The 123,001-nt window shown below is 45.3% G+C and overlaps 2 protein-coding genes and 1 non-coding gene across 8 annotated transcripts; 1 reads left to right on the top strand and 2 right to left on the bottom strand.

The window, feature by feature from the left end:
- Window positions 1-2,452: 2,452 nt before the first annotated feature.
- HYLS1 (HYLS1 centriolar and ciliogenesis associated) lies at window positions 2,453-15,468 on the bottom strand. Of its 5 annotated transcripts, XM_078602514.1 has the most exons (12): window positions 15,379-15,421; window positions 13,848-13,937; window positions 12,078-12,200; window positions 10,363-10,473; window positions 8,986-9,271; window positions 7,408-7,466; window positions 6,801-6,937; window positions 5,447-5,504; window positions 4,788-4,851; window positions 4,434-4,515; window positions 4,288-4,320; window positions 2,453-3,805 (listed from the first exon to the last, which is right to left on the bottom strand). In XM_078602514.1, the coding sequence occupies exons 3-12, from the start codon at window positions 12,175-12,177 to the stop codon at window positions 3,674-3,676; spliced, it is 1,062 nt and encodes a 353-aa protein (XP_078458640.1). In that variant the 5' UTR covers window positions 12,178-12,200; window positions 13,848-13,937; window positions 15,379-15,421; the 3' UTR covers window positions 2,453-3,673. The 5 variants fall into 5 exon arrangements, with proteins under 5 accessions (XP_078458640.1, XP_078458639.1, XP_078458641.1 ...); XM_078602513.1 differs by lacking the exon at window positions 13,848-13,937 and having other exon boundaries at window positions 15,379-15,468; XM_078602515.1 differs by lacking the exon at window positions 13,848-13,937 and having other exon boundaries at window positions 12,078-12,197; window positions 15,379-15,451.
- A 2,469-nt stretch (window positions 15,469-17,937) lies between these two features.
- Window positions 17,938-64,059, bottom strand: LOC144723629 (neuroblast differentiation-associated protein AHNAK-like). 2 transcript variants are annotated; one of them, XM_078602509.1, is made up of 6 exons: window positions 63,903-64,059; window positions 46,264-46,346; window positions 34,755-35,115; window positions 33,645-33,856; window positions 33,163-33,267; window positions 17,938-30,321 (listed from the first exon to the last, which is right to left on the bottom strand). In XM_078602509.1, the coding sequence occupies exons 3-6, from the start codon at window positions 34,894-34,896 to the stop codon at window positions 20,344-20,346; spliced, it is 10,437 nt and encodes a 3,478-aa protein (XP_078458635.1). In that variant the 5' UTR covers window positions 34,897-35,115; window positions 46,264-46,346; window positions 63,903-64,059; the 3' UTR covers window positions 17,938-20,343. The 2 variants fall into 2 exon arrangements, with proteins under 2 accessions (XP_078458635.1, XP_078458636.1); XM_078602510.1 differs by having other exon boundaries at window positions 63,907-64,051.
- On the top strand, window positions 57,269-57,341 carry TRNAG-CCC (transfer RNA glycine (anticodon CCC)). The gene has a single exon. It is a non-coding gene; the product is annotated as a tRNA-Gly (tRNA).
- Window positions 64,060-123,001: the final 58,942 nt, after the last annotated feature.

The following is a 123,001-nucleotide window of genomic DNA, read 5'->3' as shown; positions in this document are numbered from 1 at the left end:
AAATTAACATTGCCCTCTGCATGGTTCTACATATTTTACATTGGTGTTTTTGTAATATAATTCAAAACGAAAAAGCGCACATTACCGTGGTATTTTTAAGTGAAAGGCTGCTGTAGATTTGTGCGTGCAATTTCGTTGCGAACTGGTCAATTGCAATTCGTGTTGGTCATTTACAAAGGTGTGTTCATTGCTTAGATGACTGCTTTTTGGCTATCTAATCGCACGGTACTAAGGAACAAAATAAGCATGCTGTTCTTGGTCTAAACTGCTGGTTTAGCTTGATCCTCATTGATTAGGATATTCATAACCATTAGCAGTTGCGGAGAGACTTGTTTGAATCGAGCAAAGCCGTCATTGAATGACAAGAGAATAGCGCAGCCTTGACTCGTAACGCAGCAGTCACGAAGTACGGGTGTTTATGAAGCATGAGATCGTCGACTAATCTATTAAGCTCACGACACAAGCATCCAATTGTGTGCGTGCAAAAAAACATTTTCTTTTGTGCGTGGTAGTTCATGTGACCTGCGCAACCACTCGAGGCCACTAAATTGCACCGCGCTTTGAACCAGGTAAGGCCCACTGAGTTATACAGCTTTTTTTATAAGCGACCTGGCCATGAATGAGAGCTCGACAACAAAGTGGCTTGCGTGGAAATGTATCGCAGCTAAATATTCTAACCGCATGTTTCTAAATGTGGGGAGAAAAAACCCGAGGGCCTGGAGATAAATCCACACGACCATGGGGGAGAACATGCAAATTCCAAATCTACAACAGGCGTCAGGGTTGAGAAAAGGAAATGATTAATACAATTTTGACTTGATCGAATCACAAGCAGGACAAATCGCTAACAGGCGAGCCAGATCAAGATTTCCAATCATCAGCTTTCAAATGCATAGTGCTGAATAGTTGCCACATTTCTTTTTAACTGTACAAGACAGTACCAATGCTTGCAGGAGGAATTTTGTTTTTACTCGCATTTTTGAATAGTTTTATGTCAGACTTCAAGTCATACGTTCATGCATGTTGTAAATAATGTTTCGATATGAAATAAACCGTTCAAGTTGCTGTTGTCGAGGCTTGTGTATTGATGTATTGGAAATGCTGTGCCCGTCTCCGAGGCAAAACTTTTACACATTTACCGTTCAATTTGTTCATACGTGTTACATTGCCACAAATTTCCAGTGAAGTATGAGCTTATCGTTTACAGCACGGAGGTGCTTGACAAAGGATGCATGGACGTCGGCTAGTGGCAAAAAGGTAATTTTCTCTGTTGAAAACGTTAATGTCACCCCTAAATGTGATGCTAACAGAATAAACCACCAAACAGTAATTGCTGTGTAGTGCAAGGATGACAGAAAAGTGGGAACACTTTAGTAATAAAACCAGTTTCTTTTCCGACAACTTTGATCTCGATTGAGAATTTAATTTTGATCTCTCACAGGGCAGCACAAACCTTCGTGTTGGAGAATGGTCCATGGAAACGGATAGAATAAGAGCTACCTGAAATCTCTTCAAGTCACTTGTGGCCTACAGAGTAGGGGGCAGAAATGTTCCACTCTGCTACTATAATAAGCTTAGTCATTGCTTGCTACCAGGCAGTGACTTATGATAATTGGCAGGCCAAAAATCTATTTAAGAATTAATCTTGGTCCACAGAGGATGACTTGGCCAAATCTCACCTTGATGGATGCCTGTGATCAGCATGTACAAATGCGCTGGGAGAGGCCCAAGCAGCCATTCTACAACTATCAATCACCCTGTACAGATGTCACCAGAGTACAGGAGGTGGAAACCACTGGTGGTGGAATGAGTCTTGAAAGAATGGACATAGTTTCCATGTCTGGCTTGGCTTAGGCCATCTTGCCCCTGCATTCTCCTCCCCCCCCCCCCATACAAAATGAAAACGACAAAGTGGCTCTACTTTGACTTCTCCAGGTAATAGGGGTGCCACAATGGTGGGATGTTAACTCCCTCGCGTAATATGCAGGAGGTCATGAGTTCGATCCCAACCTTTAGACACCTGTATATTAGGAGTGTGCATGGTCTCCCCGTGGTCGTGTGGATTTTCTCCAGGTTCTCCGGTTTTTTTCCTCCACATTTAGCAACATGCGTTTAGAGTAATTTCCACGTGATAAGCCACTTCGTTGTGCTATCATTTGTGGCCTGGTCGCTTCTGAAAGAGACCGATGTAGCTGAGTGGGGGCCTTATCTGGTAAAGTAATAAATGTACTTTTTAGTTTTAATAACCAGGTCTCTAACACATCTTCTCAAGAGAAGGATTTAGACGTTTGCACAGGATGATCTTCTCATTCACTCTCTTAACCAAAAACTCTTGCCTGAATATTCAATAGTAAATTGCAAACAATGTATACATGTTAAAAATAATTGTGAAGGACAAAAATTGCATGTAAAATAACACCATGATAAACCAGAACGCGTAGGCAAAGACAGCTTGAACATTTCAAAAGATTTTTTTTTATTTAAAAGCCATGGGATATTGTTGCATAGTTACAGGAGCAGGAAAAATGTCTTAAGTCTGAAGTGTAATTTAATTTTGAAGTCCGTCACTATTGGCACATCACACAAAATGCTTGGCACAAACACATCCAGAGCGTTCAGTTACAAATGATTATTATTTCACTTCATATCAAAATGTCTCAGGCTGCAAGGATCCAGGCCTCCAAGAAAAACGAGGCAATTTTTTCTTTTGATTCGTAAAAAAGCACAACGTATAAAATTTTTTTAAACAGAATTCATGATGTACATGATTCCCCCATTATATTATTCTCTATAAAATAGACTGCATGGATACACGTGTGCAAACACAAACCTCGCCACAAAAATCAAATTTCACAAGGCAGAGCACAATTAGATGCTCATGTACAATATTTAGAAACAATATTGTATTCTGAATTAAAGATAACCCACGTGTGCCAACATTTAAAACTATTACAGCATATCCTTGGCCATACAGTTTCAGACAAATGCCACCTTAAATTTTGATTTAAAGCTTTCGTGACTGCAGGGATTCATATTCTTGGTTCTTTCAGTAAAGTCATGTAGAAGGGAAATAATAAAATAATAAAACAATTAAATTCTCACGTTTCGATTGCAACACAATCATCATCAGGTGTGGTTTTCACACCTGATGGTGATTGCTTGTGTTGTTTTATTTATATTATTTCCCTTCTACGCGACTTTACCGAAAGAACCAACAATATAAATGCCACCTTGTTCGCTCAAGAAATGAAAGGTTTTGTAGGTGAAACATTGATAATTACGCCTGCTCCCTTGCAGATATCACTTCTCCTTCTTGCTGCACTACAAGCCATTGTCAATGCCAAACCGATTAAAAACTGACAACATATGGACAAGTTGTACATTTGAAATGATGGGACTTAAAACGAGTACACAAATAACATGCCACAATGTCAGAAGACAGTCGAAAATCCACCCAGGAGTAATGTAAGCCATCGTTTCCAATGCAAAACAAATAATAATAAAATAAATAGCGCAACTGAATTTTTCAAGTGAATAGTTGCTTTGAAACCATTTTATTTACAGGCTTACCCTTGACAAAATCTCTTGCAAACCACACGGGTGATTCTTGGTTAAGACACGTCAACACCTCGCCAACGCAGAGAGACACGCGCGCGTCGTTGACAGTCGCACATCAGAGGGGGCAGTAGAATGACTGCGGCGCGTTTCCTCGCGCCATGTCGTGCCGTACCTCCCAGCGCAGCGCCGAACGCTTCTTCTCCGTCGGTACCACGTACGTGTTTGGCGCGAAGACACGCTGGGGTCTCTGCGTGTTGACGGGCAGGGTGAAAGAAATCGGTGTTGAGAAAAGTGCGGGGATCATCATAGATGACGGCACCAAACTGTAACTTGCGTGACATTTATTCCTGTATTCAAGTTCATCGGTTGAATTGCCAATTTAAGCATCGTACTGTGATCCATCATTAGTCCCAGTGTTGCTGCATGAATACGTTGCCATCAGTTAAATGCATCACTTCCCACGGCATAGCTCGGACACATTAAGCTCCCGGCTGCTATTATTGTCACGAGTTTTGCGATTCAGTTTATATAGCAGTGTAATGATATGCATCACTTCTTGGTTTGAACAAGTCGGCGTGTGATATTGCCAAACACAAATTTACCTTCAGAATTGTTTTTAACAATGGCCTGAATATGCCTCGACTACAAAAACAGCACTTCCTATCCAAATGCAGTAATTTAAAATACAAAATTCACAACAGATTTCACTTTAAAAACGTAAATACTTACAGGAAGCGGTTCTTCTTTGTAAAGCATATGTTCCTGAAACGTGACAAGATATTACAATCATGATTTTAAGACCTTTTTAACGAACACCGCCGATAATGAAGCGTAAAACAACATATCCGTCAAAGGAATTGCGTCGCGCCACCTACCCGGATGTTCCAACGGAGATTCTTTCGGTTACATTCACCAGGCGGTTTAAAATTCTCCCATTCTTGCTTGTACTGTAAATATCTGCAAAAAGATTTTACATTCAATGCGCTTCTATTTTTGCAACAGCGGTGATGTGTATTTTTTGTTATACAAGTTAACAATATTAAAAGAAAAGAGAAACATTGCCAATCATCTATCTTCACACCTTTCCAGATAGCCCTCCAGATGCATTCATGTGACAGACTACAATGTCACTAATGTCTATCCATGCTATTGAAGGGCAAAAAATTGTGATTGACAGACACATTACAAAATAGCACATACGTTACTTTAACGTCAGAATTATTGCTTACTTTGCAACGGGGTCGGTCTTTTTCAAGTTTCTTGTGTGGGGATGATTCATCTGGGGTCTGATGACTAGAAAGAAAACAACTTGTCACACACACAGCATTCATTGCAAATACACAGGCGTGTAACGTGTAAAAACCACTTTGTATTAAATACAACAAATCCAACGAAGGTGGTGCACAATGGTTACAGCACATGGCTAGCAGCAAAGTTAAAATCCCAGTTTGGGCTCAACTGGGCCCTTCGTCTCTTCGGGGTTAACAACATTCTTACACTACACCGTGAATAAACGCATGGCTCAGGATATAAGCCCCGCTCGACGTTACATAAAATGGGTAAAAAAAATTTTGTTAACATAAATAGCTAAATGAACCCACAACAATGTACACACACACACAAACCTACAGTATACATGCATGTATATGTGCTGTAAATTTTACTTGAAAGCTCAAATCAACACTAAGGAGTCACAGGCACTATTTTAACACGTGTCAATAAACTATTATTCACAATTTTTATTTTACAAGGTAAGGCCCACTGAACTATATAGCTTTTTTTTCTGAAGCGACCTGGCCACACATGATAACTCAACTAAGTGGCTTATGTGGAAATTTACAGCAGTCAAATACTCTTAAACGCTGGCATAAGAATTCCAGCCACTTACAGGAGGGTGGATGATCTTGGACTGAAGCTCTATCCTCACTCGCCGATCTCCAAGTCCACTGGGAAGGACAACACAGGAATCAAAGATGTCAAAACGCAAAACAACGTATTTTCTGCACACAGGAAGATGCAAAATAAAACCAAAACCCACCTGGCAGTTACTCTAACCTAGGCTGCATCTCCCAGGCGGTCCTTACGAGTTAAGCTCCGTTAATAGGTAAACTGACATAAATCATGATCGGTCACATCACAAGAGCACCCTGGTGATGACATTACATCGATCTATTAAAATGTGTAGGTGACATCGGTTGGATGCCAAAGAAAAACATTTAACGTGTTTCTCATGAACAGAACTTTACACTCATGTTGGACAGCCAGTGGTACGTGTATAAAAGTATTGTATCTTAGCTTGATTTCGCTTCGAGAGTCAACACTCGTGATGCTAATGAAGTAGCCTTATGGTGAAAGCTAGAATATTCGGTCACTTAGTTTAAACCGGTAACAATCATGATTGTGTTCTCCATATTTTTGGCGAGCCATCGAACAGAGATGGTCACTGGATCACGCGCTTTCAGATGCACTTCTGCGGCCATCAGGAATGCTCTTCCAATATTAGGTAGCCAATGGAGCTATGCACTTTGAAATCTAGATTGAAAACTCGTTTCTTTAAAACAGTTTTTGTCCTTAGTTTGTTGTCCTTCCCCTCACCTCCGATTAGCACGATTGGCTACGTACAGTGTGAAAGAAGTTAAAAATGCATGCACATTAATATTGCTATTTACATGCACTCCATTGTTTGCCAGTTGTGGGCCTCTAATCAGTTTCCTTCTGTTCAGTGAAAATGAACAAGTCGAGCGTAATGGCATGCTATCAGCATGAATGCCGTGATATAAAAACACATTCCTGCGGAGGGAGCTGGTAGGAACGTTGGGTTGCTCGGTCAATGGCCAGGGTCAACGGCGGCGTGGTGTATTCCGCAAATATGCCCGACTGTTAGGGCAGGCACAAGCCGGTGTGAGTAGGTTAAACGTTGAGTTTTATAAGGGCACCACAGGGTGACCAGCCCCTCCCCACCCAGCCCCTCCCCACCCTATCCTCCCCACCCAGCCCCTCCCCCCCCTATCCTCCCCTCCCCACCCAGCCCCACCCTCCACTCTCCACCCAGCCCCACCCATCCCATTTTTGGATGCATGACGGACAGACAGAATAATCCCGTGTGGGCTGGTGTAACCAGGATGTTACTACCAGTATGAAAGTATTATTATAACGTATATATATTAACGATACCCGTGTAGTCGTGCAATAACAAAGAGCAGGCAAGTGGAAAGACAGCTGCAAACAAAAAGCGCACTCACCCGTGAGGGTGGCGGTCGAGTCTGGAATTCCCTTCGCCCCCGGGCACCGCCTGCTCTCTCACTCTCTTCACTCTGCGATGCGGAGTCACTCTCCAGGGATATTGGCGGTTGCCTGAACTCAAACTCGCTTGTCGTCTCTGCAAGTGAACCAGCAACGGATGGCAATTTAGCGTGACACATTTACTTAACAGATTTCACCCTCACGCAAAGATTTCACCCAAACCATGAAGATTTTTTTTTTGCTAATGTTCGGCGAGGGATGTTGACAATTCAGCACAAGTCAAGCAACTGCCATTGACTCGTTCATATTATGGGAGGTAAAATTCTAATTAAAAGTGTCGATGACCCAAGATTTTTTTTACATTTGTATTAACTCATTTAACTTTATATTATTTATTTCCGTCCCATTCCCATCGTTGTTTATGCATTGGCCTAGTATGGGTTTATCTTTTCCATGCAATTTGCATAAACAGGACACGGATTCTCACAATGCACAATTCACGTGTAAGACATTTAAAAAAAAAATGTGAATTTATATATCATTACAGAGTTAGTGACAGCACCTCGTGGTTAAACGTTTCGCACACTCCGTGTACACAAACACTACCTGCATCGCTTTCTGTTGCCGTGGACTCGTCAAAAACTTGCACCTCTCCATTATGCCTCCTATGACAAGAGCAAAAACGATAACCATTCAGTCAATACAGCCTTAATGAAATATATATATAACGTTCGAGTATACGGTCTGTTCTATCACGCGGAAATTGCATTCCTGAAGAACACCGCGCTATGGAAAAATCGCGTTATAATAAACAATATATCATATAGGGTAAAGCAAGTCCGTGATAACACGTGAGATGCGTACGCAGGCTGAACAAAGATGGAGGCACGTGGGAAACATCTAGAAGCATCCAGCAGCATCCCAACGCCTTGTGTGATAATGCAACGCCGAGGCAGCCGTACAACCGCTTACTCCGACTCGCGTGACGTAGTTCTGTTCACTCAATTGCTTTCAATCCATATCGCATCCGCGTTACAAAAAATGTGTTCCCTCATACATTCATCGCGTAAATATCCAATTCGCGTTATGAAAACAAGACGCGTTATAGGGGAACAAACTGCATACTTGGACGGTTCACAAAATGATGCAACAAGTGCCACAACATTTCAACTTATAATAAATACGTTTATTTTGAAATGTGACGTATTTATCCTCCTAAAACATGGGCACACACATATATACAGCTACAGGTCTCAGCAGAAGGAATAGGGTATATCAACTTTAAATATTAAATGAATGATCCAAGGCCAAAGCGAGTGAAACTTCACATTTTGGGAGCTCGTTTGCAGTGCACATACTGCTCAATCATTTTAAAGTCTGCTACACATTGCTGTTGGTTTTCACTATTAACCCTTTCCCATTTCAAGACGTCTACAAGTTGCAGGGTGGGTCCAGTTCACCGCTGAATCTGGGAACGTGCAAGTGGTTCACCGTTAATTGTATTGAGAGGCATAGCGCTGTTGTTTTTAAATACATTTTACTCCCCAAAGATAACTGTAGTGACACGACCACACTATGATAGCTGGCGCCAAATTGTGCCACACTCCCTCTCGCATGGCCTTGTGGGAGCCTTGGTACCGATAAAGTTATTTTAATTTAGTTTTTCTTCCATCGGAATGGAAAAGGGTTAAGTCCAGTTTTCCAAAAGTACTCCAACCTGCTCTCATTACCTCTATTTTACGATTTTCATCCACCTTCAATAACTGCGCTAGGCATATCAATCTGTGCCTGAAGAAGAGCATTTTAAATTGGGGTATATTAGATGATATGAAAGAAAAACTAACAAGAGCTTAAAATGTTTCAGATAAATAGTCAGGTCCATGCTTGGCAAAAGACTGACAGACAGGAAGAGGTACACACATGGATTAGAGAACATCCACAACTTAGCGACACCGTCGCTAGGTGGAAGTGACGGTGGTTGAGACGAACAACAGTGGCTGCTAAAGAGGACACATGCCTGAGAGGACATCCACCGCGGAGGAGCAAAGCAGCTACATGGCGCACTAGATGGATTGTTGCGTCGCAAGACCTTGTGAGATGACAGCGTTTAAAGGCCGATTATTACGAGCGCTCATTGTCCAGACATAGCACCAGCACATGTATTGTATGCGATGTTGAACACACCTGAGCACTTTGCGCTTGATCGCAGGCTTCCTGAATTCAGTGGCGGAGACGGGGCGCCTGCTGTCAACGAAGGAAGGCTCCTCGGGTGAGCTATGATTGGTGGCCGGGATCTGCGGGTCCCCCTCATACGCGGGCAGCTGCGGCTTCCTCGGAGCGTGGAGCTGCGAGAGCCCCGCGGTGGGGGAGCTGCCTCGTGGGACGTGCGTTGTGTGACGTATGTACGGGTCCCTCACTTCACTCCGGCTCACTCGCGGCCGCCTCGAATCAGGCTCGAGCCAAGCCCTCTCTGCAGAACAAGGAATTCCCAGAGATTGAAGGTAAATGAACAAATGTTTGTTTTATGCAGCAAAACAAATATTAAGGAAATATTTAAGTGCATCTGTCAATTAGCCATACGAATCAACATCTTCCAGAAACATCTGTGTTTCATAGGCTGGGTGTGGGTCTGATAAAAAAAAAATACTTTGCCGACAAGGTATACAAATTAAACGTCAAAATCACCTGCGATTAGCATGGTTGACTTTGTATGGTGCGAAAGAAGTACAACATACATACATACTATTTCATTTTAAACAAATATCTTGGCAATCGGCCAGAGGAAGAGATGTTAACTTTTTATACATTTCCCATTTCGGTGGCGAGATGTTAACTACCTCGCCTGATATACAGGAGGTCGTGGGTTAAATTCTGACCCTGATGCTTGTGTATTTGGAGTTTGCATGTTTTCCCTGTAGTCGAGTGGATTTTTCTCCAGGTCCTCTGGTTTTTCCCTCCACATTTAGCAACATGCATTTCGAGTATTTGGCTGCTATAAATTTCCACACGATAAGCCACCTCGTTGAGCTATCATTTGTGGCCAGGTCGCTTCTGAAAAAAGAGCTGTTTAGTTCTGTGGGCCTTACTTGGTAAAATAAAAAATTGTTTTTTTATAGCCTCCAAATGGCACTAGAGGATTATAAATGCTTAAAGGGAAGCAGCAGGAATAAACTACGCTGCGCCTATGAGATTCAAGGTAATTTGATCACCGCATTTCAACCATTGTTGAAAACGTGGGTATTCAAGTATACTTTTCCGAGGATTAAGATCTCACAACACCTGTTCGAGATGCAGACTACTGTGTTGATCTCTCTTTTCTATAATCCTCTGCCAAATGGCAGGTCTTTGGATCAAGCTCCAACTTGTCTGAACTGTCTGCTTCACACCACTGTGGACCACTGTTCTTCAATTTTTAATCATCGTCATCATCTTGTGTGCAGGTGAACAAAAGGATAACCGCCACCTGTCAAAGCTAATAGCCACAGAGGTTTAAGGATCAACAACAGAAAAGAATGTGACGCCCTAGTGGACGTAACACGGCGGCCGAGCGAACGTGCGTACCATGTGCAGGCAGGATGGCACCACGGGATGGCAATGAGGGGTTGTGCCCGTTCACAGAGGCACTGGACGATCCCGACCGTGACCGCTCATGCTGGATCAACTGCTGCAAGTCTGCACAGAGGGCAAGAGATATTTTGCACCTCCGATTAGCACGGTTGGCTACATATGGTGCGAAAGAAGTTCAACAAGAGAGGCAGAGGGTGTTCATGAAGAAGCGTTGCATTGCGATTTCACGCTGATAGATCTCATCAGCATCAAGTCCTTGGAAAGAAAATGTACGAGTAAAGCTCTTTTGGTCAATATGATGCTGGATGAGGGCACAACAATTTAAACATACGTCACGCTGGTCATTACAGCACGAAGGCAGAGACAACAGCATGGGAGCACAGAGGTAGCATATGCATTATAAAACTGTCCTCTGCAATCCATCTTGCAGCCAAGCAACTTTTAACATCAACCTCTGTGTGCATGGTGGTCACGCATCCAAGTATTATCCAGGCTCAAAACCAGCGTAGCTTCCGAGATCCGATTCAAACGGCCACATTCCAGGTGATTTGGCCATAGGCTGGGATGAATATATTAATGTGGTATTCGATTATTTTATATTACTCGTAATAATGTGTCTGGGTCTTACTGCTGCAGTCACTGCATGGGATTCGGGCAGCGGACGCTGCAGAGGACGCGAGGTCAATGATGATATTGCTTCAGGAGCTTAACTTTAAGATGCCTCACAGACCACTGCAAGGGTATTATTCTGAGAACGCATTCAAAGGAAGCTTGCTCTCACGTTCCCAAGCTGATTTTACATTTGTCTGTGTTAAGATTCCAGCTGTACACAAATAGTAATTGCTAATTTTTTCAAGCAGCCCAGAGATGCAAACAACCAAGCTAATGCCAAAAAAGAGGGGTGGTAAAATTTCAGTGGTCATACTTCCAGTTTCTCTATAGTTTAAATGCCACTCATTCACCGTATAGCACAAAAAATAAAATTCCTCAATAACACTCCCTTGCAGTGGAATTGAAGGATGTGTTTAGTTAATTATTTGTGATTATGCACCTCTGGCAACACAGAACACACAACTATCCCTGTGAATTAGGAAGAAACGGACTGATGTATCCAAGCCATGAAGCACTGTAATGATTATGAACTTTGGCTTGCAAAGTTTATGCCGATATAAATCACATTTGCACGATTTACTATTTGTCACCGACTTTTGAGCATGACAGTCCGAGATAGATAGGTCTTTGAAGTTAGCCTTATCTAAACAACAGTGACGAGATGTTAACTGCCTCGCCTGGTATACAGGAGGTTGTGTGTTCGATCCCAATCCTGATGCCTATATATTTGGAGTTTGCATGTTCTCCCTGTGGTCCACATTTAGAAACATGTGTTTAAGAGTGTTTGTCTGCTATAAATTTCCACATGATAAACCACTTCGTTGAGCCATCATTTGTGGCCAGGTCACGTCTGACAAATAGCTATATAGCTCAGTGGGCCTTACCTGGTCAAATAATAATAGTTAATTAATTTATGTGAATTCAGCTTGTACTGCCTGTTGTTCAGCATGATGTCCAATGTTTCAACCCACGTGCTGGGAGCTCTCACAGGATCGAGCAAATCACCAAACACAACATGCCAAACGACTAGGACTACAACCGGAAACCACTTCAAAAATGTAGGGCATGGTGGTCGATAATTTAAGAAGCGGTCTCACCTTGCTGGAACTCGCGCAGTCTCCCCTGGGACACGTTATGGTAGCCGAGGGCAGCGAGTTGGCTCCGAATATCCTCCTCCGAGAAACTCAGCTCCTCCATTGCCCCTCTCACCGTGTCACCTACTGATGTCATGCAAAAATACCCAATGAATTTTGCTGAAGCGTGAATATATAAGCGATGAATCCAGCCACGTGATTTAAATTACCAACCAAGACTAACATCAGTCGTAAGTGACAAATTAATCGGGCTTGGGTGCCTTGCTTCATCAACCATCAAAAGAGCAGTGTGGTCACGTATTGTCAAACAACCTCCTTGACCGACACGGCTGGGGAGAAGCCTTCATCCAGCAGTGGATTGACAAAGGACTCTAAACTATTATCAATGTTATACACACACACATTTGGACGTTGCTGCTGCGGATTGTTGAGATAACGCTCAGTCCCCACGCAGCCAATACAGCACTGTACTCTTAAGAAACCGTTGCACTCAAACAAAGTACAGGTTGCTAGGAACGCCATGAAAAGCTTGGGATGCTACAGGGGAGGGTATAAGGTAAACAATGTAACAAGCTGCAATTGAGATTGACGTATTCAATACCTGCACTACTGAAAATTGTATTGCATTATTACTCATAACATTTACAATTGCATTATTTGTGGTGTTAATGCCGCACAACGCATAACATTTAATACTGTGAGTATTTAGAATTACATTGCGTCTCAAATGTACAATCGCATTAGAGAAATAAGAACTTTGCATTACACCTCATCACGTTCACAGTATCAATGTAATACTGACATTGCATTTAGTATTACATGAAAACTAAAACGTATAACAGCGTTTACAGAGCAACTGCACGTCATCACGGTTTACATGATTGCAATAATTACACAATAATTTTACTGAAATTGCATTGTGCTATATATTGTACATTCCGGTCATTATAATCTCTCATTAAACTGTAATTGGATCCAAATGTATAATTATATCGCAGGCCAATTGTACCTAAATCATTGTATTGTAACAGACTTGCTGTATTATAACTCGACACAACACACCATTACCGCATGATAGAAAATGTAATGACCCCTAAATTTTCACAATCGTTACACAAGAGGTATTCGCGTTTTCTTGGCATTTCAATGAAGACTCGTGGCTCTTTACTTATATTCACATTTTCGTCGGGAAATTACCACTTGTAAGACCAATTAAACGACCGATCACCGCGATACGTTGCAAAAGTCATGATCATCGCCGAACTTAAATGCATTATCAGCCGATGCTGCTGTGTTGGAAAGTGGTGGCACGGGTGCTCTGAAGGGGCCATTGCCCGAAACGTCGCGATGTTATACCGTAGACACCACCAATCTTTTAACAGACTGTCGGGGCAAGTGATGTTAACAAGTTGCACCTATGAAAGCCGGCACGGCACACCACACGAGGGGGTGGGTGGCCAGGAACATGCCCGGCCGCCTTTGTCTCCCCAGTGAGTGGCGATGTTTACACACCGCACCAAGTAACTAATTTGAGGCTGTGTCGACCTAGGGGGAGGGGGGCACCCAGGACCGGGTTCAGATAATTAATCGTCACCGGTGTTGGTGGCCATGAGTGGGAATCGAACTCGGGTGGCCGGGTTTCGTAGCGCAGTGGCGCTAACCACTACACCACCGCTCCCCAGGCACACAACAACCGCCTGGCGGCGACGTCACCACGGCGCCTGTGCCAGGCTAGGTGCACGTTAAGGACACGCGTGAAGTGTCGGAACGTACGTTGGCAGGAGGTCGCAGGACTGACCCAGGTCAGGTGACACGTGACCGATCGACTGAGATTGACGAGGCAAGATGCACCACCACCCACACCTACAGTGCCAACTCGCTGTGGTTTAGCCACACACACAACACACCACACACACAGCAACACACCACACACAGCAAAACACCACACACAACACACCACCCCACACACAACACCATAACACAACACACCACATACACAACACACACAACACATACACAACAACAACACACCACACACACAACACCATAACACCACACACAACAACACACAACAACAACAACCGCCATTCGCCACTAAGTGGCGGTGACGTCACCACGACGCTTGTGCCAGGCCATGTGCACCTTGAGGCCACGTGAAGTGTCGAACGCCCGCTGGCAGGAGGTCACGGGGCAGACCCACCAGGTGCCACGGGTCGACTGACCGAGATGACCGAGATGACTGGCTGATGCACCACCTGTGCCCCCTACTGTACCAACTTGCTGTGCTTTAGCCACCCGGCGCTCCGCTCGTTGTTGTGAGCGTCGCTCCTCCGCCCTCTGTTGTTGTTGGAGGGCGACTGCCTCCAACTGCCCAGTAGCGTCCTTCACGAGCCTCCTCCACTGAGGCCGATCTTGACACCGCTGGTACCAGTCATCGGCAAGTCCACTCAGCTCCACGTCCTCCTGTACCACATCACTCCATCTCTTTTCTAGCCCGTGCCGCGCCCGTTTAGCCCCCTCGATCCGGCCGAACAAAAGCTGTTTAGGCATGCGGTGGCTGGGCATGCGGGCTACATGACCCAGCCAACGCAGCCTTGCCTGCCGGAGGAGCTCACTGATGGGACTTTGCCCAGATCTTTCAAGGACTGTGAGCTCCTCACACAACCCAGCCGGGTTAAACCCAGGATGGATCGTAGGCAGGCCAGCCTAAATGTTTCCAACCGGCGAAGATGCTCCACTAGGGGGGTCCACAACACCGCATACACAACAACACACCACTCACAACACACTACATACACAACAACAACCACACACAACACACACAACACCATAACACCACACACAACAACACAACACACCACACAACAACACACCACTCACAACACACTACATACACAACAACAACCACACACAACACACACAACACCATAACACCACACACAACAACACAACACACCACTCACAACACACTACATACACAACAACCACACACAACACACACAACACCATAACACCACACACAACAACACAACACACAACAACACACCACTCACAACACACTACATACACAACAACCACACACAACACCATAACACCACACACAACACACACAACAACACAACACACCACACAACACACCACTCACAACATCGCTTCGTGCTCCCATTCCTCGCGGACCTAGCCGCTGCGAAAACATCCTTCACGAAACGTTTAAGGTGCCGTCGAAGCTACGCTCGAGAGGAATTAGACTCGAGTTTAAGAAGAATTAACCATTACACTTTAAACATTAAACTTTCTACTTTACCGTCAGCAAAGCTGAAAGCGACCTCCCGCTTCGCTGGAACGGCCCCGACCGTTTTAAAAAATGGCGGCGGTTGGCGTCGTCCCGGCAGCCTCTGCGCGGCGACTTCTGTCTGCGCCCACGCGCGGAGCAACAAATGTTGTAGTTTTCACCGCTTCGTTTTTGTTATTTAAAAAAAATATCGATTTTTGGGGTAAGACGGTTGGTTGTAATCACCAGCGAAACGTCATACTCGATTTGTAACCGTTGTGGATTTTAACACGTAGGCTTTCGCGACCAATATCATCCATAAGAGGCTTTTTTGGGGGGTTAGATCGCGTAAATATACGTTGTGGATTTACTCTCCAACACACCGATGTGCTGAAATCGTCGCCAATTGGCATTGTTTTGTTGACTGCGTTGGGTGGTGGCGAGATTAACGACGACACACTTGAAACATTTCTACGTTTTCCACGCGGCAGCTCTCACTGAACGAGCCTTCCCTTAAATTTCGATTTAAAGCTTTCGTGACTGCAGGGATTCATCTTCTTGGTTCTTTCGGTAAAGTCACGTAGAAGGGAAATGATAAAATAATAAAAATAAAACATAATAAAATAATTCTCACGACGTTTCGGCCACAACGCAAGCAGCCGTCCTCAGATGAAGAACAGGTTTGTCGGAAAGACAGCGTCCCTTCTAGCTTGAACGCCATGGGTGGAATTGGGCGAATGTCATGCCAGACATGCAGTTTCATTTATTATTTCAGTTTCATTTTTTAGGTATGACCCCGTGAGCCCTGCGGCTCTTGACTCGGGTGCCATCGCAACAAAACAAAAACACGAACAAAAAACATCTTAAAGTGACTACACGCAACAGAAAAATCCTGGAAAAAAACAGTAAAGTCGTCCAGAAAAAAACACCGTATTTCAAAGCTGTGTGCAAAAATCCCAGTGGGATGCAAGTCAAACAATAACAACCATAAGACAAAGTAGATTACAGTTATCAGGCTAACTCTGTACAACATAGACATCTGCAATGGTATTTTAGTGGCTACACTGGCTCTCTCTGGCTACAAATCAGCGATGCTTAGCTAAGCCATAGCCGAAGCGTAGCTTGGTTAGATTACCAACAGAATAAAAATTAACCCGTAAAAACAAAGTTTTTCACTATAAATCCTTTATATGCGTGGCGGCTAGAGTCCTCTCGTCCTCTGGCTTGAGATGGCTGCCACCTATGGGTCAGATGAATGGCTGCCACCATTAAGCAATTGGTAATTAAATATAATTTATTTTTTCCTAAAAGTGTGAAATTTTGGAAAAAAAATTTCACGAAAATACATTGTCACGCACAACGAGTCTGTGTGCAAAATGTCAGCTCGATTGGATCACGGGAAGTGGGTTAAAACGACCGAAAGATTTGCACGGTCGTAAGCAAGCAAGCAAGCAAGTGAACTTAATATAAAGAATTTTAAAAAAAATATTAATTTCACTAAACAAAAATGATCCCTGCCAGTGTCCCTGTTAGAACGGCATTTAAACGAATGGATGTTTTGCTCACGTGGGAAGCACCCATGATTGAATCAAGATTGGATCACGCACTGTGGAATTGTATATAATTGTATATTATGTCAAATATATATGATTCATCCAGGCATAGCACCGGCACCGTACGTAGCCAACCGTGCGGGGGAAGGACAACAAACTAAACACACAAAAATGACCACGATCAACCACCATCATGACCATCATCATTTCAATCACTCTCACCATCATCATCCATTGCAGACATATGCAATGATGCATAAAGCCCCACACCACTCACCCAGCAAACACTCTAACGTTGGCCTAACGTTGGCGTGTGGTTGGAGCTGTCATGATCGGCAGCCAGTGTCAAGTATGGGTCTGAAAGAAGGCCCCGCTGTATAACAAATTCGCATCAGGGTGTAATAAATGACATCCCTAGACCAGAAACAATTATTACGCATCATGATGTTTTAACAATTACTGTATACAGTGACAGTAAAAAGTATACATTTTGACTTTAAACTTTCGTGACTGCAGGAATTCATATTCTTTTGTTCTTTCGGCAAAGTCACGTAGATAGCAAAAATAAAAATAAAGTGAATAAAAATGATCAAACAAAAATAAATAAAAAACACTCATGTATATTCTTTGGGTTTTTCGGTAAAGCCACGTAGATAGAAAACTAAAAAAAAATGGGTGGCTTTCCTGTAGAGAGAGAGTGTCCAAATTAGCCATCAGGTCTCCTTCAATAGTTGTGTGGAAACCCTCCCCGTAGAGGTGGTTAACTATTAAAAGAGACCTGATGGCTCAATGGGACACTGTCTCCAACAGTGGGAATTATCCGTTAAAATGTCCGGCGATGAAAACACTACGGTTAGAGAAGCATCAACTTGGTGACATTTTCCCTTACCCAATATTGTTTCGATATTAAATGCTACATTCTATCCCAAATTCTTGCACATGTACTGATCTCATCATGCCATTCTCTGTCGTGGTCATCCTTGGTGCATTTTCTCATTCACCCCATACGCAAACAAAACATTACATTATAACACACACATTAGGAATTAAGTATTTATTGTTTAAATCCATATAAAGACAGGTATTGTCATTTATCTGTATTTACACATTTTACAAGGCACCCATTTTATTTTTCTCACGCAAAAAACTATTCCTGCCATTCCTCTGCCTCATCCCAACTATGTTTGTGATATTAACTTCCCTCTGCTGCAATAAAAATATATGCTATTAACTGTGCTAGACACCAAAATATAGTACATAATGGCATACTAGTATGGTACGCAAACAACCAGGTGAACATTCTGTTAAAACACAATTACAATTAAATGACTGAAACTAATACTTTAAAAGCAGGCACAAACATTTTTCCAATAAGCCTAAATGCATATTAAAAGTGCGTAATTAAACATGTTATAAAATATACAATGTGTCAGCAAAACTCTAACATAATCGTGTGCTCTATGCAAAGCAACTAAAATATGGTTAATTGTACGTCCACTTCAGTGATACTCTGCAATAAAGTAGTACCCAATAAACATGGAACTTTGAACAACGTTGGAGAGACGTTGGGGCGACGTTGAAGCAACATTGGAACGACGGTTTCAACCACAATCCAACGTTGGCCCAGTGTTTCGTGTTTATTGGGACAGTACTCTCGTTGTACCAATACAGAAATGCTTATTTTGAGAGAACGTAGTACAAACATTAAACACCACCACGCAGTGCAATCAAAAAGAAGGCACCTTATTGACGACAGATCCAGAAGGGAGGTCCACGATTGAAGTGATATTGCGTTAATTCCATGGCTATTATCCTATATTGGTATGGCATTTGTGTATGTTCATGAAAATGGAACATTTCAATAAATTGAATTGTAACTCGTGTATTCCAGGTTAATAAATGCAGGTAAAGTGGTAGATTTTGCAAGCCTAAAAATGCACTTTTCTGATGTATAAATATGCACAAATGTTGTGCACCATTGCTGATACAGTACATTTGCTTTAACATTTATACTCCCAATATCCACACAATATGATCATGTCAATTTCTGCACATGAATATCGAACCATTAAAGTACACCAGATTTGTAAAAATGCATTTTTGATACAGCTAGATCAGTATGGAAGTGGAGAAATTCTGCTTGGGTTTTAAAAAATATATTTCTGACAAGTGTTTCAACAGGTGTAAAATCTCAAGTTTCAGTGACCACACACAGTGCCTAATGATCAAAATAAACCTGAAAACTGCTGCCTTAGCTTTATATACAAACATATGAAACGGTAAAACTCATCAACAGTACCAAAAATAAAGAATATATTCTAACATGCATTACATTTTCACTTGTAACCAGCCTTTGAGTGCTAAGCAGCTAATTTGTTTTTAAATAAAAATGCAGTTTAGATAGTCGAAAGATGGTTGTGTTTTTCCAAAGCACATGGGCTGCAAAGGGGGGAGGGTTGGATGTTTGTTCAAATAAACAAGTACATTACGTCCCATGTCCGACTGTCACATTTCCGACCCTACATATTAACTGCAACCACTCAGTCGCAGTCTTTTGTGCATGGTGGTGTAGATGTAATTTTCTATAGATGTTTACATATCTGACTTTTTGACATTATCCACCTGTACCTTAGGCCCGAGCGAGTCAGATATGCGATGGTTACTGTACAGTATTGCGTCAAACGTAACTTTGTCATATACACATTATAACTGTGATGTGTATAATCATGGATTAGTACACCAAAATAAAATAGCAATTTATATATACAACTCTGCCACAGTGGTGGTCACACAAGTATACGTCATTATATGTATTTTACTTCGTTACAAAATATGGTTACGGATAGTACATTGGATGTTTCTGTAGATGTACGATAGGTCCATAGGACACTTACACCAAGAGACGGTTTTGATCATTATTTTGGGGTCTACATATATTACAAATTTCTTTGCTTTGTTACTTTTTTTTCTTTTAATTGCAGTTATTGGATGTGCTTTTGAAATAAAATCCACCAATTATTGTTATCTGACAGATTGGCAATGTTGAGGGGGTCTAACATCACGTGCTAAATTACACATTTGATTCTCACAAAAGTTTGAATACAGAAGATGCGGAAGCTCATTAATGTTAAAATAAAATACAAAAATGGTTAACAATTAGTTACGAGCATTATGAAACAGGAAATCTTAAATATTTTCACCTTCAAATATGTTAACTTACTTTATTTCTTGAACACATGTCAGATAAATTAATCGACTATTCATTTGGTGTGGGCCTTGACTTGTGACAAAACAAGTTAATAGATCAGGTGCGTCAGGCATGATAATTTCAAATGCCATGTGAAAACTACTGTATAAAAAAAAGTGTATGAAAAAGATATCAAAGAAGGATGACCAATCCAAGTATTTGGTTTTATTTACAGTATTCAGTATTGTGCCTTCAAAGTTATGAAAAGCCAATTTTTGGTAGTCCGATCTTAATTCCAGTTCCCGTGTCCAGATCCTCTTGTGAGCCAGAGGACATTCGCAAGTCAGGGGAGCTGAGTTTGAGATTGCCAGATGCGTCAGCATCCCCAGAAATGTTTGCGAACCCTTTCTTCTTTGAGGGACCCAGAGAAAACCCTGGGAGTTTGAACTTAGACTTACTCTTCTTGCCAGCAAGGTCTGCTTCATCATCTTGCACATGAAAGTCAAGAGTGCCAGAACGTCCATGTAATTTTGGATCACCAGAAATTTCAGCACCATGTCCCCCAAGGGTATAAGAGCCTTTTGATGAAAATCCTGATTGGACGTTTGGTGATTTCAAAGACAAGTCACTAATATTCACACCTGGGGAAGAGTAATTTCCCTTTACTCGTGGAGAAGAAACATCTAGATCAATATTTGCTTCAGGAGTTCTGATTTTAGGTCCAGAAAAACCAAAGTTAGGTGTTTTCATGTCGGGGCCCTTAAAGTGACCCTTTGGTCCTTTAACATCGAGGTCAGTATCAAGGTCAATACTTCCTTTTGGTGCTCTGAAATTAATATCTGGTGCATGCAAATCACCTTCCATATTTGGTCCGGAATAATTCAAACGTCCTCCCATATTTGGTACATTCACATCTGCATCAAAAGAAGGCGTCTTTAAGTTTGGCATGTTAGTTTTAACTTTTGGACCTTTGAGATTAACGTTTGGGGATTCAGCATCAAAATCAGCATCGAAATCTGGTCCAGATGCTTTCGGTAAAGACACGTTAAATTTGGGCATCTTTAAATGAGGTACTTTCATCTTCCCTCCTGGTCCATCAAAGTCAATATTAGGTCCACTAATATTACCACCAATATTTGGACCTTTAAGATGAACGTCAGGGGTATCCAAATTGGCATTGACTTTTGGAGCTTTCATGCCTCCTCCCAGTTTTGGCCCCGATATATTTAAATCTGCATCGGGAAGATCCACATCAAAATCACCATCTGGGCCTGATATCTTTGGCTTTGACATACCAAAAGAAGGCATGTGAAACTTGCCTTTTGGTCCTTTGAGATCAACATCAGGGGCATCGAAATTGGCATTGACCTTTGGTGCTTTCATGCCTCCTCCCAGTTTTGGGCCAGAAATGTTTAAATCTGCATCGGGAAGATCCACATCAAAATCACCATCTGGGCCTGATATCTTTGGCTTTGAAATACCGAAAGAAGGCATGTGAAACTTGCCTTTTGGACCTTTGAGATCAACATCAGGAGCATCCAAATTGGCATTGACCTTTGGTGCTTTCATGCCTCCTCCCAGTTTTGGGCCAGAAATGTTTAAATCTGCATCGGGAAGATCCACATCAAAATCACCATCTGGGCCTGATATCTTTGGCTTTGAAATACCGAAAGAAGGCATGTGAAACTTGCCTTTTGGTCCTTTGAGATCAACATCAGGGGCATCGAAATTGGCATTGACCTTTGGTGCTTTCATGCCTCCTCCCAGTTTTGGGCCAGAAATGTTTAAATCTGCATCGGGAAGATCCACATCAAAATCACCATCTGGGCCTGATATCTTTGGCTTTGAAATACCGAAAGAAGGCATGTGAAACTTGCCTTTTGGACCTTTGAGATCAACATCAGGAGCATCCAAATTGGCATTGACCTTTGGTGCTTTCATGCCTCCTCCCAGTTTTGGGCCAGAAATGTTTAAATCTGCATCGGGAAGATCCACATCAAAATCACCATCTGGGCCTGATAACTTTGGCTTTGAAATACCGAAAGAAGGCATGTGAAACTTGCCTTTTGGACCTTTGAGATCAACATCAGGGGCATCGAAATTGGCATTGACCTTTGGTGCTTTGAGGTCTCCTTCAAAGTGCGGTCCAGATATATCGAGGCCACCTTTCACCTTTGGCATTTTCAGATTTGCATCAAGATCTGGTCCAGATAATTTTGGCCCAGACATATTGAATGTTGGCATTTTTATGTTAGGTCCTTTAATACCTCCTTCTGGTCCATCAAAGTCAAGGTTAGGTCCACTAAGTTTTCCACCAATTTTTGGAGTTGAAACATCGAAATTTCCTTTTGGTGCTTTCAGGTCCACATCAACATCTGGGCCATGAAGCTTTGGTCCAGAGATTCCAAACTTTGGCATGGACATTTTAGGTTTTTTTAATTTTAGATCCGGACCTTGAATGTCAAAGTCTGGTGCATTGGCATCCAATCCAATGTCTGGGGCCTTAAAATCAACATTCGGAGACTTCAGGTCAATATTTCCTTTCATATTAGGCATTTTCATATCCAAATTAGGATTAGGTATGTCCAAGTCTGCTGTGGGAAGTTTTGCTCTTGATCCTGAGAAACCAACTTTGGGAAACTTAAATTTGGATTTTTTCAATGTTCCGCCATGACCAGTAATATCGATGTTTGGAGACTCCATATTAATATCAAGTGCAGGAGTTTTAGGTGTCTTCAAACCCCCTTCAATGTTCACATCAGGAATACTTGCTGCTCCTTTAATATTAGGTGTGTTCAGATCAACATTAAGATCTGGAACAGATATTTTCTTACCAGCAGTACCAAACTTTGGCAATTTGAATTTTGGTGACTTAGTTTTAATATCAGGCCCTTCTAATGACAGATTAGGACTATCAATGTTGACTCTTGGTTGTTTAATTCCAACATTTGGTCCTTTAAGGTCCACTTTTGGCATGTCAATTCCTCCTCCTATCTTTGGACCAGATAGGTTAAAATCAGCGTCTGGTAGATTACCATCAAAATCACCATCTGGCCCTGATATCTTTGGCTTTGATATACCAAAAGAAGGCATGTGAAACTTGCCCTTTGGACCTTTGACATCAATATCTGGAGCTTCCAAATCAGCATTCAGTTTTGGTGCTTTGAGGTTTGCATCAATATGTGGTGCAGAAAGATCTAGCCCTCCTTTCATCTTTGGCATTTTAAGATCTATATCTGGCCCAGATAATTTTGGCCCAGACATATTGAATTTAGGCATTTTTAAGTGAGGTCCTTTGATGTTTCCTCCTGGTGCATCAAGGTCAATGTTAGGTCCACTAAGTTTTCCACCTATGTTTGGAGTAGAAATGTCAATATCTCCTTTGGGCGCTTTGAGGTCAACGTCAAGATTTGGGGCATGCAGTTTGGGACCAGAGATCTTGGGCATTGAAAACTTTGGTTTCTTTAAATTTATATCTGGACCTTCAAGATCAATATTGGGAGCCTTGAGATCAATCTTTGGTGTTTTGATACCTCCCCCCAGTTTGGGTCCAGATATATTCAAATCTGCATCTGGAAGATTTACATCAATATCACCATCTGGACCTGAAATCTTTGGCTTTGACATACCAAAAGAAGGCATCTTCACATCTGGTATGTTAAACTTGCCTTTTGGACCTTTGAGATCAATGTCAGGAGCATCCAAATTGGCATTGAATTTTGGAGCTTTAATGCCTCCACCCAATTTTGGTCCTGAAATGTTTAAATCTGCATCTGGAAGATTTACATCAAAATCACCATCTGGACCTGAAATTTTTGGCTTTGATATACCAAAAGAAGGCATATGAAACTTGCCTTTAGGACCTTTTATATCAATATCTGGAGCATCCAGATCAGCATTTAATTTTGGTGCTTTGAGATCTCCTTCAATATATGGTGCAGAAAGATCTAGCCCTCCTTTCATCTTTGGCATTTTAAGATCTATATCTGGCCCAGATAATTTTGGCCCAGACATATTGAATTTAGGCATTTTTAAGTGAGGTCCTTTGATGTTTCCTCCTGGTGCATCAAGGTCAATGTTAGGTCCACTAAGTTTTCCACCTATGTTTGGAGCAGAAATGCCAATATCTCCTTTGGGCGCTTTGAGGTCAACGTCAAGATTTGGGGCATGCAGTTTGGGACCAGAGATCTTGGGCATTGAAAACTTTGGTTTCTTTAAATTTATATCTGGACCTTCAAGATCAATATTGGGAGCCTTGAGATCAATCTTTGGTGTTTTGATACCTCCCCCCAGTTTGGGTCCAGATATATTCAAATCTGCATCTGGAAGATTTACATCAAAATCACCATCTGGACCTGAAATCTTTGGCTTTGACATACCAAAAGAAGGCATCTTCACATCTGGCATGTTAAACTTGCCTTTTGGACCTTTGAGATCAATGTCAGGAGCATCCAAATTGGCATTGAATTTTGGAGCTTTAATGCCTCCACCCAATTTTGGTCCTGAAATGTTTAAATCTGCATCTGGAAGATTTACATCAAAATCACCATCTGGACCTGAAATTTTTGGCTTTGATATACCAAAAGAAGGCATATGAAACTTGCCTTTAGGACCTTTTATATCAATATCTGGAGCATCCAGATCAGCATTTAATTTTGGTGCTTTGAGATCTCCTTCAATATGTGGTGCAGAAATATCTAGGCCCCCTTTCATCTTTGGCATTTTAAGATCCACATCAAGATTTGGGCCAGATAATTTTGGTCCTGACATATTGAATTTAGGCATTTTTAAGTGAGGTCCTTTGATGTTCCCTCCTGGTGCATCAAGGTCAATGTTAGGTCCACTAATTTTTCCACCTATGTTTGGAGCAGAAATGTCAATATCTCCTTTAGGCGCTTTGAGGTCAACGTCAAGATTTGGGGCATGCAGTTTGGGACCAGAGATCTTGGGCATTGAAAACTTGGGTTTCTTTAAATTTATATCTGGACCTTCAAGATCAATTTTCGGAGCCTTGAGATCAACCTTTGGTGTTTTGATACCTCCCCCCAGTTTGGGCCCAGATATATTCAAATCTGCATCTGGAAGATTCAAATCAAAATCACCATCTGGACCTGAAATCTTTGGCTTTGACATACCAAAAGAAGGCATCTTCAAATCTGGCATGTTAAACTTGCCTTTTGGACCTTTGAGATCAATGTCAGGAGCATCCAAATCGGCATTGAATTTTGGAGCTTTAATGCCTCCACCCAATTTTGGTCCTGAAATGTTTAAATCTGCATCTGGAAGATTTACATCAAAATCACCATCTGGACCTGACATTTTTGGCTTTGACATACCAAAAGAAGGCATCTTTAAATCTGGCATGTTAAACTTGCCTTTTGGACCTTTGAGATCAATGTCAGGAGCATCCAAATCGGCATTGAATTTTGGAGCCTTGAGATCTCCTTCAAAATGTGGTGCAGATATATCTAGGCCTCCTTTCATTTTTGGCATTTTAAGGTTTGCATCAAGGTCTGGGCCAGATAACTTTGGCCCAGACAGATTGAATTTAGGCATTTTTAAGTGAGGTCCTTTGATGTTCCCTCCTGGTGCATCAAGGTCAATGTTAGGTCCACTAATTTTTCCACCTAGATTTGGAGCAGAAAAATCAATATCTCCTTTAGGTGCTTTGAGGTCAAAGTCAAGATTTGGAGCATGCAGTTTGGGACCAGAGATCTTGGGCATTGAAAACTTGGGTTTCTTTAAATTTATATCTGGACCTTCAAGATCAATATTTGGAGCCTTGAGATCAATCTTTGGTGTTTTGATACCTCCCCCCAGTTTGGGCCCAGATATATTTAAATCTGCGTCTGGAAGATTCACATCAAAGTCACCATCTGGACCTGATATCTTTGGCTTTGACATACCAAAAGAAGGCATCTTCAAATCTGGCATGTTAAACTTGCCTTTTGGACCTTTGAGATCAATGTCAGGGGCATCTAAATCGGCATTGAATTTTGGAGCTTTAATGCCTCCACCCAATTTTGGTCCTGAAATGTTTAAATCTGCATCTGGAAGATTCACATCAAAATCACCATCTGGACCTGAAATTTTTGGCTTTGACATACCAAAAGAAGGCATCTTCAAATCTGGCATGTTAAACTTGCCTTTTGGACCTTTGAGATCAATGTCAGGGGCATCTAAATCAGCATTGAATTTTGGAGCTTTAATGCCTCCACCCAATTTTGGTCCTGAAATGTTTAAATCTGCATCTGGAAGATTCACATCAAAGTCACCATCTGGACCTGATATCTTTGGCTTTGACATACCAAACGAAGGCATCTTTAAATCTGGCATGTTAAACTTGCCTTTTGGACCTTTGAGATCAATGTCAGCGGCATCTAAATCAGCATTGAATTTTGGAGCTTTAATGCCTCCACCCAATTTTGGTCCTGAAATGTTTAAATCTGCATCTGGAAGATTCACATCAAAGTCACCATCTGGACCTGATATATTTGGCTTTGACATACCAAACGAAGGCATCTTTAAATCTGGCATGTTAAACTTTCCTTTGGGACCTTTGAGATCAATGTCAGGGGCATCTAAATCCGCATTTAGTTTTGGAGCCTTGAGATCTCCTTCAAAGTGTGGTGCAGATATATCTAGGCCTCCTTTCATCTTTGGCATTTTAAGGTTTGCATCAAGGTCTGGGCCAGATAACTTTGGCCCAGAGACATTGAATTTAGGCATTTTTAAGTGAGGACCTTTGATGCTCCCTCCTGGTCCATCAAGGTCAATGTTAGGTGCACTAAATTTTCCACCTATATTTGGAGCAGAAATATCGAAATCTCCCTTTGGTGCTTTAAGGTCCACATCCAGATCTGGGGCATTAAGTTTTGGACCAGACATCTTGGGCATTGAAAACGTTGGCTTTTTCAACTTTAAATCAGGACCATGAAAGTCTATATCCGGTGCATCAACATCTAATCCAATATTCGGAGCTTTGAGATCAACCTTTGGTTTTTTGATACCTCCCCCCAGTTTGGGCCCAGATATATTCAAATCTGCATCTGGAAGATTCACATCAAAATCACCATCTGGACCTGATATCTTTGGCTTTGACATACCAAAAGAAGGCATCTTCATATCTGGCATGTTAAACTTTCCTTTTGGACCTTTAAGATCAATGTCAGGAGCATCCAAATTGGCATTGAATTTTGGAGCTTTAATGCCTCCACCCAATTTTGGTCCTGAAATATTTAAATCTGCATCTGGAAGATTTACATCAAAATCACCATCTGGACCTGAAATTTTTGGCTTTGACATACCAAAAGAAGGCATCTTTAAATCTGGCATGTTAAACTTGCCTTTTGGACCTTTGAGATCAATGTCAGGAGCATCCAAATCGGCATTGAATTTTGGCGCCTTGAGATCTCCTTCAAAATGTGGTGCAGATATATCTAGGCCTCCCTTCATTTTTGGCATTTTAAGGTTTGCATCAAGGTCTGGACCAGATAACTTTGGCCCAGACAGATTGAATTTAGGCATTTTTAAGTGAGGTCCTTTGATGCTTCCTCCTGGTCCATCAAGGTCAATGTTGGGTCCACTAACATTTCCACCAATATTTGGAGCAGAAATATCGAAATCTCCCTGTGGTGCTTTAAGGTCCACATCCAGATCTGGGGCATTAAGTTTTGGACCAGACATCTTGGGCATTGAAAACGTTGGCTTCTTCAACTTTAAATCAGGACCATGAAGGTCGATATCTGGTGCATTCATGTCAAATCCAATATTCGGAGCCTTCAGATCAACCTTTGGTTTTTTGATACCTCCCCCAAGTTTGGGCCCTGATATATTAAAATCTGCATCTGGAAGATTTACATCAAAGTCACCATCTGGACCTGATATCTTTGGCTTTGACATACCAAACGAAGGCATCTTTAAATCTGGCATGTTAAACTTGCCTTTGGGACCTTTGAGATCAATGTCAGGGGCATCTAAATCCGCATTTAGTTTTGGACCTTTGAAATCCCCTTCAATGTGTGGTGCAGATATATCTAGGCCTCCCTTCATCTTTGGCATTTTAAGGTTTGCATCAAGATCTGGCCCAGACACTTTTGGACCAGACAGATTGAATTTAGGCATTTTGAAGTGAGGACCTTTGATGCTCCCTCCTGGTCCATCAAGGTCAATGTTAGGTCCACTTAAATTTCCACCAATATTTGGAGCAGAAATATCGAAATCTCCCTTTGGTGCTTTAAGGTCCACATCCAGATCTGGGGCATTAAGTTTTGGACCAGACATCTTGGGCATTGAAAACGTTGGCTTTTTCAACTTTAAATCAGGACCATGAAAGTCGATATCCGGTGCATCAACATCTAATCCAATATTCGGAGCTTTGAGATCAACCTTTGGTTTTTTTATACCTCCCCCCAATTTGGGCCCAGATATATTCAAATCTGCATCTGGAAGATTCACATCAAAATCACCATCTGGACCTGATATCTTTGGCTTTGACATACCAAAAGAAGGCATCTTCATATCTGGCATGTTAAACTTGCCTTTTGGACCTTTGAGATCAATGTCAGGAGCATCCAAATCGGCATTGAATTTTGGAGCTTTAATGCCACCACCCAATCTTGGTCCTGAAATGTTTAAATCTGCATCTGGAAGATTTACATCAAAATCACCATCTGGACCTGATATCTTTGGCTTTGACATACCAAAAGAAGGCATTTTTAAATCTGGCATGTTAAACTTGCCTTTTGGTCCTTTAAGATCAATGTCAGGGGCATCCAAATTGGCATTGAGTTTTGGAGCTTTGAGATCTCCTTGAATGTGTGGTGCAGAAATATCTAGGCCTCCTTTCAGCTTTGGCATGTTAAGGTTTGCATCAAGATCTGGCCCAGACAATTTTGGCCCAGCCACATTGAATTTTGGCATTTTTAAGTGAGGACCTTTGATGTTCCCTCCTGGTCCATCAAGGTCAATGTTAGGTCCACTAAAATTTCCACCAATATTTGGGGCAGAAATATCGAGATCTCCCTTCGGTGCTTTAAGGTCAACATCTACGTTTGGGCCATGAATCTTCGGACCGGACATTCCAAACTTTGGCATGGAAAATTTCGGTTTTTTTAATTTTGCATCAGGACTGTGAATATCAATGTCAGGTGCATCAACATCCAATCCCATCTTTGGGGCTTTAAGATCAACTTTCGGTGATTTTATTTTTCCTCCAAAGTTTGGTGAAGATATATCTAAATTAGCATCTGGTAGATTTACATCAAAATCACCCTCTGGCCCTGATAGTTTTGGCTTTGACATACCAAATGAAGGCGTATTTAATTCTGGCATATTCATCTTGCCTTTGGGGCCTTTTATTCGAATGTCTGGGGCTTCCAAATCAGCATTCAGTTTTGGTGCTTTGATGCCTCCCGCAATGTTAGGTGCTGATATATTTATATCTCCTTTTGCCTTTGGCTTTTTGAGGTCTAAATCAAGATCTGGTCCAGAAACTTTTGGTCCAGACAAACTGAACTTGGGCATTTTCAATTTTGTCCCTTTAATACTTCCTTCAGGGCCATCAAGATCCAAGTCAGGCCCACTAACCTTTCCCCCTACCTTCGGAGCAGACAGATTAACATTTCCCTTTGGTGATTTTAGATCAACGTCAACATCTGGTCCATGTACCTTGGATCCAGACAAACTAAATTTAGGCATCGTTAGTTTGGGTTTTTTTAATTTTGCTTCGGGGGCGTTAACATCAATATTCGGTGCATCAATGTCCAATCCAACGTTTGGTCCTTTGATATCAAAGTCTGGACCTTCAATTCTTCGTGCAGGAACATTTACATTTCCCTTTGGTGCTTTGAAATCAATGTGTGGCATCTGAACCTTTTGTGACCCTGACAACCCAAATTTTGGTAATGTCATTTTCGGTAATCCAATTGTTGAGTATGTTCCTTCATTTTTCATACGAGGATTATTGATGTCAATATTGGGACCCTTAACATTTGGTCCAGATAAACCAACACTGGGTGATCTGAATTTACCCTCTGACCCTTCGAATGTAATTTCATGTGGCCCAAGTGTATAACTTGTCGCCTTTGGCTTCACTCTGAGGTCTCCTGTGGCATCACCAGAAACACTGGCGCTCCCAAAGCTTGGAAGTGTTGCGTCAAATTCTCCACGTTTTCTTGGTGCCTGTGGACCTTTGAAATAGAGCGAAGTTGAGTAATTTCCTTCCGGAGCCTCCATCTGAAACAAAAAACAAAACAGTTTACGCTTTAACAAGTGTATAAAGTGCATTTTAAACATAGGTTAAATTAATAAAAACAAGTGATACACAAGCAAGCATATGTAAATACCGAAGTGTCTATAATCGTGGGTGTTTTTGAGTGCACAAATATATGTATAAAGTCACTCTGTTTATGATTGCTTATATGGGGTCATGTACAGATTAAATGTTATCAATGTTTAACAATAGTGTTTTAAACAATACAAGCAACAAAATCTCAGTCTCCCCTCCACGTAAGAATATTATTTGATATCCAGCCATATATATTTCCCAAAAAATGTAAAGGAAAAACTAAATACTAAATATTGCTCTTGAAGGATTGTTAACTTTATAATTAGTTTTTTTACACTTTAAGCAAATTGCATTTTTTTTTCTTGTAAATATGAATTGCTGAAAAACTACTCTGCACAATGAGACATCTCCTTTACCAGTGGCAAAATATATTAATAGGTTTTTACCCTTTCAACTGGTACAAAAACTGACACCTTTATACAAGGCATCATGTTTGCAATAACCACAACACAAGCAGTCAAAATGCAAACAAAAAGAAACAACTCTGATAATGATATGCACTGTCCTTGAAGTTGATTGGTCCACACCCGAGACAGCTTTTCTTAGAGCTTAGTCTCCATTGGTGTTGGACCAGATGACGCCAAAAGGCATACGACTCAAAAACAGTGCACTATCAGAGTATTGAGAGCTCGGAGTAAGCATTTACACTATGAGACATCTCTTTTACCAGTGGCAAAATAAAGTAATAGGTTGCTTACCCCGAGCTCTCAATACTCTGATAGTGCACTGTTTTTGAGTCGTATGCCTTTTGGCGTCATCTGGTCCAACACCAATGGAGACTAGGCTCTAAGAAAAGCTGTCTCGGGTGTGGACCAATCAACTTCAAGGACAGTGTATATCATTATTAGAGTTGTTTCTTTTTGTTTGCATTTTGACTGCTTGTGTTGTGGTTATTGCAAACATGATGCCTTGTATTAAGGTGTCAGTTTTTGTATCAGTTGAAACGGTAAAAACCTATTACTACTCTGCACAATTTAATTACATGACATGTGTAGTCACATTTCTGGGGGCTGTAACAACGGTCAGCTTTAAAATAATTAACCTTATTGCACGGTACAGAAAGAAAATGTATGAAAAATAACGCGTAACGGTGAACACAGGGTTAATGCTGCGTGGACGGACAGCGGCTAAGACAAGTGGGGCAATGTACTTATCTGGGAAACATTCTGACAGACGATGGCAGATACTCGAATGACATTAGAGCCATAATAGTCATGGAGAAAGCGGAATTGAGCAAGAGAAGAATACTATATCTATGGGACCTTTTGCCAGTATCAAAATTATGAAAACATAGGAATAGGCTTTCTCCTTTCTGGCATTAAAACAGGTCTTAAGATGTTTAAACACCAAATAGATACCTATTGCAAGGCACCAAGTCTGCATCAACCACACATACGTGTGGCAAAACATGCAAACAAAAATACTCTGATTATGTATGCATTGTCCTTTAAACTGATTGTCCTACACCATGGACAGCCCTATTTATGACATTGTCTCACGAGTGTTAGAATTCTGCTAACAAGACAAATGAAACCATTACACTTTTTATTTATTTTACCAGGTAAGGCCTACTGAGCTATAGAGCTCTTTTTCAGACGCGACCTGGCCACAAATGATAGCCGAACGAAGTGGCTTATCATGTGGAAATTTATAGTAGCCAAATACTCTTAACGCATCTTTCAAAATGTGGAGGGAAAAACTGGAGGGACCTGGAGAAAAATCCATGCGACCATAGGAAAAACATGCGAACTTCAAGTATACAGCAGGCGCCAGGGTTGGGATACAATCCATGACCCCCTGTATACCAGGCGAGGTAGTTACCACCGCGGCGACTTAGCAGAGAGTTGAAGAAGTGAGTGATGATGCTAGCATGTGGCGTGTAGTGTTGCATGCAGCAGAAACTGGGACTGGGAAAGAAAGACACTAGATGCCTGTACAATCTTGAAATGAGGGTTGTGGCATGGAACGCAGTAAATCATGTGGACGGAGATGAAGAGTAACGTGGAAGTTTCTAGAGAAACTTCATTAGGACAGAAATCTAATTAGAATTGGACACATTCTGGGAGCTAAAGTTTGACGAAGGAAGTATTGAAAACGATGGATATCAGAGAAAGAGGCCAAAAGGCAGAAACAAATAAATGGTATGAAGTAAAATGAAGAAGACAGCTCACGTTCAGACAAGGTGGGGAAGGAGTTTTATACTCTTAGTTCTTTCGGTAAAGTCACGTAGGTAAAAAATGAAATTAGAATTAATAAAAATAAAACAATAAAATCACGACGTTTCGGAGGCAACACAAGTCTCCGTCATCAGGTGGGACCGTCACAGCCAGATTTGCTGCATCAAGTGAGGGATGGATTCAAGATGCAAGCTCTTAAATACCAGTTAAGGGGGGAGGAGAGGGGGAGGAGCTTATCAGAATGTGGTAGCCAATGAATGGAACGTATCGGGAAGGGGGGCTAAAAGAGGGCACGGGGGTACTCGTGAGCGTGGACGTGTTTATGCGCAAGTCACTGTGGATGCACCTGATGACGGAGACTTGTGTTGCCTCCGAAACGTCGTGATTTTATTGTTTTATTTTTGTTAATTTGAATTTCATTTTTTACCTACGTGACTTTACCAAAAGAACTAAGAGTATGAATCCTTGCAGTCACGAAAGCTTCAAATCTAGAAGGAGTTTTAGCCAAAGACTTGCTATTTTGTAGAGGACTAAATAAGAATACATAGTCACCTCATACTGGTCTGTTGTAATATCCAGAGTCTCCGCAGAGGCAGAAAGCCGCGGCTTGATCTTCTTGTTGAAGATTCTTTTGTAGCACTGGTCAGTTGTTTCACTCTACATTCAGCACATAACACAGGGCACATTGGCAGAGATTGAAGGAAAGGCCAGCTCTGCCAACAATGGGTAGGTATTTCAATGTTTCCAACTAATATATCTATATATAGAATCATTCATGAGCGTAACTAAGTTTCTGTGGTCTCAATTTGTGGCCGTGAGCACTTTCCGAAGACTTTAGCTAAATTATTGCATTATTGTATGAAGGGAATAATAATGGGCTGGTGTCAAGGGGAAGATTTTGGCTTGGGCCTGTTACTTAAATGATATTAATTTTGCAGCATAATCTTTTCATGGTAAGTCACTTTTCCACGATTTGTGGGGGGTGGGGGGTCAATGTCTGCCCGCTCATTCGCACTTGCGTTCGTGATTCCTACCATGCCCAGGTTTGGACCTTGGAAGCTGTAGTCTGGGGACCGCAAGGTTGGCGTGTAGATGTCGGTGTCGTAGGGGTCGGCCAGCAGGCCGTCCACAGACCCTCGGCGCAGCCGCAGGCCCGTCTTGTACTTGTCTGACATCTGCAGGAGCCTCATGGCGTCCTCCCTCTTCATGTCCTTGAAGTAAATGGTCGCCGACACAATCTGGTCTCCTGCATGCACAAGGGAGAGAGGGAGGGCAATATCTTTGTTGATTTAATGTTGCCTGCACATTTTTTATCATGCTAATTGCTCTTAGTAGCCTGCTGCCTGGTGGACGATTTAAACGCTGAGCGCTGCACCCTAACGAACGCGACCCTGGTCTACGACAATCTCGCGTCAGTCTCCGCAGGCGCTTGAGTTTTATTTTTGTAGGACAGTCGGGAAGGCTCACTCCGAATGCCAGGACCTAGGAGCCTGTGGCCCAACCACGAGACTGAAATTGATGTTGGAGGGGGCGGGGCAAATTGGGGGGGAGGGGCCAGGGCCATCAGAGGGAGGGGCCAAAACTGACATGTGGAGGGTGGGGCCATCTGGGAATAAGCATTGACCCAGTTGGTTAGATTTAACCCTTGTTTGTAATATGTGTTTCCATCTATTCATAATAATAACAACAACATATATGTCAATCAATAAATAAGTCCTTGTACTTTCATTACAAGTTCAAATGACTGATGTCGATGGAGAGCGCCAAGGAGATGAGAACAATACAATTATATCTCGAAAAACACTGTGAGAACACAGATGTGCACTGATGCACAAAGGAACGCGCCTGCCTCTAAAGCAGAAACTCTTAGATATCTGATTTGAAAATAGTAAAATAAACATTCAAAGCCTGTGCCACAAAAATTGTGCCCGAATGATGAGCTTCAATTTACTGTTCCATGACTCTTGTTGGTGAGAAGTGACACAGAGAGAGAGAGAGGTGATGGCGCTCTCCATAAGCCAAGCACAAAACGCCCCCCCCCCACCCGCCACCCCCCTCCACCCCACCTTGCCATAGCGCCAGCAAAAAATGTCACTCTGGAAACAGCTGGCTTCTCGGTGGGACGTGGAACCTTCCCGGCTCACCTTCGTTGACTTGCAAGTGCTGCCGCAGAGAGTCCTTCTGCACATCCTTGATGAAGATGCCATCCTGTCCGCGGTCCTCGATAGAGAAGTCGTCGGATGTGAGCCCCTGGCTCTTGTCCAGGACCACGCTGTGTTCCTCCATGCTGGCTTCTTTTGACGGCAGGCGTACACGTTCCACGCCTCCTCGCCGTGAGCCTCTCTCAGTTCTCTCTTTGTCTTGTGTGCGTGTGTATTTCTGAAATGTTCAGTTGCGTGCCTTCAAACGTTTCACACCCGCCCACCTCTCGCGTATGGCCTGTTGTCGCTTGGTTTTCTCACGTCGCCGTTATTCAAACGGAGCTCATGGTTGACTGAAGTTTACCTGTTTGAAAGGAGACAATGACAACGATTAGTAGGGTGACATTTATTAAATCAGATGTGCGCACCTAATGCTGAAATACACATTCAAGTAATATTTTGTAACATCTAGCTTTCAAATATGGACATAGCCACTGTATGTATGTTGAACTTTTTTCGCACTGTACGTAGCCGACTGTGCTAATCGGAGGTGACGGCATTTATTATCGTACAGGTATTTTAAAGCGACGTGTAATTTTGTCTCTACGGTGAAACTATAAAAATAATTGGCGTCCACGTGGGGTTTGCTTTTCGCGGATCCTCAAATTTTTGACGCACAGCGGTAATAAACTTAAAATGTTGGCGGAAAATAAATTGCGGCGTTCGCAAAAATTCAGGAGCCAGTTGCTTCACGACTCCTGAGTGGCCAATCCCCAAAAACAAACGTGGATTATTGTATGGGGTACAATTGTTTTATTCACATACACTGTATATATAATATATGTATATGGTCATCACCACGATTGTGTGCTTTTCGAAAATAGTAGCCATGCTCTTCTACTAAACTATCGAATATTTTTTTATTTCACTCTGGTAAGGCCCACTCAGCTATTTAGCCCTCTTTCTGTAGCAACCTGGCTATCACAGATGATAGCTCAATAAAGTGCTGTCAGATGCGTTTCTGCAGCCATCTGCAACGCTCTCTTCCTTCCCCCATATTAGGAAGCCACTGGAGCTATGCACGATCAAATCTAGATTTAAAACTCATTTCTTTCGAACTGCTTTTCTGTGTTTAGTTTGTTGTCTCTCCCCCCGCACCTCTAATTATCAGGATTGGCTACGTATGGTGCAAAAAAAGTTCAACATACACATACGCATACAAGTGGCTTATGATGTGGAAATTTATAGCAGCCAAATACTCTAAGCGCATGTTTCTCAATGTGGAGGGAAATACCGGAGGACCCGGAGAAAAATCCACACGACCACGGTTTGAGAGAGACACGCAAACTCCAAACATAAAACAGGCGTCAAGGGTCGCAATCGAACCCGCGACCTCCTGCATACCAGGCGAGGCAGAAAACATCTCGCTAGTGCTTCTCGATGCAGGTGTGTGTCACCTGCGTGGCTCCCCCCCAGCTTTTATCCCCCCCCCCACCAGCTGGGCCAGTAACAGCAGGCTCAGGTGTAGGATAGAAGAGAGATCACTCCGAGAACCGAGTGTTTCAGAGGTCTCTCGGTTGAAAACATCAAAAGCCGCCCGTGCGAGCAAGCGGCATTGTTTTCGATAAAAAAAACTGCAAAACGAAAGGCTAACTATGTGCACTGGTCCGTGTACACGCCACACTTGTACACACGGCGGGGGGCTATCGTGCAATTCATTTAAAAAACACGCACGCACCGTTCTGTTGAGCACTTAAGGCTTCACCGTCCGTACATCTTCTGTTATCGACGATGCAGCCGACTGCGTGAGTACTTCTGTCAACTTGTACGCCACACTTATGGTAGTCAAGATATTTATTTTAATTAAAAAAAAAGTGTTTTTGGTGAAAATGCAAACGTAAATATTTAACCGCTTACATGAATATGTTGCACGCTGGGAGGAGCAGCAGAGGGCAGTGCAGCATACCAGCTATTGTTGGACAGTCCTGGTTGGTATGCTTTCACGTTTTTGCTCCCCCGCCCCTACCTTCAACCAACCCAACGTGGTGAAGTATACTGTTAGGTTTTTTCGGTAAAGTCACGTAGGTAAAAATAAAATAAAAATTAATTAAAGTAATAATAGAAATATAACAAAATAATAAATCACGACGTTTCGGAGGCAACACAAGTCTCCGTCTTCAGGTGGAACCGTCACAGCACAATTGCTGTATCAAGTAAAGAGAGAAGTCCCAAAAGACCCGACCTTATATATATACTGGTTAAGGGGGGGGGGGGGGGAGCCAGGGTGAAGTATGGTCTAAAAAAACCCCAGAACTCGCACGGCACGGAAAGGCCTGCAACCAGCGGTAGCGTGACGGAAATAGCTAAATACAGTCATACCCCGATTTACGTCTCCCGTCGTCACTTTATTATTAACACCGCTACCCGATGTGCGTCGCCTAAACCCCACGCTTACGTCGCTGACAGCATCGCCATCCGTCCTTTCTCGTTATCCACCGCCTCTCAGCCTTCGCCTCCACCACCTTCGCTGCAAATTGCTCTGATTTATGTCGTTTAGATATTTGTCGTCGCGCGTTTCAGGAACGGATCCCCGACGTAAACTAAATTTTAATTTTTATTTTGGCATGTAAGGCCCACTGAGCTATTAGCTCTTTTACAGAAGCGACCTGGCAACAATTCAGAAATTGTGGCTTATCGTGTGGAGATTCATAGCAGGAGCCAAATACTCTAAACGCACGTTGATTCTAAATATGTCGGGAAGCAACGAAGGACACGGAGAAAAATCCACGCGACCACGGGGAGAACATGCAAACTCCTAATATACAGCAGGCATTAGCACCGGGATCAAACCCACAACCTCATGTATACCAGGTGAGGTAGATAACATCCCGCCACCATAAAGATATGCATTTGAACACATGCTTACATCCCCATGCATATTCGTACGCATACAAATATCATTGTTGTTGCGTGGAATGTACATATGACTGCATGATCTTTCACCAGCTGAAATCATCTCAACTGGCAAAACCAGCTCCCTCTTGCAGAAATTCCTTTGCGAGGGGTGTGCGCGGCCACAAGGCTTTTTTGTCATAGATTCCATTCATATAATGCCATGAACCCACACACCCATGAGCAAACCCCCATGAAAATCCAGTTGGGTGAGACGATCCGGTGATCTTACAGTTGTCACGACCCAACCCCTTTATCGTGTGGCCGTATGAGCCACAGGCACTTTGGTGTGACTACTATTAATAATAACCACGAGGAATTTCTAATGTGCTCTAGAGCTCGGCGATGGTTGCTTTCGCGGGTTGTACCGCTCCACATATCTGGAGCTCCTTTACTTCAGGCTGAGAAAAACTACGGGAGGCCTAGGAACCAGGTTCAGATATCGCCCCAACACTGATGCTAGCCATGACTGGGAATCGAACTCGGGTAATTGGATACATAGCAAAAAATAAAGATCCCCCAATATTGTATAGCCTTTAACAGATTGTTGGAGCAAGTGCTGCGAGTGAGCACCTATTAAGTGCCAGATCAGCACACGAGGGGGTGGGTGGCTAACAGCACACCCCAGCCGCCTTCATGTCCGCAGTGCTGATGTTTACACACTGCACCGTGTACTCATTCACTGCTGAGACGATCTAGGTAAGGCCCAGGATCGGTTCAAATATCACGCGCCACTGATGACAACTTCCTGAACAGGCTCCCAGCGTGTGCATTGAAACTTCAAAAACGTGTCGGAGAGCTACACGAACAACTTAATTCATAAATGCGGCGGCGGTTTTTCCATGTGGCAGCGTCGCAGACGTTAATTATTTAGCGGAGTTTAGCACCTGCAAACCTTCGGTTCGTATTGCAGATTAGCTGGCGCAGAAGCCTCTCCGTGCTCATCTGACATGTGCCGGCACAATGGACCTTTTGTCGGGGTCAATGCCATTTTGCGCCTTTAAACATCATGGAGTGTCTTGTAAGCAAGCGGGCGAGTGGAGGTTTTTGTGTACATTTTTTAAATGTCACCTTTTGGTTCTCGCTTAATCGTTGCACCACGCCGTTTTATGGAAACAGCAACAACAAATAATGACCGTGAAGATGTGTGAAGTGTACCTTTTCAAAGAAAAGAGCGAGATAGATATTTTTGGAAGTAAATGTTCAATATTGTCGTGCCACTGGTTTTTCATCAGGGATCAGTTTTGTATTGTTTTGTTGATAATGTTTTCTGCGTGTTTTATTTGTTGAATTGAAGGTAATCTTACTTCCCTTTCAAATGTACTGGTAAATTAAGGAAACTGTTCCAATTCCCATAATTGATACGGAGCCCGGTTGTCCCTTGAGGGAGACTTTTAGTCCCAACTCCAGGAAAACTCGGCTTATTGCGGGATGATGTGGTGGACCCGATAAACTCCAACTAAAAACTACTTTCTTATTTACCAGGTATGGCCTACTGAGGTATAGAGCTCTTTTTCAGAAGCGACCTGGCCACAAACGATAGCTCACAATGAAGTGGCTTATCATCGTGTGGAAATAAATAGCAGCCAAATACTCCAAACGCCTGTTTTTAAATGTGGAGGGAAAAACCGGAGGACCTGGAGAAAAATCCACGCCATCACGGGGAGAGAGACACGCATAATCAAATATACAGGCGTCAGGGGTGGGTTCCAACCCATGACCGCCTGTCTACCAGGCGAGGTAGTTAACATCTCGCCACCACGGTGGGGTCGCTTCGGCACATGATTCTATCAGTGGCGGCTCGTGACATGTCCACTAGGTGGGACTGTTGTGAGTGACCGCTGAAAACATGGTGTTCTAATTCAGAAAAACCTCGTCACGTTATTGGCCTTCCCATGAAAGTGCTAAAACTGTCTTATCTACCAACGATGGGCATTCATAAACAACACGAAACAAAACAACAAAGCACTCAAATGCTGTCCCCATGACCCTCACGTCCACACGTCACAACCACTTTGACACTGCCAAAAGCCTAGGGCGTGTAGGCCGTCACCTGCCATATTTGTACAGTGCGACCTCGCGTCGTGACGTCGTCTCTCATCACAGCCACGGGCGCCTTTTCACCGCCCTGAATGGGTCTCAAACGGCGTGGCTACAACACGGGAAGCTCGTCGCAAGAAACGAAATGGACATCTCTCACTCGGATGCCTTCACAGCTCCCTTGAGACTGCCCCGAGGCACAAGTCAGACTGTGGTGCTGCAGCGGTTCATAATATGGCAATTCACTTTGAAAGAATATTTTTTTTTTTTAAACACAACAAAGATTTTATAGAAAAGTATTTTTCTTCTTGGTTCTTTCGGTAAAGTCACGTAGAAGGGAAATAATAAAATAATAAAAATAAAACATAATAAAATACAATTCTCGTCCGCAGGTGAATAACAGGTCTATCGGAAAGACAGCGTCTGAATGAACACCACCAAGCTTGTCAAGGCGCCCTTCCTCCTCTAACTCAGCTTAAATATACGCTGCCAAGCTTGGTGGTGTTCATTCAGATGCTGTCTTTCCGACAGACTTGTTCTTCACCTAAGGACGGCTGCTTGCGTTGTGGCCGAAACGTGTGAGAATTGTATTTTATTGTTTAATTTGCTTTATTTTATTATTTCCCTTCTACGTGACTTTACCGAAAGAACCAAGAAGATGAATCCCTGCAGTCACGAAAGCTTTAAATCGAAAAGTATTTTTTATTAGAAATGTTTTTTCTCATCTCCATCGGCTTGGTGGGGTGGCACCCCAACGGCCCAAGTGGACGTAGCGCGCCTGATCGCGATGCTATCAGCAAATGTACTGCATGTAAACACAGAAAGGCCTTCGTACTTCATGCTGTGTGTGTGCTAACCACTATTTCACCACTCCTCCTACGTCTTGCTCATGTAGACACAGGTGTAAAATGGTAATTGTGTTGTAAGGCGGGCCCTCACTGTGTGATTGAAACACATACACATTCTCACCCGAAGCCAAACACTCCAACACTGTCAGCGCAAAATGTTCTCAGAAACCCACCCTGGTCACAAATAGCATTTCTTAAGTGGCTCACGGCTGTGCATTCAGTGTTGTCTCAATAAACTGACCGTGACATTAAATGTATGCGTCACGTAAATGTGACCGGCGGTCGAGCAGATGAGCGTTTGGCTGCCCATTGCAGAGGTTCGCGGTTTGACCCTGGCAGTCGCCCGGGTTGAAACGACATGCAGGTCTATTAGACACATTCCTGCGGAGGGAGTTGGTAGGAACGTTGGGTTGCTTGGTCAATGGCCAGGGTCAACGGTGGCGTGGTGTATTCCGCAAATATGGTCGAATGTGAGGGTGGGCACAAGCCGGCGTGAGTAGGTTAAACGTTGAGTTTTATAAGGGCACTACGGGGTGACCAGCCCCTCCCCACCCAGCCCCACCCCTCCCACTCGGCCCCTCCCCACCCTCCCCTCCCCACCCAGCCCCTCCCCACCCTCCCCTCTCCACCCAGCCCCACCCCTCCCATTTTGGATGCACGACGGACGGATACAATAATCCCCTGTGGGCTGGTGTAACCAGGATGTTCCTACCAGTACCATAAGAATACAATACCATCCGCTTCACACTGGGTGGTAATATCCCGATAATTTATTCGACAACAGAGGAGAGGCCACGCGTGCTGGCAGCGCAGTCAAAGTTTGCCTATATCTGAAACATGGCCCCGCAAATTACCCATGGTGATTGGGCACACACAAAGCAATATTTGCTCCCTGCTGCGAAAGTTAGCAGGACCGTGCTGAAAAAAAAGTAGAATATATAAATGGTAGAATTTTTAATAGACGAAAAATTTGGAAGAGTGGTGGTGGAATGGTGCTTTGAAGTTTGGCGACCTAAGTGTGATGATGCCCTGTCGTAGCTGGCATCAGTGTTGAGTGATACAGTACTGGACCTGGATCATCCCATACCGTTGCCAACTCGCACTGACCAACGTGGTGAAGTATGCTCAAACAATCACTGCTGCTGACAGCGTGGGGAGGCCGTCGTTCAACAATACTGATAATTATAAAAATATCCCGGGATGCAATAAAATGAGTGTTTTGGCTTGTGCGAGGAAACCAGTGTATCGACAAAAATGTCCACATATGTGAGGCAGTGACGTGCGGTGAGGTCAATGGCTGGGGAGGCACTGGCTATTGTTAGAGCCAGATTCACACACTGAGGGGGGCGTGTCCTCACTGAGGGGGCGTGTCCTCACTGAGGGAGCGTGGTCTCACTGAGGGGGCGTGTCCTCACTGAGGGGGGCGTGTTAGACACGTCCCCCCCAGTGAGGCAGATGTGATAGCTGCCTCCCCTGGTGCTTTTTCATTGCAGTTTCATGACGAGACCAGCGAGCCCAAATATCTTTATACACATACGTGAGATAAGTTACCTGGAGTATGGAAGGCGAGGACATGTAATGATGGGGTCTACAAACATTACATTGGTGACATACTGAGATAGTAACAGGCACGCGCTTATTGCCCGCGCTCCATCCGGTTACTGAGGGGTTGCGCAATCAGAGGGGAGGCTGAGCTCGCCGCTGCCTCACCTCTCGTCTCTTCCTGTATTTGCAGCGGAGCTCCGCAAATTTGGCGATTTTGACTATAAAAATTATTGGAATCGTACAGAAATTACATTTATAACACAGATCAGTGGAAAAATCTTAATATTTATTTCATTTGATTATTATTTTTTTACTTTTCGTAACAGCTATTTTCATTGGAGTATGGCAGGTGAGGCTCTGCCTCCCCTGCCCCCACCTGACCGCACGTCCCTGGTGTGAGGATAACACTCAAGCGTCCCTCACAGATGGATACAATGTTTTTTTTCTGCTTCATTGCCATCGTCTGGCTACGTTGCAGCTCTGGGGCTTCGGGAGTTCTGCAAATGTGTCCGATCTCCCAACCCTTCCGTCTCCGCCCAAAAATGCAACGTCGCCTTCTCGCGACTGACCCCCACGTGCGAGGTGGGGGGACACACACGTGAGAGGTTCTCTCAATAGCAGCAGCAGCAGCAACAACAACAAAACGAACAAAAGAAAAATGCCCGCGGCTTCAAGATGTCGCACATCCTCATCAAAGGAGTTCGCATTTGCTGATGGGATGCCGCCCATCCCACGGCCGCGCAGCAAAATGAAAACGTTTTAAATTTTAAATGTTTGGAAAAAAAGCGATGTACGCAATTGCATGGCAAATTCATGAGCCGCGGCCTGTGTTGGTTATTTATTTAAATTGTTTACCTTTTTTCGGCTTCACGAGCACGGATGCAGCGTGGTAAGGTCGTGTGCGATAACGGGCGTGTGACAAAAGCCGACCAAGGGATCATTTGAAAAAAATATAGAGTTCCAATCGGGGTTGGAATACACGAGTGTAAAATGTAAGCAATGTAAACCAGTTTGTTTCACAATAGAAAAATGAATACTTGTTATGGAAGACATCTGGCCAGCGTGTAAGAGTAGGCCAAATAGCCTTTAGGGGGGGCGAGGGGTCTCCGTAGCTGCTACGTCGAGTGGAGAACCTTCCTGTCAACAGTGGCGTGAAGTAGAAATTGCAGGACTGCCAATGTACCCCTTGTTTGGGCTACTATACGTGTCACAAATCACCGCCCACCACCCCTCACAATTCAAGGAATGAATGCAATTCAAGAATGCGATTATTTTCCAAAACAGATAAAGTACTTTTTCTTTTTTTACATTCTGGTGACTATAACGGCCTCTAGTGGCTGCAGGGGCCATGCGAACTCGTCACGTATGACGGAGTTCTTCACTTTCGCCGATAAGGCATCATCAGTGTGAGGGCCGCAGCACATTTGTAACGATTGGGGGTTTGACAGCGCGATGATGATGGGAGGTGTTGTCACGTGTTGTTGTTGTGTTTTGTGGGGGGCTGCGCGTCAGGGGCCGCCAGTATCAAAAGAACAACACCGATCTTTGCACACGCGATTTCATACCTGTCCCGTGAGCTTGAGAATAAAAAATTAACCCGTAAAAACAAAGTTTTTCACTATAAATCCTTTATATGTGTGGCGGCTAGAGTCCTCTCGTCCTCTGGCTTGAGATGGCTGCCACCTATGGGTCAGATGATTGCCTGCCACCATTAAGCAATTGGTAATTAAATATAATTTATTTTTTCCTAAGAAGTGTAAAATTTTGGAAAAAAAATTTCACGAAAATAAATTGTCACGCACAACGAGTCTGTGTGCAAAATGTCAGCTCGATTGGATCACGGGAAGTGGGTTAAAAAACGACCGAAAAATTTGCACGGTCGTAAGTGCGCAAGCAAGCAAGCAAGTGAACTTAATATAAAGGATTTAAAAATTCATCGTGAATCATTCTGTCCCGACTAGTTATCACAGTCATGGTGTATAGGTACGTCAGAATGTATGGTAATGGTAAATGCACAGCCTTGCAATTCCCAACGCCGCTGCTCGTGTAAGGGCCTCCACTCGAGGGAGTTATCGATAGCCTCCACTTGAGCGCACGTTGGCCTACTCTTCCATACTGGTCATAAGTCTTGGCAGTGGTGGGAGTACCCACATTTTACCCCACCACACACGACCTGCCGATACAGCTGCGGTGTGCCCATTTCAACTACTGATACTGCTGACAGGACAGACGCAAGGACGTAATTCGCCAATCATATAGATTATAGAGAGGGTGCTTCAAATGAAAGAATAGCCTAAAATTAGGCCAAGGTGGGCTATTCAAAGCCTTTTGTCAGCAATGTTTGCATGTAACTTGCAACATTGTTCCAAATTAGATGTCCGAGCGCGTGTCCACATTCACGTCGTTGGGAAATAGACGTGTAGCAATAATAACTTGCCCATCCATCTCGGTGATTCACATTTGAACCATTTCGTCGTTCAGCGAAGTAAATAGCGACGCGCTCAGTTGTGCGTTTGGTTTGAGAGCCACCGATGAGCACGGTTGGCTATGTACGGTGCGAAAGAAGTTCAATGTGCACACGTACACGACAACGCTTTAAACCATAGAACGCGTTGGATGCGTTTGATGTATATTGTCGAAGCAAGTAAAAAGTTCCATTGTGCACGAGATTTAATGCGTTTATTCGATCTGTCCGCCGATGTCGCCTTGCCTGTATGGCAGCGCTGGTGACAGTGGCCTCGTACGTTTGTCAAAATGAGGCTTCTGCTGCGTTTCGTCGTTTTTCAGTTGCATATTAAATGACTCCATTTTGTTTTTGGCCCAAAAAAATGTTCGTCCAATTTTCCTGCGAAAATCCATTTTCAGAAATGTAATTAAATGATACGATGCAATTTCTTTGTAACATGTTGAATTAGTAATTAGGGAATACTCTAATAGGTCTTACATGACGTTCTCATTTACAGTTTGTCACGATTCTATTTGTATTTTTAACGATTGCTATTGGCCAGTAGCTGATGGGTTATTATTATTTTCATGCGCACATAGCCAGTTGCAATGCAGTACACTGCACTGCAATGCACACCCAGCGACCCGAGTTCAATCTCCTAGTCACCGCCACACCAGTGGTGAATACCTGAACCCCGTCCTGGGCCTCCCCGTAGTTGACTTAAACGAGTGCCTGTTGCAGTGTGTGTCAACACCAGCACTCTGAGCAAGACAAAGGTGGCTCGGATGTGGTGCTGGCCACACCGCACCCACCCCCTCGGATACCGTGCCGGTAAAAATAGGTGCTATTGAGCAGCACTTGCCTCCTATCAGTCTATGGAGGCTATACGGGAGATCTTTGTCTTTTTTTGTTTTTGCACGTGCATGTATGCAATGAGGGACTGGCACTGACGGCTTCACGTGTTATCATCCCACTTACATTTTTGGCCATGCATATCAATAATGGTGGCTGGCGTTTATAATGATAACAATATCCTGACAGGGTACAACAATGGCAATTGACTGTCGCTGTGGGTGTGGTGGTGGCCAGCGGCTGTAACCCAGTTGTTTGGGGTGGCGTTGGTCGAAGTGAGATGAGATTATGCGCCAAAAGCCACCCGCCAAGTTGGAGAGATGTTAACTACCACACCCGGTACAATGAGGAGCTCGTGGGTTCGATGCCGACATTGACGCCTGTATAATTTAGAGTTTGCACGTCTTTCTCAACGTGGTCACGTGGACTTTTTTCTCCCCCGGGTTATTTCCCTCCACATTTAAAATGAACGTGCGCTCAGAGTGTTTGGCAGCTGTAAATGTTTTAAACCACTTCAGTGAGCTATCATTTGTGGCCAGGTCGCTTATTGAACAAGGGTAAAGAAGTGTCTACAAGAGGCAGTTGTAGATAGCTCTGTGAACCATGGCTTATATGGGCAGCATTTTTAATCCGATGGGTCAATAGTTATTCTGCGATGAAATGCTGGGATTGGTTTGGCATCGGTGCAAGAGCAGTGCACGGCAGAGGTCGAAGGCCGAGTTGAACGGATGAATTGCCGAACATTGTGCGTCTCTTCAATAACAAGATATGAACAACACAAAGGGGAGGTGGAGCTTGTGGGGCATCCCCAGCGTACATTCACACTGACCGTGCAGCAGAGAGGATTCCAAGACTCTGAATTCAAGGGTTCCCGGACGCCATAGCCTTCTCTGACGATCTCCCGGCACAATTCTGGTGGGAGAGACACATTGAGTTGTTATTACCGGGACAGCCCATCGTGCAACTGTGCTGGGGTGGAGGAGGATGCTGCCCACATGATGGATTGGTGCTGTTTCCTTGCTGGTCATATCTATGGGTCTCTATGTGAGTCTGTGGGCCTCCATGTGAGTCTGTGGGTATCTACGTGAGTCTCTGTGTGAGTCTGTGGGTCTCTATGTGAGTATGTGAGTCTACATGTGAGTCTGTGGGTCTCTGTGTAAGTCTGTGGGTCTCCATGTAAGTCTGTGGGTCTCTATGTGAGTATGTGGGTCTACATGTGAGTCTGTGAGTCTCTGTGTAAGTCTGTGGGTATCCATGTAAGTCTGTGGGTCTCTATGTGAGTATGTGAGTCTACATGTGAGTATGTGGGTCTCTGTGTAAGTCTGTGGGTCTCCATGTAAGTCTGTGGGTCTCTATGTGAGTATGTGGGTCTACATGTGAGTATGTGGGTCTACATGTGAGTCTGTGAGTCTCTGTGTAAGTCTGTGGGTCTCCATGTAAGTCTGTGGGTCTCTATGTGAGTATGTGGGTCTACATGTGAGTCTGTGAGTCTCTGTGTAAGTCTGTGGGTCTCCACGTGAGTCTGTGAGTCTCTGTATAAGTCTGTGAGTCTCCATGTAAGTCTGTGGATCTCCATGTGAGTCTGTAGGTCTCGGTGATGCGATGGAGGACGCTACGTACATGCTGGATGGCTACTCCAGCATGTACACAAGCTGAGCACTGCTCTATCCACTGCTAGCTGAATTCTGCCTTCTAAACCCGAACACTGCTGACCCAGATGTCAATGAATGGCTTATGACATTTGACTGTGTTTCTGTATTTTGGACCTGCATCTTGTTTGCCTTACTCACATGCCACCGCCGTACATGTATTCTCTACTGAAATGCCATGGAATGCGGCATCACATCAATGCAGGGCGCATAGTTGTCGAATCTCTCGTGATCTCATGCGACACACATTACCTGCTAAAACTTAACTTTATTCTAACTGGGAGGAGGGTACACCCATCCACCCAGTGCAGATTATAGTACATGGTGTGCCAAGTTGCGCTGGTATGTGCAATTCATCTGCTGGTATGTATACCAAGATATAATTGCCGAGAGACGCCTACCCATTGCCATTCTGTGTTAGTTCTTTTTCCAAACCCAAAGCGCGCATACAGCCAGCAAGCGATGATCTAACCGCGCGCGAATTATAATGATAATTCAAGTACGGTAAGAATAACATTGTTGTTGTTATACTGAAATGGGATCTGTCATAGAGGACGACACTGTCTATTCTAGTGCAGCGTAGAAAATATTGATATTGAGCACTTGTAAAAAAATATATAATGACGATTCACACGCACACACGAGCATCTGTGCACACACACACACACACGGGGGTCACATTGCACCCACACACACGCACGCACGCGATATACACTACGGATGATCACATATTAATGCATAAAACCAAAACAAACCGAGAAAAAACGACGGTGTTATTATGTTATGAAGAATGTAAATGTGGCCACATCTGAGTACGCTGCAGGTGACCTTAAACCATGAGAACATAGCCAAGTCGTGAGGGGTCAGAGGAGGTCAGGCACCAAAGTATGAAGAGGGAAGAGGGGTGGGGAACAGGGCAGGGGAGTGCCCCATGCCATTGCGTGCGCCAGGACCCATGCCCACCCACACTAACACCGCCGAGCTTAAACAAATCTACTCAGGGTCATTTTAAAGAGCGTTGCCACTCCGTGACCCGATGTTGTGTTTGGTGACTGTGCGATCGCAGTTGAGAGTGAAATAAATGGACACCGCATTCGACCGACAGCCAGGATCGTTCAGTCGGTTGTGCAGTGCCGCAGAGTTGTCAGGCATGCGCCGATGTATCGATTCATCGGTTCACATTTGTTATCACCCTCGTGATACTTGCATCGAATTGTGCGTACAAACATTTATTCGGGGTCATGATTCTTATAAACAGTTAATTAAAAAAAAATTGCAAACATTGCGGTGGATATTAGTGCCTCTAGCTGACGCAACAATTTGCACGGACTCATCATACTCATGCTAAAGTAGAGGAAACGAAAACAGTTTTGCTGACTGGAATCCTGTCTGGATTCCTGGCTAGCGAGTGGCCATTCGCGTGTGCGTGGTGTTGATGTCACCCGCATCCCACACAGTTGAGCCGGGTTCATGCACGGTGATGATGTCAAGCCCCCTAAGGACACGCTATCACACTATTGAATAATACTACATCATACTATATTATCGAAAAACTTGTTCTGGCTGGCTGGAGGGACGGAGGGATGGACGGTCATGTCCAGAGGATGTCGGTGGGCTGTTAGTTGTTGTTCGCGTGCACCACGAACAGCAGAATCGCTTTTGTCTGACGAATCCATCGGATCTTATTTTAATTCATTTCGCACCTTTGCCAACAGGGAGCTGAACGAAGAATCAGCTATTTGTGCAGCAGAATAGTGTGATGAGATGAGTTGAGTTGATGAGAAGGATGGTGATGCACGATGAACATGATGACGGTGCGTGAAATGAACAATGATGCAAAGTGACAGTGGCTGGTGAATGATGAATGAGGGACGTTTGCAGGAGGGACAGAGTTAGTGATGGGGAAGGGAAAGGATTTGAGAAGTTTTGCTGCAAACAACGAGGGAAAATAACAAAATCGCTTTCACCGGACAAATCCACGCGTCTCTACACCCGCCGATAGAAATGGGACATTAATGGACGGAGTGTTCTTAAAATAAGACATTTCTCCCTTCTTTAACTTACTTAAGTTTACTAATAGGGGTTTTCCCCTTTTTTTCTGGCAACAAAATTGACACCTTTTGCAAGGAATCATGCTTACATTAACCACAATACTTGCAGTCAAATGCAGTTTTTTGTTTGCATTTGACTGCAAGTAGTGTGGTTAATGTAAGCATGATTCCTTGCAAAAGGTGTCAATTTTGTTGCCAGAAAAAAAAGGGGAAAAACCCTATTAGTATATTTTGGTACTGGCAAAAGAGGTCCCATGATGTTACTTAAGTTTGCAGGAGGCAAACTGGGTCAGAGGAGGACATCCCCTTCCCCGTGATCCCAACTCACACAATGGCACAATGGCTCTCTTTCCATTCAAAGTGTAACGTCTCATTACGCCCTGTGTCTCTGGCCCCTTTGCCTCGACTCAACGGATTATGACCGCCCGTCTATTATGCTCCTTGTAGGTACACGCAGGTTATTTTAGCCCTCAATTATTTTAATTGCCCCAGTCGGGGCTCTCACAATGGCACCGAGAGAGACATGTCACGAAGCGCCTGCCACCCTCCGCGCTTTTTTTTTGTGCGATGCCACCTTTGCACCCCCCCCCTCTTTCTCTCGCCTACGATCTGTCATCGCCGTTAGTCACCCCCAACCCTCCACCTCCTATTCCCGTGCCCTCGATTGCTTTTCACGCAGCTTGCCTTGTGGCGTCGCTACCAGGTGGCGTGCAGGTGTGGCAACCGCTCCGGGGCCCACAGGCCAGAGGGGCCAACGAGATGCCGAGATACGAGGTGGGGGGGGGGAATCGGGACAGGCGGCCCAATTTAATTCCTTGCGCAAGAGCCCCATGCCAAACGCTCAACGCCACTGAACTTGATCTAAGCTACCCAGGACATTTGACTAAGAGGGTTGTCACTCTGTGAACTAACATTGCGTTTTGCTGATGAGTTTGAGCGTAAACAAATGTGAGACCAACAGTCGGTTGTGCGGCTGCCTCGGTATTGTTACGTTGTCGGTTCGCGTCAAGGTCAAGGGTTAAGCGAATCCGATCGTCTCCTTGGGTTGGTGCGTTGGGTACCGTTTCGTGAGTGCACTGAAATGCGACAGCAGCAGTGGGTCGTTGTGTTTGGGGCGCATTGTTCTCTGCCATAGGAATTCTAGAATTGTCATCAATCGGGCTGAGCAGCAATGGGACACTGCTGAACACGGACCTTAGCAGGGGAAACACTTTAGCGTTGGATTTATATTCCAACTGATCGGGCCATGCCATACATACAATACCCTGCCCTGAAGATGGAATGTGCGCGTTAAATGTAATTTGCTTGAGACCCTGCGCCTCCATTTTGGCTTAAACAAAAACCACCTGGGAATGAAAGAACGCTCGTAGCAGAATTATTTTTTTCGAAGAATTTTTCATTTTTAATTTCCTTGCTCGTGTACCCATCTCAGATGGCGAATATTTATATAAGTGCAGGCAGCCCATTGGGAAGCTGTCTCTTGTGTGTGTGTGTGCACCGCGCGGAAGACTCACTGGCATTACTTCCCATCAGCAGCTAAATTGCTCAATTAGCTTTGATTTCTAGCAGCAGTGATGCCCGTCCCCGAAGTGCTGGAAATAACTTGTGGAGGGGGAAAAAACGGTGGACCTGGAGAAAAATACACGCGACACACACCTCCGTACGTCCGATTAGCACGGTTGGCTACGTACGGTGCGAGAGAAGTTCAACATACGGTACACACATCGGTGAGTGACATCTGAACCGGTCCTGGGAAATTCACCCAACCCCTTCGCCAACCCTCTATATATGACCGGCGCGGTGAAGTATGGTCAAACATCTTCCTTGACGCGCATGACGTGTTGGAGGCCATAATCCAACAGCGGATTGAGAGAGGGCTTGAAATCATTATTATGATGATAGCAAACGTGGCAGCGTTAGTGATTCACTAAGCTTTGAGCGGTGCATTTTAAGATTTGCTTGAAATTGGCTGCAGATCAACTGGGATGAGAGCTGTTTGTGTATAAACGCAGGCACGCGGAGAGTAAAAAAAAATGAAACATCCAGCAAGCTTCACGCGGTAAAATCACCGCACTAAAAAAATACTTCACCACAGATTTAACACACGGCCGCCTCCAGAAAACATCTGAAGCCACAGAAGAGAGCGTTGGTTACGGGCTCTCGAAACAGTTCTGGTGTGTAGGGGAGTTGTTCGGACATTGTCGAGGAGGGGAACTGCGCGAAAAAAGGACCTGCATTTTTTTTTGTCAGATCGGCGGCTGCAAGGAAAGTATCCAGGGATTAACAAAACCAAGGGAGGACTCACGGTGGGGGTGGGGGGCTGAAGAATTCCATGAGGGTAGCCCACGGTTTTGGTAAACAAAAGAGTGGCTGTGGAGAAAAACCTTTGAGGGTAGGGCACCCAGAAGCCTGGCTTTCAAGGTCTGCCTCTAATAATAGCAACCTCAAAATGCAAGGGCAATGGAAAAGTGGGTGGTCACATGACCCCCCCCCAGATCCCACCACTGGCCCTGACTTTGGAAGAGTGCCCACCAATCCTGACTTAAGTGGGTCCATTAAACTCCCCACGACTGACAGCGTGGGGGGAGGCCTTCATCCGGCAGGGCACTGATCGAGGGCTGAACGATTTTTGAATATTTCCTTGGTTCTTTTGGTAAAGTCACGTAGAAGGGAAATAATAAAAGAATAAAAATAAAACAATAAAATTCTCACGACGTTTCGATTGCAACACAATCAATCATCATCAGGTGTGAAAACCACAGTGTGAGAATTTTATTGTTTTATTTGTATTATTTTATTATTTCCCTTCTACGTGACTTTACCGAAAGAACCAATAATATGAATCCCTGCAGTCAGGAAAGCTTTAAATCGAGATTTTTGAATATTTTTGTTCGTATCAAGAGTGAACTGCTATGTGCGCTGCACCTTGCCACGTGTGTCGGAGAGGTGCACGCTGAGTAATGGAATCTTGATAACGGCCGAAGAGGACAGGGAAGTGATTGATGGGGAGAATTGTGAGGCTCTCATGGACAGACAGAAAAAAAAATATCGCAAACAACTATTTTCTGAGAACGGTGGGCCCAGTGAGGTGGAGCCTTCAGAAGCTGGATCACAAGCAATACAGCTCTCCTCTGGCACGCAATGAGATCGGAAGGATTTGTTATCGTTAAATGGCATTTGAGAAGGGACAAGAGTGAGTGGAAGACTGGGAAGTGGGTTTGAACGAACTCAAGGAAGGATTGGGCAAGACAGGAGCTTTGTGAAACTCGCAAGAGTTGGCAGATGTGTTTAGGAGATTCAACATCATCAGCAGTAACATGACATTGTGCCTTAATAAAAAATATTTGGAGCAAAAAAATATTTTTTATCACTATTCTTTGAAAATATTTGTTCGCTAACCGGTACATCGTTCGTCACATAAAACGGCGTGGACTAATTGTCTCTTTCCTGCCTGTTAGCGTTATAACGACGCATCGATGAATGCACTAATATCAATTGTTAATTCGCAATTAATACTATCAAGCAATATCGGTTCACGTGACACATGTAGGTCATGAGAGGCCACTACGCTCAACACGGTGCAAACAAAAAGGAGAATCTATTTCTGGAATCGAAGTGTGACCCCTTGAATCGCAACGCCGGAGTGAAATACCAGATGATGCCGTCCCTCTGCAGACCGGTCGTTCGAAGGCACAAATTCGTAAAATTCCGTCGCAATTACCCAGTCGAATTCAACTGAAGGACGGCAATCGCCCCGAAACACTGGCCGGCTATTTTTGCATACATAATACGTGCTTGTACGTGTCATTGTTTGGCCGCTATGAATTTCAACGCGATGAGAAGCCGCTTCGTTGAGTTATCATGTTGTCGCCAGGTTGCTTCTGAAAAAGAAGCGATGCAGCTCAGTGGGCTTCACCTGATAAAATACAAAATAGTTGAGCTTCATTTGTATTTTTGTCTCTGATTTGCTTACAATTCCTATACTTTGTACTGCTATCGTGTTTTTGTATTGTTTGTTGACCTGCCCCTGCTGGACTTCTATATTAAAGAGCCGTATAGCTTATTGGATTCCTCCAGTTTAAATACATATTCTGATTCTGTTTAATCCAGTACCAACAACATTGACGAACGACAATGCTGCAGGCTTGTGCTTTTGGTCAAAAGCCAATAATGAACCACTTGTGACGACCAACTGAACGTGATCTCATCTTGAGCTGTGATCTGAGATGAAGTAAACAACAAAAAAGATCTCCGAGCTTTTGTAATTAACATTAAAAAGGACGCCAATGTTACTGCCAAGGATTTCAGACTCTTAGAAGCCGCGTAGCTTGAACAATGTTGGCTGCTTTGCATTTGTGAGCAGCAGCAGCCATATAAAGGCAGAGCCCTGTTGTTTTGGAATCTGCGGGGATGTGCTCCGGCTTGTGAAGGTCCCTCCGTTTAAGTGCACGCGCGTCTTCACCAAGGAGAATGAGCTTCAGCAAGCTACGTGTATCTGTGCATACAGCGGTCGCTCTTGTTCTTGAGATGAAAGCTAAAAGGCGCAGACCCTGCAATTGCTCGGCTCACGCTACCGCTGGCGGAAGGGCCTCCAACTAAAGGAGGAGGGGGAGGTTCTCAAGAGGGTATTTGGCCTATTTGTCCACAACCGGCCAGACATATACCCACACTTTACCCAACCAAACACAGCCTGCCGATTGACTGACTCTGGTGTATACATTTATACAGCTGCTCCTGCTGCTGGGCGGATAGGGCCGTGGGTGGGGGGAATTTAATAAACTTGCGACCTCGGAGATTGCAAGCCCAGTGTGCTAAAATTTGAGACCTGGGGTTCTTAACCTGGGGTGCAGGCACCCCCTGGGCGTGCGAGATGCCCTTTCTGGCAGTGCAAGAGACATCGGATTTTCTTCAGAAGGTAAATCATCGAAACACAAATTAAGTACGGGCACATAAGTACAACCAGTTTGTTTAATAAAATCGATGTATGTATTAACATGATACATTTTTTTTTTACGATTGAAAACCAAAGGGGTGCAAGGCTGCAGTAAAGGTTACGAACCGCTGGTTTAGACTATGCAAGCATATAGAAACATAGCCGCGGCCAAATAAATTGGTGCTCTGGGATTGTGATCGTTTACAAGAATATTCCGGCAGATGTAAAGCCACGCCGCTTGTGCTGAATTGTTATATTTTGTCTCTCGGGTGTGCCCCACGCAGCTGTGTGATGTCTCAAGCCTCGTGTGTTTTGTGTTATTAGCTCTTTGAGTAGAGAAATATGCTTTCAGTATTTGACGCTGAACCTTTTCGAGAACTTTATCCAATAACGATGACACCCACCCTCACAGGAAATGTATCTGAAATGTAACGTGTCTTCATGCTGCGACAAGCATGCGGGTAGTGCTAATTTTGACTTGGTGGCCCTGGGCTTGGGGCATATATTCCACGTTCCTATGATAGAGCCAGTATACCCAGAAGATAACACAACAACAGTGGCAAAAAATTTAACTGGACCGTTTATTTTTCGATTTAAACCTTTCGTGACTGCAGGGATTCATATTCATGGTTCTTTCGGTAAAGTCACTTTACCGAAAGAACCAAGAATATGGACCGTTTATCTGAAGTAAGCGAATGTACATTCGAGATTGAGAACACATTACCACCGTGCGAAAATGCCTGATCAGCGAACGTTTCTAAAACAATAAAAGACAGTTACACCACCGTGCACAAATACCGCGTTGGGTTTTTTTTCTCGGTTAATCGGTCAGGGGGCGGATACGCCATGGTTCCGACATGCACGCCTCCGATTAGTGCAGTAGGTTACGTACGGTGCGGAAGAAGTTCAACGTGCATACGTGTACATACGTGCGGGCGTTGTGCTGCAACGCACGCCGTGTCGACTGCGTGTGTGCGTGAAGACAATGGTCCCCATGGTAGTCTGGTTATTTTGTTGGGGGAAAATATATTTTTAACGCCCCGCACGGCGCAGATTGATGAGGGCAGCACCACACCCAGCGGGCCGGCGACGGAATGCTGCTGGTCAGTGGTTGTTGACGGCTGAGGAGGCTTAAAGGAAGGCCACCTCCAAAAAATGTAAAGAGAGTTTTCCACCCAAATCCCAAATGGGACGTTCTAGGCTGCGCCCGTCATATGCGTTTCCAAAAGGTACGTAGTGAGAAATAAGCACGTGTGAACATACGTGGGGTAGAGCGGTGGCACCAAATGGTTCGCGCACTGCGCTAGGAACCGGCCACCTGAGTTTGAGATTCCTAAATCGGGACGAGCCACCACCAGCCCTCCCCCCCCCCCCGTCTCTTCACCAATCCGCACTGGACCAGCGTGGGGTGAAGTATGGTCAAACAATTCATATTCTTAGGTTTTTTCGGTAAAGTCATGTAGGTAAAAAATTAAAATTGTAATTAATAAAATTAATAAAAGAAGCTTGTGTTGCCTCCGAAACGTCGTGATTTTTATTTTATTTTACTTTTATTAATTTTAATTTTAATTTTTTACCTACGTGGCATTACCGAAAAAACCTAAGAATCTGAATCCTTGCAGTCACGAAAGCTTCAAATCTAAAATTATGGTCAAACAACCCCCGCGACTGACATTGCCGGGTGAGACTTTCATCCAGCAGTGGAGCAGCACAGGGCTGTGAAGTACAACCTGCGTGCGTGCTCAACACCGGGGCCTTGCGTGGGCTGACGGGCACGGCGCGGCCAACACGGTGTAGACACTGGGCAATAAACAGTTCACTCCGCTGGTTATTCGTACGCAATGACGCAGCAAGGGCGGTTGCCACGATCACAATGAGAAATGCTCCTGTGGCTGGGTTGTGCTGGGTGTGGCTTGTCCCTGATGTGTGGTGGTGGTAGCCACAGAGAGGAATTCAACCTCACCTATCCTGTTTTTGCACGAAAGATGCAGTTCTACTTTGACAAGATGTTAAATACGAGACCGTGGAGTGCTTGGAAATGATATATGATTATACGCTGCTAAATTATATGGGACTGATTACGCTGTCATAGTTCGTCATATTCAGACGTCCCTGCTGCTAAAGTGCTTCCCCAGCCTCTTGTGACAATGACGTTGTATGCACGTTGAACTTCTTTTGCACAGTACGTAGCCAATCGCGCTAATGGGAGGTGCGGGGGGAAGGACAACAAACGAAACACAAAAAGCAGTTCTAATGAAATGAGTTTTCAATCTAGACAATTTCAAAGTGCATAGCTCCAGTGGCTTCCTAACATCGGAAGGAGGAGCGTTCCAGACGGCCGCAGAAACGCATCCGAAAGCGCTCGATGGCCGATCGTTATGCCGTGGAATGGTTGTAGAAAACTTTCAGTTAAGGACATCAGCAGCATTGGAGATATCAATGAATGTTACCACTGAGTTTGATTGCTGCCCACGGATAAAATTACAGCTTTGTCCAGTGATACAGGAAACCCATCTTAGAACCTCTCCTTCACCAATCCACGCTGACGGCACGGAGAGGCCTTCATCCAGCAGTGGATTGGCAAAAGGGCTGCACGTTATTATTTTTCGTCATTTAAACACGCGGTCGTAACATTTGTATCGCGATGGGCCACAAGGCTGTCACAAGTTAACATCTAGGGCACGATGAAGAGTGCTAAATATTTACATTTAAACTTGGGAAGCAAGTAACCCTCGTTAGACAAAAAAAGTTTAACAGAAAATAAACACATCTGGATTTTGAAAAATAAAGAAATTGTAAACGAGAGGGGGGAAAAAAAACTGACGTTGTGCTTTATATTGAATTAAAACGTTCTCCCGTGACGGTGGCTATTTTTAAATCCTTTATATTAAGTTCGCTTGCTTGCTTGCTTGCGTGCTTGCTTGCTTGCGTGCATGCTTGCTTGCGTGCTTGCTTGCTTGCTTAGGACCGTGCAAATCTTTCGCTCGTTTTTTAACCCACTTCCCGTGATCCAATCGAGCTGATATTTTCCACACAGACTCGTTGTGACAGATAATTCATGTTCGTGAAAAAAATTTCCAAAATTTTACACTTTTTAGGCAAAAAAAAATATATTTTACATATATTCAAATATAACTCATTCATCGCTTTGGCTGAACGTCACAGTATAAGAGCCCAGAGCGTAACCCCTCCACAGGCCGTGGCGGAGTAGCGCAGTTGGTAGCGCCTTCGCTTCCCATGCCAAAGGTCGCGGGATCGATCCCCGCGTCCTCCACAGGCGAATATATTTTTAAATCCTTTATATTAAGTTCGCTGCCACGCATATAAAGGATTTATAGTGAAAAACTTTGTTTTTACGGGTTTACTTGTTAAGACTAATAAAAAAAATTTGATTCAACCTTCGCACGCGGTGAGTAGATGTATAGATAGCCGCACATGGGCCGAGTTTCGTCTGCGAATAGCACGGGCATACCGTACTTAAAGTCAGTCTGTTTGTCATTTAAAGCGCATTATGGAGACTTCGACATGAAAGAGAACGCAAAGGAATGTGTGTGTGTACGTTGAACTTCTTTTGCACCGTACGTAGCCAACCGTGCTAATCGGAACTTCTGAAACTGGCGGAACCAAATCAAATGTTCCGTAAGGTTCCGAATGCTTCTACGTGTCAGATTCTGTTCTGTTATCTACATACAACCATCATTGGAAGTTAAAGAAAGATGTTATCGCATTACTATGCAACACGGCAAAAGTATCCCTTATATTTAGCCCTTCATGATTCTTGGAACATACAGCATTCGTACGGAACAGAACTATTGGCCTGCATGCATTTGGCGCACAAAGGCGGCTCTGTGCTTCAGGTGTATTCTCACGCAGCAAGCCCATTAAGCTGCTCACGGCTCATTTTCCAAAGGGGCCTCTTTGTCCAGTCAAATACGTACAGCACTGTTGCAGAGTTAAGTCGTCTTCCTCAGACGGGCACTGTCCGTGTTCCATACTTGCTCACTCACTCTTGCATAAGCAGACGGCAGTCTACCGAGCATAACACATTTTTTTTTTCTTGGAATACACTTACTGTCGTTTTAGCGGAAACAACTCAACGCATCCGTCGGTAGTTTTAGCAGGATGCTACCGAGGTGTGAATGGTCAGTGCCCGTTCCTTGCATTCCATCTCCTGGCGGGGAAGTCGAAGCGACGATGCAGGTTTCTTAAACCTTCCCGCCTCTGTCCACCCAGCAATAGTTTTCTCCGTGGTAAGTTGATCGGCAGATCACGCACGTGTGGTAGGGATATAGATACAGGTAGGGACAACAGGTTCCACACTGCCCACCAGGGATTATTTGTCTGTCTGTCGTGCATATTTGTCTGTCGTGCACGAATGCGCTGTCCAACCAAGTTCCTACCTGCCCACTCCGAAGGAACGTGTTTTTAAAGATTTCCATTTTTTTCGGTGCTGGGACAGATTTCTAATCTTCTCATTAATTCGTGACTTTGTTACCCATCATACACCGCAACATCCTACCAATGCGTCGCTGCACTGAACGACCCCCGGCCCCCACCTTGGCGATAACGCCAATGTTTATGTAACAGGCACGAGCGGGGTTGCCAACTCAGTAATTTTTGTCGTCAGTGCTCGTGAATTTGTCGGGCTTTCTTAGCGACAGCTTTTCGTCAAAGCTGCTCGCGACAAGCCTAGACACTCTCTGGGACGAGGAGCACAATTTGAAGCGGTGCCAGGTTCGCGGTTAGGGTCGTGTATCAACTACCTACGTTTAATAGTTGGTGCACTGCGTAGTGACATATTTAACGACTTTAGGAGGTATATTTAGTTACTTTTTGAGGTTCATCTTCTTGGTTCTTTCGGTAAAGTCTGCCTTCTCGACAGACCTGTTCTCCACCTGAAGACGGCTGCTTGCGTTGTGGCCGAAATGTCGTGAGAATTATTTTATTATGTTTTATTTTTATTATTTTATTTTCCTTCTACGTGACTTTACCGAAAGAACCAAGAATATGAATCCCTGCAGTCACGAAAGCTTTAAATCGAAATTTTTGAGGTTCGTTTGGCAACATTCCGCTTTCAGTAGTTTGCGACAGGGAACACGCTTTCACACTGCTGACGAGACCCTTAAATCCGAAACCAACCCAGAGTTTGCCTCTTTAAACAAGTGCTGTTCGGAAAACGTTGGATCGGAATACCCATCGGCTAATGGACAAAACGTTGTATTCTGCAGTCAATTATATATTTGTACGATGAAAGAAGACACTTTTGTGTTTACAGTTGTATTCTTATTGATGTAGCAGCACATGCTGGCAATTATTATGAATATTTATGTGGTATCCCGTATGCAGCAGTCAACAGTTTCCATCGTAGCAGCTACTGAGTTACTCTAACGCCAAATAATTGGCAAAAGCAAATTTTATCCGATGAGGTTTTTTTGTATTTTTGGTGCGTGGCAAACTGCCACTTAACCCTTGATGCACAACGGGCCATTCTCCTCAAGATTATCGTGGGATTTTTACAGGCAATTGAGTACGCCATTCACGATTCAGCTCATACAGTACTTTCACAAAATCTTGCAATTTTTTTTTGAAACTGAATGTGATTATACACGATAGTGCGTATATATTTAAGCGCATTCATTCCCGCACCTCCGATTAGCACGGTTGACTACGTACGGCGAGAAAGAAGTTCAACATGCATACATCCATAAAAAAAAAACGTTTTGCTTTTTAAGTCATACATTATCATTTACACCAATTGGAAAACTTTAGTCGGGTACTGGAAAATGAGACCAAATGCAACGTACTCAGACGCCATGAGTGAGTACGTTGCAGAAAGGCACTTTAAAAATGTAATCTATTATTTTTCGATTTAAAGCTTTCGTGACTACAGGGATTCATCTTCTTGGTTCTTTCGGTAAAGTCACGTAGAAGGGAAGTAATAAAATAATAAAAATAAAACATAATGAAATAAAATAATATAATATAATAATATAATATAATAATATAATATAATAATGTTTCATTTGTATTATTTTATTACTTCCCTTCTACGTGACTTTACCGAAAGAACCAAGAAGAATAATCTATTATTATTACTACCTAAAGTATGCTGATAATTATAAATGACGACGTGTTTGTGTAAAAAAAGCCCACCACGCGACAAACGTGTTGCTGAAAGAGGAAGACGCCACCCGTGACCAAATCGTGTCCGCGTCTCTGGCTGAAACCGGCACTGCTTGACGTCAAATCACAACCGTGTTCACCGCGATGAAACACCGACGACACCAACAATCAAAACACAGGTTGGCACGACGTCCAAGAGTGGACGCCGAACGTTTCCCCACATTTTTCCGGCAACGTTCATTCACTTGAGGCTCTTTTGTTGTTGTTGTTTTAAACGGGGCAGATCACCTGCGTCATCGCCGCCCAGATCTCGCAAGCACGTGCGCGCAAGGACCCATTTGTTTATGGTTTGCGGTTGGCCGCAAGACGACACTGGAGCGGCGTGAGCGGGTTCACATTCGGCGTGGGAGAAACCGTAGACGGGGAATATTTTGAGAAACCTCTCGACCGTGGCCGAAATAGCAACGTCCGTGGCGCCAATCGGCATGTCTGCCCGGTGTGCCGTGCACAAGTAATTTATTAGTCTTTAACGTTCACGAGACGTACGGGCAAAAGGGCTACTCGGAAACTGTGTGTTCGGTGGATGTGAATACCGCGTGACCTATTGTCAAGAATAACAATAAATGGTAATTGAACGGCCCATGTGTCAATTCACTGCTTGATGAAGGCCTCCTCATGTAGTGCACGCAGGACATGTTGGCTGTTTGTCCACATTTCACCACGCTGGTCGGTGCGAGTTGGTGAAGGATATCGCTCGCCACTAATGAAAGCCGTGCCCAGACCAAAAAGTTCAGGACGCTGGGGGATCTGAGCGCAATGCACAAACTCTTACGCAACTGCTCCCCCCGGCCCCCTCCTTTCTCCCACCCCATCATGTCCACAGAGATACGTGGAAAAGTGCGATCATAACTCCATAAATAAATGCCCTGTCCTGCGCTGGCGAATCCTAGCGATGAGTAGTGATTTGCGCGTGGGAGGATTGCAGGCGCTTCTGGAGAAAAACACGCACGCACAAGAGGGCATAAACAACCGAAATGTCTAAAGGGGTGGATGGAAACAAAAATCAACTGCGGTATCCATTTCGTCGAGAAAATAAGAGCACCCGTACACCATTACGAGAAAACTAAATTAAAAATAAATACAGTGTACGGAAACATGACGCGTATTTTGAAACTCCTGACTCTGTGCACTTATCTAATAATAGAAGAATTTGGCGCGGGCGATGTCTGCCGCTGTGTGTAAGAACGCTCGGCCGTGAAGTTTAAATCCCACGGTGAGCTTCAAGCACTCCTTCGTTTCCCACGGGAGGGGAAGAGGGGGGGGGCTTCGGTTAAATGAGATTCGTTTTGTGGAAAGTCATCACTTAAGGCTGTGACATTGTAGCTGTTGCTCTGAATCTACCGTACGAAAGAAGATCAACTTAAGGCTGGAACTAGGCCCCACTTCTCGAGAACGTGGAATTACCACTGCTGGCTTCGGGCTCTTGATGGAGAAAAGCGCTGGCAAACTATGTTGGCGTTTAATAATAAAACAAATTACTTGATCGACGCACGCTGTGTGATAAAGTTGGATTAAACACACAAGTTCTAGTCCAAGACAGGGTGGACTGTGCACATCAGTCCCTCGGGGAAGACTGGTAAATGGAACACCGCCAGGTACACCTGAACCACTCGGTGGTAAATTGTCAACTCTTGTGCTGCAGGGAGGTCTGGATCCCACCATAGAAACGTGGAATGTTCACCACTGACTCGGCATGGCCAGCACACATGAAACAACACCAACTGCTCAACAACGCGTGGGCTCACTTGCAATCTTTTACTGCCTATGAACCGCTGTATTGAAATAAGTGTTCAAGGGATGTGTTTGCACACGATATTTCCCATCACCCATTTTGCAAACGTCTTACTGCAACCGCAGTATTATTCAGTGCATCATTGAGCGTGCGTTTTTTTGTTAGTTCCTTGCGTACGGTGCGAAATAAGTTCGACATAACGTACACACATAACAACCTTGCTCAATGCAAGACATGTGTTAACTCTCATCCATTACAACTTCGATCTCCTAAGTTCTCACCATAGAACAGTTTTTGTGTGTGTGTGTTTAGTTCGTTGTCCTTAGCACGGCTGGTTACACGTACGGCGTGAACAGAAGTCCCAGCGTACGTACGCACGTGATTCAGAGCTATCCCATTGCACACGCACGCATCTTCTCCACTTTTCATCGCAGGACCGTTGAGAGACAGTCAATGCACTCCCAGTAAAGACGTGGAACCTTGGACCAACAACGTTTGCCCAACGGTTCCTACCACATGCTAACGTGGACCCAAGCTTTGTTCACTCGGCTGGTAGATGAATAATTCATGAAATATGACGACGATTAAATAAAACGTTTAACATACTGCAATGCGTGTAGTCCTTTGTACATAAACATGATAGACTAAACGAAACGTTTTCTTTAGTTTTATTGAACCAGGTAAGGCCCACCGAGATATATAGCTCTTTATCAGAAGCGAGCTGGCCACAAATGATAGCTCAACAAAGTGACTTATCGTGTGGAAATGTATAGTAGCAGCCAAATACTCTGAACGCGTGACGTTGAGTCTAACTGCGGAGACAAATCCACGCGACCACGGGCAGAATATGCAAACTCCAAATATACAACAGGCGTCGGGGTCGGGATCGAACCCACGACCTCCTGTATACCAGGCGAGGTAGTTCACATCTCGCCATCCGCGGCGCCCCTGAATGCGCAGAACACAAAAGTACAACGCTGGGAACGTCGTGAAAGCATTGAGACCTGCGTGGGTTGCCGGTCACAACTGTGACGGAATCTCGCGGGCACATGTGTGGGCATCGTGAGTGAAAGAGCGATTTCGATTTAAAGCTTTCGTGACTGCAGGGATTCATCTTCTTGGTTCTTTCGGTAAAGTCAGGTAGAAGGGAAATAATAGAATAATAAAAATTCAACATAATAAAATAATTCTCAGAATTATTTAGAATGATTTTATTATGTTTTATTTTTATTATTTATTATTTCTCTTCTACGTGAATTATTTTATTATGTTTTCTTTTTATTATTTTATTATTTCCCTTATACGTGACTTTACCGAAAGAACCAAGAAGATAAAAAAGCGATGTAAAAAAAATGAACGCTAAACGAGGACTGTCAAACAACCAACACACGCAGACAATGCGCACGAGCCACTGCGCTGCAACGCAGGCGATGGTTTTAAAGAACCACTCCGCGACTCTGCGTGCAAGGAATATGAACGCCTCAAGTCAAACAATGAAACGTCGCATTCATTCAAAGCCCCAACCGCAGGTACAACAACATTTTACATTTGTTGAAGAAAAAAAAACTAACGAATATACACCAGCTGTAAACGTTGAACAAAAACAACATTTTAAACAGTTCAAGATGCTTGTTTTGTTGTTGTTGCGAAGACGCCCTCCCCACTTTTGCTTCATAACAATCCAACATTCTGAATGTACAGGCTTGGTCCAGATGTCTTGTGACACCCCCCCCCCCCCCCAATTAATTAACCCCTAAAAATATTTCTCCATACCCCTTTGCATATTCATGCCTGTTTTAAATAAACCTTACTTGAAACAAAAATCAAGTTTTAGATAATTAAATGGGGGGGGGGGGGGGGTCACAAGACATCTAGAACACACCCAGCGCACGGCACCACGTTGAAGTGACAGTCACGCACCTACCACCGCGCCTGTCCCTGCCGAGCGCGAACGGCGAAGCAAGCAGCGGAGCTGCTCTCTCACGGCCACGGCTGTCGTCCTCCCTCCTCGTCGAGTCGTGGGCGGTGGGCGTCTGAGCGAGAGCCGAGCCGCTGCTGCCAGATGACATGGGAACGTGTTGGGGGGGGGTGCTGGGAGATCATTCGAGCGTGGGGGAGGAGGGATCCAGGGAGGGTTCGGGTTAGGGTGGGGCACGGGGTGGTGGGGGGGGGGCAAGCCTGCCCTGGGTGTGGTTGGAAGGGATGACGATGATGTTGTGGTGGGTGGGTGGATTTGGGTGGGGAGTGGTGGTGGGTGGGTAGATTGGGGGGGGGGGGAGTGGTGGTGGGTGGGTGGATTGGGGGGGGGGTGGTTTTGGGGGGTGGGTGGATTGGGGGGGGGGGTTTGGGGGGGGGGCTCAGCGGTTTAGCGCGACGCTGCGCTGCGAACCCGGCGACCCGAGTTCGATTTGCGCTCACGGCCAACACCGGTGACGATTATTATCTGAACCGGTCATGGACCCCCTCCCCTCTCCCCCCTCCCCAAGTCGACTCAGCCTCAAATGAGTACCTGCTGCGATGTGGTAAGCATCGCTACTGGGGAGACAAAGGCGCTCGGGCGTGGTGCTGGTCACCCACTCCCTCGTGTGCCCGTGCCGGCCTTCACGTGTGCTGCTACTCGCTAACAGCACTCGACCCAACAGTCTGTTAATGTTATGCGGGGGAACCTGTGTCTTTGGGGGGGGGGGGGTGTTAGCAAGAGATGGGGCGAGCGAGGGCTGTGTGTGTGTGATTCCTCCAGCACACACGCACGCTTGGGGAAACGCCCAAACAACTTGGCAGATGAAACCATGAGTCAGCCCTGGTGGAATAAAGTAACACGCACGCGCGTGCACACATCAGGCTATTCGCGTGCAATGCACACTCTGTCCCGTCACATATCCCTCGTCTAGGCGCCCGTGTCTCTCCCCAGTGCTGATATTTACAGACGCCACACCAGCAGCCCAGCTCAGGCTGAGTCGAACATGACCGGGTATCGAACCCAGGTCACACACACTAGGACAAAGATCTCCCGTGTAGCCTTAACAGACTGTTGGGGCAAGGTGCTGTTGGCGAGCACACACACAAGGGTGTTTAATTAAGACACGAATAATTGCAATATGGTACGGTCCACACGTGTCATCTCATGAACACACATTGACAACACTAGCATGATTAAATACTCATAATACACGCACACAATAAAAAAAAGACGTATTAACAGCTTACAAGAGTATAGTGTACACTGCATGCACAGCATGTGCACATTCTCACGCACAAAGTAACGCTCACCATCGACACGCAAACGCACACGTTCACAACATCTACGTTCTGTAACTGTGATACAGCGATGCAACAACTGCTGTTCAGAACTAATAGTTGTAGTATATAAATATAAACTACATTTTTACTTCGAGTATATTTTTTCCTGTTACCAGCTAAAGCCCTTTTTTAGAAGCGGCCTTGACGACTAGCTGATAGCTCAACGAAGTGGCTAATCACGTGGCCATTTCAAGCAGCCGCATACTCTGAACGCACGGCGCTTGTGTCAAGCTCAGTGCACATTAAGGCCACGTGAAATGTTGACGGCTCGCTGGCGGGAGATCACAGACTAGACCCGGGTGCTATGGGCAGTAAACTGAGTTGACGGACAGATGCACCACCTGTGCTCAATCACTGTGCCAACTCGTTGTGAGCGTCGTTCCTCTCTGCTCTCCGCTGTTGTTCAAGTGCGACTGCCTTCAACTGCCAAAGTAGCGTCATTCCCAAGCCTCCTCCACAGAGGCCGATCTTGACAAAGCCGGTACCAGTCATCGGCAAGTCCGATCAGCTCCATATCTTCCTGTACTACATCAGCTCGGCATGTAGGCTACCTGACCCAGCCAACGCAGCCTCGCTTGCCGGAGGAATTCACTGTTGGGACAGTGTCCAGATCTTTCAAGGACTAGTGTACTACTCCTCACACAATCCAGTCTGGTTAAACCCAGGATGCATCATAGGCAGGATGGATCATCGGCAGGCTGGCTAGAGTGTTTCAAACCGACGCAGATGCTATTTTAGAGGACTCCACGTTTCGCAAGCTATAACTGTGGTCGAGAAGACCCGGAGCTTTGCATGGAAGCGACAGGCTGGGAAGCTTCCGCACAGCGTTATGCAGCTCGATGGAACGATAATGCCGCTCCACTGATTCGGAGTGAGAATTCGGCTGGTCATGAACACGCTGCCCAAGTACGGAGACTTCTCCACTCTCTCCACAGCTGCCCCATCACTCACGGGGAGTTGAGGGAAGGGAGCATTTGATGACATAAAATACCCAGGCAGGTGCTTTGTTTATGTGGGGCTGATGGTAAGGCCCACTGCTACGATACAAAGACAAAGATCCCCCGTTTAGCCGAAACAGACTGTCGGGGCAAGTGCTGTTAGCGGGCACCTATGTAGGCCAGAACGGCACACGAGGGAGCGGGGGGCCAGCACCACGCCCGACCGCCTTTGTCTCCCCAGTAGCAATTTCTACACACCTCACCAGGTACTCATTTGAGGGTAAGTCGACCTAGGGGAGGCCCAATACCGGTTTAAATTTTCCCCACGGTTATTGGTCATAAGCGGGAATTGAACTCGTCTGGCCGGATTCAACGGGCAGAGTGCGATAATTGCTCCACTACTGCTTCCCACTCGAACACACACACACATATATATTTTGCATAATAAGAACTCAGAAGATATGGATAATCACACTGCACACCAACAGGCACGATATGATGTGCAAATTAGGACGTGCGCATGAATTCACTCAAGTATTATTTGACATTTCATGGATATGCATACATAGCGCATACGTCTACAAATACGCGCACGCATATTCAGTCAGTTTAATTTCTGGTAAAATCCCATTGAGCTTAGAGTAACCTTTTTCAATGATATACGCGCAATTCCATTGCACACCGCGTGCACACACAAAGACCCCGCTGGTATCGCCGTACACATTGTTGGCGCAAGTCCTGTTAGCGAGCACCTATTAAGGCCGGCACAGCGCACGAGGGAGTGATATAGCCAGCAGAATGTTCCACCACTTGTTTTCCAGAGTGCTGTTATTTTTTTACATATTGCACTCGATAGTCGTTTAAGGCTAAGTTGACCTAGGAGAGGCCCAGGACAGGTTCAGATACCTCTTGCCACCGATCGTAACCATGATGGGGAATCAAACCCAGGCATATGGGTTCGTAGCGCAGTGTGCACACAAAGACAAAGATCCCCTGTCCTGTATCGCCGCCACCACCACAGACGGTTGAGAGAAGTGGCAGCCAGAATTGTAAACCCAGTGAATCGATCAAGAGAATGATCATGATGATTATTATGAAGACAGTGATGATGAAGAGCACCATGATGACATTGAGTATGATACTAACGATGATGATTGTGATAATCATGACAACGATGGTACAAAAATCATGACATTGATGATGACCATGGTGATGAAAGTGATGATAATTATGATGCTAGCAATGATCATCACACACACACTTAATGCAACTCAACGCCATTAGTCAACAATTGACAACCAATTCACTTGAGTCTCACCTGCATTACCACGGGCCCTTGACATCACGAGAGAGATGAGCAGTCGGTTCACAAATTATGTCCCAAAGAAGTAAGTGGCTTATCACTTGGACATTGTTATAGCAGCCTAATACTCTAAACGCGTGTTTATAAATGTGGAGGGACCAACCGGAGGACCCGGAGAAAAATCCACGCGACCACGGGGAGAGAGACACGCAAACTCCAAATATACTACATGCGTCAGGTTCGGGACTGAGCCCATGACCTCCTGAATAGCAGGCGAGGTAGTTAACATCTCACCACCGCGGAGCCCACAGTTCACCAAAGAGGTGGAATTTTTTCATGGCACACGGCATTGTGCAGAGCCGGTTTTACATTGTTCTGCGCGAACAGGAAAAAAGAGGGGACACCGACAAATAGACCGAGAGACAGAAACAGGACCGATCACTTCAATCTCATGAGATCATACGGAGATTTTTTTTGTGAAGCAACGTGCTTGGAAACCGGTTGCTGTGACACGTGTATCTCATTTGACAATCGCGTTTGAAGGTTGGAATGCTGCTTGTAAAAATAGTTGAACACCCAACAGCATTACTTGCTCATGCCAATGATATACATCCAGTTCCTTGTCAGTCCACCGCTCTGTGAAGGTCTCCCCACACTGTCAATCATGCGCTGTCTCCAACTCTTATCCACTCTACCTCTCTGGCATGTCTATGTACTGTCTAGAAGGTCCATTGCCCGAAACGTAGCCCTGTTATGAGGCATTTCGTAGCCGCAATTTGACTTCTGGCCAACACAATGGTGGCGATCATACGAGATGTGCAGCGCAGTGGAATCTCGCCTGGTGAAAAAACACAGAGACGTGGGCTGAATGATTTGGTGGCTGTCAGTGACATAACCGCGTGGGAGTCGGCAGGTATGCAGTGCTGATACAGCATAGTTTTATAGACCTGTGCATCGTAGATTCTCAACGTTGATCACCAGCCATGGCAAAACATTATTGGCAAGAAATATCTGAACTGGTCCTGAGGTTTTCACCCCCACTCCCTCGTTCACCAATCTGTAATGACCAGCGTGGTGAAGTATGGTCAGACAACCCCCCCCCCCCCATTATTGGGGGCGTTCGGATGGTGAGCTGCCACGCCTGGTATACAGGAGGCCATGGGTTCGACCACGACCCTGACACCTGGAGATGTGGAGTTTGCATGTCTCTCTCTCCTTGTGGTCGCGTGGATTTTTCTCCGGGTTTTTCAGGTTTTTTCCCTGCGCATATAGAACCAACATGCGTGTAGAATATTTGGCTGCCATAATTTTTCACATGATAAGCCACTTCTTTGAGCAATTATTTGTGGCCATGTTGTTTCTGAAAAAAAGCTATATAGCTCAGTGGGCCTTACCTCGTAAACAAAAATAAGTTAAATAGTTAAATAGACAGTGTGGGGAAGGCTTTGGATGTAACGATGGCCGTGTTATTATGATAATAGAGTCCATGAGTGCTCGAGTGTTTAGAGAAGAACACATTAATAATTGCGTAAATATGGAACATAGGCTTCAAAGTGCGCAAAGAAGCTTGGAATTAATTTGAGATGCAGAAATAAAACACGTTAATCAGAGAAAAAAGAATACAGATTAGAGTCGTTATATTAACAGCTAAGACAAATGAGTGGGCTTTCAGCAAGACACTAAACTTAAACTAAAACTCTTGAAACTATGTTTTATCTTACCAGGAATAGCCCACAAATTATAGCTCAACGAAGTGGCTTATCACGTGGAAATGTATCGCAGCCAAATACTTTGAACGCACGGCGCTTGTGTTAAGCTCAGTGCACCTTAAGGCCACGTGAAATGTTGAAGGCTCGCTGGCGGGAGATCACAGAATAGACCCGGGTGCTATGAGTAATAAACTGAGTTGACTGACAGATGCACCACCTGTGCTCCTCACTGTGCCAACTCGTTGTGAGCGTCGTTCCTCTCTGCCTTCTGTTGTTGGTGAAGTGCGGCTGCCTTCAACTGCACAGTAGCGCCATTCCCAAGCCTCCTCCACAGAAGCCGATCTTGACAAGGCCGGTACCAGTCATCGGCACGTTGACTGGTGGAGGGCAAAAACAGGAGGACCCGGAGAAAAACCCACGCGACCACCATGTGTAGAACATGCAGACTACAAATATACAACAGGCACCTTCACGATCGGGATCGAACCCATGACCCTGCGCACCAGGCTAGGAAGATATTAATTCTAGATTTGAAGCTTTCGTGACTGCAAGGAATCATATTCTTAGGTTTTTTCGGTAAAGTCACGTAGGTAAAACATCAAAATTAATGAAAATAAAATAAAAACAAAAATCACGACGTTTCGGAGGCAACACAAGTCTCCGTCATCAGGTGGGACCGTCACAGCCAGATTAGCTGCATCAAGTGAGGCAATGATTCAAAATGTAATCCCTTAAAAGCGAGTTGAGGGGGGAGGAGAGGGAGGGGGGAGCTCATCAGAATATGGTAGCCAATGAATGGAACGTATCGGGAGGGAGGGGGGGCGGGGCCAAAAGGGTGGGCGACGGCGTGGAAGCGATTGTGCGCAAGCGACAAACTACTGCACACGCCAACACAATGGACAGAGAGGGGGAGGGGAGGTCTGATACACATGATAGACAAAAGAACGAAAATGCCCATGTTTATACCAATGCTGGCTGAACAATGAAGAGAGTACTGTTAAAAATAACTGGGGATGTTAACACTCGGTAAAGTAAAGTAAAATAGTGCCTGTCAGATAAGATGGTCCAAAAAATTGTAATTAAGTCTTTTTTGCGTGGTTGATAACATCTTTCCAATGATTACTAAGTTTGTACCCATCATCACGGTTGAAATTATGTCTGTGTTTGTATATTTGAATGGCTTCGTGTACAAACCTTTGATGGTAGCCAGGATGAACGGATACTCTAACCGTACTATCCGTACTATCCGCCAAGCTGTCTCTCCCACCACACAGTACTATCCGCCAAGCTGTCTCTCCCACCACACAGAAACAGCCACATGAAACTCCGACCAAAACCATCACGTTACCATACATAGCTGGCGTGACCAAAAAGATCTCCAAAATTCTAAACAAACATAAGATCCAAGTCCGATTCAGTACAGTGCATAAAATCCGTGATCTGATTCCATCTGTGAAGGATGTCGTTCCTGACTTACAGTATCCTGGAGTCTACAAATTGAGTTGCATTTGTGGTGATTGCTACATTGGAGAAACGAAACGTCATGTTTCTGATCGTGTCCGCGAGCACAAGTCAGATCTGAAACACGGCAGAACTGATTCTTCTGCCGTTGCCGATCATTGCTACAACTCGGTGGGCTCTCATGAAATTGTCTTTTCCGAGACCAAGGTTCTCTGCAAACCTCCCGGCTACCATCAAAGGTTTGTACACGAAGCCATACAAATATACAAACACAGACATAATTTCAACCGTGATGATGGGTACAAACTTAGTAATCATTTGAAAGATGTTATCAATTGTGTTGGCGGGTGCAGTGGCTGGCCGCTTGCGCACAATCGCTCCATTGTGTTGGCGTGTGCAGTAATTGGCCGCTTGCGCACAAGCGCTTCCACGTCCATCGCCCACCCCTTTTGGCCTCGCCCCCCCTCCCTCCCGATACGTTCCTTTCATTGGCTACCATAGTCTGATGAGCTCCCCCCTCCCTCTCCCTCCCCCCTCAACTCGCTTTTAAGGGATTACATCTTGAATCATTGCCTCACTTGATACAGCTAATCTGGCTGTGACGGTCCCACCTGATGACGGAGACTTGTGTTGCCTCCGAAACGTCGTGATTTTTGTTTTTATTTTATTTTACTTTCTACGTGACTTTACCGAAAAAACCTAAGAAGATGTTATCAACCACGCAAAAAAGACTTAATTACAATTTTTTGGACCATCTTATCTGACAGGCACTATTTTACTTTACTTTACTGAGTGTTAACATCCCCAGTTATTTTTTAACAGTACTCTCTTCATTGTTCAGCCAGCATTGGTATAAACATGGGCATTTTCGTTCTTTTGTCTATCATGTGTATCAGACCTCCCCTCCCCCTCTCTGTCCATTGTGTTGGCGTGTGCAGTAGTTTGTCGCTTGAGCACAATCGCTTCCACGCCGTCGCCCACCCTTTTGGCCCCGACCCCCTCCCTCCCGATACGTTCCATTCATTGGCTACCATATTCTGATGAGCTCCCCCCTCCCTCTCCTCCCCCCTCAACTCGCTTTTAAGGGATTACATCTTGAATCATTGCCTCACTTGATGCAGCTAATCTGGCTGTGACGGTCCCACCTGATGACGGAGACTTGTGTTGCCTCCGAAACGTCGTGATTTTTGTTTTTATTTTATTTTATTTTCATTAATTTTGATGTTTTACCTAGGAAGATATCTTTGCCTGACGAACAATATCAGAGAAAAGGTGTTTGCATATCGTGGACACAGCTAGCAATCAAAAAGTAAATTTGGTGAAACTATACTTATTTTGAATTAAATTGGGGGGGTCTATATTGGTGGATCTTGTCACCGAGTTCACATTCATCCATGCAAATAATATCTTACAAAAAAATAAAGGTTCAGCCCTGCAATGGCTGGCTAGCACCATTGTTTGGCGGAAGGGGCCTCCATGAGATAGGCTTATAGAAGGCCCGCCTATAAAGCCGTGGTTCGTTCCTAACCCGTGCACCGCACACACTCCGATTTGGGGCAGGTGTAATAAAAAAAAACATATGTAATTGCTGCTTGGCGGTTTGTAAAAATGTGTTTCAAGGGTTGACAGTAGTCTGCGGGCTCTGGAAACGTTCGGGACAATGGCTCTTAAGGGCATTTGGCCTACTGCGTCGCTCGCACCTCCGATGAGCACGTTTGGCTAAGCATGGTGCGAAGAAGTTCAACATGCATACGTACAGATACGATGAATATGATGACACTTCTGGACAACTCTTTTCTATCCGTGGATAATTGCATTGAATTCGACAAATGTAGCAATCCCAGGAGACCACTTTTAGGTGTTTCATGCACGTTTAGTGACATATAATGGGTCATTACGGCGCTACCGCTATTCACTTACCGACAGAGAAATGAATTGCGTGTGTAGTAGCCTTATTTGCCAGCAAAGTACACGATGTCATGGAAGAGGTCTCTAGGGGAGCATGGTTCTGGGGGCTGGCAGAGTAGGAGGCATTTGAGGATGCAGTAGCCCGATTGGCTGGCAAGGGCACGTGATAGGACAGGGTAAGGATGTGGGCCAAAGGTGACAGAAGGGACACGTGGTGTATGGCCCAGAATCTTCTGGGAAGTTCCAGAAGGGGGCGTGATCGAGGGCGGAGCCAGACCACGCTGGGGGGCATAAAAGGGAGGTCCCGGGTCCCATCAGGGCTGTCTGTTTCAACGGAACCCGCCGTGCTACGTTTTCTCCTCACCTGACCCGTTTATATAGGACCCCGTGGTGGTTACCGGTTATGTAGTTATCCAGCTGTGGTTACTGGTTATGTAGTTACCCCGTTGTGGTCGTAGAATGAACGTGTTGCCTCCTGAATTTGTGTGTCTCTCAAGTAAACCCATAACACACGTATACGTATGGATATTCAGAAGAAGTTTTGACCACTTTCTGAGTGATTTTTTTCCACAGATCAAAATCATCAGCCTTGATTGATCAACTTCTGGATGATACCCCCCCTCCACTGCAAGCCATGCAACAACCCATCTCGCTCTTGCGCACGAGCTGATCTCATCATTCCATCTCTACGGTGGATGCCTTCTTGGGTGTGTTCTCTTCTTTGGGTGACAGTGTCATTAATATCGATTAAAGGCTGTCATCCCTTCGAGCGACGTGTCTTGCCAAAGTACACTCACTCTTCTGACCTGTCAAAATGACATCTCGAATTTGCACTTGCTCTATAATCCATGTTTCTTCTCCGAAATGTAATTCCCAGCATGCATCTCTCGATGCCTCTGTTGTGCCCTTTTCAACTTTCGGTTAATTTTCATTTGGCGAATGTTTCCAATCGAAAGGGTAAAAAAACCGAATTTTTTTTTATAATTGCGTGTTTTTGTTTAGTTTGTTGTCCTTCCCCCGCACCTCCGATTAGCGCGGTTGGCCATGTACGGTGTGCGACAAAAAGTTCAACATTCATACAGAATCTGAATATTTATTCATACTGGAAGAGTCTGATGATCTATGAAGATCTTTTTCATCGACTGCACCTTTCCACAATGACGCCGTCCATTTTTACCGACTCAAATTCACCCTCTCGTGTGACGTTCGGGGTTTTATTATGGCGAACGTGGCTTAAGACTCGGTAAAAAATTGTATATCACCGAGCGAAACCCATCCCTGTGCGATGCTCGGGGTTTCCTTATGGGCTGCAGGTGCATGCGATGTGGTGTGCTCACCTCTGGGGTGTGACTGTTTACCTGCTGTAACCACACACCCATGTTATTTAGCTGCTATGGTGACCTCACCACTTATACATGGTGGTGGGGGGGAGGGGGAATCTGCTCACGTATCACACCACCAGCGCTCAAGGGCTTTCAAAGGTGCGTCGGCGAACGGAAGCTTGTGAACAAACAGTGAATGTAGGTCTGCCTGGCAGCAGCTACCGGTTGGATGTAATTAGAATAAACTCAAACACGTTCATCAACTTCACCCTAAAAGGGAATTCATATACAGAATAAGAAAAGTTTTGGGCAATGGCGCTTCTCAATGGCGCTTCTCCACTGGTGTTGGCCGTGAGCGGGAATCGAACTCAGGTGTCCAGGCTCGTGGCGCAGCGCGCCACTGGAAAGACAAAGATCCCCCGTATAGCCTTACCCAGCCTGTTGGGCCAAGTGCTGTTAGCGAGAAGCATTTATAAAGGCCGCACGGCACACGAGAGGGTGGGTGGGTGAGCACCACGGGGGATGCCTTTGCCTCCCCAGTAGCGATGATTTTACACACGGCACCAGATAACTCATTTGAGGCTGAGTCGACCTAGAGGAGGCCCAAGGACCAGTTCAGATAATCGATACTGGTGTTGTCCGTGAGAGGGAATCGAACTCGGGTCGCCGGGCTCGTAGCGCAGTGCGCTAACCACTGCGCCACCGCTCCTGCGCACAAATACGTTTATTACACTTCATGTACTCGGTCAACACTCCCACACATCCCGTTGAATGTGCGTGAACAAGATAATGGTGCTACCTAAGAATTTACGGCAGATGGGCGCAACTCGGAGCTTCGCGTAACTTGGGCTACATTGAACGACCTGCAGGGCTCAAGTTGAGGGTGTTCGTAAAACTATTATGGGCAGGCAAGGTCGATCAGGAAACACACCGAGAAAAGCGTGGGCAGGGTTCACCAGAAATGTGTAAAATATACAGAGAGACGCAAAGTTCCCCCTGTATAGCCTTGACAGGCTGTTGGGGCAAGTGCTGTTCGCGAGCACGCGCCTATGAAGGCCGGCACGGCGCACAAAGGAGGTGGGGTGGCCAACACCACGCCCGGACACCTTTGTCACCCTAGTGGCAATGCACTAGGTACTCAATTGAGGCTGAGTCGACCTAAGGGAGACCCTAGGAACGCTTCAAATATTCGCTTCCACTGATATTGGTCGTGAGCGAGAATCGAACTCGGGTCGTCGGGTTTGTAGTGCAGTGCGCTACAAACCGCTGCGCCACCACTCCCCACCTAAACATTGAACCGACGTTCACCACAAGTGGCGGTGACTCTCACCAGGGCGCATGTGCCATGCTAGGTGTACTTAAAGGCTAGATGAAGTGCCAAGGTCACGGAACAGACTCAGGTGCCCTGGGTTGAATGAGATGACTGTCAGATGCACGAACTGTGCTCCTCGCTGTGCCGACTTTCTGCGTTTTAGCCACCCGGTTCTAAGCTCGTTGTCAGCGTCGCTTCTCTTCCCTCCGTTGTTGCTGGAGGGCGACTGGCTCCAATCCCCAGCAGTGTCCTTCACGAACCTCCTTCTGACACCAGTTATTGAGGAGCTGGCGACGACTCACTCAGAGACGGAGGTGAGGTTAAGGGATTTCGCCGTTTATTAAATGGCTACACAAGACAATCGAAAGGGTAAAAGAAAAAGGGATCCGGGGCTAGCTCCCACTGGGTCCCAACACAGCCGGCTGCCCTGTGCTGTCTCCTCTGCGCCGGCCGTGGGATCATCCAACACGGCCGACCGAGAAGCACAGCCGCGTCCAGCCCTGGCGCTGTGCTATCTCCCCTGTCCATACCCTCTTGACCCTGGCTCCCCGTTTCACCCTCTCTCGGCCCTTGACTCCAGCTACGACCCCGCTTACGTCAAGGGGTCCCCCTTTTAACCTAGAGGAGCTGTGTCGTCATGTGCACTGTCCAGCGCGCGTGACCCCACGTCCCGTGACGCCATCGCACCGGACAGCGCACACGACGCCACTACTCTCCTCTACTCCTCTACATATGTCTGTGTGTGAGTCGATATGTGTGTGTAAGTCTATGTATGTGTGTGAGTCGATGTGTGTGTCTAACTCCATGTGTGTGTGTCTAAAGTCGATGTCTGTCTGTGTGAGTCCATATGTGTGTGTGCGTGTAAGTCGATGTGCTTCTATGTGTGTGGGTCGATGTCTGTGTGTAAGTCGATGTGTGTGTCTGTCTTTTTCGCCCAGGCAACGCCGGGCACTTACCGCTAATAATCTATAATACGTTGACTATAGGCATACTTTAATCTTGATGTGGATCCTGCAGTTCAGTTAAATATCTTTGGAGGAAATATTTCACGCGGTGTATTTTCCCTGTGGATGTGTGTGTGTGTCAATGAATCTGTCAGTTTCTATGCACGATTCACAAACATGCATGTTGGTTGATTTGGACGTTGCTGAGGAAAGGTGGATTCCATGGAGACAATTAATATATTTTTTTTCTCGCTCACTGTCGCCTCTTTCTGATACAATGGGGTGCACTGCATTGTGAGATTATCGCACCAATTATTTGTCTCGATTGAAAGATGAAATAAGTATTCAATCAAGACACGAAACTCTGAGCAATTACAAACAAGACAGGAAAAATTCGGGAAATATGTTTTAATCTTGAATATCGGTACAATGGTGATTGAAAACAACATTATAACATGGATGGAGAGATCCTGGAGGGTCACATACATAGTATTTAAAATGTAAACCTCCGTGTATGCGAGTTTGCATATGCATGCCTGTGTGCATGTGTGAGACTATTACATCTCAGTCAGTCAATCCATGGCCCCTGGGTCTGTCCCGTGACCTTCTGCCACAACCACTGGCCCACTCCAAGGATGAGGCTGGGATCCTCTGGTCGCGGTGGATGCATCTCTTGTCTCAGTGCTGACCTTAGATGAGTTTGTTTTCTTGGTAAAGTCCTCGGTGGTCTGAACAGAGGAATCTCTGAGTCCATTGTCGATCACAACCACGGGCCCACTCCAAGGATAAGGCCGGCGTCCTCTTGTCTCGGTGGATGCATCTCTGGTCTCAATGCTGACCTTGGATGTGTCTGTCTTTTTGGTGAAGTGCCCGGTGGTCTGGACAGAGGAATCTCTGAGTCCATTGTCCATCACAACCACGGGCCCACTCAAAGGATAAGGCCGGCGTCCTCTTGTCTCGGTGGATGAATCTCTGGTCTCATTACTGACCTTGGATGTGTCTGTCTTTTTGGTGAAGTCCCCGGTGGTCTGAACAGAGGAATCTCTGAGTCCATTGTCGATCACAACCACTGGCCCACCCCAAGGATAAGGCCGGCGTCCTCTGGTCTCAGTGCAGGCCCTTCTGATATAGGTCTCATGTCTGACCTTTCGGAATCTGGGTCGTCTTGTCATTTTCACTTTCTTGACAATTATTGCATATTTAGTTTTTATCACTGCTTTCTGTTGATGTTTTATCATCCACATGTGGAAGATGATGAGGATGACATGAATAGCAGACATGAAGATGGATATTTTATGGAAAATGGTCCACCATAAATGCGCAGTTTTCATGATCCCGTGATATGCCATTGCATGCCCAACACCTTTCCAAGTCTCTTTTATCAACTCAAACACTGCAGTTGCATCTTTGATGTAGGCCTCGCTCATAGCAATTATCGCAAAACTCGCTACATGGCCAGAGAATTGCAGCATATTCTCGTATTGACTGATGAAAAGTATGAGAAATATAAAAAAATTCAAAGCAAGCATTGCCATTTTTTCAAATTCTTTACACAAGCTCCAATATTAAATTGGCCTGGTGCACGATGCTTTGTCTCCTGCGACGAGTCGACACTGCTGACAGTTTGAGAGTGCTTAGGCTTTTATAGCCTGAGGGCTGGCGTGACGTCAATGTGACGTCACAATGATGGCACAGTAACGTCTGTGACGTAACTGTGATGTCATTGTCATGTCACGTGATGTGATGTCACAGTGCTGGTGCGCTCCTCTTACATATTATTTCAATGCAATTACAATTGACTGCATACCATTAAAACTGATAATTTGATGTTATAATGTAGTACAATAACAGGTGTACATTTTATGTTCATTATTATCACGTAAAAAGTTGAGTAGTAATTGTGGGAATTTCGACAAACTTGGCCGTAACTGGTTAAATTGACGGAATCTTGTTAAAACTGTTATGCTACCTTTTATAATATCTCCAAAATTATTAGGTTGAAAATGTGAATCCGATTATAATTTTTTTTACACATGGTCAGCATGCCACCATCAGAGACAACCACGTTTTTTCAGTGAGGTTACAATAATAAAAATCCTTGGGAAATCGCTTGACTTTAGGTGGATCCTGACGTCAGTAAAATAACTTTGGAGGAGATATTTCACGCGGTGTATTTCCCCAGTGGGTGTGTGTGTGTCAATGAATCTGTGAGTTTCTATGCACGATTCACATACATGCAGCATTAGACCTAACTGCTTGCCATGTTGTGTTGGTTGATTTGGACGTTGCTGAGGAAAGATGGATTCCATGGAGACAATTCATGTTTTTTCTCGCTCACTGTCGCCTCTTTCTGATACAATGGGGTGCACTGCATTGTGGGATTATCGCACAGATTCTTTGTCTCGATTGAAAGACGAAACAAGTATTAAATCAAGACACGAAACTCTGAGCAATTACAAACAAGACAGGAAAAATTCGGGAAATATGTTTAAATGTTTAATTTCGGTACAATGGTGATTGAAAACAACATTATAACATGGATGGAGAGATCCTGGAGGGTGGCATACATAGCATTTAAAGTGTAAATCTCCGTGTATGCGAGTTTGCATATGCATGCGTGTGTGCATGTGTGAGACTATTACATCTCAGTCAGTCAATCCATGGCCACTGGGTCTGTCCCGTGACCTTCTGCCACAACCACTGGCCCACTCCAAGGATGAGGCTGGGATCCTCTGGTCTCGGTGGATGCATCTCTTGTCTCAGTGCTGACCTTAGATGAGTTTGTTTTCTTGGTAAAGTCCTCGGTGGTCTGAACAGAGGAATCTCTGAGTCCATTGTCGATCACAACCACGGGCCCACTCCAAGGAAAAGGCCGGCGTCCTCTTGTCTCGGTGGATGCATCTCTGGTCTCAATGCTGACCTTGGATGTGTCTGTCTTTTTGGTGAAGTGCCCGGTGGTCTGGACAGAGGAATCTCTGAGTCATTGTCCATCACAACCACGGGCCCACTCCAAGGATAAGGCCGGCGTCCTCTTGTCTCGGTGGATGCATCTCTGGTCTCGTTACTGACCTTGGATGTGTCTGTCTTTTTGGTGAAGTCCCCGGTGGTCTGAACAGAGGAATCTCTGAGTCCATTGTCGATCACAACCCCTGGCCCACCCCAAGGATAAGGCCGGCGTCCTCTGGTCTCAGTGCAGGCCCTTCTGATATAGGTCTCATGTCTGATCTTTCGCAATCTGGGTCGTCTTGTAATTTTCACTTTCTTGACAATTATTGCAAATTTAGTTTTTATCACTGATTTCTGTTGATGTTTTTTCATCCACATGTGGCAGATGATGAGGATGACATGAATAGCAGACATGAAGATGGATATTTTATGGAAAATGGTCCACCATAAATGCGCAGTTTTCATAATCCCGTGATATGCCATTGCATGCCCAACACCTTTCCAAGTCTCTTTTATCAACTCAAACACTGCAGTTGCATCTTTGATGTAGGCCTCGCTCATAGCAATTATCGCAAAACTCGCCACATGGCCAGAGAATTGCAGCATATCCTCGTACTGACTGATGAAAAGTATGAGAAATAGAAAAAAATTCAAAGCAAGCATTGCCATTTTTTCAAATTCTTTACACAAGCTCCAATATTAAATTGGCCTGGTGCACGATGCTTTGTCTCCTGCGACGAGTCGACACTGCTGACAGTTTGAGAGTGCTTAGGCTTTTATAGCCTGAGGGCTGGCGTGACGTCAATGTGACGTCACAATGATGGCACAGTAACGTCTGTGACGTAACTGTGATGTCATTGTCATGTCACGTGATGTGATGTCACAGTGCTGGTGCGCTCCTCTAACATATTATTTCAATGCAATTACAATTGACTGCATACCATTAAAACTGAAAATTTGATGTTATAATGTAGTACAATAACAAGTGTACATTTTATGTTCATTATTATTACGTAAAACGTTGAGTAGTAATTGTGGGAATGTCGACAAACTTTGCCGTAACTGGTTAAATTGACCGACTCTTATTAAAACGGTCATGCTCCTTTTATAATATCTCCAAAATAATTAGGTTGAAAATATGAATTCGCTTATAATTTTTTTTTTACACATGGTCAGCATGCCACCATCAGAGACAACCACGCTTTTTCAGTGAGGTTACAATCAATAAAGCTTTTGAAATCGCTTGATAATCTATAATATGTTGACTTGAGGCATAATTTAATCTTGATGTGGATCCTGAAGTTTAGTCAAATTACTTTGGAGGAGATATTTCATGCGGTGTATTTCCCCAGTGGGTGTGTGTGTGTGTCAATGAATCTGTGAGTTTCTATGCACGATTCACATACATGCAGCATAAGACCTAACTGCTTGCCATGTTGTGTTGGTTGATTTGGACGTTGCTGAGGAAAGATGGATTCCATGGAGACAATTCATGTTTTTTTCTCGCTCACTGTCGCCTCTTTCTGATACAATGGGGTGCACTGCATTGTGGGATTATCGCACAGATTCTTTGTCTCGATTGAAAGACGAAACAAGTATTAAATCAAGACACGAAACTCTGAGCAATTACAAACAAGACAGGAACAATTCGGGAAATATGTTTAAATGTTTAATTTCGGTACAATGGTGATTGAAAACAACATTATAACATGGATGGAGAGATCCTGGAGGGTGGCATACATATCATTTAAAGTGTAAATCTCCGTGTATGCGAGTTTGCATATGCATGCGTGTGTGCATGTGTGAGACTATGACATCTCAGTCAGTCAATCCATGACCCCTGGGTCTGTCCCGTGACCTTCTGCCACAACCACTGGCCCACTCCAAGGATGAGGCTGGGATCCTCTGGTCTCGGTGGATGCATCTCTTGTCTCAGTGCTGACCTTAGATGAGTTTGTTTTCTTGGTAAAGTCCTCGGTGGTCTGAACAGAGGAATCTCTGAGTCCATTGTCGATCACAACCACGGGCCCACTCCAAGGATAAGGCCGGCGTCCTCTGGTCTCGGTGGATGCATCTCTGGTCTCGTTACTGACCTTGGATGTGTCTGTCTTTTTGGTGAAGTCCCCGGTGGTCTGAACAGAGGAATCTCTGAGTCCATTGTCCATCACAACCACTGGCCCACCCCAAGGATAAGGCCGGCGTCCTCTTGTCTCGGTGGATGCATCTCTGGTCTCATTACTGACCTTGGATGTGTCTGTATTTTTGGTGAAGTCCGCGGTGGTCTGGACAGAGGAATCTCTGAGTCCATTGTCCATCACAACCACGGGCCCACTCCAAGGATAAGGCCGGCGTCCTCTGGTTAAGGTGGATGCATCTCTGGTCTCGTTACTGACCTTGGATGTGTCTGTCTTTTTGGTGAAGTCCCCGGTGGTCTGAACAGAGGAATCTCTGAGTCCATTGTCGATCACAACCACTGGCCCACCCCAAGGATAAGGCCGGCGTCCTCTGGTCTCAGTGCAGGCCCTTCTGATATAGGTCTCATGTCTGATCTTTCGGAATCTGGGTCGTCTTGTCATTTTCACTTTCTTGACAATTATTGCATATTTAGTTTTTATCACTGCTTTCTGTAGATGTTTTATCATCCACATGTGAAAGATGATGAGGATGACATGAATAGCAGACATGAAGATGGATATTTTATGGAAAATGGTCCACCATAAATGCGCAGTTTTCATAATCCCGTGATATGCCATTGCATGCCCAACACCTTTCCAAGTCTCTTTTTTCAACTCAAACACTGCAGTTGCATCTTTGATGTAGGCCTCGCTCATAGCAATTATCGCAAAACTCGCTACATGGCCAGAGAATTGCAGCATATTCTCGTATTGACTGATGAAAAGTATGAGAAATATAAAAAAAATTCAAAGCAAGCATTGCCATTTTTTCAAATTCTATACACAAGCTCCAATATTAAATTGGTCTGGTGCACGATGCTTTGTTTCCTGCGACGAGTCGACACTGCTGACAGTTTGAGAGTGTTTAGGCTTATATAGCCTGAGGGTTGGCGTGACGTCAAGGTGACGTCACAATGATGGTACAGTAACGTCTGTGACGTAACTGTGATGTCATTGTCATGTCACGTGATGTGATGTCACAGTGCTGGTGCGCTCCTCTTACATATTATTTCAATGCAATTACAATTGACTGCATACCATTAAAACTGATAATTTGATGTTATAATGTAGTACAATAACAGGTGTACATTTTATGTTCATTATTATCACATAAAAGTTGAGTAGTAATTGTGGGAATTTCGACAAACTTGGCCGTAACTGGTTAAATTGACGGAATCTTGTTAAAACTGTCATGCTACCTTTTATAATATCTCCAAAATTATTAGGTTGAAAATGTGAATCCGCTCATAATTGTTTTTACACATGGTCAGCATGCCACCATCAGAGACAACCACGTTTTTTCAGTGAGGTTACAATAATAAAAATCCTTGCGAAATCGCTTGACTTTAGGTGGATCCTGACGTCAGTAAAATAACTTTGGAGGAGATATTTCACGCGGTGTATTTCCCCAGTGGGTGTGTGTGTGTCAATGAATCTGTGAGTTTCTATGCACGATTCACATACATGCAGCATAAGACCTAACTGCTTGCCATGTTGTGTTGGTTCATTTGGACGTTGTTGAGGAAAGATGGATTCCATAGAGACAATTCATGTTTTTTTCTCGCTCACTGTCGCCTCTTTCTGATACATTGGGGTGCACTGCATTCTGAGATTTGACCACGACAAACAGAGGAATCAAGTTAAGTAAAACCGTTGAAAAAACAAACGTCGCTGGAGAGTTCTTTGAACATGGGGAAAGACCCAAAATTGTCTTCCACGAAACCGGTCCCTGGTGCCATGAAGTTTGGGGACCGCTGCCCTAAGGGGCTCCACGTCTCGCAAGCATAGAATAGGGAGGGCCTAACTGTGGTCGAGAAGACCCGGCGCTTTGTATGGAGTGATAGGCCAAAGCCCCACCTCTTAGCAGCATGCTCTAGGTTCAGCAGTAGCGTTTGAAACTCCTTCTTAGAGTGGGGAGTAATCACCAGGTCATCCGCATACATATTATGGTTGACTAATAGGGAACCATCCCTTGACCGCACCCGGGCATCGATCAGCCTCCCACTGTAATTATTCCAGATGAAAATGTCATTGGTACATCCATTGAAAGCTTGTCGAACTACATGGTCAAAGACGAAGTTAAATAGTGTACGGGCCAGAGGACATCTCTGTCGCACCCCAAGGTGGACACAAAATGGTTCCGACACCCCTGGCCACATAACTTTACCTGGGCCTGCCCACCATCATGAAGGTCCTGAATGGTTGTGGGCATTCGGTCTGGGACTCCGAAAGCACGAATAATCCAAAGCTATGACCTATTGATAGCATGATAGGCATTGACCAGGTCGATGAAACAGAGATGTAGGTCCTGTTGAAATTCTCTACACCTTTGTTCTAGCATACGGGCAGAGAAAATGATATCAATGTAGGACCGTTCCATCTGAAACCACATTGGGGCACACGTACAAACATGCTCGTACTTAGGAACAATATCTGTATAAAGTTAATGATTAATATATATCGCTATATACATGTTACATCGCAAATTATTAACCGAGTCTAAAGACTATTTTGCTAAGAGGGTCCTCCTTTATGTGCTTGCAAACATTCTCTGTTCGGGTAGTTTTGTGCGTGGGAGGGGTGCGTGGATACACGAGGGGGGAGACGTCTCGAAATCCACACACACACACAGCTCAGCGGCCCTTCTCTAGGTGCCTTACGCTTGTGGGCGAGTCAAGAAATGTGATCGCAATAATCCCGATTATCTATTACGCCCTCAGCAACGGTGCTGTTTGTTGCTGGCTGCAAGGTATGCCGGGCCTCCCAGGCGTGTGCTGTGATTTAACGGGCGATTCAACAAGCATAACCTTGGCGATCTATTTACGCGCGTGATTCACCAGCCACACCCCGACCGAATGTCAACTCCCGTTGCGAAATGTAAACGAAATGGAATTTCATTGTAAAACCCGCCGCTGCTCACAGGTTTTCAAGGTTCAAGTTTTTTTCAAGTTTCATTTATTAGGTATCGCCCTGTCAGCCATTCGGCTCTTGAATCGGGTGCAACCGCAAACAAAAAAACATGAACAAGAAAACATCTTAAAGTGACTATGTGCAAACATAAAACCCAAGAAAAGACAGCTAAATATTGCAGAAAAGGCACCGTTCACCAACACTGTGTGCAAAAATCTCAGTGGGATGCAAGTCAAACAACAACAACAACAACCACAAGACAACTTAGATTAAGGCCATCAGTCTAACTCTGTACTACAACAAACAAACATGGCCAAACCGAAAAACTTTTCAAAAATCACCAAAATAAAGCCATAAAAGCAATGAAACAGTGATCATAGGAACTGTGTGATCACAGGTGCAGGCTGGGGTGGCCCAGCGGTGCGGAGAGCGGAGCGCAGTGAGGCGGCTCCACTGAGATTGCCGCTTGGAATCATCGTGGACACCAGCTGCGGCGTGGATTAATCCCGATTTTGTTTTTTCCCCACGTGTAAGCGAGTGAGCAGCGCCCGGGCATCGTTGGTCACCGATGATTGCTAATGAAAGGAGGTCGTGGGTCCGATTCCCAGTTGACCCTACCTGGTAAAATAAAAAAATGGTTTCCTTTGTTTAGTTTATAATTATCCATTTCAACACGTGATGCCGATAGAATAGTTATGATGAAAGGGGTTGGTGATGGGGATAAGGAGAGCAGCGAGGTGAACCAAATCGCCAAACCCGAATCTTCACAACTCATTGGAGCGAGGGTGACTGACGGCGTTTACTTCCACCTCTGAGAAACACAGCTTCATCTCCCCATTGTCGCCTGACGTTACTTCAGCGGGAACACGACGACGCGTGGACAACGCTGCCACAGTCTGGAGAGACGGAAATCCCATTATCATTTTCGCACGCGGCGAAGGCATTTACTCCGGGTGTCTGTGAATTGAGCGAGACGTGCTAACCGGTAAACCACCACTCCTGACAAATGCGCACAAAAGCAAAGATCCAACCTCCCCCTACCCCCCCATTATAGCCTTCTCAGTCTGTTGGGGCAAGTGCTGTTTGCGAATAGCAAAAGACTGCACGTATGAAGGTGGTGGTGTGGGAAGGACCATGCCCGGCCACCTTTGTCTCCCCAGCGATGATGTTTAATACCCACCACACCAGGTCGTCATTTTTTTTTGGGCTGAGCGGACCCTAGGGTAGGCCCAGGACCGGTTCAAAAAGTAATCGACAATGTTGACCAGCGAGAGGGAATCGAACGCGGGTCGCCTGGGTTGATAGAGCGGTGTTGCGCTTACCACGAGGATGACCACTCCCCACACAAGGCAAAGATCCCCGCCGCCCCGTGTAGCCTTCCACAGACTGTTGGGGCAAGTGCCGTTAGCGAGCAGCACCCTTGAAGGCCGGCATTCTGGCGCACAAACGGGGGGGTGGGGTGACCAGCACCACACCCGGACCCGCCTTTGTCTCCCCTGTGGCGACGTTGACGCACACGCCACACCAGATACTGCAGTGCTCATTTAAGGCCGAGTCGACCTAGGGGAGGCCGACACCTCACCGACGCACGCACCCGCACTAACACGTCTCTTGACGCCCAGTTAAGGGAGTGGTGGCTCACCCCCTCCCAATCCCAACACCGCACGCGCGATCGTTTATTTGGCCGACTCACACGAGACGTTAAAATTGGATATCAACACCAAACCGTCTTTTGCCCCCAGGAGACTGGCCAACAGCAGGCGTTGCGTTATGTACGCAAAGGGCTGTTCGGTAAGAGGGTGTTGCTTGATTTCTGTGAGTCACAGTTAAGGCTTCTTCTTTTTCCAATGTAAAAAAAGCGACGCACGTGGTGACGCTGACAAGGCATGAAACGCCGGCGGAGGAGGGGGTGCGCTCGTTTTTAATTTCACAATCAGAATAGTTATTAACGCTGGAGGAATCCGATGTTGCTATAAACAAGCAACAAGTTGCAACGACACACCAATATAAAAAGACGAGAGGAGTGCAAAGTATAGGAAAGGTAAATAAATCACTCTAAATATATTTGCAAATAAAATAAAACTAAACTATTTATTTTATCGTACCAGGCCATAAATTATAACTGAACGAAGTGGCTTATCATATGGAAAAAAAACCTAAACCTTTCTTCCCTCGTTGCTGATCCCAATGTCTGGAATGCAACCTCTTCCCCCACTCTGCCCAGATGTCCGTGCTGCAGGCGCCCTGCTGCAATGCAGGTACGTCGGTGGGCGAGCTGTTAACTACCTCGCCCGGTATACAGGACGTCGTGGGTTCGATTCCGACTCTGACGGATGCTGCTGCTGCTGTATATTTGGAGTTTGCGTGTCTCTTCCCGTGGTCGCGTGGGATTTTTTTTTCCGGGTCATCCGGTTTTCCCCTCCACATTTAGCAACGCGCGTTTGTAGTATTTTGCTGCTATATATTTCCACGCGATAAGCCACTTCGTTGAGCTGTCATTTGCGGCCAGGTCGCTTCTAAAAAACGGGCTATATAGCTCAGCGGGCCTTACCTGGTAAAATATAAATAGTTTATAGAAGCAAGTAGTGCAGATTCAAAGCCTTTCTCTTCTGCCTATGACTCACTGTTTCGCATCGATGATGTCTTCAATCGCATCTGACTTTCAAATAATTACCGTATGCTCCAGATTATACAATACACGCCCGACGTTTGCTTTAAAATACAGGGGAGTGGGTGTGTGGGTGGGAGAATACGGTAATGCCTTTCCATGCCCGTGATGCATAATCCTGTTGTTTATTCATCACCAGCCATGATCATTCCACTGCTGGATGAAGAACTCTCCAGAGACACGATCACGCACATGCCGGGTAATATGGTGAAAAGCTGTAGCCAATTATTATTGGTATTATTATACATGAGATTCATGGCGTCATTATGCAATGTTTCACTACACACAGATACAGTAATGCCTTTGTTTCCCCGTGGAGTTAGGGTTGCCACGTGGCCGGGTTTGACCTGGACAGTCGATGCATTGACGTCTGTGGCCCGGGTGACAGGTATTGATTTGTACCGAGATCTGGTACCGGTGTTATGTTGAACTTCATACCAGTGGTGTACTGCACGTGGTTTGATAACAGACCTGGTGCTGACTCCCATCGACCGTGGAAGTGCATTGTCCAGGGTGGTCCAGATGGCTCTCATTGAATTTTCGAAAACGTTACATTTGTGCATACCAATTGCTGCGAAAATAGAAATTAATAAGCAAAAGGGAAAAAACATGTTCGGGGTAAATTTATTTGGGGGGGGGGGGGGGTCACGAGACATATAGACCACCCTGTAAATTCCAAATTATCGTGAGTACGGCTGAGTGGATCGAACTTTGGGTTTGTTCGAACAGAAGCCGAACTTATTACAGACGCTCCGGTGTCCTCGCTGACACAGGTTCGATTTTCCTTAATAACAAAACGAATGATGAACTAGTATTATCGTCATAGATTATCTTGACAAGTGACGTTGCCACGACCAGGGTACAACAACAACAACAAAAACCAGATCTTCAGTGTTGACCGAATGTCACGTCTGGGCAACGCTATGCGTGGCGCGTTGCAGATTCCACTGCGCGCGAGCGAGAATTGAATGATTTGAGCCGTTCTGGACTTTGGCGTTTCCCGACCGCAGACTCACGTGAGCCCGGGACCCTGAGCAAGGCGCCCGTGGCAGAAGAAGAGAAAAGGTGAACCGACCGGTTCTGCCGGTCCGTGTCGCACCGGAGGAGGGGAGGGGCGAGGGGAGAGGGCGAGGGGCGAGGGCGAGGGGCGAGGGCGAGGGGCGAGGGGGAGGGCGAGGGGCGAGGGGAGGGCGAGGGGAGTAGGAACGGGGGGGGGGGAAGAAAAGAGGGGGCACGAGGAGAGGGGATGGGGACGAGGGGAGGGAGGGCGAGGGGAGGGGGTGGAGGGGAAACGAGGGGAGGGGGGAAAGGAGGAGAGGGGATGGGGACGAGGGGAGGGGGGGGACGAGGGGAGGGGGGGAAACGAGGGGAGGGGGTGAAGGGGACGAGGGGAGGAGGGAAACGAGAGGAGGGTGGGGACGAAGGGAGGGAGAGCGAGGGGAGACGAGGGGAGGGGGTGGAGGGGAGGGGGTGGAGGGGACGAGGGGGGGGGGTATCACATCCTGCGTGCAGCTCGCTTGCCTTGCTGGGTGTGACTGTCCTACACTCCCCCACCCAGTGCCTTCACTCCCCCACCCAGTGCCTTCACTCCCAGATAAATCCCACTTAAAAGCAATCATCTTATATTTAGAACTGACTTAGAACGTCGCGTGATAATTACGAGTGTATTTTGGGGATAAACGCGTGGTATCGTGGCCAAACAAACGCGCATGACACCCACAGCGTGGCCTTCGGGCAGCCAGCAGTGGAGTGACGAATGGCTGATAATGATACTCTCACTAATATCACTTTAATATTACTCGCGGTATTACGCGTTAATTACATCACATTAAACAAGATTGCGGTGCTTCAACCCACGATTCTTAATTAAGTGACGATGCATCTGCAAGCGACACTTTACCCTTTTAGCATGATCTCTTGCAAAGTATCGTCATCCTCGGCTATGATGTATCCACTGCTGGATGAAGCCCTCACCATGTGTCTCTCTCTCCCTGTGGTCGCGTGGATTTTTCTCCGGGTCCTCCGGTGTTTTCCTCCACATTTTGAGCATTTGGCTGATATAAAACGCCACGTGATAAAGTCACATTGTTGAGCTATCATTTGTTGCCAGGTAGCTTCTGAAAAAAAGAGCTAAGTAAAATAAATATAAATAGAACCGTCGCCACTTGATGCAGTGATTTTAGCTGTGACAGTCCCACCTGATGACGGAGACTTGTGTTGCCTCCGAAACGTCGTGATTTATTATTTTATTTCCATTATTACTTTTATTAACTTTACATTTTATTTTTTACCTACGTGACTTTACCGAAAAAACCTAAGAGTAAGAACCGTCGCCATCTATCGCTGTCTCACAATGCGACCATCTACCGAGGCTCCTGTGCACGAGAATGACCTCGCCGTTCCATCTCTTTGCGGGTGCCGAACCCGTGGTTTCACGTTCCCTTCGTCGGCTGTCACTCCCGTCACGAGTCGTATTCACCGACAATCATCCATCCCTTCTGGCGATGCGCCTTGCCCATGCCCACGTAATTCCTTTCAACAAGTCAGTGAGCCTTACCTAGGGGAAGGGGGGGGGAAGTTAAAATAGGTTCAGAGTTTTGTTTGTTTCGTTATCATTGTCAGCGTCCGTGTGTCTATGACGAATATTGTCACAGCGGGGGGCGTTCAAATTGAGCAACAACCCCTTGGCATCAAGTTTTCAAGTTCATTTATTAGGTATAGCCCTGTGAGCCATTCGGCTCTGGAATCGGGTGCAACCGCAACAAACAAAAAACAAAACAAAAAAACATCTTAAAGTGAATATGTGACTAAGTGCAAACAGAAAATCCAAGAAAAGACACCGTACACCAACGCTGTGTGCAAAAATCCCAGTGGGATGCAAGTCAAACAACTACAAGACAACTTAGATTAAGGCCATCAGTCTTACTCCGTACTACAACAAACAAACGTGGCCAAACCAGTAAACTTTTCGAAATCACCAAAATAAAGCAATGAAACAGTGATCATAGGAACTGTGACGGAATTTTCACAATCAACGACAAACAACATGTACTACCAAAACCCTGCAGCCATAGCCAACCGATTCCCGATTACGCTTTTTTGGGGCGAGGGTGATCTGTCGCGCACAGACACTCACTCACTCACTCGTCCGAGAGTCATCGCCGCCGCTACCACCTTCCGCGTGCAGTGACAGCGTGCAGTGGTGACGTTTGTGTGGCTTGCAGGGCAGGGCTCAAGCTGAAGCTTAGACCCCCCCGGGGCTTTGTCTCCGTGTAATGAATCGACTGTTGCTGGCCCTGTCCTAGGGGTTGGCGGTGGTTGAAGTTTGTCAGGCTGGTGGCGTGGGGGCGGTTGTGTGTGTGCCGGTGATGGTTTGATGTTGTGGGTGGTGGTGGTAGTGGTTAGGGGTGGGGAAGCGTGGCCGCAGGCTGTTAGGGAGTTAGGAGGGTTGCCATCTCTTGAGAGACAAAACAGCCCGGACTCATCGCGGGAACGAGAAGCATTCTGTACGATCTCGCGATGTCGTGAGAGCGGTGAACTACGTGGAGAGACACACAGAGAGAGAGACAGGCGTGGTCTTTGGGCGGGGAATTTTCTGACGAAAACCCCACGACTTTTAATGCCCTGGGACGGCGTGCAGCTTCATAATGAGCTGTCTAAAAATACGAGGACGATCCTGGGAAAGCCGGAATAAAATAATGAAAGTCATCGTCGCGAATAACAAAGTGAATCAACGGATGTATCTTTCCCCCACTTTAAACGTACTTTATTTTTTACACATCCCATCAGCAACACGGCCTGCTGAGAGAGTCCATCATTTCAGCAGCATTGGTTCAGCAAATCGGGAAAGCTAGGACTGGGTGGCAACCCTAACAGGGGAAAGTGGTGGGCACACACGTCAGCCCCCCCCCCGCAACTCCCGTAGCGGTGAAGAAATGAGATATCGTGCCGTGTGATGCGAGTCTTGGCTCGTGACTCATGCGTGCAACACGCAGAGGAGAGAGAGGGAGGGAGCAAGGCTCCGTGGCACGAGGCCATCGAAATCGTCATCCCGTGGAGCTCGGGAGCGTCTTGTCTTTTGGAGACCAAGAACGGAAGAAGATGAAAACCAGAAATCATAATTAGTTCCTCGTGAAACATTCTCGTGACATCTGCCAACAACAACAAAAACATATTGTTACTCTTTGGTTCTTTCGGTAAAGTCACGTAGAAAGAAAATAAATTACATAATAGATTACGACGTTTAGATTGCAACGCAAGCAATCGTCATCAGGTAGAAAACAAACCTAGTGAACTTAGAAATGCAATGCAATACAACACAGAGAGTCGGCTAACACAACAGTCAGTGCCTCACCTGGTTGATTGCGTTCTTCCAAAGATTGCTAAATTTGAGAGAGAGACAAAACACAGACACGGAGACACACGGACAGACACACACGCAGAGAGAGAGACAACACAGAGACACACAGAGAGAGAGACACACAACATAGACACACAGACAGACATACAAGCAGAGAGAGACTCACACAGAGGCATACAGAGAGAGACACACAACATAGACACACAGACAGACATACAAGCAGGGAGAAACAACACAGAGACACAGAGAGAGACACAAAACATAGACACACAGACAGACATACAAGCAGAGAGAGACTCACACAGAGGCACACAGAGAGAGACACACAACATAGACACACAGACAGACATACAAGCAGGGAGAGACAACACAGAGACACAGAGAGAGACACACAACATAGACACACAGACAGACACACAAGCAGAGAGAGAGACAACACAGAGACACACAGAGAGAGACACACAACATAGACACAGCAGTCACGAAGCTTCAAGTTAGATATATTGTTAATTGGCTCGAAAATTATTTGTCACGAGAAGTAATATTTACGGTTTCCTGTTGCGATGCACTTTGTTGATGTGTTGTACTTGTCATGTACTTGCATCCACGTCAGTTCACGCGATTGTTTTTTTTTATTTTGCCGTAGTTCTCGTGACGCATAAATGATCAAGGGTGTGAAATGATTAAAAAATGTCGACAGAGCGGTTTGTCTACATCGATTAGCGATGCTGCCATTTGAACTCGAACACCCGAGATCGATTCCCGGCCGTGGGTAACATCGGGCCTGCCATCCGCCACTCCACATTCACCAACACTTACTGACCAACACGTACTGACTAAGTATGGTCAAATAAACCCCCCATGATCGACATGGCATGGGGAGGGAGGATTTCATTCACTGGTAGATGGAGAATGTCTGGAATGTATTAATTTTGATATATAAAAGTAATTTTACATCACTTACATGATGAAAACGGCTGTTGTTATTGTCAGTGTAACCATCGTAAATGTTGTATGATGGATTTATCACCAGGCAGCTCTCATCTACATTGATGCTCTTGAGACAGGAGTGGAAATTCCACATGTCTGTGGTAGGAATCAGCATAATCCATGACAAAACCTCTGCAAACTTAATCAGTAAATACCTAAAAACGAAGCTAAACATTTTTTTTAATTTTAGCAGGTAAGGCCCTCTGAGCTATAGACCTCTGTTTCAGAAACGAGCTGGCCACAAATGACAGCTCAACGAAGTGACTTATCATCGCGTGGACATTGAGAGCAGCAGCCAAATACTCCAAACACGGGGCAGGCAACCAAAATAACAAGAAGAGCAACTTTATGTTCGAATTCTGTAACAAACTCAAAATTTTAAATATACGCGAATACGAGATGGTAGACCTTAATAAAAACGTGTCTCGAAGCATTCCTTAGGGTGCCGCATGCGGCTCTGGAGCTACAGGTTACTGACCCCCTGTTCCATGCGTAACGTGACCCCCCAGTCCCACACGTGACGTTCATTCTAAACGTGGAGGGAAAAACCGGAGGACCTGGAGAAAAATCCACGCAACCACAAAGAGACACATTCAAACTCCAAATATGCAGGCGTTAGGGTCGGGATTGAACCCACGACCTCCTGTATACCAGCCGAGGTGGTTAACATCTCACCACTGTGGCGCATGTTTGGATACCAACCCCAGATGGATGATGTTGTTGATGATTGGTTGAGTTGACAAATAGATGATACAAAAATATGATCTGGCTTAAACATAGCCCTCTCATATGGTGCTTTATAAATCAAAATAAAAAGTAATAATTGCCAATCAACTGCCGGACGAAGACCTCCGCATGCCTCTGGGCCCACGACCTCCTGTATACCAGGTGAGGTAGTTAACATCTCGCCACCGCGGCACCCCTCCACAGGTGCTGGCTTTGTCGACGGGTGAGAACGACCCCCTCGAATCGTGTGGCCTGCCTCGGAATTAATGGAATGTTCATAATTTAAACTCTTATTCCCTGCCGCACAGTGTTCGTGCTTTCTCGGACACAGAGAGAGAAAGATAGATTGACTCAGAGGTGTGGGGAGGAACCACAGACAGGCAGGAAAGGCAGCAACCAGACGGTGAATTGGCACCAACAAATACCCAAGCTCTGTGGTCCTCGATATATGAAGGTGTTATCAGCCACTTCATGAGTGTACGTGTGGGAGGAAATCGGAGCACCTGGAAAAAACTCACACGTGCAAGGGGGCAACGCTCTATCCCATGCAGGCGGAACAGGTCGAGTCCACGTTTGTTTGTACCCCCGTTCTCCTGCTAAGCCCCGGGGTTATGGGGAAGGGCGTTTCACGACATCTCAGCGTGCGATTCACCAACCCTGGCCGCTGCCTCCACCGTGCTGGATTACAGGCCACAGTGCGGGAGTGTAGCCACCGCCGCCCTGCCTAAGTTAACGAGTTGTTTTTCATGGCAACCGCGCAACCAGTTCAGGCGGGCGGTTTCTCGCAGGGGCACGTACGCGAAAACTTTCCAAGAAAGCGGCATACCTGGAATGCCAGCGCGCAAAAAAAATTGTTGCGGCCGGGCCGCACTTTGAATTCTTTCACACGCCGCGCTTTTTTTTTCAGAGGCAGTGAAATGTCAAGAATGACGCCCCCCCAAAGCGATGTTTTTATTATTATTTATTTTTTATATTACATATAAAAAGTTATTTAAATATATAAAACGCGCATACACGACATCGCGATCGGCCAATCATCATTACCAGCCATGATCTATTCACTTCTGGATTAAGGCTTCCCTATGGACGATTGTCGCCCCTTGCACTTGCTGGGCATCTGTGAAAAAAAGAGCTTCATAGCTCATCGGATTTCTGCCGCAGTCTGAATCAAGATTCTGATTCCGCGGTGCCGCGTTCCAGTTCCTTCAAACGCACCACTTCCTACCGGCGATAAACAAACAAAGATAACCGCACTCAGTGGGGAAAATGTGGGACGGCCACATTTTTCAACTATCTCTAAAGCTGGTGGGATAAATAACTAAATAACACGGCCACACGTTCACATTCCAAGCTGGTGGTGTGGACAAGGCTGAGAGCATTATGCATGCCACGTGGGGCGGGGGGTCACATGACATGCGCGCAAGGCATGACGGGAGTTGTGCTTTTCCCGCACATCTGATTATCACGGTTGGCTACGTACGGTGCGAAAGAAGTTCAACATACGTACGGGGGGAGCGCACGTGTGTATTTACATCTGGATGCCACCCATTCCTCTCAGTCTTGCACACGAGTTAAACTAATTTACTCCATCTTTGAGGACGTGGCACAGCAAGGCGGTAGCCATGGAGTCAACATTGGGGGGGACCAAATCTTCCAGGGGGTCTGGGGGTCCCCCCCCCCGAAAAAAAATCTCAATTTGAAAACGAATTTCCTGGCATTTCCTGCCTAAAATATTAAAAAATTCACTAACACGTGGGATGGACTTTTTTTTACAATAGTGTCTAATAGTGTATTGTATTACATTGCTCTGTTTTTACTTTTTTTTTACCATTTCTTGTTTCATTGTATGTAATGGCAGAGGTTAGGGATAAATAAAGTACAACCGTGACCACAATCATACAAACAGAAATCTATGCATTGATTTCTATGAAGACAAGTCCTTTTATTGTAGCCAAGGTTTAGCAAATTGTTTTTATTTACATAGCATAGCAATTATTATTCCTTTTTTATAGCAATATATTGGGGGGGACATTTTGAGCATAGTTGAATATTGGGGTGGATGTGGCCCCCCCCAATATAAATTATAATCACGGCCTTGTGGCACAGTAGTACCGCCCTGCTTGTGTCGGGGATGCGTTCCTGAACGGTGCGACGACGACGAATGTCGAAACGACGTCAATCGAAGCGACTTACAGGGTCGTCAGGTGGTAGAGGCGAAGGCTGAGAGGCGATGGATAACGACAAAGGACGGATGACGGTGCTGTCAGCGACGTGAGCGTGGAGTCGAGGCGACGCAAATCGCTCAGCCCACGCTTTTGGGGCCGTCCATAAATGACGTCACGCACCTAGGGGGGGGGTGGGGGGTCAGACATTTGTGACGATGTGTGACGAGGGGCGGGGGGGTTTGAGAAATGTGACGTCACATCAAAATGCGCAACTTTAAATAGACATAGAATTGTTATGACAACACTCCTACAACATCATAGTGCAGCGCCACATTAAGTACGCACTACAATGACAATAATTTAAAGCGATTTTTGTTTTATTTTCAAAATGGAAATATAGTTTCGGGGGGGGGGGGGGGCAGAGCTTTGTGACGTCATATTTGAGGGGGGTCTGACTTTTTGTGACGCCGTGTGACGAGGGGGGGGGGGGTCAAAAATCGTCCAAAATCGCGTGACGTCATTTATGGACGGCCCCTTTGCTCTTGTTCACTGGAACAAACTTCCCCCTCCAAATTGAGCGGTGGTCACCTTCGCTCGCTAAGTTTCCACTCCGCACTCAAAACTCACCTTTTGTTACCCCTACATCACCCCACGATCATTTAATCTCCCCCCTCATAACCGCCACCGTTACTCTTTTCATATTCTCATGATGTGGCTTTCACTCGTTCCCCCATTCATGCAATACATTCGTCATAATTTACTGACATCACTGTCGCTTTCACATCTCATCTATTTCACTCACCTCATCTTCACCACTACATTCACACGTGTACCATTATAATAATAGGGGGTTTCCCCTTTTTTCTGGCAACAAAGCTGAAACCTTTTTACAAGGATTCATGTCTGCATTAACCACAATACTTGCAGTCAAAATGCAAACAAAAAAATCACACTATAATAATATATACATTGTCCTTGAAACTGATTGGTCCACACCAAGGGACGGCTTTCAAAGAAAGCCTCGTAAAAGTTTTCAGTTTTGTTGCCAGAAAAAAGGGGGAAAACCCAATTATTATATTTTGGTACTGGCAAAGGAGGTCTCATGGTGACGTGTACGATTGTTAATTCCTCGTGAAGCGCATTGCTTAAGGCGCTATATAAATCCCTTTAAGATACGATAAGGTAGCGGTGTGAGTAATAAAGTGACGACGTATTTGCAAAACGGCGTACAAGGGGGAGACGTGAATCAGGGTATTTCTCCATCCTCCTTTAGCTGCCATTCCGTCACCAGTCTCATCCAATGGACATCCTCTCTTCTCCTCCTTGTGTTCTGTCCAAATCTCACTATGTACTTTCCCTTTCTTAACACTCGCCTTACCCTGCTGCCATTGACTTATCACATGATCATTGTTGGAGCGATACAAATAAAAATAACAAGTAGTACGTGTACACTATTATCGATGGTGCATTTGGTATCACTTTGGTTGAGTAAATGAATAAACAATGGGGCCTTGCAAATGTGATTAGAAACACTAACAATGGCAAAGAAAACGGAACGGAGCCTGACGCTAGCGGTCGTGCATTCGCCGCTTATTGCAGAGGTTCACGGTGCAAAGCCAGCAGGGCCTCCCTGGTTAATACTGCGGTTGTGTATTGACCGTCTGCTTCACAGTGGACCTTAGACTTCCCGTTATGTTAGTCGCAAGGGTAGTCCGTTCGTTATGCGCCGCCGTCATCGTCCCGATTTGTCCTAATTTGCTATAAAAAAAAACGAGAAATCACTCAAATGGGATTATACCGCAGAAAACTTGTCAGGCAGGACCGTCCCGAAAATTTCACGGAGACTCGGTGAGGCTTTCCAGGATGGCAATAATAACAACATTCAAAGAAGCATCGAGAGATGCATGCTTGGAATTACAATGAACGGCATAAAGAGGCACGCGCGGATGAGGGAAACAAATGAACAACAGAGATACATCGTATTGATGTTTTGAGGAGAGTGATTTAGCTTGACGGGCAGGAAAGATTGCGCGAAGAGACGAGGGCCGCTAGAAGAGGCTTCTTGGTTGGTGACGGAACGGCATCCGAAGAACGGCCGTTGAAGAGATGGAGTGATGTGATCAGCGCCTGCGCAGGAGCGACACGGATCGTGCCGCCATCATACGGAGCGTCGAAAGGCCTCCGTCGTGAAGCGATGGATAGAACACGGCAGCAGCTGCTGCTGATGATTATTAACACATTCCTGCGGAGGGAGCTGGTAGGAACATTGGGTTGTTCGGTCAGTGGCCAGGGTCAACAGCGGCGTGGTGTATTCCGCAAATATGCCCGACTGTGAGGGCGGTCACAAGCCGGCGTGAGTAGGTTAAACGTTGAGTTTTATAAGGGCACCACGGGGTGACCAGCCCCTCCCCACTCAGCCCCACCCCTTCCGCCCCCCACCCAGCCCCACCCTCCCCACCCAGTCCCTCCCCACCCTCCCCTCCCCACCCAGCCCCAACCCACCCTCCCCACCCAGCCCCTCCTCACCCTCCCCTCCCCACCCAGCCCCTCCCTCTACACCCAACGGACGGATGGACACAATAATCCCCTGTGGGCTGGTGTAACCAGTGGGTTCCTATCAGTATTATCAACCTGATGAGTATCACCACACCTTATACAACAATCATTCATACCGATTGTTCAGGGCCGAACGACATTTTAAAGCTAATTTTCTAATGATTGCGTCTATCTGCTCGTGACTGGTCGTGCTTAAAGTACATTTCTAGACTTCCCTGGCCAAAAAAAAATTGCACACGAACGACGCATTCACGCAAGCACCCGATGCTCCGTTTTGAAGTTTTAAAATGAAACATCTTTGAATTGTATTATGTTTTGGATTAAATAATTGTATTTCTTCATTACAAGCTTCTATCATTTTACATCTGGAAGACTTCATTGAAAAGGACATTTCGTGTGAATTTTCTCTCGTCGTTAAGTAGATGGCCTTGCCGGAGGTTCGGTTCGATGCGGACTTTCACCTGTTTGGGATTGCGGGATCGAGATAAGGCGACATGGAGCTGCTGACTGTGCGAGAAGACCGCCACAGTCTGCAGATCGATCCCAACGTAATCGAACGTCTGTCCCTGCGCCTCCGTCGTTCATGCAGGGGGCGCGTAGGTTTGCAGCGCCCCCTGCATGAAAACGACGGAAAGTGCAGCGTTCATCACAGATAGATAAATATGTGCGCTTATATACAAGTATTTTAATAAGCTAAAACATAATTTGTAAGTGTTAGGTAACTCTTATGTAACGACTGTGTGCACCCATGATTTGAATATTCTGCAAAGTAGAATATGTTATTAATAGTAAATTGTCCTTATCATTAATTTAACAATATAACAAAGGTAAAGGCAATGACGTAACAGGAAAGTTGTGTAAGTGGATGATCTACACCACGTGGTGGACAGCAGAGAGCAGTGCCTCAAAATCCGTTGCTGTATTGTACTTCTATGCTCCCACGTAGGGCTCGGCAAGGTAAGGTAAAAGTTAAAAGGTAAAAACATCGAGCCTATGTTTACCCTACCTTTTACCTCACCACAATACAATCACTCTACCTTCCTTTTACCCTTTAGCAGGTAAGGTAAAAGGTAAAAAGCAACGAGCCTTCCTTTTACCCTACCTTTTACCCTTACCCCATATAAATTACCCAATTACAGGGTAATTACTAGGGAACTACACATGAACAAGGTTTATAATGGTAAATGCTAGGTAGAGCGCTTTATTCATATAGAATACTCTCGATGATTCCAATTTTACACGCTTGTTGTCGTTGTTGTTGTTATTGTTGTCGTCATTGTTGTTGTTGTCGTTGTTGTCGTTGCCGTCGTTGTCGTATCCTCAAATCTTGTAACTAAATTTTTACCCACTTCCCAATGTGGTATCGACTGCAAACTTGGTATACTTACGTCATACTGATGACAACACTATATTCAATCATATAATCCTTTTGTATACGTTATGTTTCGGCTTGGCTCTAATTGTCCACGCTCAACTGACGTTGGCTGTAAATCACCACGGCCCCTTACGCTGTGGCAAGCCTCGGGGCCACTTCCTGGAGTCGTGGAGTTCTGCCATTACTCGTACATTTAATAAAAGCGTGTTTTTAATCAAGTTTGTTTTAATGTTACTTATTAAATGTAGGCCACGGACTGCGCCACGGAGCTTTTAGCGGTAAACAAGGTACCGTAGTTACCGGGTAATACTTCGCGCTACCTTTACCCTACCGGGTAATTCTTCCGAGCTACCTTTACCCTACCCTTCACCTTACCCCTTGGCATGTCGACACCTTTACCCTTTACCTTTACCCGGTAAAAAGGGTAAATTACCTTACCTTGCCGAGGCCTACTCCCACGTCTGCGCTTCAGTCCCTCACTTACCAGAGTGATGAAGTTCAATCAGATAACCCCCCCCCCATTATCCGCACGTCATGGGGAGGCCGTGATCATCCAGCAGTGGATTGTTCACGTACAATTAACTGGTGCCTGTGTTGCGTTTTAGGCATCTCGGGAGGTTGTTACAATACGGGTGCATTGCAAATTAAAGTTGCTGCCGCTATTGTTGCTGTGTTGTTGCTTTGTTAAGATGTTAAATGGCAGTCCACATGTTTTAAATATTCGAAGTCAAAATTAATCTTGATTTGGCGCTTTCGTGAATGCAGGAATTACTATTTGGGTCTTTCATCATGATGATGATTGCTTGTGTTGCAATCGAAACGTCGTATGCTTTTATTTAATGTATCATTTTCTCTTTCTACGTGACTTTACCGAAAGAACCAAAGAGTCAAATGTAATCATTACAATTCAGGACAGTCTCTAAGTCAGTCGGGTTCCTCTAGGTACAGTCTAGGATGATGTTTATCACTGAATGAAGCCCGCAGCGTAAGAATGTTGTTGCCAACAGCACCCGTCGGTATGCATCAGCATTTGTTTAACAAGCCTGACTGTTGACGAGACCAGAGTCTGTTGCTAAAGGCACACTGTGGCCAACACACATCGGTTCGGAAGATCCGCGGATTGTGGGCCAAAAAAATGTCCTAATATTATGCAGAGAGAGGCACCCTTGCCTGTTTAGTACTGGTAAGTCAACACTGTCCAGAATGTTGTTGCTTGGAACACATGTTTAGACATTAAAACAGAATTAGTCAGGAAGGCCTTTAAGTTGTGGCCCAACATATTTTTTTTATTTTCAAGCGAAGAGAGTGACTTTTCAGTTTAACCCGTAGGCTTTCACGACCAATATTATCCATAATTGAGGGTATTTTTTGTCTTCTTGGTACTTTCGGTAAAGTCACGTAGAAGGGAAATATTAAAATAATAAAAATAAAACATAATAAAATAATTCTCACGACGTTTCGGCCACAACGCAAGCAGCCGTCCTCAGGTGAAGATCAGGTCTGTCGGGAAGACTCATTCAGACGCTGTCTTCCCGACAGACCTGTTCTTCACCTGAGGACGGCTGCTTGCGTTGTGGCCGAAACGTCGTGAGAATGATTTTATTATGTTTTATTTTTATTATTTTAATATTTCCCTTCTACGTGACTTTACCGAAAGAACCAAGAAGATGAATCCCTGCAGTCACGAAAGCTTTAAATCGAATTGTTTTGTGTTAGAGCACGTAAACAGTACCCCAAAGATATTTACGTGATCTAACCCAAAAACAAAACATCTTATGGAGAGTGACTTTTGCCTGTTCGTGTGTTCATCAGCGCACGCAGGTGACTAAACGATGCGTGGAATGATTAATTCATTGGGCTCAGAGGAACTCTTCAGCCAAAACAGAGAAATAGCTTTGAAAATGTGTCCGTGGGGTTACCTGAGAGATTGCGACATTTATGCATCTCTTCAGGTGTGTGTATGCACACTCACAGAGCCGACGGGCAGATGGGTTACATAAAGCCTGCGAGATCATATCTCCTGTGGAATCCTATCCAGCTCACGAAGTCACCAGGCTTGTTCGTTAAAGTATTGTTTTTGCCTCATGACTGTTAATATTTTTCGACGAAATATACACACGAAGCGGCTTAAGCATTTGAGATTGTCATGCGGACGGACCCGTCTAGTTTTCATACTTTCCACAAACAGACGGCATTCACACCTGCCCTGTCACCTGATCACACTCGCTGGTGTTGGCACGAGGGGCTTTGGTGGAGTTTAAGGGTTTTTCTGAAATTCCTGTTCACTCGTAGAGGGCACTCCACGAGTAATTTGCTCGTTGATGAGTTACGGTCAGTTACTTGATGGATGGAGCCCTCCCTTTGTGGAGTCATATGCAATGCTCTTAGCTGTAACCGTGTGACCACTTTAAGTTGCCTTGGCACAGTGGGACCTACCGTGGCAAAGGCGTGCGGTGGCAGGGCACAAAACAATTGGGGCACAAAACAATTGCTCTCAATACGAAACAATTGCTCTCAATACTCTGATAGTGCGCTGTTTTTGAGTTGTACGCCTTTTGGCGTCATCTGGGCCAACACCAATGGAGACTAGGCTCTAAGAAAAGCTGTCTCGGGTGTGGACCAATCAACTTCAAGGACAGTGCATATCATTATCATCATCAGAGTTGTTTCTTTTTGTTTGCATTTTGACTGCTTGTGTTGTGGTTACTGCAAACATGATGCCTTGTATAAAGGTGTCAGTTTTTGTACCAGTTGAAAGGGTGAAAACCTATTACTATAATTGCTATCTGCTCAGGTTTGACCCAGGCGGTCCAGGCAATTGGTGTCTGGGTGTTCGATTTTTGCTGAGATCAGGTGGCAGGAATTGCGTAGAAAATTATCGCGGTAGTGTGCTGCACCGTTTTGGTAGCAGACCTGGTACTGACTGTGAAATATGTGCGTGTTAGATTTACCGTGGACGTACATTGCAGATTCCACTTCACGTGATTACGGCTGAATGAAATGAACGTTTGGCTTATTGGAATACAAGCCGAACTTCTTACAGACACTCCGGTGTCCTCCCATACGTAAAACTACTCGGGAGGAATTTGATCACAAATACAATAAAACATTATTATGCTGGGATTTTCCTTGATCACAAATACAATAAAGCATTATTATACATTAGTATGACAAGTGACATTGTCACAACCATGGTAGAAACGTCTTCAATTTCGGTGGGTATCAAGATTTTGGGGGTCTATGATGCTTTTCTTTTCCTCTTTTACTTGAATTGTCAACGAGGAACATGCGAAGAATTGTCGCATCGTGTCTACCTTTCTGGTGATCTGTCGGCCCTCGTTTTCAACACTGAGAGGTAAAGACTCAAAACACGCAGAACTGGACATTATTATTATTGTCATTATTTAAATGCCCTCTCCTCACTTTTTGATATCATTGGCTGTCAGACAAATATGTTCCACGCTGATCTGGCAACTCAAATGTTATGTTATGGTTCAAGAGGGTTTGTTAAAATACGTGAACATTTAAAATAAGCCTAAGGTCTTGTGAGACCACGGAATTATATATATATATATATATGTTTCTAAATAAAGACGTACGGTCATGGTGGCATTATTTTCAAATGTGAGTGCCATAGAGGAATGAGCAATTACAGTAAAAAACATGTTCAAGTCACACTCATCTGAATTTTCTAAAACGAGAGGTTTCATTACAATTTGATGTGATTGATAATGAATCACAAATGTCAGGACGCACGTGTCTACATCTAACTAGGCCAAGCTATTTTAATGAGCTATTGCTCTTACAAAAAAAACTCCATCAGTTCTGTTTGATTTAGAAATGGGATTCAGACATTGATTAAAACATTAGGGTTTAGCTGAATTGTGAGTAGATTTGTCTCACCTCGCTATGGTTTGGAGACAACCTTGGCCATTCCAACGTAGCTCTTGCAAGACGGCTGGCCAGCGTACATCTATGAAAAATAACTTCACAGCTAATCAGATTCCTCATGTATAAATACATATTCTTATTCTGCAAGTCCAAGGCCGATGTTGGTCTCGAGAACCGGACTGTCTGGGTCTCCCTCTAGTGCAGGAGCCGGCAACCGAAATAAGAAGAGCAATTATTTTTCCGAACTCAGCGAATTCGGTAACAAAAAGGAGATATTTCAAGATCCGCAATGCAATGTGGCTACTGCATTGGGGTCCTTGATGAACAACGGTCACGGAACAGTCCTTGAAGAGCCGCATGCGGCTCCAGAAGCCGTAGGCTGCCGACCCCCTGGACTCGAGTGGAGGGTCCTTCCACCAGCAATGACAAGAGCACAGCAATTGCAGGGCTGCACATTTACCTTTTACGACACAGAATGCCAAGGGTGTCGAGTCACTTGCCTCCTCCTCTTCTGCCGCTTCGTGGGGGTGTGAATAGAGGTGGGGTTCTGTGGGAAGGTATCAGGAGCGCATTCTTCAGATGCCAATGGTCATCGATCATCAACTTCATTCCGGGGGCTGTTTCTGGCTCATCCAATGCCGAGACACCCTTTAAGAAAGACGGTCTCACCGCATCGCGCGCTTTCAGATGCGCTTCTGCGGCCGTCTGGAACGCTCTTGCTTCCGATATTAGGATGCCACTGGAGCTATGCACTTTTAAATATAAATTGAAAACTCATTCTTCAGGACTGCTTTTTTGTGTTTCGATTGTTGTCCTTCCCCCGCACCTCTGATTAGCACGGTTAGTTACGTACGGTGCGAAAGAAGTTCAACATACATGCGTGCATTTTCCGTCAATGCGGTCGGTTCGATTCTAAAGTTTAAATTGTTCGTTTTTGCTCCCATGTAATCACACGCAGAATCACACGTACTGTAAAATGGAACGCTTGCCGCCTCAACTGAATGTCCTCGGGTCCTTCCCATTCTCGGTGTGAGTAAAACCATGCTGAGAATAATAATTGAGTCAAAAGTCTGTTTTTTTAGGCTGTGCAAGTCGTTCACTCATCACCGCGTTTCCAAACCAAAAGAGAGACAACTTTTGGCAGCGCAGCTGTAACCGTCTGACTAACTTCGTTCCTCCAGCTCAAATTTGTATTCGTAATAATTGGCATGCCCTAATGGACATTTTTATTTTTTTCATGCCCATTTGTCAGAACAGTTCAATATTTTTTTGTATTCATCATCGTCATCATCAGCCATGATCTATCCACTGCTGGAGGAAGGCTTCCCCAAATTGTCGCCATCTCTCGCGATCTTGCGAAGTCGTTCTGTGAGAGTACCCTTAAAATATAACGAGCGCCAGTGTGTGGAGCCGATTTCATTGTTTCACTGCCTTCGTAGACGTCCCCTGCTGATGACTTCTCATTCCTTTTGGCTGCCACTTGATCGTTAACCTTGACCATTGTCAGTGCCGGATTAAACTAGTGCGGGGCCTGTAGCATATGTTATAAAGGTGCCTTAAATAAAAAAAAACACGTACATTTTAAAACACATTTTTTTTACTTGCATAGTAGAGCAATTGTATGTTTTCATTTGCTATACAGCCGGATAATACGACATATCGCTAACCTTAAACAGCCAGTCGTTCATAAAAGTTGAAAGCAGTATAGTACTATAGTAATAGAGCAGGTGCACAATCACTGAACCGGAATTGATAGCTTGAAAGCATTTAGCGCGGGTCCCTTGAAAGTGAGCGGCCCATAGCATGTGTAGCTGCTACATGTGTAGCTGCTACATGTGTAGCTGCTACATGTGTAGCTACTACATGTGTAGCTACTACATGTGTAGCTACTACATGTGTAGCTACTACATGTGTAGCTGCTCTTGCTACGAGGATCATCCGGCTCTGGCCATCGTCCGCAACGTGTCTTAACAAAGCCCACGTGTCATAACGATCAATAACATTGTCCGTTGCTACGCATGTTTCTCATCAGTGTGCCTCTTCCTCCTCCTCGTCAATAGAATTCTAAGCGTGCGTCTTTAATTAAGGCCTCTTTGAGTACTCTTCAGTGGTCGTTTAACTATATTCATAAATGTCTAAAACACATTTCTGATCCATATGTCGTAGCGGGTAATGTGCGTTTCCAATATGGTTTTAAACACTTCCGAGAACAAACTGCATGTTTATAAAGTGTTACAGAATCCATGCCTATGAATGCGTTTTCTTGTTATTTTTTATTTTTCATAATTGTCATGACTTACTAGAACACTTCACTACTCCTGGCGCATAAATCTGGCTCAGCCACCTCAACGTAAAATTGTGGTTCTTTCTTTACATCGACATCAGCGACATGAAGGAGACTAGGGACCTGTGTTTTTTTTACTGAATATTGGCAGGATTCTTCGAATCGGTTCATACCTGCCGTCAAATGTATGTTATCCTCAAAGCAGTTTTTGAATTTCGCCGTGTTTGTTGCGGATGAACCCAATACATCCGCTTCTCCATATTAGCTCCGCAGATCCTAGTACGTTGATCTATTCTCGTTTTACAATACACGTGAATCCTACTCAATGCTGGCATCAGCCCCAGACCAATGTTATCGAATGCCGTTATAAAGAAATAAACTGATACATACACAGCGGTACGTATGGGTATTAAGATGTATTGATTCACTCATTCGTTCATGAATCAACAATCCACTGCTGGATGATGGCTTCCTCCAAAGCTGCGTTCATCTCATGGGTCGGCGATGCAACAAATCCACCCACGAGCTGATTTTTTCGCTCCACCTTCTGGCGGCGGTTGTGCCCTTTTTGACACGTTCCATTCCTTGGCCGACGTTCCGTTTCTACTCTTGGCCATCGGCCCTTGCAAGCGACGTGCCCAGCCCACGCTCACGGGGCATTTTTTAAATTCCGTCTCTAACCTGTGCATGTCCTCTAATCCACGCGTTCCTCCGTCCGTCTCTCAATTTAATTGCACGCATTTGCATCTCTCAATGCTTCCTGAGGTCCACTTTTCAGTTTTTGGTTCCGTATTTTTGTTGTTGTCAATTACTATATTTTTGGTGGCGTGTCTACGAACTGATTCACGCCGACTATGAAACTCGCGGAGCATCCATCGAGCCGCGCGTGTGACGATCAGCTCTTTGCTTTGGCACAAGTCGTCGATGCGCAGGGTTCGTGCAACCCCTCTGCAGCCCACGAGAGAGCCGCTACATCAATCGCAATTCTACATTCGCCACGATTTAATAGTAATGAAAAAAGTCGATTCTTCGATGTATTTGGCGATACGAATCCACCACAAATGCAATGCCACAACAAATGCACTCACTCTGTGGTGCTCCCGAGTAGAGGTTATTCTGCCAGCAGTGTCGTGAGCAGGGGAAATTCAGGGCCGCGCCTTTAACCATGTCCGGTGACAGAACGCTGTTGCTCTTTGCCTTGGCCTGCAACTCATTCTGAAGACGCGCGTCCAGTGTTCCTTGTGCAATCCCTCGGGGCCCTGCTGGCCACACATCCTGTGGCGAAATGAAATTACGTACCGAGAACACCGCGTGAAAGTGCGGGGGCCCCGACTTGTCTAAGCTTGACCGGTGCCCATTGTCGTCTGGCCGACGCTGCCAGTCGTTTGTGATTGGAGCAATGACTCATGGCGACGGAGATTAATAGTAGTAGTAGCAGTAGTTGTTTCTTTTCAAACGCTGCGATTGCAGAGGTCGGCCGCGGAGACATCGAATGAAAAGCACAACGCGCCAGGCTAGGCGGGTGTGTGGCATCACAGAGAGGGCCCTCCGTCGGCAAAAACATTCGGCCTGAAAAACGCAACACAAACAAACGCTTGCGGTGCGTCACTGTGCCACGGGACAATTCTCCACGTGAATGTCACCCGCGCGACAACGATCGTCACCCACCCCCCCTCCACCACCACCACCATTGCCCCCACCCGGTGATGTCTCGTGCGTTCGAAACCTGTCGCATTGTTGCGAGCGAGCGAGCGAGCTAATGAGGGTCGCCTCGTCACCGAAAGCCTCTCGCTTTACGCCTCGCGCTGCCAGCCACCGACAAGGGGAGCTACCGGGCTCGGAGTGGGAGCCGTGCCGCCCCTAAGGGAATCGCTCTTCGCCGGGTGGGTGGGCGGGTTGGTGGACCGCGTCCCATGCGGCGCCGTGGGCTGCGATGCGGCCGTTGAGAAGAGCGGGGTGCTGGGCGCGTGGCTCCGAACGGGTCAATGTGTGATTTCTCGCTCAAGTCAGCGCTGAGGCAGTGGTCATCTCCCGTCTAGAGCCCTGCGGAGGCAGCGGTGGAAATGTAATAACTGTATTGCCCCCCCCTCCCCCTGCCCCGCACCTCCGATTAGCACGGTTGGCTACGTACGGTGCGAAAGAAGTTCAACGTACATACGTGCATCTTCGTTCCACTCACCCCTCTACTCATTGGCGTCCCACCCCTACCCTTTCGTGATCTCTAAGCACCCTCACTATCGCGGTCACTCATCCCTCAACCCTTGCATGCCCCGTGACGTCTTAATCGATTATTATGCTGGCATTTTGAGTGCAGGTGGCGATGTGAATATAAAATTCGATTAGATTAGAAGTAGTAATTGACCAAATCATCCCAATGCAGATTTTCTTTTAACAATATGGCTCTCCTGAATATATGAAGGATTTATGTTGAATATGATAATTAGTAAACAAGAGAATGAACAAAAACTTTTTTTTTTATTCGCAAAAAAACACCTGTAGAGATGCACACTTGATCTTGCATTGAGAGGGCACAACGAGCAACACGTGGATTAGGGAACACACGCCCGAAACGTCGTGATTTATTTTATTTTATACCTACGTGACTTTACCGAAAGAACCAAAGAGTATGGATTCCTGCAGTCACGAAAGCTTCAAATCAAGATTATACGCAGGTCAACGACATAATTTGAACTGTTAAGATCAGTAAATGGGCTTGGGCAGGATGCATCACTTGAAGGGATGACGTTGATGATAATTATGGCCGGTGGAGGAAAGAACACCGCAGACGAGGAGATGGAGCGGCGATGGGATCATCTCATGCGCAGGTGCTGTGCAACGTTGGCGAGATGTTAACTACCTCGCCTGGTATGCAGGTAGTGGGTTCCCGACCCTGACGCCTGTTGTATATTTGTAGTTTGCATGATATCCTCGTGGTCGCGTGGATATTTTATTCTCAGGGTCCTCCGGTTTTTCCCTTCACATTTAGCAACTTTATATTGCAGGATCATAAAAAAAAATTCGGTGGCTTGCGGAGGCCTTCATCCAGCAGTGGATTGACCGAGGCCGATGAACGTCATCATTATAAAGGTAAACACACATTCTTAGCTTGTTATTTTTACTCACGTGTATGCTACCATGGTGACCAATCAGGTCACTTCGCATTATTAACGTCCTCCGGGTGACATGGTATCGTTTCGCTACACCCTTATTTAGCAGTTCATTCAGACCGAGACTTCTTACCACATCAAACTTCCGTAACTCTGGAATTTGTCCCCAGTGCCAACAGCACACCCGGGTGCTTGTCAAGTACCCCATTGATGCACGCGCCGCGCGGCGTGTGATTCACAACGTTAAACATTCCACCCACACATTCTTATTTTTTTTCGGTAAAATCACGTAGGTAAATTTTTTTTACATAAAAGTAAAATAAAAATAAAATAAAAATCACGACGTTTCGGAGGCAACACAAGCTTCCGTCTTCAGGTGGAACCGTCACAGCACGCTTGCTGTATCATTCGAGGGAGGGGTTCTGTATCATTGACACAGCAAGCGTGCTGTGACGGTTCCACCTGAAGACGGAAGCTTGTGTTGCCTCCGAAACGTCGTGATTTTTATTTTACTTTTATTAATTAAAAATGTTTTTACCTACGTGACTTTACCGAAAAAACCTAAGAGTATGAATCCTTGCAGTCACGAAAACTTTGAATCTAGAATTAACATCGCGGCTCCTCTCGCCCAATCAACGTCGTCGCTACGTTCACGGCCCTCGAACATTTAACGCTGTAGGGGCGCTCCGTCTTCTGAAAAGAATCCGCCGACCACAGCTCCGCAGTACATTCTTGCAACAACATCAAAACCTCCAATACGGCACTCAACTGTTGGAAAGACTTCTCGTGGCGGTTGTCAAATGTAGACCCCAACTCGTAGCTTTGGCCACAGGAGGGGGAGAGGAGGGGGGCAGGGCACCCCCTACCCCCCACGCTAGCTGCTGAGAAGTAGCCACCCTTTATCCCATCACACACGACCTGCCGCACGACGAACTGTAGTGCACTCATTTGTGTGTGTGTATGACGGGTAATGGCGACTTGACGCACTGCTCTTGAGATGGCACTTTATTGAAGACACGTTGACACTTGACGTCAGGCGGAGACCCCCACTGCAACAGCCCCGAGTCTCCCGCGCATCTCACTTTTATAACAACTCGAGGCCACGCCCCCCTTCTCGAACCTTCTCGCTGACTCTGGACGCTCCCTCTACCGGCAGACTCCACCGCCCTCTTCCGTCGCCTGACCACGCTCCCTTCTCGAACATCATCGTAGCCACCAGTCCCTTCACCCTCACAACTGATGCCCCTGTCGTTACCTCCCGTGGCCACTAGTCCCCTCACACCGCATGCAGGCTCTATTGTCATTACATGTGTATGGATGTTGAACTTCTTTCGCCCCGTACGTAGCCAACCATTCTAATCGGAGGTGCTTGGGAAGGACAACAAAACAAAACACACACATCTGTTATAAAGAAATGTGTTTTCAATCCAGATTCAAAAGTGCAGTGTTCCAGTGGCTTTCCATTATCGGAAGAAAGAACGTTCCAGACGGCCGCAGAAGCGCATCTGAAAGCGCGATTCAGCGACCGTCTTTGTTCCATGACCAGTCAAAAGCCGCTGCTGCGAAGATGACCGGAGTTCACCTGATGGTTTATGCTCCTTGACAAGATCAGCAAGGTGTTTGCGGTTCATTTGTGGCATGCACTTTGTGTGTGTAATGAGCGCAACGGTGGTGGGTGGAAGTTTAATAAACTCGCGCCATTGATGCCGTGCCGGGAGATTGAACTTGCAGCTCAGCTGTACACGAACGGGCGCAAAGTTGCAAGTGCGAACGTCTTCCATGCTGGTTTGTAGTTTTGCTCGTGTTGGCCACCTAAAGCCCCTGTCAAACAACGCGATAGGCCATGTTGTTATGCACGTCGTATCCCGCCTGAAATACATTTCGTGATACGGTGAGATGCGTTCAGAATATCACAAACCGCGTGGATACGTTTGGCCCCGTCAAGTTGAACAGATGGATGATGATCAGTCAAGCGGGGTTTTAAGAGAAGCGCATTTCACATTCAGTCAGCACAAGGAACCCCATCTGCTGGACATACTTGTGCAATGCAGCATAAGGTGTTGAGATTGTGTCTGTGTGTTAGAGAGTGTATTTGTCTTTGTGTGTGGGTGTATAGATACTCACGGTACTTTCCCCATCGGAAGTGCCTTAACCTCCAATTAGCTTGGTTGACTTTGTACGGTGCAGAAGAAGGTCAACATACACACTATCGGAATCAAAATCTTTATTTCTACTGGAGGAGGAATCTGATGAGCTATGAAGCTCTTTCTCACAGATGTCCAGCCGGGGCAGGTCAGATAATTTTATAACAAACAATGCAAAATAATACAAAAACGCGAATGGAAAGTATAGGAAAGGCAATACAATCACTAAAAATATATAAAATATTTATTTTTTTATTTTGCTAGGTAAAGCCCACTGAGCTTTTAGCTTCTTTTCAGAAACGACCTGGCCACAAATGACAGCTCAACAAAGTTGCTAATAATGTGAACATGTATAGCAGCTAATATTCTTTGGTTCTTTCGGTAAAGTCACGTAAATATTGGCAAGCCCGGTACCTCTCAATCGAGTCGGGAGACCTTTTGCCGAGCATAGCTTGGAAAGCCTCCCTCTTCAGCTTGACAGCTTCCTTCACCAGCGGGTCCTAGGGTTGCCGCCATGACAGGCACCAACTGCCATCAGGCCACAGCTTTTCGCAGCTACATGGACAATTGAGGCCTTGAACATCGTCCACTCGGACTGAATGTCCATGACCTCCCCTGGAGTGTAGGAGAAGTTTTCCCGGAGGTGAAAGTTGAAATCTTTCTGCACTGGGTCTTCCAACAAACGTTCCCAGAAAAGCCGCACTATTCGTTTGGGCCTTCCACGTCTATCTGGTCGGTGCCCCAAGCACCAGATCCAACTTACCACCAGGTGGTAATCAGATGACAGTTCTGCCCCTCTCTTCACCCGAGTGTCCAGAACATTCGGCCCAATGTGCTCTGGTACCAAGTACACGTATGAGCATCCTTGTGTTCGAACGTGGTGTTTGTTTTTGACATTCCGTGACTAGCACAGAATTCCAATAACATCTCACCGTTCGGGTTCAGATGAGAGGGGGCCATTCCTCCCAATCACGCCTCTCCAGGTATCTCCATCGTTTCCCACGTGAGCATTGAAGTCGCCCAGTAAGACTAAAGAGTCGGTAGGCGGAATTCTGTAGAGCACTGCACCCACCGTCTCCAAGAAGGCAGAATACTCTGAACTGCTGTTTGGTGCATAAGCACAGACAACAGTCAAGAGTTTTCCTTTCTGAGATCTGAAGTCTCATTGAGGCGACCCTCTCATCCACTGGGGGGACAAACTCCAACTGAACAGCATCTAGCTGGGGGCTTGTGAGTATCCCCACACTGGCCCGGGGCCTCTCACCCGGGGTTACTCCAGAATAGGACGAGAGACCACCCCCGATCGAGAAGTGTGGGTCCAGTGCCACTGCTGTGTGTGGACGTGAGACCGACTTTATGTAGCCAATTCCTTTACACCTCCTCCACCAGCTCCAGCTTCTCACACCCCCCCCCCCCAATGACAAGACATTCCACGTCCCAATGGCGAGTGTCCATCGCCAAAGTTCAGTCCGTGAAGAGACCATCCCTCTCTGGCACCACGTAGCCATTTCGGGCTGGGTCCGACCGGGTTACGTGGGGGGGGGGGGGGTCACCCGGCCACCAGGTGCTTGATGGTGAACACCACCCAAAGGCCTGGCTCTGGGGGTGTGTCCCGGCATCCCTTGACCGGGCGAGGTTCTCCGATTTTTTAAAATTGTTTAACCATTCATGAGGGGATTTTTTTGGGACCGTTATTTGTCTGGAACCTCCCCTCCAGAGCTGTTCGCCAAGGGGAGACCCTACCAGGAGTACAAGACTCCAGGCGACGTAGCTCTGAGGGTCGTTGGAACACACAAATCACACCACCACGATAAGGTTACGATCCTTCAGTGAGGGCCAAAAATACTCTAAACAATGCAAACGCATGTTTCTAAACACTGGACATCTTGTCTTCCGTGCAGAGCGTTGGGTCACAATGGGTCACACACCACTGATCAATATCTGCACCCTCTAAGTGAAAATATTTGATCAACAACATTATATTCTTTTGACATATTTTTAAAATATTTCCATGACAGTCATGTGTGTTATGAGTAGAGCTCCAGTCTGTGGATGCATATTCCAGCTCTTAGAATGAAAAGTAGCGATTTATTGTGTGACAATAAATGTCACAATACTCTTAGACTTTTTCGGTAAAGTCACGTAGGTAAGAATAAATAATAAAAATAATAGAAATAATAATAGAAATACAATTATAAATCACGACGTTTCGGAGGCAACACAAGTCTCCGGTCATCAGGTGGGACTGTATCAAGTGATACAGTAAATCTAGCTGTGACGGTCCCACCTGATGACAGAGACTTGTGTTGCCTCCGAAACGTCGTGATTTATAATTTTATTTCTATTATTATTTCTATTATTTTTATTATTTATTCTTACCTACGTGACTTTACCGAAATAACTTAAGAGTATAAATCCTTGCAGTCACGAAAGCTTCAAATCTAGAAATGTCACAATAACAGAGTGAATCAGCAAATTCATTTTTTGGGAGGAATCCGATGAGCTATGAAGCTCTTTCTCACAGATGTCCAGTAGGGGCGGAGTGTGTGGATAAGTGCTCCTCCGACAGTGTAAATGATACAAATGCCACTGTGGTTGGACCATCTCTAGCTCCACCCACCTACCTTGATGCACCCATCTCAGGCCTATATAAGACCTTGTCTCAGCAGCTCTTTCTCTCTCTTTCTCTCACCTGAAGACGAGTGCTTGCGTTGCGATCGAAACGTCGTGATCTACTATTTTTTTACTTACGTGACTAGAGTATGAATTCCTGCAGTCACGAAAGCTTTAAGTCAATATTTTGCCACTTTAAGATGTTCATGGTAGAATACTTTTGACATATATTTTCCTACGGCAGTCCCTGGACGTACGGGACAGACGTGCTGTTCTATGATTATTTCCTAATACATCTCATGACCTGACGCCAATAACTCATTGGCGTCAGGTCTATAACTTGGGAATACATATCGAAAAAGGGACCATTTCTCCTGCCAGTGATATTTTACAAGCAAAAATAATTTCACACTATTAACTAATTTCAGCATTATATGCTACGTGTACGTTATTGATTATATTGTTTGTGCGACAAACGAGAAGTACTGCCCAACAAAAAGAGGGGGCCGTGCCAATCAACATCTGGCAGTCGCTCACCAGCAATGGTCTCAGAAGCAAGCCTGACTCTGCTGACGATGTTCAACCAATGCTGCTGATAAATAAAATCACTCCCAGAAGGCCGCGCGGCTGATGGTGTGAGTTACAAGGCCGTAATTATGGAGTCAACATTGGGGGGGACCAAATCTTCCAGGGGGTCTGGGGGTCCCAACCCAAAAAAAATATCTATTTTTTAAAACTAATTTGCTGCTTAAAATAAAAAAAAATTCACTAACACATGGGATGGACTTTTTATTTTTTATTTTTACAATAATGTCTAATAGTTTATTGTATTACATTGCTCTGTTTTTACTTTTTTACCATTTTTTATTTCATTGTATGAAATGGCAGAGGTTAGGGATTAATAAAGTACAACCATAACCACAATCATATAAACATAAATCTATGCATTGATTTATATGAAGACAAGTCCAGATATCGTGGCCAAGGTTTAGCAAATTGTTTTATTTACATAGCATAGCAATTTTTTTTTTATAGTAATATATTGGGGGGGGGGGTGGGGCATTTTAAGCATATTTTAATACGTGCCCTCCCCAATATATATTATGATTACGGCCTTGGTGTGTAAAGAATACGTTGAACGTTTTACGTGTGACGGGACAGATATGGGGAAGGAGGCCGCTTATTTGTTTTGAGAAGTGGCCGCTTATTTCTTGTGTCCGTGACATTGCAATTCGCTTCGCAATTCGCCCAGTAGAGGGCACTGGGTCTCCTGTCAACTGAGCCAGACGAAGCCACGCACACATTGCCAATGATGTCTTGTCGAGCAGCACTTCTCCAAAAGTATTTCAGTTGATCGATGAACACTAAGCAGTACACTAGCTGTAATAAAGTTCGACGCAATATCTGTGCCAGATTTCGGTACAAATCAATTCCCGCCGTCGGAACACACGGAGGCCAATTCCCCGACAGCCGGGGTCACAGCTGGGCACGTGACAACCATATTTGTCGGGCGGTGGTCACGTGCGCCTGTGATCCAGCACCGCGTTGGAGCCAGCTGGGGGTTGGTGAATCACACATATGCTGTGAACCTCCATTCCCGTGGGCCTCGTCCCCCGGCTCCACCTCTATCATCTCCGTTTCTCCTTCCTCACACGACACGTGGGCTTTCTCCCAGTGCTCCGGTTTCCTCCCACGTGTAAACACTCATCAACTTGCCGACAACACCTTCATATATAGAGAGGATCGCAGAGCTTGAAGGGGGAATTTGGCGCCGACTCATTGCGGTGGCTGCTGCCCCCCCCCCCCCCTCTTGTCTGTGGTTCCTCCTCGTGCCTCTGAGTCGTCTTCTCTCTCTCTTCCGGAGTGAGCGAATACTGTTTATCGGCACGTTACAAGATGAGGTCATTAATATCATCGCTGTGGAACGGTGGTTCTCAAAGTGTGGCCCTCGAAGCTACTCCGGGTGGTCCGTGGGGCTGCGATGCAGAACGCGAGTTGAAGCGGACAATAATGACAATGTTTATTCTACCTTTTGTATCGGACATTAATTCATATTTCACTCATGATATTTCATTAAAAAACATTGCCAGTAAACTATCCGGATTAAACGACAATAATCCTGAGATATAAATACTCCCCGCACAAAAAAATACCTTATTGCTGCGTTTAAATTTGTCTTTTTTTTCTGGTCATACGAATCACTTTGCATGACTGCTATGTAGATCGAGAAGTGAATGCGTTTTGTCACCGGGGGTTTGAGAGGGGTTGCTGGCTGTGCGATCCGCATCGGCTGCGTGGTCCGCGGAACCAACATCGTTTGAGAAACGCCGCCGTCGAGAAGATTGAAGAGATCTGCATTTTTTAAAATTAACACTTTCAGGGTTTGAGGCTCACAGTGCACGGACTCAGCCAGGAGGTGGCAGCATACGCCGTCCTCCCTTGTCCCCCAGGAGCTGCCCCCCCCCCCCCCCCAAAAAAAAAAAAACGAGGGTCAGACGAACGCCGCTGTAAACTCACCAACTTTCGGGAATGCCAAAGACGACGCCGCTGTTGTAAAATAATTGAAAGTAAAATAACTAAATAAATAACCCGCACAGAGTTCGTGGATGATGTGAGACCGTGGCATTGGGCCTCGCCCGGAGGGTTTTTCGGTGGACCGGCGATCTCGGACAAATATTCCACAGCGCATTCGGCGAAATATCTTGCACGGGTGTCGTGGTACATTTCGCGTTCGCTATCCGCGCCCAGAGTGCATTCTAATGGTCCCGGCACATTCATTGCCATAATTTTCCCCGCCGTCATTGATGATGACCATCATCATGATCATCATCATCATCGTCAACATCGCCGCTTGCAGGTTCCATTGTTTGTGAGAGTCGGGAGCAAGTCAGCCGAACAACTTGCGTCCGTATCTGCAGGTAAATACAACACGTATCTCAGTCTTGTCGGCTTCAAGGCTCATCAGACTCTGCGCAAACCAGCAGTATTTGTTTAAGCGGGCAAACTCAGTTGGTCCAGTTTCACCCAGCCGGAGGCTCATCAGCGTATTTTTTTTATCATGATGAATACTGCTTGTTTACCAGATGTTATTGTCAAAGTGCCTTTTATCTACACCACGCCTGAGTCTGCTGATGATCCCCAGAAAGGCGAAACTGGATCATAGTTTTCTTACTTGGAATGACTAGCGTTGGTTGACACACGTCTGGAAGGCTGCTTGACTGATGGACCAAATACATTTTGTATATATGTGGTGATACAGGACAAGATTTGTAAGCATTTACCCACAATGCTCTACGGTAGCATTCATTGAGGTGTGTGCAATATTGTTTTTAGCACTAATGGTCCGCGCTGTACAGAGAGGACACTTGCCAATAACCTATGGCTAACCAGCAGTGCTTCTTCTACAATGTCTGACTTTGCTAAAGAGCCCTCCTTTAAGGCAAAACAGGTGGAGAGTTTGCCTTCTGAATTAATTTCTGCCGGTCAATATTTGGCCAGTCGGCCAGTCGGTCGACTGGCCGAAGTACATTTTGTATTTTCTATCGCAAGCTCATGAGAGATGGCAGCTACTCGCGGAGGCCTTCATCCAGCAGTGGATTGACCGTGGCTGATGATGCCGACGATGATGACGTGTTGATACAGAGCAACCGTGTATGTCGTTGAGCTTTCAGATTGTTTGAAACAACGGCCATACATTTTGTTTACGGAAGGTATTTAATTGCTGAGTTTGATTCCAGGCCACAGCTAAGATCGGCGGCCACTGATCTATGTAACCGGGCGCAGCTCCCTGTCATTCCCTGCCACTGCCCCCTTCCGCACCGGACCGGCGTGGTGAAGTATGGTCAAGCAACCAGGCGGGGAGGGCGTTCATCCAGCAGCGGCATTGAGAAAGGGCTGTGACATCCAAAGCAATGTCCGCCATTCCACTTTATTAAATGAAGAAGAAAGAAAATGCTCACGTGCACTCTTTGTTTGGGGGGGCTTTTGTTCCACGCGTTTCTTTTTTTTCTTCTCAACACAATCGCGGGCGCGCGCTTGCCAACAAGCGACTGTGGCTACTGCAGTTCAACGAAAACCTGCGCCGTTATTGTTCTGATCCATGTGGCCAGCTGACACTGAACGACTTCATCAAAGCACAGACAGCGGTGTCCCTGACTCTTCCCCACCCACCGAATTCACTCGGCGTGCGCGGACATCACCGAGCCGTGCCACGTTGAGATCGATCCAACAAGCGCAGGTTTCTCGTCCCTTCTCTTCTTTTTTTTGTTGCCAGAGCAGACCGTTCAGCAATGCAGAACATTGGCAAATCTCACCGTCTAGTAATCCTTAACACAGCCGCGGTGACGAGATGTTAACAACCTCGCCTGGTCTTCTTGGTTCTTTCGGTAAAGTCACGTAGAAGGGAAGTAATAAAATAATAAAAATAAAACATAATAAAATGAAATAATTCTCACGACGTTTCGGCTACAACGCAAGCAGCCGTCTTCAGGTGAAGAATGAGACACTACCAAGCTAGGAGCTTATATATAAACTAGCTTGGTAGTGTCTCATTCTTCACCTGAAGACGGCTGCTTGCGTTGTAGCCGAAACGTCGTGAGAATTATTTCATTTTATTATGTTTTATTTTTATTATTTTATTACTTCCCTTCTACGTGACTTTACCGAAAGAACCAAGAAGATGAATCCCTGCAGTCACGAAAGCTTTAAATCGGAATTTAACCTCGCCTGGTGTATGCAGAAGGTCGTGAGTTCGAACACGACCCTGACGCCTGCTGTGTATTTGGAGTTTGCGTGTTCTCCCCATGGTCGCGTGGATTTTCCCCGGGACCTGTGGGGTTTCCCTTTGCATTTAGAATCAACAATGTGCGTTTAGAGTATTTGGCTGCGAGAAATTTCCACCCGAGAATAAGCCACTTCGTTGGGCTCACATTTGTCGCTTCTGAAAAAGAGCTGGTAAAATAAAAAAAATTCGTTCATAGTTTCATAGTTTATAGTAATGGAGATTATAATAATAATACAATTTGTAACGCACGCAAATTTGCGGACGTAACGGCGCAACTCAGAGGCGCGGAGCCAAGCTCAAAGTCACTCGAAAGCGTGGTTATAGAGGTGAGTTTTTAAGTGTCTCTTGAAGGAGGCGATTGAGGTGATGCTGCAAATGTGCAGAGAGGTGATGGCGTTCCAGACTGTTGTGGCTGCCACCGAGAAGCGGCGCATAGACGTGCCCATCCTGGATCTTGGTATCAAGAGGAGGTCGTGAGTCGCGCTGCGCAGGCATCTGCCGTGTGCTGAGCTGCAAGTCGTCAATAATGAAGAGAGGTATAATTAGGGTAAAGGGACGTTTTGGGCAATGGCCCTTCTTTTACAACAGAAAGAAGGCAAAAAGAGTGGCCAATTACTCGATGTAAAACACACTTTACAATGTGGTGGCTTTCAAATACAGTAATACCCCGGTTAACGTCGGGGATGCGTTCCTCAAAGGTGCGATTGACGAATATCGAAACGTCGTAAATCAAATCGATTTACAGGGGTAGTCAGGTGGTGGAGGCGAAGGCTGAGAGACGACGGATAACGAGAAAGGACGGACGACGTTGCCGTCAGCGACGTGAGCGTGGGGTCGAGGCTACGCACGTCGAGTAGCGGCATTTATGATAAAGTGACGACGTACTTCAAGATCAAGTGTATTTATTAGGCATAGCCCTGTGAGCCATTCGGCACTTGAATTGGGTGCAACCGCAACAAACAAAAAACAAATACATGAACAAAAACACATCTTAAAGTGAATATGTGACTGAGTGCAAACAGAAAATCTAAGAAAAGACAGCAAAATATTGCAGAAAAAACACCGTACACCAACGCTGTGTGCAAAAATCCCAGTGGGATGCAAGTCAAACAACAACAACAACAACCACAAGACGTAAAAAGGGGGACACTTAAATCGGGGTGTTACTGTTTTGTATAAAAAAAATTAAGTTGACGTGAACATTCCACTTATGCTACAGTTTTCCATGAGGCTATTGAAGACTTGGTACACGCAAACCCTGCAAATATAAAACCAAATGTTACGCATTCGAATTTGAAGGCACTACACAGTAACGTGGAGTATGAAATAATAATGACGGTGCCAGTTGTTTAGTCAGGAAAGGCTCACTGAGCCTGAATGATCTCTTTCAGGAGGGCCCTGCTTACGATGAGACGTTTGGCCACACACCCATTAAATGAGTGTTGTGGTCTTCATGCGGAGAAAACCCACCGTGCACGCAACGGCGAGCGACACTCAGCACTCTGCTCTCTCTCTCTCTGGGCCACCTTTCCCAACCTCCAATGGCCACAAATCCTGGCAAGCCCTGGTGGTCACTCACCAAAGTGTCGTCCTCATCAGGCTCAACCACGCATATGACTCACCTACCCCTCCACCACACCCGCTACCGCCACCACCACCACCACCACTTCCACCACCACGTCCACCACCATTTCCAGCGATTCGTTGAATTGTCTCGATTCAAACAGCGCTTCCCCTCTGCAAACGTCGTCGTGAAGCACTCGCCCCTCTAGTGGGTGCGGGCGGTCACACCGAACCCTTATCATCATCAACATCATCATCATCATCAACATCATCATCCTCCTTGGCCATTCTTTATCCACTGCTGGACGTCGTGGCCATCCGTCACGGTCCCGTTATGCTGCAGTCCGTCTCGCTCCTGTGCGCTGATCTTATTGCTCAATCTCAGCGGCGTTTGTCCTTTGAAAGACGCGCTTCCTGACTTGGCTCCCAGCAACGTGTTGCTTCGAATATAAATCCGTTTCTTCAGTGATGTATTTATTTCGTTTCGTGCAGGAAGCGTCTGCTACTCAATAACGATTCATATGTCCTATTTCAAAACTGGAAATCAGAAACCATTTTGAAACATTAATTACAATCAGGCCCCACGGTGTTAAGTGCAATCTTCAACCGTTAGGAGCTTTATATTTCTGGCCTCTCTGTTTATATGCTACGGAGAAGGAAGGTGCATTGCCTAAAACGTCGCCGATTATATACATATTGTTTTTTTTTAAGGTCGCAGTATTGTTGACGAGTGTGTTGAGTTTATCGTTTCATCACGAGTCAATTCCATCGGTCATCGTCCCCATCTCGTGATGTATCCTGCACAGGGGTAGCAAATAAGATGCATCCTTAAATAGCGTTTGTTCTCTAAATACATTAAAAAGACACTTCTGCCAAGGCGGTGGCTTAATGCGCAAATTAATAAAGTAATGAATCAATTAATGAATTAATTAAGTAATTAATTGATTAATTAATTGCTTTCCGGGTGCATAATTTGGACACTCGCCGCTCGCATTTCCAGTCTAACAATTCAATGCTAAGTATTTAACAAAACAAGCAAAAAAGACGATCGCGGACGAAACTTAAACTTAGAGAGAGAGAGAGAGGACAGGGGGAAGTGGAGATGTTTTAGCTGCGGAACGTTTATTGCACGGTGACTCAAACGGCAAGGCTCGTCAGGAGGTCACCGGATTTTGAAAAAAAAAAATCCACTTCAACACGTCGGCTTTCGCGACCAATGTTATTCGTAATTACGTAATTTTTTTTGGTTGAATCGCGTAAATATAAATGCGTCGTTAAACCCACCACCACCACCACCACCACCACCCGACACAGCCAATTAGTAAGGTTTGTCATGTAAACAAAACGTGCCAATAAGTTATTAGTATAGTGTATAGTGTAGTGCATAGTGTAGTGTATAGTGTAGTGTATAGTGTAGTGTATAGTGTAGTGTATAGTGTAGTGTATAGTATAGTGTAGTGTATAGTTGTAGTGTATAGTGTAGTGTATAGTGTAGTGTACTACTACAGCACACCGGTTGTGCGTTGGAGAGTAAATCCACAACATTTACAATGTGAGTGCCGTCACGTTTCGCTGGTGATTACAAGCAGCCTCATCGGACGATTTTTTGCCATAATTGTGAAGAGATATTCCCGCTTCCGGTTTTAAATAGAGAAAGACGACGTCGTTACCGCGAGCCTGATGAAGCTGGTTGTAATCACCAAATAGTTTTTTTTCTTGCCATTGTCATCTTGCCAAAGCGTGCGTTTGGAACTACCGCATAGGAAAGTATCACCCCCCCCCCATGTTAGAGAATGGGCCGCAGAAGAAGATATTGCAGAATTACTGAGATCTGTAAAAGTATTTTTTTTTAAATATCCATGCCCTTTCCCACACACCCTGCAACACAACAGTGTGCAGTTACATGGCAGTCAAATTGATAGTTTTATTAATTTTACGTAAAATGTGGAATTGAGCCAAGTAAAAAAATAATATGATTTAAATTTTGTATGTGTGTGTGTGTGGTCATCGGTGACCGCCCAGAGACAATTAGCGAACTGCACTTGAGAACCCAGCTTTATCACGGGTCGCAGGAACCCGGATTCGACCCTCAACGTCTCGGCTTTTAACCTGACAAACAAACGCGACGGCTTTTTCACTAAACGCGTTGACAACTCACAACAGATCCAGCAGGAGCGACACGGGGGCACTGAAACAACGCTCCCGGTATTGATTTTGCCCGCTTAGCACAGAGAGCTGAGCCGACATCGCCAAGATCTTTGGTTCGAATTCTCACGTAGATATCTATAGACTCAGACAGATATCCACAGGCTCACGTAGAGATCCATCGACTCACATAGAGACCAAATACACTTAAGTAGAGAACAATACACATTTGGAGACCCCATAGACTGAGTTGCGATGAAACTGAGTTCTTGGTATCCATAGACTGGCGTGGTCAATCGATTGCTGGATGATGGCCTCTCCTGGCCAGAGCTATCCGATAGAATAGTAGAATTTGAATAGATCAACACTAATTTATATACGTATAAAAAGAAGGAAATAAAAAATATGAAGACAAATCATGTCTGCATGTGCTGATATGTTTTGTACATTGTACGCGAATGGTGGCTTGGGTCAATGTGTGGCAGGATTGTGGTCACCTCTGAATAAACATTATATATATAAAAAAAAGTGTACTCTTGTGAATAATTGTCACAAATAAATGACCCAGTGTCGTATTTAGAGGCATTCTTTCAAAATAAAAATGCTGCAAGGCAATATTTGTCTTAGGAAGTGGGCAATAATTTACATAGACTCTTTTTTACCTGCATATCTGGTAACCTGGACGTCCTTTGGACGTAACTGTTTGTCCGTTCGTGCATCCCAGCCAGGCAGCCAGCCAGCAAAACTTTGAATCTAATATCGAGGCCCCTCTTTCTCTACCTTTGTCTTGACTTCTCTGTGCGGTATATCGCAATGTACCTCGATGTCTCGCTCTGTTTCTCTCTCGTTCTATATTCTTGTTCCCACTTCTCCCCCTCCCTCTCTGTTCCTCTCCTCCGCTGCACCTCACCCACTTGCCTTCTCCCCTATCTCTCTTCCCTTTTTTAAATCCTTTATATTAAGTTCACTTGCTTGCTTGCTTGCGCGCTTACGACCGTGCAAATCTTTCGGTCGGTTTTTTAACCCACTTCCCGTGATCCAATCGAGCTGACATTTTGCACACAGACTCGTTGTGCGTGACAATTTATTTTCGTGAAATTTTTTTCACGTAACTTTACACTTTTTAGGAATTTTTTTTTTATATTTAATTACCAATTGCTTAATGGTGGCAGGCAATCATCTGACCCATAGGTGGCAGCCATCTCAAGCCAGAGGACGAGAGGACTCTAGCCGCCACGCATATAAAGGATTTATAGTGAAAAACTTTGTTTTTTACGGGTTAATTTTTTCTCTGCCACTTCTCACCCTCGCTCTCCTCATTCCCACCTCTCCCTTTCCCATACCAGTCTCGCTCGCCTCTCTTTCTTTCTCTAATCCTTCCTCCCACCGCCTGTCGCTTTCCCTCGCTCTCCTCTTTCCGTT

Source organism: Lampetra planeri, chromosome 18, assembly GCF_965212315.1.
Source record: "Lampetra planeri chromosome 18, kcLamPlan1.2.h2, whole genome shotgun sequence".
Classification (NCBI taxonomy): domain Eukaryota; kingdom Metazoa; phylum Chordata; class Hyperoartia; order Petromyzontiformes; family Petromyzontidae; genus Lampetra; species Lampetra planeri.
The sequence above is the reverse complement of the archived record's forward strand: the minus strand, read 5'-3'. Positions and strand labels throughout refer to the sequence as shown.

Excerpts from the sequence above, each read along its gene's own strand:
- LOC144723629 (XM_078602509.1), bottom strand. The coding sequence starts at position 34,896 with ATGGAGGAACACAGCGTGGTCCTGGACAAGAGCCAGGGGCTCACATCC. Across the intron at positions 33,857-34,754 it reads GCACTTGCAAGTCAACGAAG|GAGACCAGATTGTGTCGGCG; the intron begins GTGAGCCGGGAA and ends TTGTGCATGCAG. Across the intron at positions 30,322-33,162 it reads TTACAACAGACCAGTATGAG|ATGGAGGCTCCGGAAGGAAA; the intron begins GTGACTATGTAT and ends TTTTTGTTTCAG.
- HYLS1 (XM_078602512.1), bottom strand. The coding sequence starts at position 14,088 with ATGTGTTGTGTGTGTTGTGTATGTGGTGTGTTGTGTTATGGTGTTGTG. Across the intron at positions 9,272-10,362 it reads TGCCATCCTGCCTGCACATG|AGAGGGCTTGGCTCGAGCCT; the intron begins GTACGCACGTTC and ends CTTGTTCTGCAG. Across the intron at positions 3,806-4,287 it reads ACAAAGAAGAACCGCTTCCT|AGACCCCAGCGTGTCTTCGC; the intron begins GTAAGTATTTAC and ends GTCAACACGCAG.